Genomic DNA, 144,179 nt, shown 5'->3' on the forward strand with positions numbered 1-144,179 from the left:
AAAATATGCCCAAATTTCTTACTTTGTTGGAGCTATCATATGGTTGGATACAGTAATAAAAAACACAAGAACAATTGGTAATCCCTTTTCTTTCTCTATCTATCTCTCAAAATTATTGGCTTATTTTTTAGGAAAAGTATTATTGTTATTTTCATGACCCACAGCATTAATGTGACATATTTTCTTTTAAATTTATTTTTGCATAGTAATAGCATTCATAGAATCCAAAATGCCAATGTTACTTCATATTATAAAATCTAAGTTAATCCTGAGGAGCACCTTTATTTTAACAATCTATAGACATCGATGTACATTTAAGCTTCATGTCCCTATATTTTAGGTCAGCTTGATATGTTAGTTTTAATAGATTATTAATGATAATTTCATATGTGCATATAAAATGTACTAATGTGTCCAATGGCCCATGTGATACTATGCCTGAAGTTTCCACAAATAGTTATTTTGTGTTTTCAGAACTATTCCACAATATAATTTATTGGAAGTTTATTTTTTGCCAATATTGAATATGGTAAAATCTGAGAAGCATAATCCTTACTGTTTTTACACACACACACACACACAAACACACACGTGTGTGTATAATTAAAATACAAAATTATTTCTAGAAAATGACACCAGCCTGTGAGGCTGAGACTACATTTTAGTGCCATGAAATAGCTTCATAAAATGAAACGTCTGACATGGGGGGTTATTTATTTATTATTAATAAAAATTAAGAAAATGTAGTACTGACATTACAAAGAAACTTGCAGTTTTAAGAAGGTTAAAGCAGATGGCTTATCTTTTTAAAGAAAGTTGAAAAGCAAGAAGGGCAAAGAATATACTTAGTTCCTGATTTCCCATTGAGGGTCTTAATGATAGCATCTGTTAGTGCTGCTGTAAAAGTGGTTGGGCAGAGGAGGACAGGAAGTTACATTTGTCCAGTAATTGAGCAATGCAGACAGCATGCTGACTGGGACAAGGAGAGAGAAAGAAAATGGGAAAAAGATAGACAGAGAAGCCTTGAAGCCAGTTTTAATAATATCCAGAAGCAAAGAGTAAGAGACATCTGGCATTTTGACAGAATGGATCAACTGCTCTGCAGTAACCTTTTATTTTCTTCAATATTTTTTTCTTATAATCTTTAAAGTTAACTGTTGGTTTGCCATATAGATGGTACACTTATGTATTTAGAAAACTGACATGCTTGAGTGGTCAAAAACAATGTGTGTGTGTATGTGTGTGGGTGTGTGTGTGTGTGGGGGGGGGGTGTGTTCGTGATATGTATTGGAGAGCTTCATTTAGAATTTATTTTGTCAGGAGACTTTCATTTAACATTCAACCAATGCCACCTATATGCCAGGAACTAATTTTGAAGAGAAAAATAAATGCTCTGCTTCTTGGTTGGGAAAATAATAATCCTATACAGTCATAATATACTTAGAAATTTACAAAGCATTTTCATTTATGTTGTCAATTTACTTCTTAGAAAACCTTTGTGAATTAAGTATTATTTTATTATTGTCTAGGTCAAGAAGATGAAGCTCAATGGGGTGCAAAATGTCATTAATAAGCAATGGAGATAATCCCCTTGAATACAGATTTCCAAATTCTAATGCTGTTTTTGCTCAGACTTATTTTGGGGATATGTAGGGATCTTACAACATAAAATTTACTCATTCAGATATAATAATCAGTGCAATGTTAGGTTTGTGAAAGTATAGTATATTATATGAACTGTAATCGTATGAATTTTCTTACATGGTAGTAGAATATGTTGAGCACATATTTAAATATAAAGTCTTTTTTTAATTAAAAACACACATGACAGTTAAGTTTAAAATAGTAACCATGACAATAAATCACTAAGAAGCATTTATTTAGATTTCACTAACTGAGAAGTAAGTGATAATTTAAACAGCATCTGGCTGAAGTTTCGTTAGTTAGTTAAACAGGCCTCTTGTGGTTTCACTAAATAAAGTAAGTAAGTTTGCCAGACAAGATTCTGATATTTAAGATAAATACATTTTGAAGATTCTAATTGTTGTGATTGTGCTTATAAAATCATTATATGCTAATTTATTGTTAACAGTTTTTACAGTTTATATCATCAAGAGGTTCTCTCAAGTATCATACTTTGAGAAAGTTGCAAAAGAACATTGATATAATTCATATTTTATTTTTGTTATGTCAATTTGTGTTTTCCTAGGCCAAATGCATTTTCTTTAATAAATAAATGATGTAATATTTTATAGTCCCCAAAGAAATTAAATTATTAATTCATTTCTTAATTCATTAGATAGTATGGCAGTTAAAAAAATACCATTTTTTTTCTTTACAGATGGAAACAAAATAATACTTTTTTCCTTCTGTCAATAGAAATCTAGCAACGAAAAAATAAGTAGAACTCACATTTCTCCTTTTTCTATCCAGTGTGCTAACATTTAAATTGAGTTTATTTAAACAGTTCAAATCTTACTCACCTCTATGTAAATGTTAAGTGGGATTTTTATTTTTCTGTGTGTACTACTATCTAAATTCATGGTGATTATTTTCCAGTTCAGAGTTTCAAAAGACTTGTTCTGATGCTTGTGTTGATAAAATACAATGAGTTAAACATTTAACTGCAGAGTAAAATGAGACTATTAAATTAGCTTTGAAAAAGCAAGGTTGGCCGGGCGCGGTGGCTCAAGCCTGTAATCCCAGCACTTTGGGAGGCCGAGACGGGCGGATCACGAGGTCAGGAGATCGAGACCATCCTGGCTAATACGGTGAAACCCTGTCTCTACTGAAAAATACAAAAAAAAACTAGCCGGGCGACGAGGCAGGCGCCTGTAGTCCCAGCTACTCGGGAGGCTGAGGCAGGAGAATGGCGTAAACCCGGGAGGTGGAGCTTGCAGTGAGCTGAGATCCGGCCACTGCACTCCAGCCTGGGTGGCAGAGCGAGACTCCGTCTCAAAAAAAAAAAAAAAAAAAAAAAAAAAAAGAAAAAGCAAGGTTAAGAAAACTCTTTTTGAATAAGCATTGACAATTTCAAGGCAATGAGGGATCAAGACTAAATGTTCATGTAGTAGATCCTATGTAGTGCTACTACTTACCTTCCCTCTTCTAACCACCTGTGTGCCTTATTGCCTTTGCCCTAGTTTTGGTCAATGCACTTACTATATTCCTTACTCAAAGAACTTTGGTCCTAAGGCTCAAAGCAGTACTTAGCTCTTAGGAGCTCAGTTTCTGTTTTTAAATAAAATGTTAAATGAATCCATTAATATTCTACAAAACAATACATGTTCTGCTTTCCTTCTCTAGGTTTATAGATAGAGAAGGTCAGAATGCTACCTTTCTTCTCAGGAGGCCTCATGCTGGAGAGATAGGTCAAGGAGAAAGTTTGAGGCTTCCAAACTGGGAGATCCACATTTATGTAGTCATTGAATAAACACATATTCACATACAGTATGCCAGATGAAATTATAAGCACTGAGCATACAGATTTTAGAAAGCACAGTTCTTGTTTTGAGGAACTAAAAATGTAATGTGCTATTTAGTTAAGAACATGGCATTTGGAATCAAATTAGACTGCGAAACTTCAGTCTTGCTTCTAGTAGCTACGAACTTTGGCAAGTTAATAAAACTGAGTTTCAGTCTTCCCCATTCATTACATAGGGGTAATAAACTGATCTGATTGAGTTTCTGTTTTAAATTGGATGAGATGAAGTCTATAATACACTGGACATAGCAGAAATGCTCAAAAAATATCAGCGAATTATAATAGTAACTGTCCTTGTAGTAAAATTTGTTGATTAGAGATTCAGTGGTTCCAACAGATTACTTCTTATTTAATTTTATTTTTTTCTTATACAATATCAGACCTACTTGGTCTATCAGTATCTTCTGTAGGATATAGGTTTGTGATCCTCAAATATTGTCTCTTGCATTTGAAGCTCTTACTTGTTTATTATTTTCCCCTGGGAACCATTTCCTCAAATGACTATGAACCGCACAAAGTTAACATTTGCCCAGGATTTGTTCTTTTAGAGAATTGTACCTTTTCTATTTGTAGACCTGGTGGAGCATCATTCAGACTACTCTGTTCTCAAATACATTCAGTGAGTGAGCACTTAACTCTACTACCTAATCATGGTTTCATATGTATTGGATCATAGTGATTTGTTCCGATAAAGACACATAACTATTGCCAGGCTAATGAAAATTCCTTCCAATTGGTTCTGCTGGATCCAATTAATAAAACATCTATTGCATTTGAGGACCTATTATTAGAAACATGTATTGACTTCACCTAGAGGAGCTTCAAGTAACTATCTCCATTACAATGTAGATGAAGACACTTACAACACAAAAACATGAAACTAATATGCAGAAAAAGGCAGGACCAAAAGATGACAAAAAAGCAATGGCAAGAAAGTCCTGATGGTATCATTTGTTCCCTATGGTTGAACAATGCCTGAAGCCTTCCTTAGGCATCCTATTTAATAGTTGTATGAGGCAATCTTGATGTGGATTTCTGTTACAGAGATTTCTATGACAACACTGAAATTGTCTTGAAATTTTCTAAGAAATCACTTCTCTCCAGGGTCTTGCTCTTCAGTTGAAAACTCTATCAATGTTCATTCTACCTCTCTTCTACTTTAATATCAAAACAACATAGTCCTACTGAAAATACCCGCAGCTCAGGATGTCTTTTCCTCAGAAGATTGCATTATAAAGACATTCACCCATTAGTCAGTCTCTCTTGAAAGTGCTCAAAAGTAGTCATTTAATGTATTTTCCCTCAATCGCTGAGGTATTATTAAACAATCAGTTTTTATGGATGATTCTACCATTTCCCTGGGATAATTACAAAATGTAGAAACTCCTTGTAGACCATCACAAATAAAATGGAAAGTTATTTTCCAAATTCATAATTTGTTTTCTGCAGATAAGTTTTAAGAAAATTTTTCCCTGCTTCCCTTTTTTGCTTTGGATGCTTTTCTACTTAATATTCCTTAGTAAGATATGTACTTTAATACTTATGTCAAACTCAGGAGACATTAACAAGAAAACCTATCTTCATTATATAAACTACACACATACATAAACACAGAGACAGAGCTGTATATTTCTCTCATTTTGCTCAGGAAAAAAATGCTTAAGTTTTTCTTGAATATTCTCACAATGAGAAACAATTATGCAAGTCTCTGGAAATTCCCGCAATTATACCCATGAGATCTACTGAGTGATTCAGGACCATTTAATCTCATGTAAGATTATCTGATTGTTGCTTTTTTGTGTTTTTGTGCTCTCCTATTTTTGTTGCCAGTGCTCACATTCATGGTATGGTTTATTTTGTACTAGCATTTCTTGCTTTTTTTAAAAAAAGTGTTCCTAGCATGCTTATGTGATTGGAAATCGGATTATTAAACTTATTAGAATTCTCTTCATATTAAAAAGAAAAACTTTCAAGTGAATGATGGAGGAATAATGTTACAAGAAGATTGTTTATGTTGTAGTAAAGGGATATTAAAACACTTATTTTCACTATCTAGAATTATTTTTAAGCTGAGTTTATGTGAGTCATGTGTTGCTATATTTAATTTCTCATGTAATTATATACATTCAAATATATCCATAGACATTACTATAGACATGACTCCCTGCTTATCATCCCAGGAAATATTTCTGTCAATGCTAGTGCAAATTATTGTTTGACCTCTAGCATTAAAAAAAAAATAGATTTTTAGGAATGCTGACATTTACTCATCTTTTCATTACTGAGATCAAGGATCCATTATGAGTGCTGTCAGTATTTGGATTTATTTTTGGGTGCACAGCAAAAGCTGCAGGTGTATTAAAACTCAATTCTGTTGGGAAACACAGGAAAAAGCCACAGGTCCAAACCTTTTAAAGGTGTTCCCCCCTTTAGTTTCATCATCCCCTTAAAATGCATACAAATTATGAAGCGATGATTTGTCCACCATGAATCTGAAAGATAAGTTGTATGCTTAATGAGGGGTAGGGGAAATGAAGACTCATGGGTCTCATCACGTTTGGGTAATACCATTTACATGACAGTCTGAATTCTGACACTCATGTGTAATATTAAAAATAAAAAACAAGCACCAGCAAGAATCAAAAGTTAATGCTGCTACGGGCATACTGCCAGTTTGAGCCAGATACTGCTGAGCCATTCGTCTCTGAAGTTTTGAATGACTATAGTGTAAGGTATTGCTTGAAGGAAAGTACATCTAGGATAGATCTTTACTCTCCACTGATTTACTTAGAACTGGAGATATTGAAATTCAACACAGGATTATTGTCATTCGCTGATATATAAGGAATTATCTAGCTGTGATGGCTCTGAGAAATGTAACAGAAACATTAGAGCACTACCAGTCTGAAAAAATACTTCCATTACAAATCAGGTTCTACAGAAAAATAAGGATTAATTTAGATATGTAACTACTAATAATTATATTTCTGACACTGATTTAAGAGATGTACTTGTATCTATAATGTCTGTATTACTTAAGAATGAATTAAATATTTCAAATCAAACTGCAGTTTAGAATGCAAAATGACAAATTAGATAAGTTTAACATAGAAAGTGACACTTGAACAATTGTTTGTAAATGATTTATTTACATTGTTAACTAACCAAAATTTATATTTTAATAAGCCCATTTAAATTTTCTACATTTTTAGTATTTTCTTCAAAATCCGAAAATATATTTTTTAAAATTTTCAAAAAGCTGAGAGATGCTTATTTTAAAACAATATTTTTATGATTGCTTAATAATTGTTAATTTATATAATTGTATCTTTAAAGAACGTATTGCATATATGATCATTTGATTTGTATCAAACGTCATTATTTGTATACATATATTTTAAAATAACTATGTGAGAAAGATCTTTGTTCATGGGCAATTTTCAAGCTCATTCTTTTGCCACTTGATGAAAGTGCTTTATATGAAGAAGTTCTTCTCTTTTGTCACTACCTTTCTTAACCTCTTGGGATGGAAAGCAAATGCCACCTACCACCAAAAGTATGTTCTTTTGGTACCCTAAATTTCTCACTTTAAAAAGCATAACAATAATAACTAGCAAGTCGCCATCACTTTTTTTTTTTTCTTTTTTGTGAGATGGAGTCTCACTCTGTCACCCAGGCTAGAGTACAATGACATGATCTCACCTCAGAACAATTTCTGCCTCCCAGGTTCAAGAAATCCTCCTGGCTCAGCCTCCCATCTCTACTAAAAAAAAAATATATATATATCTATTGTTGTTTTATCCAACCTTAGATGTCACTTTAAAAATGTATAATATCTTTTTTGACGATATTTTGGTTATGATCAGTCTTTAAATATTCTTGGTATTTCCCAATACAGATTATTGCATTAAAAAATCCCATTTATAACAAACATTACTGAAGATGAGATGTTACACTAGTGTACTCACTCACCTCTGCATTTGATCTACTGCTTTTCTCAATGTCTAAGCATTAGAGTAAGTCCTTTATATTCTCAAGAGATAAAAAAAAAAAAATCTTCTATACAACCACATTTGAAGTTATTGTCATACAACAGTCTCTAGAACTTTCTTATGAGTCACTTTTCCTTCTTTTCTTTTAGAGCACAGAGTGGGTATAATCATAATATGCCATACCTCTACCAAATGAGAGATTCCATTCTCTAATTTTTCTGCCATGTGCTCATCATGTTCATGATCAACATTAATAATGGACTTTCTTTGGGAGAATATGTCTTAACTAAAAAAAAACTCAATTGTGTTCACTCTAAAAAGATCAATGTCAATGTAAAAATAAATACACTTCATTGCATTATATGAGCTATATAATTAGCTGGTTACACAAAACCCACATTCATCTCTCAGTAATATTCCAAATGACTATAAGCCATAAACATTTTGGGGCATTAAAACTGAGTGTCCAATCCCAAACTGCCAAGATATCACTATATCTTTTTTTAAAAATATACTACCATAATCATAAAAGGAAAATTACATTAGTATTAGCTTGCAAGAATCTGAATTAGATCTTATTATTCTCCATTGACTACTTACAAATTATATTTTCTGCCGAAAGTATAACGGCTCTCGGAGACAGCTGACAGCAAAAGAAGCCCAAGAGTCAGTGCTCATTTCAGCCTACTGTGAGCCATGGAACAGTGAGTTTTGGGACTTGTGCTTTATACTAACTCTACTCTGCTTTGAGGATTATATTCTTGCCATGTTCTCAGTGGTTGCAGAAGATTAAAAGAGCTCCTATGAAATTTGGCTCCAGTACAATAGCTGAGCTACATGAGCTGGAAAATTTGTAAAACAGCATCAATTGTAAATTTGGAACTGCCTTCATTGGTTTTAAGGTCTTATTTTTTATAACTCAGAATAAGAAAAAAATAAGAATTCCAGATTTTATTTCTTCCCTGGTTCATGCAGCATTATAGATAGACATGTTTATAACATATTATATAAAATAGTTAATATTATATGTAATATTTTTTAATTTAAGATTTTAAGCATTTACTAGTAATCATTGATTTTAAATCACAGTAATACATTTTTTAAAAATAGGTTAATAAAGGATGCAGCAGACCAATCTTTACTCTCTGAATTGAAACAACCCAAAATGGATTTTTAAAATTATGTCAACCTTTTCATCAAATTGCAAAGATTAAATCTTATTACTGTTAGACAATTCGTATTGCCTAAATGTACAGAAAATGTTCTCTAGGATTTGAATGTAAGAAATTTTCCTAATTGGAATATCTCCAGAAAATATATTAATAAAATTGATGAAATAAAATCTAGTCCTAATATTGTAGACATTTCCTCTCTAGAACAATTCCATTTGGAAGTAAACCTGGTTTAAGCAATAGAAGATTTTCTTGATAGGATTAAGCAACAAACTCAATTAGTTTTAATCAGTAATGCAAGTGAAACAGGTTTTAACTTAATTAAAACTAGCAGAAGTAAAATGCCTTGTAAGATAATGGGAGATAATGGAATTTGAATTCCCCTTCTTGGCAATATTATTACTAGGACTATCTATTTGGAAGAAGACCAATACAAAGGCTTTAGTAGTTACTTGGATAGCTTTACTGATTAAAAGCAAATAGGTACAATGAACATGTTAAAGAAAGAGATAGCTAACTTCTAGTTAGTACTTAAAAATCACCAAATTAATCTGATTGCTCTTGTCACATTTTTACAAAAAAAAAAAACTCTTTTGTAACTAAAATATTATAATATTAAATGTAATATACTATTAAACTTATCTTTACTTATAGATATGGTTAGGTAAAACTATAGCAGTTTTGGATATGTTATCATTTTCCATAAAAAAGTTATAAAGACTTAATTATCCTATTCTTATTTATGAAAATAAAGTCATATATAAATAACTTACAGTCAGCAGTAATATTTGATCATTAACAAGATAACTAGTATAAATGTATTACAGTTATTTGACAGATTATAGCTTTCAAACTTCAAGGACACAGAATTGATGTATATATCTTCATTTTACATATAACGAATTGAGAGTCTTTGAGAATTTGATTCAAATTTTATATAAAAATAGAACAAATAAGCATGGAAAATGGAATTCATAGCTTATTTTTTACTTGCATTTTATTTATTATTTTATCTCCTCTACTCCTGCTTTGACTTCCCTGACCCCCCAAAAATGTAGGACTGGTAAATTGAAGCAAAGCAAAGATATTAGGCATTGATTTCATTATTTTGGTGTGTGGGTGAGATGTTGTACCTAGCAATCACTTTCAAATCAAGCTAAGTACTTGAAGATTATTTTGAGAGGCCAGCAGTGATTGTTTTAATTGGACTAAGAGTATAGAGAACTATATTTTGTGAGTATGTAAGACCCAATAATTCATATGTAATGAAGTAGTTTCCTCACCTCAGATAGAGATTTATAGCACTTAGAGGAGAATGGAATAAACTATTTCTATAGTTCAATATAATATACTAAAACATGAATAAAAGAATAAGTGCATTTGCCCCAGTATAAATGAAACTTTTTCATTGTTTCAAACAATTCTCTGTTCCATTATACTCAGTGACTTTGTGAATATCTGTAGCATAGACTGAATCAGTCAGGGCCATTCTCTGGGACAGTTTTATTCTATCTGCATAGTGAAGTATAACAAATTTGCTCAAAGAGAAAAATAGGAAATAAACCTATCCCTTGTTGCCTCAGACAGATGGAAAGCATAATTACAAATGAAAGGTTATGTTGAAGCCAGACTACAGATTGTTTATGAAAAAATCTAATAGGAAAGCAAGTAGTCTTTTACACAACTCTTTCTTTTCCTATCTTGGTTCTTGACTTTCTTCCCATTTCTTGCTTCACAATCGTGTGTAACTGACTGTTCTTTTTGTCACTGATTTGGCTTCTGTGAAACATCCAGGTACGTTTCCAATATAATCTTTTGTCTTTTGTACGATGCCTTTCACCTGTATTAGTCTGGTTTAAACATGTTTCTATTTCTTGTTTCAGACTGATTACATGTCTATGTAATAAAATGGACAATAATATAAATAAAGTCAACTCTTTGTGTATAATTTAATCTTTTTTCTTTTTTCTTTTTTTTTTTTTTTTTTTCTGAGAGGGAGTCTTGCTCTGTCGCCCAGGCTGGAGTGCAGTGGAGCGATCTCAGTTCACTGCAACCTCTGCCTCCCCAACTCAAGCAATTCTCGTGCCTCAGCCTCCAGAGCAGCTGGGATTACAAGCACCACCACACACAGATAATTTTTGTATTTCTAGTGGAGACAGGGTTTCACCATGTTGGCTGGGCTGATCTCAAACCCATGACCTCAGGTGGTCCACCTGCCTCAGCCTCCCAAAATGCTGGGACTACAGGTGTGAGCCACTGAACCCTATAATTACATCTTTTTTTTTTTTAATCCCATGTCCCCATATACTATACAATACCTTTATATACTTTACTAAAATTCTATTTATTATATATGTATATTTAATGTGTTTATGTACATATTATGGATATAATGTATACATACATGTAATGTATTTATAATGTATGCATGTGTATTGTCATATGTGTATAATGTATATATGTGTATGTGTATGTTTATATATATTTAATTTTATGTATGTTTTTTACAACATTATTTATCATTAACACAATTACACAGCAGTTATTTGTCATTGAATTTTTCCCACAACATTGAAGTATGAATTTCTCTCCCTCCCTTCCTTCCTTCCTTCTTTCCTTCCTTCCTTCCCTCCCTCCCTCCCTCCCTTCCTTCCCTCCTTCCTTCCTTCCTTCCATCCTTCCTCAAATATTTGTTGAATTCCCTCTACTTACTAGCCACACTTAAAGTCTTTGGAGGAACAGGAAGACCAATAAACATAAGAACCAAATTATCTGCTCTCATTGACCTTTCCCTTTTAGGTTGAGGAAGGACTGATAAAATAAATAAATTCATAAATGATTATCTAATATTTGAAATAGAAAAAAGTGTTATGAAGAAAAATAAATGGATTAAAAATAATGGAGTTTGATACATGGTGTGTATTAATACTTTTAAGCAAACTTGATTGATATAATTAGAAGAGCCATGTGGGAATCACCAGAAGGGAATTCCAGAGATGCCTGAAATTGAAATGCCCTAATCATAAATAGATAACTGGTAACAAACTTTATGTGATAATTAACAAAATTGACAATTCTAATGAATAGATTAATATTTATTATCTGAAGATTTGGTGTTTAAGTGTATTAGTGTGTAAAAACAACAGATACTTATTACACCATGACTAAGCACAACCAAACCTAGTTTTACAGATTGAGTGCACCTTACAGATCATGTTAGGAACAGCTTTAACAATAACAGTTTTAATGAACATAATTCATGTTCTTAAGTGCTATGTTTATTATTTGTCTAAATAAATATTAAAACTGAGATTCTTAAACAAGGAAAAGACATCTCAAGGTCATAATGGTTGCAGATGAACAGAAATTAATTTGCTACATATGGAGAAATAGGAACACAGATTACAGTTTAAGGGAAAAATCTTTCCACAATTCCTTTGTGAGTTAAACTAAAATTTGATTCTGAATTAAGTATTTAATTGAGCTTCTTATATAAATGTACACTTAAGTAAATGTCTACTATGTATGTAAAATTTACAACTCATTATATGTTTTGAATTCACTATGAATTAACTTTATTTTTGTGTTTTGTATTTCTCTTCAAATACCAAGTGAAACGACAGCCCTAGACACTCTTTCATTTATAAAAAGTGTCTTTCCACTGATTCTTTTAAACCAGAAATGATTATTTTCTAGTTGTTTAGAGCTGTGGTGTTCTATTTCCTCTAAGCAATTTGTGGTCTACATTTGGTTCATGGGGTAATATATTATCCTTTTTGATTAGAAAATTACTTAGAAGACTGAGTAAAAGTTCCATTGAACAGAAAGTGCATGAATTGTCCTTCTATAGCCAGTAGCAAACACTATCGGCTATAACAAGTTAAGATTTTTATAGTCTAGCTGTTGCATGCTCATCATGTAAGATATTTTTTCAAGGATTTTCTACATAAAAGAAAAAAGAAAAAAAAAGTCACACACCTGTTGAGTGATTCTGATCAAAAGAATTATGCATTTGGGGAAGAGCTTTTCCTACACAAAAAGGGAAGAAAAATGTTGTGTCTTCAGAATCTCAAAATTTTTACTACTTATATCAATAAAAATAGCATATTTTAATACACTTAGTTAAAATATGAGAAAATCTAGGAATATGTCCCATGATCAACATTAAACGAATTACCATATAAACAAATCTGTTGTTATTATAGGCATTTATTTTAATGTTAGAATCTCTTTTCAAACTTTCCCTTAACTGTAATCTTTATGGCTGCACCAAATGCTCTAGTGTTCATACACATTTCAAAAAACTTTTAACATATTTATCATTCACTTTTGTTATAAACATTGCTATTATATACTAATATTTGTTCTTATTAGTTTTATCATTTTTCAAATTATACTAGTGTGATAAAAAAATACTGCTGCTTCCCAAACAATAAATGTAGCAGATTTTATTTTCCAAAGTGCCTACTGCAATATTTCTGGTCCCTTGTGCTCTTCCAGAACTTGGCCATCTGGTTTTTAAGAGGTGAATATGATTGCTCTTCTCTTGCCCCAGTGAAACAACTCATTTTTCCATTGCAGGGGAAGCGATACAGTGTGACTTCCAAGGCTAGGTTATAAAAGGCAATGTGGATTTTATGTAGTTCTCTCCCTCTTGACATGCTTACTTTTGAAACACAGCTACCATGTTGTAAGGAAGCTCAGGCCAAGTGGAGAGACTGCATATAGGTCGCTAGCCAAGAGTCCCAGCTGACAGCCAGCATCAAGCATTAAACACATGGGTAAACAAATCTTCAAATAATTCCAAACCCTAATCTTCAGATCTTGCAGCTGAGGCCTCAGATATCATAGATATCTGATATCTATGTAGATATAGATATCATCGTTTCACTTGGTATTTGAAGAGAAATACAAAACACACAAAGTTAATTCATAGTGAATTCAAAACATATAATGAGTTGCAAATTTTACATACATAGTAGACCTTTACTTAAGTGTACATTTATATAAGAAGCTCAATTAAATAATCAATTCAGAATCAAATTTTAGTTTAACTCACATAGCTCAAACACAATCTATCCCCAGAACAGCCTGTCAGAACTCCAGACCCAAAGAATCTATGAGCGTAAAAACTGATTGTTTTTACACCTATAAGTTTTAGGGTGATTTCATCGATAGCCCTAATAAAAAGAACCATAAATTTGTGTTAATTTGTAGACATGAAGAACTTTTCACCTGCTCATATTTTTATTTCTTCTTTTGACATTAGACAACTGACAAAAATGTGTAATATCCTTTGTGTTAATGGTGCACTTCGGTTTCTTCCGTGTGTTAATCCTTCCTGTCAATGTGTCTGCCTACTTTATATTCCCTCTATTTATGTCTCTGAAATACGTGCTGTGGGAGGCAACATTTTAAAATTCACCTGCTCCTGGATTCTATGCTCATACCTTCAAAACCGGTCAATTTCATGATATATAACTTTCATAATTGTTATGTTAAACAATAGAGTTGACCTTAAAATAGAGAAATTATCTTGGTGGATATAATCCAGTCACATAAATCCTATGAAGCAGAAAACTTTTTATAGCTGGTGAAATGAGGAAAGCAGAAGAAGGCAGAGAGATTCAAAGCATGAGACGGCTTTCCAGCTCTGCTGGTTTCAAGATGGCCGCAGAAGAAGAGATGCAGGTGGTCACTAAGAGCAGCTCCTGGCTAACAGCGAGCAAGAAATTGGGAAACTCACTCCTGCATCAGTAAGGAACTGGATTCTCGCAACCTGAGTAAACCAGGAAGTGGATTCTTACCCCGAGTGTCAACATAAGAGCTTATCCCGCCAAAAGCTTTATTTTGGTCTTAGGAGATAGTGAATAAAGAAACCTGCTGAGCTGTGCCAAACTTCTTACTCACAAACTTATTCCTCGTGAAATAATACAAGGATATAGTTTTAAACCACTAATTCTCTGGAAAAGTATTATACTGCTGTAGAAAAAGAATACATGCATTTTATTTTTTCAATTGTTAAAATTTCTGTAAATTTGCTAGAGAATTGCATTACTGGTTTTCCTGATTTACTCTAGCCCTTGAAACAGAGCATGTAAAGTACAACCACGAGCAAACTACTGGCTTCTCCCTATTTTTGTATGGTTAATTAACTAAGGGTGATTTTTGCTTTTATATGGTTGAAAAAAATACCAAAAAAGGAATAAATTATGGTAAATGTGAAACTTATATAAATATAAAATTTCAGGGTCTACAAACAAAATGTTATTGGAACATCGCCATGCTTATTGGTTTATGAGTCATCTATTAATTTTGTGCATGATGGCAGTGTTTTGTGTTAGAATATCCCTTATAGTTTCCTGCCAATGCAAATTCTCACATTTTAAAAATTCAGTGCTTCTATCCTTCATTTGACTCAACTTAGATTCTAATACCTTCATATATCTTTCCTAAGCATCTTATCCTTTTGAAATTTCAAGTTCAACCATCAGTCTGTAACTATCACTTGATACTTTATTTTTAATATTATAAATACTGTTTTCTTGTCTTACCCCCTGTGATGGTTAATAGTTGGTGTCAACTTGATTGGATTGAAGGATACAAACTATTGATCCTGGGTGTGACTGTGAGAGTGTTGCCAAAAGAGATTAACATTTGGGTCACTGGGCTGGGAAAGGCAGACCCACCCTTAATCTGAGTGGGCACAATCTAATCAGCTGCTGGCACAGCTAGAATATAAGCAGGCAGAAAAATGTGAAAAGAGAGACTGGCCTAGCCTCCCAGCCTACAGCTTTCCTCCATACCGGATGCTTCCTGACCTCGAACATCAGACTTCAGTTTCACAGCCTATTGTGGAATCTTGTGATCATGTGAGTTAATACTTAATAAACTCATATATATATATATATGTATATATACACACACACACACACATATATATATACACACATATATATATATATACACACACACATATATATATATATATTCCATTAGTTCTGTCCCTCTAGAGAACCCTGACTAATACATTCTCTCAACCAAAATACAAATTTTGGGAAATCAAGGACTATGCCCCAAGTATTTAGAATAACTATAGTGTCTAGCAATGTGTTATGTACATAATGTAGGCAATGATAAAATGTTTGATTTAGTTGTTAAAACTTCTTAAATTAGCACCAAATCATTTTAATTTCTGTCTCTTTATGAAAGAGATAGTAATTTTATATCTGAGCTTTTACAAATTTTGTTTATTGAAGAAGTAAAAGATAAAAAATATTTTCCTCCAAATGAAGAAACTTTCTATTTTACATAAGTATGCCTGGTCTTCCTCAACAATTCTGCAAAAATAATTTGATTATGCTCAAACAGGTACCTAGGTAAACAAATGAAATTTATTTGTCATGTAACAGTTTAGATATTACTGTTCCTATATTTTAGGTGCAGTTAGCTTGTGCTATATATAAGAATATATAGTAAGGCATTAGGGTAAAATCAAGTTAAGGTTATAATTTTAAAAATGCATCATTTCTCAGTATAAAAACTATTTTTGACCTAATTAAAGAAAAAATGCTAATTTAAAACAGCAATATTTGGAACTGGAATATGTTGATAGTAATAATTTGGTCACTGAAGGGTACAACACACCCTGATTCTTCGAGAATGCCAAATGTTTTCCCTCCACCATCCTCGATTTTCCCCCTATATTTCAGCTTTTGATCCACTCTGGAATACTAATATAATAAAATGGTAAATGCAATTTTCCTGTCTTCTTCAGAGTTCTGAAAAAGGCTCCAAAAATGAAAATATGAGTACCACATGCCAACTTTTTCAAAAAAAAAGGAGGAGGGCTGCACCCATCTCCGTCTCTGAAGGATTTGCTCAGAGACAACCTAACTGAGCTTTTGCCCATTCACCTGTGGCCTCTTCTCTTGTCCTGTCTCTACATATAAGGGGAAGCAAGTGATTCATTTAGAAAGAAGAAACTTTTTTTTTTTTTTTTTTTTTTTTTTTTTTTAGGAAACTTATAGAAAGAGAGAGCTCCCTATTAGGGACAATGTGTTTTCTCTTTATTTAAGCCAGAGGACGCTGTTAGGAAAATCCTTTAAAGAAAACAATGGGAATGATCTGCAAGAGGGGCTGGCCCCTTTTTCCAGAAAGCAGTCCCATTGGGGCTGAGCAGAAAGATGCCGCAGAGCCAAGAAGAGACCAACTGGGAAAATGAGAAGCTGTTTTCTGATTTTGCCCTGTATAGTTCAATCTATTCAGCAGACTAGCTATTGAAAGCAGCAATGTTAATAGGCAATAGTAATATTTAGTAATTAACTTACAGATTCCAGATGCTTTATTTCATCTGTTGAATAATACTTCTGTGTTTCAAGAGTGACTATGTGGGTTTTATATTTTGACATTAAACCTCAAATAAGATGCAGTCATATTTTTACTAAAAGTTTATTTCTGATTACATATTTCAAGAGTGAGACTTGATTAGGTTCCTTTTCCACCCTTGCCCAAGAATGTTGATTTTAAAAAAATATATTTTCCCTCACCCTCTGAGTTGGTATCTTGGTAAATGGAGAATGGGTTTCTTATTTATAGCTGGTGATATAATAAGCAGTTTATATCTTTCCATGTGTGTATTGGCCAGTGCAATATGTCTGCAGGAATAGTTACAGAAAAGCACACATATACATTCTGTGTTATTTTATTTGCTTTATTCACAGTCAGTGCTATGTTGGTCATTTATGAAAAAATTAAAACCAAGTTTAAGATCCCTGGTGTAATACAGGATAAATGCTATCACTATTATTGATAACACAGAATCTATCTTATTTTTAAGTAAGCCTACATCAGACAACACATTTACAGAATAGTTGAATCAACTCAAATCCAGGTTTATGGACAGTTAGGATTTTAAATAGAGGTTTTTTGTTTTTTTTTTTTTTTAAGTAACTAAAACATTGCAGAGAAGAGAGACTTAAGTAAATAATATTTTTAAGTTTTTCATGAGACAGATCTTGTTCAAATTCCTTTTAAATTTCAATATGACAATACATCGTGTAGAAAAGGTACATAAATGATAAAAGATGGCATTATTGTGTTTAGTGTGAAAGTACAAAAATCTTGGAACTGTAAATGGCCTTTTCTTCTCCACAGTCTTCAGAGGTCTGCAGAATAGTTCTACTTATTTCTTCATCCAAAGAAAAAATGTTATAATGGGTAATTAATTTGAGTGAATTTCTGGTGGTAAATAATAACAATAATAATTCACACTTCTACATACTGTTCCTAGAATACAATAACCACTATTTTCTCAAAAAAAAAATGTAATAGTTTGTTTAGAGACAAGTAAATAAGTGTAGCAGATACTCTCAGTTTTACTTTTGGAAGTCTGAGAATAAGATTGGGTATAGATTTCTTGAAATTATAATAGACTTAATAGCTATATTTGTATTTTTGAAAATTATGTCTGTTGGTAAAGGAAAGAGTCTTGAGAGAATAAAAAAGTATCAATTATTTAAAATAATAAATTCTAAAAGGAAAACAAATACAAACTTAACTGTATATTATATCACTGTGTTAACTCAGATAGTGCACATATTAAATATTCTGTAGATCAGTATTCCAGTTTATAGTTACTCTCCTCTATTAGAAGTTTGGTACTTGTCACTGGTTCTATACTTGGCACAAATAGAATGCAACTTAAAACAATTGGGTAAACTGTTATTACAGAGAATTTAAAAATAATTAGTAGTTTGTCAGATTTATTAATCCTTGGCCACGACGTTGGTCTCCTTTGTATAAATTATATGGTGTGTAACATTAAACAATTTAAAGATTTAATATGATGATTCAAATATATTTGTTTCTGGGTCCATTATTTTGCATTCTTTTAAAATATGTTTACAATAAATTTTAAAATGTAGAAGTTTATATGAAAACTATTAAATGTTTCTTTTAGTAAGAAACCACATATAAAAATCTCTGAAGAGCACATCGTATTGTCAAGATGATAAAGTTTATTGATAAACTAACTCTCAAATAAAGCTAAACACAAGAGAGGTATGTCAATGTTTGTTCATACAATTTTTTAAAATTACAATGCCTTTGAAAATAAATTTTACTTTTGCCCTAATATTAATTCAAATGCATATAAATAAAATCTTTACATTTCTAATTTTTGTTAAATCATTTGTCATTTCATGAACATTACCTTTGTTACCATTGCTTTTTATTTCTGCAATATCATGTGTTGTTCTGGTAACAGCAATAGAAGGGAATTTTTATTAGTAAGACACAATTGCTTTGAAGTGAAATGATTACAAAAATATAAAATACCTAGCTATGTAAAAATTGTATGAAAATAAGGCTGAAATTGCTTGAAAATGTTTTTCTTTCTTTCTTTCTTTTTCTTTTTTGAGACAAGGTCTCACTCTGTAATTCAGGCTAGAGCACAGGGGAACAATCATAGCTCACTGCACCCTCAAAATCCTAAGCTCAAGCAATCCTCCCATCTTATCCTCCCAGGTAGTTAGGACAATAGGGGTGCACCACCATGTCTGGCTAATTTTTAAACTTCTTATAAAGATGGGGTCTCGCTATGTTGCCCAGGCTGGTGTAGAATCTCTGGCCTCAGGTGATTCTCCTGCCTCAGCTTCCCAAAGCATAGGCATTCCGGATGTGAGCACCCACTGGTGCTTGAAAGTTTCAATAGCAATTGCCTCAGATACCTATTACAGAGTAATGAATCCTCCCATCATTTTTTTTTGTTGTTGCTACATTTCAATTTCCTTAGGGTATATTGTGCTCTGCTAGTGAGTTTCCCCTTAGTGTTTAGAAATTTAAAGTTTAGAGTCAGTGAGAGCATTATGTGTTACATGTATACATACATACATGTGTGTATACATATATACACATATATATACATATATATACACACACATATATGTGTAGATAAAATGTGGCTTCTGCTTTTACTGACTCTAACTTTTAATACTGGTAAGAAGACATTTTGTACATTTTGTAAAATCCATCTACCAGATATATTTTACATCTAAAAACAGAGAGAAAACAGTAGTTTGGCCAAATGGGCCATTAAAAAAGCAGATGAGATTTCATGAAAGACAGAACTTGAAATTAATCTGAATCTTAAAGGAATTTTATAATTTAGCAAATATCAAAAGAGAGTAACCCAAAATTAAAAGGAAAGGGGCCAGGATGAACTCAATGTATCCAGAGAAAATTTGGCTACAGAATATCTTGTATGGAGTGACAGAATGTAGATTTATTTCACTGTTTGAGAGCTGTCTTTTGAAAAATGTTCAAATCAGGATGAGACTGTTGGAAAAAGTCTTGACAGCAGTGTATGCCAGAAAATAAGTACTGAGAAGCAGGCGAGAGATCGGGAAGATGAAGCAGCATCTCATTAATTAAAGACAGCTCCCCCCACATCCCAGCTTTGCTGACACAGTATCAGAGCCGTGCAAAATGAGAGCTCTCTGTATATTTTTAAAAGATGTTCACAGTTGTTTTTACTGTTACAACTTTCTAGAGTGGTAGTTCTTTCTTTAGTTGGGTGTGGTACATCTATTTCATGATGCAGATTTTCCTGAAATATTTTGTTAATCTGGACTATGTGTACAGCCAAATACTTCACATTCATTTTTTTATTTAATTTTTTCTGATGTTTATATTTACTTCTACCAATAATCTGGGAATAAGAATGAGTAAGCAGCCGGGTCTGTTATTCCAGCAGCTCACCTACCCTTTCAGAGTAAGGGGTAGGTAAGTTTAAATCTGTTTGAAAATGATATAGTCTCTTATTCATGTCTTAGAGATATAAGGGTCAGGCAATGTTTTGTGTGTTGTCTTCATCTTTAAAAAATTTAAACATTTCAGTTTATCCTTCTTTATATTAGATTTAAATAAAATAATTTGGTTTTCAACAGACATTTTATTACTGAAATTCTTTTTAAAATAACATAATCGAAAATTGATTTAATTACCTTCTTGAGATTAGCAATGTTTTGCTTTTATGTTAGAAGCCTTGAAAAACATAGCATCAATAATAATATGTTTTTCTTCAAGATACTATACTTTTCAAGATGCAGTTCAAAAGTTCATTACCATTTGTTAACAAAACTGACTTTTTCATATTTAATCATTTAACCAAGCATAAATTAACCAATAAAATGAAGGAGGGTATTTTTTCTGACAGTTTTGTTTTATACTTTTAATCATTCAGTAGAAAAAAAAATCATCATCATTTAGCTCTCATAAAAATTAGCTCTTTTTTTCAGATAAAATAAGAGGATGGTGATATGATTGCCTTAGATCTAATGTTTATTAACTTTTTGATTAAGCCCTTGTTTTTTCTCTATTATCAGATTACTCTTATTATTGTCATTATTAAGGAAATTCAAATGATTAAAAATATTAAAATCTGTCATTAATATACAAGGATAAATGAAAGTGAATAAATTCTGCAGTGCCTTTGCATTCTTCTTTATCATCATTATCACCATCAGTACTTCTTGCTCCTTTTCGGCATGCTCAGAAAGTATGTAGAGGTTTTAAAACACATGGAGTAAACTTCCTAGCTATCATTCATTTTGCCTTATTAATTATATAATGATATAACTTTCTTTATGATGCCATGAATAATAATAATATTTCTGAAATACGCGTCGTGAATTCAACCAGTTTCTATGTTCAATGCATATAATTAATTCCTTCACGGACCTTGTTTTTTCTGTTCTTTTATTTTATTTTATTTTATTTATTTATTTATTTATTTATTTATTTATTTATTTGAGACGGAGTCTTGCTCTGTCGCCCGGGCTGGAGTGCAGTGGCCGGATCTCAGCTCACTGCAAGCTCCGCCTCCCGGGTTTACGCCATTCTCCCGCCTCAGCCTCCCAAGTAGCTGGGACTACAGGCGCCCGCCACCTCGCCCGGCTAGTTTTTTTGTATTTTTAGTAGAGACGGGGTTTCACCGTGTTAGCCAGGATGGTCTCGATCTCCTGACCTCGTGATCCGCCCATCTCGGCCTCCCAAAGTGCTGGGATTACAGGCTTGAGCCACCGCGCCCGGCTTTTCTGTTCTTTTAAACCATCTTTCCTTCCAATAGGTTTGAATAACTAGATGACTTTTGCTTGTAAAAATGAAATAGAGTGTGACTGACTATACTGACATGAAATGATACAATCATTATAAAAAAATTCAAATCTAGGTTTGTATGACTTTTGATAAATAGTCATCTATTTTATTTATGCAATAATACAAAAATGTTATGCCCTTTTAAATAACTTTGTAGAGTTAGAATTTTTCAAATGTATTTATAATCATATAAGTTTTATGGCTGAATTTCTAAAGAATTAATGTATTTAAGATTACAAATAAAAATTAAATAATTTAATAAAAACATAATTAGTCTCCTCTAATTAATGCTACATATTAAGACCTCAGGAAATGTTTTCTGGGTATTATCTGTGCTATTTTAAATTAATCATCAATTTCTACTTTATCCTCAACAATGTCAGAAATTTTTCATAAATTCATTATTAGAATGATGGAGTTTATAATGACATTGAAGATTACCAACGTCAATATATTTATACTACAGAGTGGGGAAAAACTCTAAAATGTAATGACTATTAAGGTAATAGCAGTAAGTCTCAAATGGAGTCAAGTTCTTGTACCACTCTTAGTTTTTCTCTCTCCCTTTGTTTGCCCGATACTTTACTGAAATAAAAACTCAGTTACTTTGTTTTGTACAGAGGAGCTGAATAAATAAAATATCTGACAACAAGGTATGCAGTCATTACTTTAGAATGACACCATTTGATATAAAAAAATCTGTCTATCACAAATTTAAGACAAATATTCAGCTAAAGTTAGTAATTTTATTAACTAAATTTTGTCTAAAAATGGAGAAAAATGTCAGAACAAAATGTAATGGCATTTTTATAAATAAAGAAAAATGGAAACACAAATGTCTTACAAACGGCAGATTAAATGAAGTTTTATATGTAATTATTGAGGATTCATAGCTACAATGCATTAGGGATACCATTACATTTTTAGAATTTGAATATCTAGAAAAACTTTTATATAATATCATTGAGATAACTCATTTTTAATCTCAAAACAGGGAAAACATTTTTATAAGACATAGTACCAATGTAAATTTAACAAGGTTCCTGGTTTTCTGCTTATTGTTTAGTCCTGTTATTTAAAGAACTTTGTCTTCAGTTTTATCATAAAGGATTTTAATTACTACTCAACAGAAAGTATCTGAGCAAATAAAATTATCTTAGCAAGGAAATGTTTCCTGGATGACTGTTAATTAGAGTTGCACAGGCTTTAACTCCAGTTCACATTTATTAGTAAACTCTAAAACAAAAGGTTATTTGTATGACAAATAACAAGTGTTGATAAATAAAGGGATTCAGGATTACTCTTTTGATACTAAGAAAATGTGGGTAACTTTTTTCTGCTTCCACATTTGTTATTTTAGGAAAAAAAATATATGGATAATATTTTTTTCCCAAATGATTTTGACTTTTTTCCCTGATATTTACATTTATTTTACTGACATAAAGTAAAACCAAGCAAACAAACAAAACTCAGCAAGAAAAACTCTAGTTTATGTAGAAAGGAAAAGGGAAAAAAGACAAACATCCAACATTTTGATGTATATTGGAATGTTTCTCTGTGTCTATTTACATAACAAAATGGAACACAACCTACCATATTATGTATGTGTGAAATTACAAAATTGTATGCTAGATCTATTTATATTTATTTACCCCAAAATATAATAGGAACCTATTCTCATATGTTGAATTTTAGAGAAAAATATTTCATATTTTTACATGTTGCAGGATTTCTGAACAAAAATTGCTGGAACCAGGAGTAACTTAAGAAAGCAACACACCAAATTAATTGAGGATTTGGATTTATCCATATTCTGAAGGCAATTGCAGAATTATTATTTATAACAATTGTGTGTATATTTATTGAGAGGTGTTGGGGATAATCTCTTGTATGCAGTAGCATTATCATTACGAAAGTTTTAATCAGTGGTAGATTGGTTTGAGATACAGATGAAAGGTGAAGTAGTCAGGTAAGTACTGGATATGACACTTATTTGGTAAAGGTACGATCATAATGATAAAAATTGCAATGTGAGCTTGTTGCACTGAGCATCTTTGTAATAATACGATTAGAGGTAATTCAGGGAATTTAACCGTCAACATGAAGCATGCTATGGTAGGCAGAGATCCTATGTAGCATCTTGATAGAGATTCTTATTTCTTGAAGCCACATTGTAAACTTTGCTCAAAATTAGGACTATGACATAAGTTTGAAAGTAAGAAAATGACAAAGGAGAGGATATGTTTAACTGAAACAGGTCCTCTTTGCTAATGTCAGGTTTCAAAGGACAAAATAGAAAACAGCAATGTGAAATAAGGAATTGTCCATTGATGAACTTAAGAATGAGAAACACTAAATTTCCTCAGTCCCTCAGTGTATCTCTTTCTCAGATCTCCTTGTCACCTCAATTTTGTCTTTCTAGAAAACCCATTTGTTATCATTTATGAATTAGTAAAGATTCATACCACTATGTGAATAAAACCACTCACAGAATGTGGCAACCAAGAGTATTTCCCAAAGTTATGCCCACTAAGACAGTTCCCCTTTATCTGTCCTTTATTTATTATTTATTACCTTCACGGCCATTGGTAAGTGGAGCTGTAAGGTAGCCTACATCATTTTAATACCTGAGTCAAGGTCAAGGATTTTATTTAAAAATACGGAGTTAATTAGTGGAAGGTCGAAGGCCATATCTAAAGGTAGACAAGTTAGAAGTCAATTTTATATTTCCATGCATATTTCAATTCCTCAGTTTATGGGTCTTCTCTCTCCTAAGAGATGTAGTAAGGAAAAGGTGAGATAAAGTTTGTATTTAAGAAATCTATTTTATCAATCTTATTATTGTAAATCTTTTAATTTAAATGTCTACATTTTGCCAGAAAAGTTATAGCATGTATACTTCATTAATAAGTCACTATTTTCAGGCTTTGTTCATCTGATCAAGGAATGTATGTGATCAATTTTAAGACATGTGAGGTAGCTTATATTAATTCCTGAATCAAGGATAGTGAATTTTATTGACAAATGTGGAGCTAATTAGTGGAAGGTTGAAGACCATATATGATGGTAGACAGGATAAAAGCCAATTTTCTGTGTTTATGTATTTTTGTCTTGTTGTCCAATTAATGGGACTCAATAGGTCAAAGAGTAAGGCCATCACTTCCCAGGTCTTCCTCCAGTTGTAAGTTAGCCATAGTCCTATGTAAGTTCACCTTTTTTCATTTCTAAACTAGATATCATTTTTGTTATCTACTCAAACACATTATTCAAGCAATTTTCCTTTTTATCTTTCTTTTTTTCTCTCTAACTTTTCCATTTTTCTCTCATTAAAAAAAATAAAAATGTTTTTGTGGTCCCACAAATTATCTTAAAATCTCTTTGCTCTTTACTGCCAAAACTCTTCCAAAAGGTCATTGCTTTCTCTGTCTGTAATTTTTCTTATTTATTCCTTAAGCTCACTTCAGTCTGGATCTCACTCCTTCCCACTCAATGCTTTTAAGAACAGCAGTCTCGTTTTTGTATATGGAACATGATATTATGGCTCTTACTAAACCAGGTTCCTTTGAATTTATTTGTGACTTGCACCTCATCTCTTTCATGTCCTCACTCAATGTTATCTTCTTATTGAAGGCTTCCCTGACCACCCTTTTAAAATATTAATTCGTTGTTCTTTCTCCAAAAATGCTACATACTTTCCTTAATTTTTATAGTGTACATTTTTGCTTAATAAAACATGTTCTATTAAACAAAGTTTTTTATCAGTTTTGTTCATTGCTGTATCTCTAACACTTAGAATAGTTTCTGGCACATGAGAAATTATCATCAAATATTTGTTGAATCAACTTCAAAATGGTATATTTCTAATAATAAAATTGTGTTAATATATCATAAGAAAGTTCTAATATTATTTTTAAAATTGTAACTATTTCAATGGCTTCACAATATTCTCTTATACATGTTTACTATTAGATATTTGACTACATAATAATTGTTTGATATTAATATTACTGTTTTATCTTATTATAAATAATATATGTAATTATTTTGCCTATGGTCTGTGCTTTGACATTTAAGATTTGTAGAAATCTACATAACCATGTACAATTATTTTAAAAATTAATAAATATTGAAAACATTGGATTATTAACAGAATACTCAGGAAAAGCTGATCAATTAAAAATAAAATAAAAAGTTGATACAGATTTTTATATCTTAAGATTTTTTTCTTACTAGTATGATCTAAAACGTTTTTAATGTTAAAATAAATGTGATGTTTTGGTACAATATCTATATTAATAATTGGCAAGCGTTTCAGTTTCCTTTTTTGTTGTTGTTCAATGTTTGTGTGTCATAATCACACCAAGAGCTTGGAGTTCAGTAAAGATAGAAGGTGGTGGAAAAACCCATTATATTCCACACATTTTACCATTTGTAAGGCCTTTGAAAATCAGTTTATCTAATTTGTATAATGGCACTTAAAATTAGGATTCTACACTCTTTCTTGTAGTTGATCAAATAAAACTCTAAGATGATAAGTAGAATTTGTACAAAACATAGTGGTACTCCATTACAGAGTACAAATACTCTGATGTAATTTAAGTATTACTTGAGTTCATTTTTGAGAGCAGTATTTCATGTCTAAGGACCAATATTTCATATACATGATATAACATTCTATGTTAGAAGAAAGACTACAATTCTTTCTGTTCACAAATATAGAAGTTGGTCACTCAATTTTTCACTTTCAGTCATTTAAGTTTATGAACATTGCTTATTTTGTGATAAGCTGTTCTCCATCAAAATATTTCGTGCTATGTGAGGTGATGCATTTGTAATTAGCTAGATTTAACCATTCTACAATGTATATACACTTTAAAACATCATGTTGTGCATTATAAAAACATGCAATGTTACCTGTCAATTTTTAAAAATTAATTTTGTATTCCAAATTTATGTTTTTATTTAAGGCTTATGGTATGATCAGTCTTTATAACAATTAGTGTTGAGTCTACTTTTGCAGTTTAAAGAGCTAGTCTGTTTTGATATTCATAATATATTTTATTTGTATTATTTTGTCTAAGAAACAATTTATCATGATTTTAAAACTTATTATATAACGGAAATCACATAGTCAAAGTGTTAAAGGGGTCATTTTTGATACAAATTAGCAAAATATATAGAAAATAAAAATAGTAAGTTGTGGTGCTTCATCTAAATGGACAACTGCTACTCTCCTCAAATGGATTCTTACTTGCTGAGATCGTGAGCCTATTTTTGCCAAGTATTCTGAATTTTGGAGAGAAACAAAAAAGCATGCTTTTATATGAAATATCATACTTTTATGTGTGTTAATTAAGTTTCTTTTTAAAAATACTGAATGTCAGATAGATTACTTACTGAAGTGCCAGTCTGGTTCTGTTCACTGGCAACCAACTTGCAAAACTGTCATACAAGAAATTAAGATGTTTGTTCTGGGCTATGTCATTTCTACAAGTGTGGTAACAACATTTAAAACATCTGCCAAATGATAAGAGCATATCTAGTAATTTTAAATCGAATGATATAGTAATTGCAATGTTTTCTCAAAGAGATAGGATACTCTGTTAAGGATCTCACTAAACATGATGGAGATTTAATTATGGCCAAGTGCTGTAAATACAAAGTCACAAGGCTTGATCCTGGATTTCTTCAGAAATTCAAGTAATCTTTTACTCTTCTACAGTAATCTTATTTGAGGAGGGTTAAAATAAGTAATGTTTAATATTTCTAAAAGACAAATTAAACCGAGTAGTATTTTTGTAGGTCATAATTTTAAAACAATTATTTTCCTTTTTATATGTAAACATGATAGTGTAAAATGTTTTTTTTAATTTTCAAAACAGTCTCACAAAACTGTTGTTCAGTTAATTCTCAATTCTCAGTGTTTTCTTTCTCTTTCTTTTGCTTTCTTGCTTTCTTTTTTCCTTTTCTTTCTTTCTTTCTTACTCTTTCTTTCTTTTTTTCTTTCTTTCTTTCTTTCCATCTCTCTCTCTCTCTCTGTGTTTAATTACATTCATTCTATGAGGGTAGTAGAAATTACACTGAAAGAATACCATTGATATTGATAATCAAAAAAATCAAATTTTTGAGGATTAAATAATTATTCTCAAAATATAATCTCTAATTTGGAAAAATATAATTTAATATTACAGACTTTCTTTGATTCTCAATCAGTTATTTTGATATAGCCAAAGCTTATGCTTTAGTCAAATAAGAATTATGTTTAGACTGACATCATGATGGCGTCATATCCTATTGAGAGACAGGACTAGCTGGATTTCCTAGACCCACTAAGAATTCTTAAGCCTAGCAGGGGAAGGTGACCACACCCACCTTTAAACACGGTTTGTAACTCAGTTCACTCCCCACCAATCAGGTAGTAAAGAGGGCTCACTAAAATACAAATTAGGCTAAAAGCAGGAGGAAAAGAAATTGTCAGATCATATGTCATCTGAGAGCATGGGGGAGGGGCAATGATCAAGATGAAAACCCAGGCATTCGAGCCGGGAGCGGCAAACCCCTTTGGGTCCCCTCCTATTGTATGGGAGCTCTGTTTTCACTCTATTAAATCTTGCAACTGCACACTCTTCTGGTCCGTGTTTGTTACGGCTTGAGCTGAGCTTTCGCTTGCTGTCCACCACTGCTGTTTGCAGTCTTCACAGACCCTCTGCTGACTTCCACCCCTCTGGATCTGGGCAGGGTGTCCGCTGTGCTTCTGATCCAGCAAGGCGCCCATTGCCACTCCAGATCAGGCTAGAAGGTTGCCATTGTTTCTGTATGACTAAGTGCCCAGGTTTGTCCTAATCTAGCTCAACACTAGTTGCTGGGTTCCACGGTTCTCTTCCGTGACCCATGGCTTCTAATAGAGCTATAAGACTCACCGCATGGCCCAAGGTTCCATTCCTTCGAATCCGTGAGGCCAAGAACCTCAGGTCAGAGAACAAAAGTCTTGCTGCCATCTTGGGAATGGCCTACCACCATCCTGGGAACTCTAAGAACAAAGACACGCCTGTAACACTATTTATTTATTTATTTATTTATTTATTTATTTATTCCAAAACAGGATCTCACTCTGTCTCCCAGACTGGAGTGCAGTGATGTTGTCTCAGCTCAATTGATCTACCTCCTGGACTCAAGTCATCCTCCCACCCCAACCTCCCAAAGTGCTGGGATTACAGGCATGAGCCACTGCACCCAGACCCTATATATATATATATTATATTTTTATAATTCAAACAGTTCTTTTAGATCACACAAATGAAATATTTTGAATGTTTTCTATTGACTCAGTAGCTTGATTCTAAACCTACTGTTCACTACAAGCCTTGTCTTTACTTCTAGGATTATAATAAGAAATTAATACATAAACAGGCATTTTGTTCTATAGAGTAGCTATAAATCCTAATTTTTTAATAATTCTTTTCAATGTTTTCAAGTTATAGCTACTTAAATACCAGGCATGTCAAGTGTCACTTAACAGTCTACACAACAGACATATAAGAGCAATGTGATCTAGGGTAATGATACCACACAAGAGCTTTAACATGTTTCTAAATTTCTGAAATGTTATCATATATTGGTTTGACAGTGGTTTATATAGTTAAGATGTACCAGAACGTTTTTAATTTTGTACATAGAATATATTATTCATTATGTGAAAGCGTAGACTAGAATATAACCATTAGAAAAAATAATCCAAAATTATGGTTGCAATTTTATTAACTAGCTAATTCAAAAGATGTCTAGTATTAATGAAATATACTATATATTTCATGTAAATGATCCCCTTTTTAAAGGTTGCAAATCATTTGTACAAAATGGCGTTTGCATGACCATTGACTTTAAACTCAAAATTCCAAGTGAAAATAGCTTGTGCATAAAAGGGAATTCACTGACCCATAGTCAGAAATTACCCCAATGTTGTGTGTTTAACCCAATACACATACAGGATTGACATCAAGAATCTCCCTCTCCTTTTTCTTTTAATGCTTCTTTTCTGAATGTTGGTTTCCCCTCCAGTTAGATTTTATCTTTTGACCAATGACAGCCTTTGAGGTATGAATCTGACATATAGCAAATATAGATAAATTTTTTTCTCCCAATTCCAGTTTAATGAAAAAAAAAATTCCTAAAACTGGAAACTGCTATAAGTCAGCTCAAGCAGGATAAAATTTATGAGTTACCAGGTCACTGGTTCTATCCATCTTATACTTTATGATGCTTCAAGACATGAGATTTAGTATTTCCGGGAAGTCCCACTTGTTGTCATGCATATACTTGCCCATTTCACTGAGAGATACAACAGTATTTTCCCTCTTAGGAATAAGTGACCTAATATGCTAACCACACTCACTTCTTCTACAAATAAACCTACTGTTCCTGAAATCACTATAAAAAGCATATCTGAAAGACAAAATAGGAGAAAATTCCTCCAGGTATTTTTCCACTGAATGACTAGAGCTGCTTTGTTAAAATGAATACAGGTTCGTTTGCAATATCTGATATTTCAATCAGATGCAAATGGATAAAAAAATTTAATATATTTTGAATGTATAAGAAACATGTAGATATCATAATAACCTATCTGCTAATTCACACTGAAGTGTGAATCAAGGAGCAATCTTCATGTAGCCTCTCTTCATGACTACCAACATCCCTCAACAGTTCCATTGTTTTGCTTCCTAAATCTCTTCCTAATGTAGCTAATGTTATTCGATTTTCATGAAAACAATCACTTTTATTTTTCATGAATACAGTAAATATTTAATTTGTCTTTCTATGTCCCTTTCAACTTAGTCTCCATGTTGCTACTAAGGTGATCTTTGCAGAAAGGAAATTTGATAAGGACAGCTTATTGATATATTTTCTTTAAATTAGACCACATTCTAATCATGACTAAATTTTTAATCCCAGCCTAGTTGTTTTCGGAGCCTCAGATTAAATATACTCTACTTCTAATATTTCTCTCCCCTTAAATATCATTTTGGCATTTCTGAGTTAACACAAACTTTCTAATACAATTTTGTAGAAGATTTCCCTTTGGAATAATTTGGGACATGCCTAATTTTCAGAATACTTCAAAACATATAATGGTAGGTGTTTATTCCAATTACATAGGACCTTGCTAATCACAACTTGTCAATAATAAATTGGAACATACAGAACCATTGTTGTATTGATGTAGAATAAAAAGTTATTAGTAACAATAAAAATGATTATGGGAGGTTCTACCTTCAAAAGATGAATACATAATTTTGTTTGTGGGAAAATAATTTTTTTTTTTTTTTGCTCACTTTCATCTACAAGAATCTAAAAGGGGAGGAAATATTTATATTGCCAAATTTTTCCAGTTCTTTTAGACATGACTCTAAATATAGATAACTCTAATTAACTGATTCTGTTCAGTAGATCCCAATATAGCCCCTGTAAACAGAAACCCACAGTTGAAGAGTATGGGGGTATTTTATTTTTTTTAACTTTTGGGTCCAGAGATACATGTGCAAGTTTGTTACATAGATAAATGTGTGTCATGGGGGTTTGTTGGAAAGATTTTTCATCACCAGGTATTAAGCCTGGTATCCATTAGTTATTTTTCTGGATCCTCTCCCTCCTCCCATCCTCTACCCTCCAACAGAGCCCAATGTATTTTGTTTCCCCTCGTGAGTTCAAGTGTTCTCTTCATTCACTCCCACTTATAAGTGAGAACATGCAGTATTTGCTTTTCTGTTCCTGCATTAGTTTGCTAAAGACAATGTCCCCAAGCTCTATCTATATCACTGCAAAGGACATGATTGCATTCTTTTTATGGCTGTATAGTATACCATGGTGTTTATATATCACATTTTCTTTATCCAGTCTATGATTGATGGATATTTAGGTTGATTCCATGTCTTTGCTATTGTGAATAGTGCTACAGTAAACATATGTGTGCATATATCTTTAAAATAGAGTAATTTATATTCCTTTGGGTATATAACCAGTAATGGAATTGCTGGATCAAAAGGTGTTTAAGAAACCTTCAGTTTCTGTCTTTTGGTATTTATGAAACTGCCACAATGTCTTCTACAATGGTTGAACTAATTTACACTCCCACCAACAATGTATAAGCATTCATTTTTCTCCACAGCCTCAACAGCATTTGTTATTTTTTGACCTTTTAATAATACTCATTCTGACTGGTGTGAGATGGTATCTCATTGTGACTTTAATTCGCATTTATCTAATGGTCAGTGATTTTAAGCTTTTTTTTTTTTTTTTCATATGTTTGTTGACTGCATGTATGTCTTCTTTTGAGAAGTGTCTATTCATATCCTTTACACATTTTAATGGGGTTGTTTATATATATATACACACACACACACACACACACACACATTTGTTTAGATTTCTTGTATTAGATTTGTTTAATATCTTGTTGGATATTAGACCTTTTGCAGATGCATAGTTCACAAAATTTTTCTCCCATTCTGTGGGTTGTCTGTTTACTCCATTGATAGTTTCTTTTGCTGTACAGAAGTTCTTTAGTTTAACTAGATCACATTTGTCGACCTTTGCTTGTGTTGCAATTGCTTTTGGCATTTTCATTGTGAAATCTTTGCTCATACCTGTGTCTTCAATGGTATTACCTAGGTTGTCTTCAAGATTTTTAAATTCTAGAGGAATGGAGAATGTAGAAGCAGATTAATCTCTTGTTCAATTGCAGAGCCACTTCAGGAGAGAAAATGGTAGGAAAATAGATAATGAGAACTTCATCATGGTAACATGGCTGAATGACTTGACGATAGTTTCACTTTTAAGAATTTTGATATTGGAAACCATTATGATCCTGTATATTTCCCCCAAACCTTGAGTAATATCTAATACATACAAATACATATTTTGTGTAAGTGTTGTGTGAGAAAACACAATTGCAGGAGTTATGTTCTTTGCCTAGTTCTGAGTGGTTAGTTCAATTAGGACAACTAATTGTTGTCATAAAATTACTGATTAGAAACAACTACAGAATCTCAGTGGCATACATAATTTAGTATTTGCTTCTTGTGCATAAGCAGTGCTTAGTTGATGCAGACTTACTTGTTTGTATTTGAAGTATATTTCATCCTTCTGGATCAGTGAGCTAGCTTAGACACATGTTTTTAAAGATGATAGTGAAAACGTGAAAAAGCAAAGAAAAGCATATCATAATTCTTAAGGTGTAGGATTGAAACTGGCATACCGTCACTATTATCTATACAATATTTCAGCGGCCAAAGCGAGTAAAAAACATGATCCCAGATTTAATAGGCAGATATCTTCACCATTTTAGAAAAAACTACAATGTCCTGTGGAAAAAGCCATGAAGAAAAGGACATTAGAAAAAAAGATGATATAATCTGTTCCACATTCAACTCTCTTGTCTCCACATGGAAATGAAAGTAAATATACTTTGTTCCAAGTTCTTCTCCCTTGTCTCCCATAGAATGTGCAGTGGCCCTGGAAAAGGACGAGGCTTCACAGCAAGCGATAATAAGGAGTCTAGATGGTTTTAAAATAAATCTCAAAGAAGAAAGTGACCAGGAATTTCATTTTAAATTACATCTGAAAAATAGATTTCAAGTGCTTATGAGTTTATGTGCAGCCCAATCTGTTTCTTAAACCAATGATTATCTAAATAATTGAAGCAGCCATGCATGCATCTTCAAAATACCTATTTGTAAAAGAATGGTACAGGCTATTGAAACATGGCTTTTGATTTAACATTATGTAATATTCATAGATAGCTATCTGAAATCATTTTGAGTCTGAGATTGCATTTTCGACCCTTATCTTTTAGATAAGAAGGGAATACCAAAATTATAGTATAAACTTTTAACAGTACATATATTCTTTTTTTAATATTACAGGCAAAGAAATGGTCTACACGTTTTTATGTAAATAAACATCAAAAAGATATGCTCAAATATATGAGTGGTTACAAGCTTGTTTTAGCTAAGAGTGATTCTGAAAGGGAGCTGTCTCATATGTTGGGACATTTCAGTATAGTAGAGACTACATTTAAAAGAATTACTAGAAGTAGCTTCAACAAATGACAGAGAATGAATGGGAACTGTAGATTTGTAATAGTAGTCAGTTTACCATAGCAAGATGTAGAAATTGTTAAAAAGAACATGAAAGGTGTCAGACGCATAGAAATCAAGTATATTATTTGAAATTTCTGAGGCTGTCCTCTAAAAGTCATTAATAGTTTACAATTTCAAGTGTTTCAGATTATGTTACCATTTGTATAACAGCTCTTAAATATGTATGAGCTTGTAGGTTGAGTAAAGGAGAGTCAGATTTCGGATTTCTAAATGTTTAAGCAGTAAGAAGAAGGCACAGATGCTGCTTCATGGATATTAATATAATGTGTTCTGAAAAAAAAAAAAAAAGAATGGAGATGCATACCATTAAATGAACAAATGATAAACAGGAAAGATCTGAGTAAGGTACCACAGAAGCTCTGAAGAGTGTCATTTTGGGAACAGCATATATAATAAAGCACTTTCTTTCAGGAAGTTAACTGAGGAAGAAGGGAGACAGTAAGCCATTATTGCTCTCTTTAAGAAACAGCACAGGAATGAAGTATGCTGGAAATTCCTGCTCAGAATAGGAGAGCTCATGACAGATGACTCAACTATACAAGGTAGTGTCCCCAAATCTCAAGGGGAAGACGTTTACTTACCCCTAAATTAAGTTATCTCCAAGTCAGGTGGCTAGTTGATGAATATGTTCACTTATTTGCTACTACTTTCCAGGGACTGTCACAAGTAAGAGATTTGTAAGCAATACCCGCACCTCTACCATTTAGATAAATTTAGCATATACTAGGTGAATCTAAGGCTCAATACCTTTGAGTCACATACTGCCAGAAATTCAAATCTCTGGTTCAGAGATGGCAAAGAATTTTCGACGCCATGAAAACAATAATGTAGAATTCCAGATAAATTAATCCACATGACAGGAAGCTGGAGCCTTCAGAAAGCTTCCCAGCGAGAAGCTCTGGATGGCAGAGTGCAAGACATTTTTAAGAGGGGAGATGGCTAATAAGACACTTTTGCTTTATTTGACAGTTATTTTGAAAAGCTTAAAGAAAATTAATTTGGCTTTTGTCTGATTCAAAGCCTGAGTAAGGAGATTAAAAAGTCATGGGATATTAGATATTAGTAGGTGGATTGGGAGCAGGAAATTGGATGGAGAGGTGACCATGATTTTGTAAATTTGTGGTAATTAACAAATATTTTGCAGAAGACATCCATTTCATTCTGATTGTAAGATAATGGGAATTGAGCCAACTGTGTTCATATCTTGAAAGTCAGGGCAAACTCAGCTAATATTTGCTTTACAGAGCTTAACGTAATATATGTTAACTCCTTAAATATTAATGCAAAGAAGTATATTATGTGTTAAATTACATCTTAATTACATAGTGCTCAAAATATATTTTTAAAATTGCAGTGTTTTTTTAATATATAACTTGTTTAATATTGTTTTTCAGTACTCAAACAGCATTCAGTAACCAGTTTTACAGCTAAAGAGACTCTCAGTATTCTAAATGCCTGTGATTCATTTCATAAATAAGAAAATGCTTACAGACATTTACAGCCTTTTCGACCGTCATGTTGAAGGTTTTATGTTTTTGAATTAAAAATAACTAAAAATGAATAGAAAAAAATTATTGAATTGGCGAATTCAGGTGGAAAGATCAAAAATTATATATGTCGTATTTGCACTTGACTGCCTGTTTGATATTCTTACTTGAAAAAGATAATTGTTTAGATGTAAGCTAGTAGTCATCTCTATTATACCAGATTCAGATAGTATTTAGTGTAGGAAGCCCAAATGGGCAGTCAAGGATTTTTTTTTTTTTTTTTTTTTTTTTGAAACAGAGTCTGGCTCTGTCGCCCAGGCTGTAGTGCAGTGGTGCGATCTAGACTCACTGCAAGTTCCGCTTCCCTGTTCACGCCATTCTCCTGCCTGGGCCTCCGGAGCAGCTGGGACTACAGGCGCCTGCCACTACGCCCAGCTAATTTTTTTGTATTTTCAGTGGAGACGGGGTTTCATCATGTTAGCCAGGATGGTCTCGATCTCCTGACCTCGTGATCCGCCCACCTCAGCCTCCCAAAGTGCTGGCATTACAGGGGTGAGCCACCGCGCCTGGCCAAGGTGATATTTTTAAATGATGTATTACGAAGTTCTCTGCATTTTTATATTTGTTTAAGAGTAATAATGTGCTCATAATCCATAATTTCTGGTCATCCATGTTGTTTTGTCAGTATAGTAATATTCTAATTGAGGAGCATAATGGTTGAATTAGACCCTCATTTTAAAAAGAACAATTATTAACATACACTAAACTACACACATGTAAAGTGTACAATCTGATAAGTTTTGACAAATGTATGCATGCCTGAAACCAGCTAGCTACAAAGTTAGATAATAAGCACATCCATTACTCGCTAAAATTTTCATATTCCTTTCCAATCCCTCCCTCCATTTACTACCGCTTCCACCCAAAATGCCCTCAGTAAAGTACTAATTTTCTTTCTGTTATTACATATTAATTTAAATTTCCTGGAACTTAAAAAAATATATAATTATACAGTGCATGCTCTTTTTTTGTCTTGTTACTTTCACATGTAAATATACTAATTTTGAGAATTCATCAGTGTTCCCATGTATTTTAATAGTTTATTCCATCCATTGCTGAGTAGCATTCTATTGTGTAAATATAACAAGCCTGTTGATAAACCTGTTCTGGACTACATTGGCTATTGATGGGCATTTAGGTAGTTTTTTCTTTTTTTTTTTTTACTATGATAAATTAAGCTGTTATGAACGTTGGTACACAACTCATTGTATGGATGGACATGTTTCATTTCTTTTGGATAAATGTCGGGAGTAGAATGGTTAGGCCATATAGTACATTTGTTTAACTTTTTCAGAAACTGAAAAGTTGGCTTTCAAAGTTGATGTTCTAATTGGCACTCCCTGCAGCACTGTATAAAAGTTTAAGTCCCCCTTCAGTCTCACCGGGTTTATCTAACTTTAGACTTTAATGGATAGGTAATGATATTTCACTGTGGTCTTAATTTGCATTTCCCTAGTGACAAATGATATTGAACAATCATATCATGTGCTTATTTGCTATATCTGTATCTTCTTTGGCTATGTGCCTGTTAAAATGTTGTGCCAGATATTTACTGGTTTATTTTCTTTTTGTTGAGTTTCTTTTAATATAACAGCTGTGTTGACATATAATTCACATATCGTACAACTCCCCCTTTTAAGCTGTACAACTGATTTTTTTTTTTTTTTTTTTTTGGTATATTCACTGAGTTGGGCAACCATCATCATAGCTGACTTTAGAATATTTTCATCACCCCCAACACAAACCTCATATTCATTGGTAGTCACTTCCAAAAACTAGTTAAATCATTTTAAATAATACATTTTTGAGACACAGTCTTGCTTTATCATCCAGAGTAGACTACAGTGAAATGATCATAGCTCACTGTACCCTTAAAATCCTAAGCTAAAGCAATCCCCCCATCGCAGCCTCCCAGGTAAATCATGATGAAAATAATGGTCACTATGTATCGTCACTTCTTTTATTTTTATAATTGAAAATATTCCATTGTACTGATACACCACATTTTATTAATCCATTATTAATCCACCATTTATTAGTTAATCCATTTATTAATCCATTAACCAACTGATCGACATTTATATTGTTTCTACATGGGTGCTATTAAGACTAGAGCTACTATGAACATCCATATACAAGTTTTTATGTCAACATATGTTTTCACTTCTCTTGTGCCTAAATTGCTAGAACATATGATAGCTCTATAAGTTTTTGAGGAGCTGTCAGACTGTTTTCCAAATTAGCTCCATCAATATATATTTCCAGTAGCAGTTTATGAGGCATTCAAGTGTTCCTCATATTCACCAATACTTGTTTTAACTGTCTTTTTTATTTTAGCCATTCTAGTGGGACTAAAGTGATAGCTCACTGTTGGCTTGAGTTGCATTTCACTAAAGGCAAATTGTGTAGAAAATATTTTATTTGTTGCATAATAGTCCAATTTTATATCTGCTTTGGAGAAATATCTAATATCCTTTTTATTCATTTTACTAGATTATTTGTGTTTTTATTATTGAGTTATGAGAATTTTACATATTCTAGATAAAATCCCTTTCTATAGACAGAAAGTCTCTCAAAAGTCATGTGTGAATATTCTTAGCACCAATGGTATTGAATGATATTAGGAAGTAGAGTCTTTGAGAGGTAATTAGGTCATAGAGCTCATATTTGGGATTTTGAATCATATAAATAGACATGAGAGAGCTCTCTCACTATGCCATGTAAAGGTTCAAGGAGAAAAGAACCATCTACAAATTAGTAAACAGATGTGCAGGCACTTAAACCTTCAACTTCCAGCTTCCAGAATTGTGAAAAATAACATTTTGTTGTTGAAGTCACCCAGTCTATGGCGTTTTCATTATAGTAGGTCCAATTGACTAAAGCATACCATTTGCTTACATAATGTGCAAATACTTTCTCCCATTCTATGTGTTGTCTCTTCCTTTTCTTGATAGTGTGTATTGAAGCAAAATATTTTTTAATTCAGATGAAGTCCAATTTATTTTTCCTTTTACTGCTGTGCTTTTGGTGTCATATCTAGGAAACCATTGTGTAACCCAAGTTAAGAAAGTTACACAAATGTGCTTTTCAAAGATTTTTATAATTTTACTTCTTACATTTATGTCTATGATTTACTTTGAATTTATTTTCTGTATAATGTGAGGAAAAAGCCTAACTTTACTCTTTGGCTTATGAGTATTATTGTCTCTGCCCAGTTTTGGGGAAGACATTTATTTGCATCTATATGCGTAAGATATATTAGTTTATAGTTTTCTTTTCTTGTGATGTCTATTTCTCTATTCTTATTTTCTTTGTTGTTGTTGTTTTTTAGAAATAGGAATTGTGTTCATCTGCCAATATTTTTGAAAGGTAATTTTGGTTGATTTGTTGATTTTTTTTTTTTTTTCCAACAATTTGGGTATGTCAAGTTACTGCCTTCTTGCCTCTTTTTTTTTTTTTTTAAATGAGAACTATGTCATTAATCTTATTAGGTTTTTTTCATATATAAAGGATTTTTCTCTAATGAATTCAAGATTTTCTCTTTCATCCATGTCTTCAACATTTTTACTGCAGTGTGGCTGGGTGTGAATCTACTGGTGTTTATCCTATAACAAGTTTATTGAAGTTTTTGGATTCTTAATGTCTTTTATTAAATTTGGGAAGTTTTCACCCATTATTTCTTCAAGTATGTTGTCCGATTCCCTTTTTCTATTTTCTCCTCATATACTCCTTTTTTACTTTGTTGGAGTGCTCAGTGATGCCTTATATATTACTGAGAATTTCCTCATTATTCTTTTTTTCTGTCTTCTGTCTGTTCTTTTGCTACCATAATTTCTATTTTCATGTTTGCTGATTCTTTCTTCTGCCAATGTAATTTACTGTTGATTCTCCTTATTGCAATTTAAAATTTTAGCTAATATAGTTTTAATCCAAGATTTCCATGTGTTTCCTTTTTTAATAATTTTTTCGTTAATATTCTACATTTAATGAGACATTTTCATCACACTCTCCTTTAATTCTTTGTGGTTTGCATTAGTTCTTTGAAAATATTTAAACTGGCTGTTTAAAGACCTTTGATAAGTCTAATAATTAGGCTCCCTCACAAAAAAAAAAAAAAAAAAAAAAAAAAAAAAAAAAATTTCTGTTACCTGCTTTAATTCCTGGCTATTATAGATTCTACTTCTCTGTTTCTTTGCATGTCTACTAGTTTGTTAAAAATTGACATTTAATTAAATATTTTAGCACCTCTGAATACTGATTCCACTCCTTCTACCATGGGTTGTTGTTGTGTTACTTTCATGCCTATTTTAGTGACTTTGTTGGTATTTTAGTAACATCTAAATCCCAAACAGTGTGAAGTCTCTGATAGTTATTACTCAGAAGGCTCAGTTTCTGAGATTTTGAGAATGATCTTAGGCTTGAATTTCCTCACATGCTGTTCTAAATAAATTCAGTTCCTGGCTGGGCTTGGTGGCTCACACCTGTAATCCCAGTACTTTTGGAGGCTAAGGTGAGTGGATTACTGGAGGTTAGGAGTTCAAGACAAGCCTGGCCAACATGGTGAAACCCCATCTCTACTAAAAATATGAAATTAGTCAGGTGTGATGTTGTGTGCCTTGCAATTCCAGCTACCAGGGAGGCTGAAGCAGGAGAATCACTTGAACCCTGGAGGTGGAAGTTGTGATGAGCTGAGATCAAGTCATTTCACTCCAGCCTGGGCAAAAAGAGTGAAACTCCATCTCAAACCAAAAGAAAACCTCAGTTATTGTGGGGATAGTTTTGGAGGTGTGTGGTCTTAAAATTTGCCTTTTCTCTAGTACAGATTTTTTTAGTAGATGCTCTATAACTGAGTTCACAGACAGTGGATCACTTCTCTTTGACTGACACCCATATTTTACAAGCTGGGTCTTGGGAGCACACAGTAACCAATGGCCTTCTTGACTGGCCTTTCCTGGCATTGAGCCTCCACCCCAGCAGTGAGCTGGGGTGAGCACAATCAGGACCCAAGTATACTCTGCCTGTCACAACCAACAAAAGGGAACTGAATGGATCCCTTGATGTTTTGACTACACTAATCTGGACATTGGCCTTTGCAGCATGGAGCTGGGGGAAGGAGGGTGAGAACAGTTTGTGGTCTACAACCCTTCAGGAGACATCATGGCATTGGACAGAAATCTGAGCAGAAAGGGAATCCTGTCTTCCCAACCACATCCACCTATAATAGAGTCTACTCCACACTGAGCTTGGTGGTGGGGGCAGAAGGAGTATGTCATGGCTTGAATGCCACATTCTAGATATTCTTACCGAGTTTTAAAATTTGTTGAATAAATGTTTCCTCATTTGGTGTTTGCCCTTATGACAATTTCCAGTGATTATTAAATGATTGGGTTTTTTAATACAATATATCTCAGTCATGGTTGTTTTATTGGGGAATAGATCCTCAGAGTTCCTCTCAGCACACCTCCAGTAGTTACCCATTGTTGAGAGTTCTTCTTCCTTCTCTGCTAAAGTGAATAATCAGATCATGATTTCACCTTTTTTTCTAAGATTGTGGCTTATCTTTCCATCTCCTAATAGTATTTTTAAAGACTACATTTTAAAAATGTTAATAAAACCCCATTGATCACATATCGGTTTTGTAAATTGTACTTTTGATGTCATACGGAAGAATCATTATCTAATTTTAGTTGAGAAAAAAAGATTTTCTGTGTTTTCCTCTAACATTTTTACAGTTTGAAATTTTATAATCAGGTCTATGATCTATGATGAGTTAACTGTTTTTGGTTTTTTTGTTTGTTTCTTTTTAGTACAATTTGATAAAATATACTGTTCTAAAACTATTTGGTAAAAGCTTTCTTTATTAAATTTTCTTTGCATATTGTTTGCAAAACATGTGTCCGTATATGGGTAGGTCTATTTTTGGCACTATTCCTTTTCATTCGTCTATATTCTCAAGTTGACTCTGATATCTTGTTCTCTTAATTACTGGAGCTTTATGATAAAAGCCAAAATCAGGAATTTTGATGTTGATTTTATTGAATCTATCAAACACACACACATACACACACACACACACAAAAGCAACATTTAATCTTTGACCCTTTAACATGACTTTTTTCTACTTAATTGTATCTTAATTGCTGTTAACATTGTTGTATATTTGGCAATGTCCTAGTCTTTCATCTTTTTTTGTTAAATTTATTTCTAAGTAATTTATATTTTATGTCGTTAAAAATGGCATTATAGTCTAGGGACAGTGGCTCATGCCTGTAATCTTAGCACTTTGGGAGGCTGAGGCGGGAGAATCACCTGAGTCGCCAAGGCGTTCACGATCAGCCAGGCCAACATGGTGACACCCCATCTCTACTCAAAATACAAAAATTAGCCTGTTGTGGTGGCACATGCCTGTAGTCCCACCTACACAGGAGGCTGGGGCAGGAGAATCACTTGAACCCATGTGTCAGAGGTTGTAGTGAGCCGAGATCGCCCCACTGTACTCCACCCTGGGTGACAGAGTGAGACCCCATTTAAAAAAAAAAAAAAGAAAAAGCATTGTAACTTTCATTTGAATTAATTACCTTTGTTACTAGCATATCAATGTTACTAAACACTAGTTCTTGAAACTTTGTACGTATTTATTTTTCTACATTGCTAAATATTTCCTTAAAAAAAAGAAAGCATTAGATCTTTCTTTCCCATTTGGATTCATGGCTGTAGATAGGTGTTATACTTTCTTTCCAGTGTGCTGGATAGAATCTCTAGTGCAACATTAAACAGTGAGAGCTAACATCCTCAAGTTATTCCTGACCTTAGGAAGAAAGCCTGTAGATTTGCATCTTTAAGTATAATGTTAGACACATTATACTTAATAATATATATACTTAAAAATTATATATACTTAAAAATATACTCAAAACTATACTTAATATATATTATACTTCTATATATACTTAATAAATATATTATATATGTCTATATATGTCTATATATGTTATATAGATATATAGACCTATTATATATAGACATATAATATACAGACATACATATTATATATAATATTATATATAATATATATATAGACATAATATATAACATATAATACATCATGTATAGATATATAGCTATATATTATATTATACATAGACATATATTATATTACACGTAGGCATATATTATACACATGCATTATATTATATTATATATAGACATACATTATATATATATATATATATATATATTTTTTTTTTGAGACGGAGTCTCGCTCTGTCGCCCAGGCTGGAGTGCAATGGCCGGATCTCAGCTCACTGCAAGCTCCGCCTCCCGGGTTCACGCCATTCTCCTGCCTCAGCCTCCTGGGTAGCTGGGACTACAGGCGCCCGCCACCTCCCCGGCTAGTTTTTTTGTATTTTTTAGTAGAGACGGGGTTTCACTGTGTTAGCCAGGATGGTCTCGATCTCCTGACCTTGTGATCCACCCGTCTCGGCCTCCCAAAGTGCTGAGATTACAGGCTTGAGCCACCGCGCCCGGCCGACATACATTATATTATGTTATATGTAGACATGCATTGTATTATATAGAGACATATACTATATTATATTATATATAGACATATTATACTATATATAATATATAGATATATAATGTATACCATACAGATGTATAGATATACTATATTATGTATAGATATATAATATATAGATATAATGTTATATATTATATTATAGATAGATATTATATATAATATATGATATATAGTATTATATAATATATAGATATATAATATATAGACAGATTCTTAGAATTTTGTTTAGATTATTTGCATCTATGCTCATGTGAGATAATAAGTTGTACTTTTCTTATAATGTCTTTGTCTAGTATCACATCATGGTAATTCTGGCCTCAGATAATAATTTGTATTATATTCTCTTTATCTTGTTTATGTTCTCTTTAGTTTTCTGGAAGAGTTTGTGTACGTTTATATTATTTCTCCCTAAATGTTAGGTAGTATTCACGAGTAAAACCTTCTTGACCTACAATTTTCCTTGTGGGAAGGCTTTTAATGAAATGTTTTAGTCTTTTTTTGTGCTGCTGTAACAGAATACCACAGACTGGATACTTTATAATTAGCATAAATTTGTTTCTCACAGTTCTGGAGTGCAGGAAGTCTAAAATCAAGAGGCTAGAATCTGCAAGCCTCATTTTGCTACATCAAAATAAGACAGAAGGCATCACATAATAAAAAAATATAGAGAGGGCAAGAGAGACAGAGAAAGAGTGTGCAAACCCACTTTTGCAATAACTGCATTAGCCTACTCGTGAAGGTGAAACCCTCATCACCTACACTCCTCTTAGAGGTCCCACCTCTTAATACCATTACAATGGCAATTAAATTTCAACGTTAAGTTTTGGAGGAGACAAACCATGGCACCATGAATTTGATGTCTGAATAGTACATTTTTATTCAGGTTATCCACTTATTGATTAGTTTAGTAGTTTGTGTCTTTAAGAATTTATCAATTTAATGTAAGTTCTGTTTTTTTGAGATAAAATTAATTATAATCATTACATACTATCCTCTTAATATCCATAGAATGTGTAGTAATGTAAATTCTTTCATTCCCAATATTGTTAAATTGTGTATACTCTATTTTATTAGCCTGGTTAGATTATTATTTTTTTAAAAAAATCTCAAAAACCAGGTTTTGGTCTTATTGATTTTTCGCAGTAGTTCTCTTTGGTTTCTCCAATTGACTGGTAAAGTCTACTATTCTATTTTCCTTTATTCTGTTTACTTGGGAACTAATTTATCCTTCCTTTTAATTTACACTTACTTTATAGTTTCTTAAAGTAGAATTTGAGTTTGAGACCTTTCTTTTATTTCAAGATACATGTTTACATCTGCAAAATTTCCCTACTATTATTGCATTAGCAGCATCTCACAAATTTTCCTACACTTCATTTTGATTTTCATTAATTTCACTTCCAATTTTTGGATAGATTTCTTTTTTGATGTTTCAGTCATTTGGAAGTCTGTAAATTTACTTTCACATATTTCAGGATGTTTCAGAGGTATTTCTATTATCGATTTCTAATTTAATGCCATTGTATTTGATAATAGAGTTTGTATGATGAGGATACATTTAAATCTAATGAACTTATATTGTTGTCCTAAATATGTATGTCCACAATTTATAAATTTTGAGGTGACTTGAATGAGTTATCATTTTGAATTGCATTATTTTTAAATTATCTGATCAAAATTTATATGAAAGTTAAAACATTTTATTATATGTCACAATTTTTATAAAGGTACTGAATTTTAGTTATTTCTTATGAAAATTGTCTATGGAAATAACATTGCATGTTTTCATTATTCCTGTAATACAGATTTGTTATTCCCATTTACTTAAAGAAACACAAGAATACATTTCCTAAATAAAGTCTTCTTTCTAGATGGAAATCCTAACTATATCTCTTTTCTTTTAATTAAGGTACTTGCTGCAAGCGAAGTTCTCTCTCCATCTTTCAGAGAATTTCTTGAATGCTATTCATAAGGGAGTGAAAAATTTTTGTTGTCAACTAATATTCTTCTGGTAGTTGAGTACCGTTTTATTTCTCAGTGGCTACCAAGTTGATCCTGGTTTACTGCAAAAACCTTCTATACACTCTCCCTATTTATGTTCTTGGCCTTACAATGTATCCTGTATACAGCAGACAGACTAATAATTTAATACCACAACTCATATTATGTTATTCCTCTGCTTTAAACTCTTTATTGGCTTCCCTTGCCCTCAAAGTAAAACATAAATTTTTAACTTGAATGTACAACCAAAAAAGCCAATTTATATTACTCTACATTCAAATATATTATTTTACTTACTTCATATCATTTGTCATGATCAGAACTTATTTATATACATAGGTATGTTATTTACTCATTTGAACATGTTTCTATTGCTATACACAAGAACATATCTCCTTGTCTAGCTTGTTTACTTCTGTATCATGTGCACCCACCACTGTCACATCGTATAATTTGATTTATATATGCTGGATGAATGAATGAATGAAGAATGGTAGATGTACACAAGACAAAAGCGAAAATACACTGGGGAGATAGTAAGAAATTGACCCAAGACATGAAATAACAAGAGTTTTGTTTCTACTGCCTTGAGATTATTACAGGAATTAAAGTTGTAATTTTTCTACTTAAACATAAAATTTGTATTTAGTAGAGATTAGGCCATTAGATTATATATTGGATTAGATGATTAGTTAGATTTTATAATTAGATTTGATGGTCTATATTTATCTGATATATAAATAGATTATATTACATTATTAGATTATTAGATTATTGGATTTATATAAAATTATTCCATCAACTAAAAGCCATTTTATAATTGTTCCTAACATACAAAAATGAATTTCTTGCTGGGCATGATGGCTCATACCTGTAATTCCTGCTACTTGGGAGGATGAGGGAGGAGGATTATTTGAGGTCAGGAATTTGAGATTAGCCTTGGTAACAGTGCAAGACTCTGTTTCTAAGAAAAAAATACATTTCATCCAAGTTTTGGAAAATCATATTAAATGTAATTTAAGTATACTCCTTTGGAACATAAATTGAAACTTGTTGGATGACTCTATAGTGTTCACTTTATGTTTCCTATTATTTCCTACCAAATTTCCTAATGCTTAATAAAACATGAACTCTGACTAATGAAGAAAAAAAAAAGAGAGAAATATTTGTGTATTATGTCTGACAATTTTAAACATTCCACTAAAAAAACAATAAACATGATGGTAGGTGACTGTTTCTTTTTCAGGTGGTTAACATGTATTATGAAAGTGAATGTATCCAATCTTAACTCCTTAGGAGTCAATAATGTATAGAGAACATTCTCACATGTGGTCTTAAATGATTTCTGGGTGCAAAATGAAGTCACCAGTGTTCCGGCTAAGAAGTTCAAAAGCTACCTGTTACAAATAAAACAATGCAGTTGCTTTCTTTGTATTTAACTATTAAAAAAATACTTAGGAAAATTTCAACTAACAATACTCCATACACTCAGTCTTATCCACTTAAATTTTCTTTGGTTCTGTAAAAAAATTAGTTGCAAACATACACACATACACAAGCACATATGTATTTATTCCAGTAGTTTCAATAATAAAGACTTGCCTGTTCCTCTTCAGTGTTTCAAACAGTATATAACACATCACTTTTGAGGCTACCCTATAACTTAGGCGGAGCATTAAGTAATATTTTGTGGAATCCCTCTAACTTATTGTTTACAGTGCCTCATAGTTCCTTTCTTTTTAATGTAAAGTGGATGATACAGAACTGAGTGTCAACTTTCACTTAAAGAGTCACACATTTACAATATTTCTAAAACCTCTCAGTTTGTGAACATGAATTTTAATAATTTCAATCTAAATGCTAATTTTGTTTGTTTACAACATTGTAATTTACTCTAATGGGTATCCACTTCTTTTTTGTTCCTCGGCAAAGTAGTTTTTTGTTTGTTTGTTTGTTTGTTTGTTTTTAAGGCAAAGGCTTTTGTCCTGTAGAATCTCATATCTTTTTATAAAGAGATGACATTTTTAAACCTCAAACTGTGATGCTGTTAAATGGAACTTTAAAAATTGCCTTTTGAGCTTTCAATTTTTTTATATAGGCTTCATTTTACTTTGCATGGTGTGCGATATATAACATATTGTCTGAGATCAGAGCTAAAGAGAAGTCAAACTGAGATTATAATGCTTATTAAAAATGACAACCTGTGTAGATTTAGTACTATCATAAAGCAGTAAACTAATCAAATATTAATTCTATCCAACAAATATTTACATCTATATTTTAGTAATTTTGAAAAAGTATCTGATGATGTTTAGCCTTATTGTCTATTTATGGACACAAAAATGTAAATCGCGAATGAAAATATTAGTAATATTGTCATGAGTCCATAACATAAATAAAACCAAATAGATATAAATTCAAATAAGTTAGTTTAATTTTGATATGTGTTTTGAGAAAAAGGTATCACAGGTGAAGGAGCATTTAAGTTAGCACATAAAGGAGGGGCAGAATATTGATAAATCAAGGAGTGGAAGAAAATGACTTCAACCAAGCAGACTGCATGATCAAAGAGATGGTGTCCAGTTTTAAAATGATAATTAAAGTTTTGATAATTATATTTTCAAGGACTTTGAATGTGATACTAAGATACTAACACATTTTCACTTGCTTCTTTTATTGCTTCTCATAATTATTTTGTTAGAGGAAAGGTATTTGAGAGATTATATGATTAGAGTTGAGCTTTTTGCAGCATTTCCTTGTTGCAATGTGAAAGATGGAATAGAAAGAAAAGAGGTTGGTGCAGGGAGGACAATTCTAATATTATTATTATTATTTTAAATTTTTTTTTTTTTTTTTTTGAGACGGAGTCTCACTCTGTCACCCAGGCTGAAGTGCAGTGGCATGATCTAGGCTCACTGCAAGCTCCGCCTCCCGGGTTCATGCCATTCTCCTGCCTCAGCCTCCCAAGTAGCTGGGACTACAGGTGCCCACCACCATGCTTGGCTAATTTTTTTTTTTTTTGCTTGTTTGTGTTTTTAGTAGAGTTGGGGTTTCACCGTATTAACTAGGATGGTCTCAATTTCCTGACCTCGTGATCCACCTGCCTTGGCCTCCCAAAGTGCTGGGATTACAGGCATGAGCCACTGCACCTGGCCTAATGTTACTATTATTATTAATGATAGAAATCATGAAGCCGTATTTTGAACTAAGAATAACAGATTTATTAATGCTATTACATTTGTATCATTATTCAGAATAGAGAGCAAAAATAATGTATCTGTAAGTCATGTAAGGTACGTAAAATCTGATAAAGAATTACAATAGTATTTATTTTCAGTGATAGATACTATTTCTTCACTTACTATGTTAATACATGTTTTGGTTGCAAGTGATAGAAATGCAAATCTAACTAACCAACAGGCCAGTGAGAAATGTATTAGCTGCTATATACCAATTGCAGGAAGGACAAGAATGGGATTAAACTTGGATATGGTTGATCAGGGATTGAATATCATCAATACATTTTATTTGTAATTTTTTACTTTTGCTCATTTCTGTGCTTTGGATTCATCTTTTCAAACTGTGTTTTCTACAATGCTAAAACTTTAGCTATTAGCTAGTTTAGTTTAATGATGTCATTGTTTCATATTAGTGAGAAAAGAGCACATCACCATATGTTGCATTTTAAACTAGAAAGGCTGCCTCAGCATCGGTCACAGTCACTGTGACCAGGGACATGGAGTGATGTATAAGGACAGAAGCTCTCATATGATCTTATATATAAAGCAAGGGAGACAGTATTTTCATAAAGAAAGATATATTTCTTCTCTATTATTTCTGTAACAGACTTTCAAGGTTTTCTTTAAAAAATTTTTATCAGGTATATGGACATAAGAAAAATGTTGGAGTAGGACTCTCCAGACAGACACCACCACAGAAACATCAATTTGAATAACTATCCATGCATTAGAGTACCTTCATAAAATCTAAGGAAACCAAATAAGAGATCCCAGTACCATACCTGAGTGTAGCACAGAAATAAAAAAAGATGCATTGAAGAGGATAGAAAGGGCAGGTTTACATTACCCATGTCACACCTCTGCTAACCCAGGCAGTACAGAGTAATGAGAGATACCCCACACATATGGGAAGAAAAAGGAAGTAAACATAGAACCTCATTTCAAACTGCAAAACTGAGACACCCACAGTAAAACCCAGCACGAAGCAGGTCCTCATGACCCCAACTCCAGTTTAGTACTCATAGACTGAGACCCTGGTTAAATTTTGAAGCCCCATGCTGCAGGACTGCTTGACAGTCAGTTTCTGTGTTGATCCACTGTCAGACTGACCTCAGTAGTCCAAGGCTCAGGACCACTTTCAGCTTCAGGCTAGGCCTAGTGCCTTCTGTCTCCCTTTGCCTTCTGCCTTAGTCTCTGGAATGCCCCCACTGCCTGCACAACCTCAGTGACCCCAGGCTCAAGACTGCTTCTAGTACCCAATTGGATCCCATGGTCTCAGAATCCAGGCCAGCATCAGTGATTGCAGGTATCAGGCCAGTATCCGTGACTTTAAACTCCATACTAGATTCAGAGGCCAAGGTTCTATGTTAGCCCCAGCACTAGGCTGTCTCCAAGTACCAGAGAGGTCCCCATGGCCCCAGGCTGCAGAGGACCCAGGTTACAACTTACTCAAGTAGACCCAGGGTTTCGACCTTGGTACCAGGCCAGCCTCTGTGACCTGAGACTCCAAGACCACCATTGCAAACCCAGGTTCTAAGTTAGACTCTGCAAACTCAGGAGATATATACATAATGCAGATTCAGGCTCCAGGCCTGCTCCAGTGTCAGGTCAGTGTCCATGGACTCAGGCTCCAGGCACATTCCAGTAGATCTACAAACCAGGCTTGGCTTAATGCTTGATCAGTCCCTACAAACTCATGTTCAAGAGCGGCCCCAGCACCAATTCATCCCCTGTGGTTGCAGAATTCAGGCTAACCTCATGGGCTGATATTGTTTTCATATGTATCCCCACCCAAATTTCATGTTTAACTGTAATCCCTAATATTGGGATTACAATATTAAGTAATCCCTAATATTGGGATTACAATATTAAGTAATCCCTAATATTGGGATTACCTGGTAGGAGGTGATTGGATTATGAGGGTGGATTTCTCATGAATGGTTTAGTACCATCCCTGTGCTGCTGTTCTTGTGACAGTGAGTTCTCATGAGATCTGGCTATTTAAGAGTGTGTGATACCTCGCCACTCCCACTACGCTTGCTTCTGCTTTTGCCATGTGACATGTCTGCCTCCCTTTGTCTTCTGCCAAGATTGCAAACTTCCTGAAACCTCCGAGAACCCAAGCATATGTCAGCACCATGCTTCCTGTAAATCATGCAGAATGATGAGCCAATAAAACCTCTTTTCATTATAAAATACCCAATCTCAGGTATTTCTTTATAGGAATGCAAAAATGGTCTAATACATGGACACAGCCTCAAGCTCCAGCTCCAAGCTTGTGCACCTAGACTCAAGGCCCATCCTGTAGACTCAATCAACAGGTCTAACCCAGTGGATCAGGCTTCCGACCCAAAGCCATGGAATTAGCACCTGACCTACTGTTCTGCTGACTCAGGGACCAGGCCAACCTGCCCAAGGACCCTGGCAGCAAAGCTGTCCTTGTACCACAACAAACAGCCTTCCCAGAATCTCTGGATTGGCTGAGTGGTGAAGAGTTTTCGCAGAAAAAAACTAGTTTACAAACATTTGAATAAATCCCTTCTGCAAATATGCACACATCAAAATGAGGCAATAAAGAATCCAAAAAAAAAAAAAAAGGAAACTAATGAGACGTAGTACCACCAAAAGAACACAATAATCTCCCACTAGCTAGCACCAAATAAATAGATATGTTAGAACTGCCAAATAATTTAAAATAATTGGTTTATGGAACCTCAGCAAACGTGAAGAAAATACAGAGAAACAATTCAATGTAATCAGTAAAAAAATAAATTATAAAAACTAGAAATTAAAGAGATTAAAATTACATTTAAAAAAATCAAACAGAAATTCTAGAGCAGAAAAATATAGAAATGAAATATAAAATGCAATAAAGAACAGCAACAAAAATTGATCAAGCAAAAGAAAGACTGAATTAAGACAGATTATTAGAAAATATGCACTACAAGGAGAAAAAAGAAAAAATAATCAAAATGAATGAAGAGAATGTACTGGCTTGATGAAATGGCATCAAAAGAACAAATGTTCCAGTTATAGAACTTCCTGAAGAAAACCAGAAAGATACAGGAGTAGAACACATTTAAATAAATAATGGAAAACGTTCCAAATTTGTGGAAAGACACAAATATGAAGATACAAGAAGGTCAAAGTTCTCCAATCAGAATCAATCCGAACAAGACAACATTAAGTAGAATCAAACTGTCAAAAATCAAGGACAAAGAGAGGATCTTGAAAGCAACAAGATACAATAAACCAATCACATATAAGAGAGTTCCCATATGGCTAGCAGTAGATTTCTCAGTAGAAATCTTACAGAGCAGAAGAAAGCGATATGATATATTTAAAGCAAACTTGTCCAACCTGTGGCCCGTAGGCTGCCTGTGCCCCAGAATGTTTTTGAATGTGGTCCAACACAAATTCGTAAACTTTCTTAAAATATTATTTTTTTTTGGCTTTTTTTTTTTTTTTTTTTTTTAGCTCATCAGCTGTTGTTAGTGTTTGTTAGTGTATTTTATGTGTGGCCCAAGACAATTCTTCTTCTTCTAGTGTGGCCCAGGGAAGCCAAAAGGTTGGACACCCCTGACTTAAAGTGTTGAAGGATAAACAGTAACAACAACTGCCGAGCAAGTATACTGTCCTTGGCCACCCAGCAAAGCTGTCCTTCAGAAAAAAAGGAGTGTTGAAGGTTGAAGACTTTATCTGACAGACAAAGCTAAGGGAGTTCGTCACCATCATACCTCTCTAAAAATAAATGGTAGAGGGTTCTTCAATCTCAAATAAAAGAATGCCAATTAGTAACACAAAAACATATAAAGTATAAAACACACTGGTAAAGATAGTACACAGTCAAATCTTTCTCTCTGTCTCTTTTTTCCTTTTTGATATTTACAGTAGCTTGGCAGCAAGCACGTTGCCTTTTATTAGGTGAATAAATAAACTGTGATGTATACAGTAAATGGAATATTATTAAGTGCTAAAAAGAAATGAGCTGTCAATCTCTGAAAAGACAAAGCGAAACCATAAATAACATATTACTAAGTAAGAGAAGCACATATAAAAAGACTACATTTTGTATGAACTAAACTATATGGCATTCTGCATAAATGCGAAACTACAGGGACAATAAACAGATCAGTGGTTGCCAGGGTGAAGCTGAGAGAGGAGGAATAAATAGGCAGAGCACAGATAATTTGTAGGGTAGTAAAAATATTTCATATAATACTATAAGGATGAATACAGGTCAATGATGAATGTAGGTCTTGAATGTATATATTTATGTCTCTCAGCAAATTTGAAAAGTCTGCAGGCATTACTTATTCAAATATTCTCTTTGACACTTTCTATCTTTCCCCTCCTTCAGTTTGTCTTGCAAATCTGCTGTCAGACTTTTTGAAAGACATTTTATCCTGATTTATTTTTATGCTTTGACTGGACCATATGTTCCTGTTTCTTTATATTTCTTATTATTTTGTGGTGGTTGTTTTGCTGAACACTGGACAATGGAATCTAATAATGTGATAATCAGATTCTGAAAATTAGTTCTCCTTCTTCCTCTGAATTTTCTGTTTTTTGTTATTATTTCTGTTTTTAATTGTTTTAGACTGTCTCTGTACTAAGGATCAGACTGAGATATAAACTTAAGTTTTTTTCCTATCTTTTCTGAGACATTGTCTGGGCATGAATGCTCATTTTCAATTTTCCAGTATGTAATTGTTTTTGAATGTTTTATGACTTAATTTCTGGCAACCCAAAAGGAAAAAAAATGAAATGGAAGAGGACATCTAGCATTTAAGTCTCTTGGAAGTCACATTAGGTAGAGAAGAGTCTTGCAACAATGGGAGGAGGTGCATCAATGGTTGCCTGAGTTTGTGTCTATGCCTTTGTGATCAGAAGTAGCAATCAGCAATCAGACCACAGATCCCAATATTTGAAGGACAGAGTTCTTTTTTTTGCCTACTCTGGCTCCCACAAGCTGTGTTCAAGCTGTTTGAGAAATAGGGGTATAGCTGTCTATCCTGTGGTTGAAGACTGGGGGATGGGTGGCTCTTAACCACTGTGCTAACAGCTGAAACTGACTAAAAATAATGACAATTTATCATCCGAGTCTTCACCTGGAAATTGCAAGCCTTCATTAGCCTCTAGAGTTCAAACTAGTTTCATCAGACAAATTATGCCAGTGGAACTGTTGCCTAGGTGAGAAACAAATTCCTGGTGCTTCTCATTCTTTGCATCTTCCCAGAAACCTCAGTGATTTACATATTTTGAAGCTACATCATTTTCTAGATGTATGATTTTATTTTTGTGATTTTAAATGGTGTTATGTTAAATTTTTATGTTTCCATCATTTATTGCCAATGCACAGAAACATAATTGAAAAGGTCAAAATATATTGACCTTTTATCCTAAAACTTGTCAAAGTCATTCAGTTTGAGTAGCTTCTTTGCATATATCTTGAGATTGTTAAATGTATCTGAATATGTCAGCTCTGAAAAATGGGAATTTCACATTTTTTGTTTCTAACACGACACATAAAAATTTTATTTTCCTGACTTAAGAGACTGACCATTCTTGCCTTACTCTCAATTTAGGGAGAATAAATTAATACTTCAACCTACTGCTTGATATTAACTGTACATTTTTTTGTGGCTGCTTCTTTTTCTTGCTCAAGTTTCCTTTTATTTCTAATTTAATGAGAATTTTTATCATGAACGGGGTTAGTTTTGCAATTGTTTTCATGCGTTTTTGAGATAATTATATTGTTTTTGTCCTTTATTCTGTTGTTAATTATATTGGATCATTTAAGTATGAATCTACCTTTCATTCCTGATATAATACTCCCTTGGTCGTAGTATGTTTTCATTTTTATATACTGAATTAGGTTTGCTGATATTGTTAATGATTTCATCTGTGTTCATCAGGGATGTTGATATATTGCATTTGTATTTGAAAGATCTTTGATCTTGGCATAAAATAACTTTGACTTTACAAATGTGTTGGAAAGTATGTCCTCTTACTCTCATGTTGGGTGGTATTGGTTGTATTTATTTATAAAGCATTTCACAAAACTCCCCTGTGAAGCCATCTTTAGCTGAAGGTTAGTATGACAACCTTTTTAGGGAGTTATATGCACTTGTGGGTCCTGAGCTCTTGTCCGGTGTCCAGGAAAAATGAGGTGAATGAAGAAGATTTTATTGAACAATGAAAGTGGCTGTCAGTGGGAAGAAGAGCTGGAAAAGGGAATAGAAGAGGCAGGTAACCTTCCCCTCAAGTCCAGCCATCTCTGGCCAGACTCTTCTCCGAACTCAAGCCGTTGATCTGTCCCTCTGAAGTCACATTGCTTCTCTCTGATGTCCAGCCGCTTCTCTACTTCTCTCCGACTGAGTCTGAGGTCTTCAGAGGTACAGAACTAGGGGTGGGGTGGGCCATGGGTAGTTTAGAAAAAGGCAACATTCAAGAGGGAAAACAGGGATAGAGGTTGTCACATTGCGCCGTGGGTTTCAGTTTTTTTGGCTTGAAGGTTAGGTTTTGTCAGGGACTCACCGTTGTCTGCCTAGAATTTCTTTGTCTCCTGCCTCTAAGATTGTAACAAAATAGTCTGCTAGTTTTTTTTCTTTGTTGAAAATTTGATTAGTAGTATATAGTTATTTAAGTTTTTATGGGGAACCTTTTTTAGATGCATCTAATTATGTATTTTCTATGGGTCATATTTTAGTTTACTTTGATCAAGCTTCATTGTACTTCAGTATCTGAGAATTCTTGTCTTTCATCAGTGCAGAGAATTCAAAATAATTGCCATTTGCACATAGCCTCCTTCATCAATTCTTGTTTTATTAAAATTGTACTAGCTGTGATTGTATATATATTTATTCTCTCACTTATACTATTTCTTTGTTAATGGTCCCTAGAAATTCTTTTATTTGATATCTGTGTATGTAAGTATGTGTTTATTGTATTTTAGAAGTTACTTGCTTTGGGAAAGTTTTATGTCATGTAGACTGCCCTTTGGGCAAGAATGCTATTCAAAATTTTATGTTCATGTGTATTTTTGTTTAAAAGAATATAATATTTTCATAATAGACAAATGTTTGATTATATTCAAACATTTTATGTGTTCTTGTCATTTTCTAAAAAAAGTAAATATGATCAAAACATTCTAGAGATATAAAAAGTTTGAAACTTTCAAAGTGAGCAGTTGTTTCAGTCAATCCATATATGGGACCTTCAACCATACAGTTAAGAAATTCAAAGAAAATTAAAATGTATTAATCAGTTTGCAATTACTCAAAAACACTTATCCATCTACTATGTATAATACACTTTGGTTATTGATATAAATGTTTCAAGTGTTTTAATACTAAATCCTTGCCCTCTTTCTCAGTGAGATCATGATTAAAATGAACTAATAAAGTAAATACATACCTACTCCTCTCCCACACTTATGCACACAAACAGCAATCTGTGAATGTCAGTCACATAAAAAAAACTGATCATAAAATATATTCAGTAATGATTGATAAACATTTTCTTATTATTCACTCTATATATTAATATATATTTAGGAAATTAAAGATTTCTTGATTTGCATTTCTACAGTCATACTTCTTTATCATGAGAAAATAGTTTTTATTTCACTTAGCAAATATGTAGGGAATGACATCTTTGCACGAATTTTTAATATAAGATTGTGACAGTAAGGAGAAAAACAACAAGCATAATAACTGTGTATTCTATTTCTTTTTCCAAAACTAGTAAATTAGACCAGATTTTACCAAAAGTACAGAGACACAAATGATTTCATCATATGCAATTACATGATAGAAATTTAATGTCCCACTACATAATTTTACTTTTAATTGTAGATGGCATAAAGTTCTGCTAGATTTTAACTTAAATAGAATCTAAACCTTTATTCTGATAGAAGACCTTTATAAAAGGACAAAAAAATTCCTATATAGAGCTTTAGGCTTGTCAGGAAAAGATTTTAGCATTGTAACAAATCAGATAGCAGGTAGAGATTTATTGTCCTGGGGGACCTACAGCCTTTTTAGGTGACTTTTAAAGGTCTTTTTTGAGTGGAAGATGTAGAAGACTAAGAAATAAAGTAACGACTGACTGCTCATGATTCATAATAATAAAATAGTATAGTTGGAATACATACACACATTACAAATGCACAAAAAGCAGCTCAGCTAATTCCTCCAAGGTGAAATTTACACATTTCTTTGCTGCGAAGTACAGCTAAGGGAGTGATAAATTGCAATGCTCCTGGAAATGAGAATAGAGTCCTGGTTCCACAGTCTACTGCCAGATCTTTTAAGATGTGTAGGGATTAGTGAAGGCCCCTGAGCATTTTTCTGTGAGTGGATTTCCCCTTTATAATGATTAACTATAAATCTCAGAAACAGATAGTGCTGTAATTGGATGTCCTGTATAGATCCCTGTAACTGACAACAAAAACCTAAGCAGAATCTTGAGTTTTGGAGGATAGTTATGAATTGATGTTCAATCTCTCACCACATCCTCATACCTCACGTACACATCCTAACTGGCAAGAAGCCAATTGAGTAGCCCAAAGAATCAATTACACAAATGTCATTAGGTCTCTAATTTTTAGGGTATTGGTTGAGTTATTGACTAATATGAGTTGATACTGTCAAATATGGGGCTGAAATAATTTTTATATAAGCATTTTCAGTTTAATAATCTAATGTTTAACAAATTTACACTGAGAACAACAAAAATAGTATACAGAAAATTATTGCTATAACTTTGCTTCAAATGATAATTAAATACAAGGAAATTAAATAGATCAGTAATTCTCAAAATTTTGATTGCAAGGATTGGAAATGATAAATAGATGCTGTTTATTTGGGTTAAACCTATTGATACTTACCTTACAAGAAATTAAAATGTAGTATTTTTTTTTCTTTTTTATTTATTTATTTTATTTATTATTATTATTATTTTACTTTAAGTTCCAGGATACATGTGCAGAATGTGCAGGTTTGTTACATAGGTATACTTGTGCCATGGTGGTTTGCTGCACCTATCAACCCATCACCTAGGTTTTAAGCCCACATGCATTTTTAAAGTGTTTGTTTAGGAACTCATTAGCAAAATAATAATCTCCTATGTTGATAGAACTGACAGACCGAAAAAATATATTTTTCTTTCCCAAATTGTGGTAAGAGTGAAATTCTTTTATATTTTTCCAAACATTTTAAAAATATGTGCCTTCATAATGATAATTCTGCCTCTGGATTTAACTTGCTGAGATACATTGTTTTGGTTGAGGTATAGGGAAATTATTGCCTTTTGTAGACATATAGTTGGAAAAGACAACAGTATTTCAATAGGCTTTTAAGCAAATTTTGGGTATTCTTTGTTAATACATCCAAGTCAGGCACATTGGGTGGTATTCTTCCTTGTTAATACACGAAAACATGGACACGCAAGGGTTTTTTATGATTAATTGAATATACCAAATTATATCAATAAGCTATTTATCCTGCTTCACTAAAATCAAGCATTCAGTAAGAAACAAGTTTTCAAATATTTGAAAACAAGCAGCACAAGACATTGATCTCTAGGTTAACGGAAACAGTTAGACAACCTCATGATTGCACGAACTTTCTATCTGAGGAGACTTTGTAGGTTTCAACAAAGGGATAGAGGGACCAAACTAGAATCTAACTGTTATAAGCTATCTTAAGGAGACAAATTTCAGAAACAGTAGAGGCCACGGTGGCTAGAATTATTAAGGCTGAGTAAGAAAGAGGAGAGAACTACTCTGGGAGGAATTATAGAGATCTGCTTCGGATTCTATTGAGTCTTTCGCTGAATATTGATGATATAATTCAATGGGAGTATAAAATCTGAATCTGGGGAATAACCCACCAGACATTAGCAGAAAAAACAATCCAGGAATTGACACATAGCCTAGAATAGTTTGTGTTCCCACCAGCCAGAGCAGAAAAACCTCATAATATATGAGGTGCTGGTTGACGTGTTCAGTATGTTTTTGCCTCAGTGATGAGGAAAAGTAGTCCTGACTAAAAGCTCTTCTGATACAACCTTACAAAAAGTAATAGCAAATCTTTCAAAGATCAGTTTCTAAGTAGCTTAACTAAATCCCAGAACAAATGTCAAGAATATTTGAAGATATATAAAAGTAACCAGTACCCAACAATTACAAATGTTAATGTCTGACATCCAATAAAAATGTGAAGACATGCAGAGAAGCAGGAAAATACACCCTTTAAGAGAGAGAGAGAGAAAAAAACAGAGTACATAAAAATAGACCCAGAACACAAAGGAAAGGATACTTTTAAATAAGCTACAAGTCAAAGAAGTCAAAAAATAAAACTAGAAAATATTATGAAAATGATAATATTCATATTCATAATATGAATGTAGGATGTAACTAGTACAGCACATGGAAGAAAATTCATAGCATTAACTACCAATTGTTTTAGATTGGTTCACAAGTATTTACTGTTTTTGCCATTAAAAGTAATGTAGTCCCAGCTACTCAGGAGTTCAGGAGGCTGAGGTAGGTCAATAGCTTGAACTCAGGTGGTGGAGTTTGCAGTGATCCAAGATTCGGCCAGTGTACTCCAGCCTGGGTGACAGAGCAAGACTCTGCCTCAAAAAAAAAAAAAAAAAAAAAGAAGAAGAAGATCAATACCCTTCACAAAATCAGATGCAATTTTCTTTGCAATTAGCAAAGATTTCTATTAATTAAAAATAGGAAGGGGAAACATAAAGGATCGGAATGAGAACCAGGAAATACCATATGATGTTAGGGCAAGGAAAATAATTCCACTAAGCCAGGGGTGTCCAATCTTTTGGCTTCCCTGGGCCATATTGGAAGAAGAATACTTTTCTTGGGACACACATAAAATACGCCAACACTAATGATAGCTGATGAGCTAAAAAAAAAAAAAAAAAAAATCACAAAAAAAGCTCATAGTGTTTTAAGAATGCTTACAAATTTATGTTGGGCAGCATTGAAAGCTATCCTGGTCTGCATGCGACCTGCAAGCTGTGGGTTGAACAAGCTTGCATTAAGCAATTTTCAGTTCTTGAAAAGATGGTCAAAATTCCAGAAAAGTGCATTTATGGAATTAATAATTTTAAGTCCTCAAAAGATAATCTAGGGTTAAGTAAATTCAGAAAAAGGACATCGCAGTTTTGCATTTATCTGTCAGTTTAGGTCAGTCAGTGAAAAACGCATTCTCTTGTGTCTTTTACATGATGGTTGCAAAAAGGTCTTAGCTCCTTCCACTTACAAATTTTAGTTTTTGCCCATTATTTCCACAACTTTTTTTTTTTCTATACCAGTGTTTTTCTTCTTTCCTTGTAGTAATCAAATGACCAGAATAGTAGATCTTTTTGATATTGTTCCACTGTTTCCAAGGCTCTGTTTATTTTTTTAAAATATGTATTTTCTCTCTCTGTTTTTCAGGTAGGATAATTCCTACTCCTAAAGTTTAGTGACTTATTTCTCTGTCATCTTCATTATTCAATTGAACCCATCCAGTGAATTTTTATGTCAGATGTCACAGTTTTCACTTTCGAAATTCAATTTTTTTTAACAGCAGTTGGATTATCCTCTTCCCAGAGAGCATTTATTTACCTTCTCAAATCAAGGTTTGTTTATTTCTTTGCTTATTTTTCCCTCTCCATATCCCTGAATGGATGATGGACAGATGGGCAGCTGCCCTATGTAAACTTTGGGTCTGAATTTCAGTGTTCCTCCCTGTAATGCTAACCCTGCTGCACACACAGGCATGTCTGGCCTTCATTACATTGCCTCATGAGGAATCCGTGTACGGGAAGCTGGCACTGCTAAGATGTTCCATGAGTAAATACAAGTTCTGTTACCGTCTCTGGAGAGCTCTTGTTTCTTGTCCCAATAAATAAATATGGATGTAAAAACTTAGCAAGAGGTTCTCGCCTATGAATCTAGGTTACTATTGTAGGAATTGCCAAATGTTAGCTTCAAAAATGATATTATCTGCTAAAACTCTAAATTTGAAGTGAGAAGTGTGGATATTAGAGAATGCTTATGAAATTATTTTAAACCCAACCTGGTAGACATTAAAGTGCATTATTGTTCTACCCAGCTTCTGGCATCTCCTTGAGCAAATTTTGTTTGCTTGTTTTTTTTTTTTTTGTTGTTGTTGTTGTTTTTTAATCTGCCAGAGTGTTTCCATAAAATTACTTGTAATGCTCTTTTATCAGTAGCAGTGTAATTCATCTGTCTTATATCAGGGCAATGTCAACACTTTGACTCTCTCCTCATGTAGTTTGCAAAGATTTTCATAAATGGACTTCCTACAAGTCACTTACATTGATGATATTTTGATAAACAAGAGATGGAAATTTCTCTAAATCTTCACTTTTCAGAGTTTGGACACTGACCAGCAGCCTCAGCCTCTCTTGAAAGGTTGTTAGAAATACAGAATTTGAGGCCCCACCATAGAATTTCTGAATCAGAATCTATATTTCAATAAAATCATCACGTTACTAATATGCCTATAAGATTTGAAAAAGCATTGACTTAGATGACCCAGATGTCAGAGTGTGAGGATAATATAGAGTTATAAATCATTATGTTTTAATAATAGGAATACACAAACCAGATGTATGATTACCCTATCTATGGCCAAGTGGCCAACTAAAGGAAAAAGAAAAGTATACGGCTGATGATCACACTAAAAACCTAGACTTCACAACCACACACTCTATCAATGTTACAAAACTGCACTTGTATCCCCTAAATCTATAGAAATAAAATAAAATAAAGATAAAACATGATTTACGTATAGTTCTGCGTGATATATTTCTTTCACCTGGAAGCGGATGGGTGTTGCATTACAGTCCAACTCAGGGTTAACTCAGAAAGAAATGGAAATATTGCTAAAATTTCAAGAAGTACATTTGATTATCTCCCTTGTGTAAAGAAAAAAAGTCACCTGAGATAAAGATCTACATTTCCTAGATTACAGATTAGGAAAGAACAAGATTAAAATATCTGTCACATGGAGCTCGGGGGAAGAGTTACGTGTATGGAATCGTTAAGTGTAGGCACGGGGTGTGAGGATATCTGTTTTTCATGTAACTTCTCATCTACTACCAAGGAGGCTTTCAATAATCAAGTGGACAAAATGACACATCCTATGGATATTATTCCTCCTTTGTGCTCGGCTTCCTCCATCCTTTGTTCATTTGGCCCATGTACAAAATTACTCAGTGACAGGGTTTGAATGTTGAGGTCTTTAATGTCTTTAAAATAAGATTAATTTATTATTTAATTTTCTAGTTATTCTTGAGGTTGTTCTGCCATGCCATCCTACTGAGTAGCCAAAGTCTTACCCATCTCTACTATTTATTATATAAATATTAGAGGCACATTTTCTTATCTGATGAAAAGTCTGATTACCATCTGGAGACCCTGAACTTTGAAATGGTTGATAATTGATTAAGAACATGTATCTTCTCTTTCTGAAGAAGATGTGAATGTCTTTATATGTTGAATAGTTGCTTCATGTTAGATGGAGGGATGAAAGATAATTTTATTTGCGTGTAAATATAGGGAAATTGTTATATTAATGCTAAATAACAATATAGGAGGATTGAGCTAGTAATGTCCCAGTATCTATTCCTTGCCTCCCTAAGGCACTGTACCAGAATATGCTAACAATGCAAATTACATTTCCCAGGATTTCTTGTGAATATGCTTCGAGCTAGATTCAGCCACAGGGAAATTTTACCAGGAAATTAGAGTATATTAAAAGAAAAAAATATGGCATATTTCTTTGCTTATTCTGCTTTGGATGGTGTTTCTAAGTGAGGCTGTACCTCTTCCAAAGTATCGAATAATGACTTTCATGGGCACTATGCACTTTTGCTTCTGTGAATCCCTTTGTCCGTAAGAAAAATAAATAAATAAATCACAATTATATTTTCTGGCCAGGTTTGTTGCCTCACACCTGTGATCCCAGCACTTTGGGAGGCCAAGGCAGGAAGATTGCTTCATGCCAGGAGTTCAAGGACAGCCTGGGCAATATAGCAAGACTCTGTCTCTACAAAATATAAAATAAAATAAAGAATTCGCTGGGCATGGTGTCATACACCTGTGGACCCATCCACTCCAGATGCTGAGGCAGAAAGATTGTTGGAGCACAGAAGGTTGTCTCTCTCTATAAAGATATCTCTCTCTGAAAGAGAGAGAGAGAGAAAGAGAGATCTATATATCTCTATCTATCTATCTATCTATCTATCTACAATGAACATATTGGTATAAAAATAATTATAATTCAAATTGCATTTATCATTATATATTTGCAAATAGTGTATTCATTTTTTCTTTCAATTTTAAGGAAATTAAAATTAAAACATTTTTGTGTACCCCTAAATGATCTTAAGACCAAGATGTGGTACCTAATGAACATAATGAATAAGGTGACCCTATTTCTTTATAATTCCACTTTCCACCAAACCATACCTTCTAAAGGACAGCCCTGGCATAATTCCAGCATCTATACTATGGTCATAGCTTCCAGGATCTAGTAGTACAATTTTCTCTCCAGCCTTATGTTAATTAGTGCTATTTTAAAAATGACAAACACAAGAAATGAACAAACATAAGAGAAAATTTAAAACAATAGTAAAAATATGTTTAGAAGGATTTTTTTTTTTTTTTTTTGGAACTTGAGTCAAATCTTGTCAGATATACTAACTGAAGAAAAACCTATAAAACTTTAAATACAGCATAGTCCTTGTTTTAGTTTATCTACCAAACACATCTACCAGTGTGGGATTGAGGTTAAGTATTTTTTTCTGAAAAGTATTTACCAATTTTTAAACATTTATTTTAAATATTCCACCATTCAGTTAAATATATTAAATGAACCAAGATTTGTGGAACTGCGGGTCACTGAGTTAAAGGTATGACACCCTGCAATTTTATTCAAATTATTGACTTACTCTCTGGATGATCTTAAGGCTGTCACTATCCTCCCTAAAATCATTTTCATCTGTGAAATCTGTGCAAATGATATTTTCACTTCTGATTGTGATCATTTGTTAGTGTTTGCCAAAGCACTTTATAATGTAAAATTTCATTTATTATTATAAGAAGACAGACCTATAAGTAAATTTTAAATATTAATTATTCACCTCAATGTTAGATTTAAAAGACTCAGAAATCAAATTATCTGATGTCACACAAATAATGATACTCGCTTTTAATTTGGATTCATGTCACCAATATTTGTTGTATTTAAAGGATAAATTTTATTTAACTGTAATATTATATTTCATTGTTTGGATACAAAAGCAAATTGTGGGAAAGCACTATGTTCCAGTGCCTAGATGAATGAGCCCTGAAGAAAAATTATTCTATGGTAGGCACTCAGTAATAACTTTGAATAAGCAATTGAGTATATATGTCCACTGATAATCCATGAATAACCAGAAATTATCTTGAGTGATGCCATCTATTACGTTAACTTCCTGCGTGTTTTAGCCTTATCCAAACCTAGATTCCTGTTGCCCACAAAAATTTATTTTTTATAAATTTTAGTTGGTATTCTGGCCACTAGCAGCACTGCAACTGGATCCAAGAATTCTTAAAAAATATAAAGAATTCCAGTGCTCAATTGAGCTGCGCAAGTGTTATGGATTCTCTATGTATTTGGTAGATTAGTTGTTATGAACTCTCTATATTTGGTTGGTTTGCTGTCAAAGTATTGGCTCTCCTTTTCTTTTTCCTTGACATTTCATGTCCAATAAAATTGTTTTAATGGCTTTTGGTATAACTCAGATGATGTTGGACTGTCTAGAGGTGGTGTTATAAATGACCACCTCTCACTTCTACTGTTTATTGCTAACTGAAGTCTTTCATTCATCACTTGTATTAATTAAGATCATAACTGCCAGGTTTTAAAGCTTTTTCATCTGATAAAGGGATAACAATTTTTTCTTCATGTTTTTAGAGAGAATACATTGGTTGTACTTTAACTTTAGTATACATTTTCAGTTTATTTTAATTTTTTATAAAAAGCTGAAATACAAAACTTAGATTAACTTATTGAAAATGTGTGTGTTTGTTGTTGGCATTGTTGTTTGTTTCGTATAAATAGATAATAGATATCCTGATGAATTTTTAAAGGTTATACTAAAATGTGGATTTCTGTCTGGGGAATTTATATTGGCACCACCCTCCAAACAGTCTCTTTCTTTCTCTCTATCTTTAACTCAATCTTTCTCCCTTTTTTCCTATAAATTTTCGTGTTTTGAAAATGTCCAAAATAAGGACATTTATGAAATAAAGAATCTTTTTTTATATATCTCAGTACTGGAATTTCTGCTCAAACTTGTCTGCCAGCTAAGGACTTTTATTCTTTGTTATCTAGAATTATTATTATATATACTGTATTTTAATAGATTTATCCTATCAAATATTCAAATTATTCTGTCTCTATGTATATAGAGTATGAAATGTCTATCATATTTTTCATATTGGGTGAATTAAAAAAATTATAAAATTATTGAACATGATCAAATTAATTACTTATTAAAAGTGAACAACCAAAATATGAAAATTTGCTCATGAAAATAATATGTAAAATATTTCATTAGAATGAATAAGAGAACATAAAATGCATATTTAATATCAGTTAATTACCCCCAGCCAGCAAACCCATCATAAAATTAATAGCATTGTGTTTGGGGCTTTTCTGTTTTAGGTAATTTACGAGAGAAATTGACATTTTATAGAATAATGTTTAATCTTCTATCAGATCTTTGCTCCTTAGAATAGCCCTTGCCCTTGAAATAAATGTTGTAAGACCCCCACGGGATGCATGAAACCCCAGATGGTAACGAACCTGATTGCCGTCAATCAGAACACTTTTCTGTTCATATCTTCCATTCCCAAATGTACTGCCTTTTCCTTCTTAACTAAACACTTGTCACACATTGTGGCTGTAACTTTTGCAGTTTGAGGTGTGACAGCAAAACTAACATAATTTTTTCCTCCTTCTCAATTTCACAAATAGAATATTTATTTTTACCCTACATCTTAGCAAAAAGTACAACCTTTTTACTTCTTTTTTTAATTGAGTTGAGAACTTTCACTTTCAACTTTATGTACTTTATGCACCTTATGGCCTCTCTTTGGCATAGCCAAATTGCTGGCGTCGTTTTTCTTGCATTTTGAGGCTATGATGAAGTACAATAGGACCTACTTGAATGCAAGCACTGTGATACTGCCACAGTTGATCTGATAATCGAGATGGCTAAGTGACTTATGGGCAGGTAGCATATATACCATGGATGTATTGGACAAAGGAAGGATTCACATGTCAGGGTATGAGATTTCATCATGCTACTCAGAATGGTGCCCAATTTAAAACTTATACAGTTTACTTCTGGAATTTTCCATTTAATATTTTCTCACCGTATTTGACTGTGGGTGACTGAAACTGAGGAAAGCAAAAATGCAGTGAAGGGGTCTTCTGTACTTAACGTTTCATAGCATTATACCTGTTAACTGGATAAGGACATTTATGAAATAAAGAATCTTCTTAAGTTTGGATGATTGAAGATGAGAAAATTTCATCTATTCTCATGCATTTTAACGTTTAATTATATCTGTAATGATAGAGACTTTTGGACCTATGTCATTTAGAGGCTTTTCACTTATTTGCAGCTAGAATACTAGAAACTTAAAAAGGAGATGTGATTGCTGTAGTTTTAGTAAAGTACCTACTGTTTAAGGTGGTATCATTAGTAGTGGCCTTTGCATGCATTTGTTCATTGCTTTATAAGATCAAAAATAGTGTGTCCATGATTATCCTTGCTCCACAACATGGATTAAACAGATTAGCGAGTGCTCCAGAAATATGTTTATTACAGAATTATTACAAAAATGACCAGGCATCACATTTTCAAATTAAATTGTTCTCTATTACTTGAAAATTAATTTGCTTTCTATTTATACTAAGGAAACACTTGCTTTTGCTTTTGTATTTGTGTGTGTGTGTTAATCATTAGGAAGGGTGCAGGGCTGAAAGCAATCATATTTGCTTTCAGTGGTTAATCAAGCTCTGAAAATTTTTAAAGATTTGATGTTTTATTCTCCTCACTCATTACACATCTGATTATGCACATTTTCTCTGGCTTTCCATTCAGTCCAGGCTCATCTTGTATAAATCCTGCCCTGAGTCCAGAATCAGCAATTTTGCCAAGCAGCACTGGTTCCTTTTAATGAAGAATAGTAGTAAAAATCAAGAACTAAGAGTCATTTCTGCTTATTTCTTTTATTCATTCTCAGCTATCAGAGCAAGAAAACAGAAGTGTATAAGCTAACACATGTATATACTCATGTCTATAAACATTTCTACATGTAGACATATGTCTCTATATTAACATGATTTTTTTATGTCTTCAACTTTAATTTATTGCCACATGGATCTTTTTAAATTTCTCATCGTACTAAGCTGTAAATTCCTATATCATTGGTAAGAAACAAGCTTCCCATCATCTGTCACATCCATTTACTGTTTTCAATTCCATACATATTTTAAGTATTTCATACTGATATATATATATATATATATATATATATATATATATCTCCGAATTGTTTACCCACACTCTCATAGGACACACTATTATCAACTATAGTACAGTGTTTATGTGAAGTTCCTTTTGTATTTGGTCTTATAGGCCTCACTCATTTTCAAGTTACTTAGGTCAGCAGCTTGTTCTCCCAAGCCCGTCACTAAGGTTTTTTTCATACATTTGCAATACAGTTAGATTCTATTATTACAGTCTGCATTCCTTCTTGGGATCTCTGGGTCTCCTAAATGACTTTTTAAAATTTGCACACATTATTGTTTATTTTCTGTTTTGTAAAATTTTAGGTGTATTATCAAATGCACAGTGCCAGGTATCCACAATTATAGGACCAGATACACTATTTTTACTGCCTTAAAAATCCTTATACCTCTTAATCAATCCTACTCTCATTCTCATAATTCCTCATGACTACCAATCTTTTAACTGTATATAGATTTGCTTTTCCCATAATATCATGCAATTGAAATAAAAAAGTATGCAAGATTTTCAGACTAGCTTCTGTCCCTTAGTGATATGGTTTGACTGTGTCCCCATCCAAATCTCATCTTGAATTATAGCTCCCATAATTCCCACATGTTGTGGGAGAGACCTGGTGGGAGACAATTAAATCATGGGGAGGGTTTCCCCCATACTCTTCTAGTGGTAGTAAATAAGTCTCATGAGATCTGATGTTTTATGAGATTTCCCCTTTTGCTTGGCTCTCTCATTCTCTCTTGTCTGCTGCCAGGTAAGATGTGACTTTCACCTTCCACCATGATTTTGAGGCATCCCCAGCCACCTAGAACTGTATGTCCATTAAACCTCTTTTATAAATTACCCAGTTTCAGGTATATCTTTATCATCAGTGTGAAAACGGACTAATACAGTAAATTGGTGTCAGGAGTGGGGTGCTACTATAAAGATACCCAAAAATGTGAAAGTGACTTTGGAACTGGGTAACAGGCAGAGGTTGGAACAGTTTGGAGGGATCTGAAAAAGACAGGATAATGTGGGAAAGTTTGGAACTTCCTAGAGACTTGTGAAATTGCTTTGACCGAAATGCCGATAATGATACGGACAATGAAATCTAGGCTGAGGCAATCTCAGATGGAGATGAGGAACTCGTTGCAGATTGAAGTAAAGTTGACTCTTGCTATGTTTTAGCAAAGAGAATGGCAGCATTTTGCCCCTGCCTTAGAGATTTGTGAAACTTTGAACTTGAAGGAGATAATTTAGGGCATATGGTGGAAGAAATTTCTAACCAGCAAAGCGTTGAACAGGTGAGTTGGGTGTTGCTAAAAACATTCAGCTTTAAAAGGGTACACAGTGCCAGGTACCCTTTGGAAGGTAAAATTTCAGAATTTTCAGCCTGACAATATAATAGAAGAAAAATCCATTTTCTAAGGAGAAATTCAAGCTGGCTGCAGAAATTTGCATAAGCAACAAGGAGCCAAATGTTAATCACTAATACAATGGGAAAAATGTTTGCAGGGTATGTCAGAGACTTTTCTGGCAGCTTCTCCCATGGCAGACCCAGAGGCCTAGGAGAGAAAAAAAAAAAAAAGGAAAAAAAAAAAAAAGCTTCATGGGCTGGGCCCAGAGTCCCCCTGCTCTGTGCAGTGGCCGCTTGGTGCCCTGCATTCCCGCTGCTACAGCCATGGCTAAAAGAGAGTAAGGTACAGCTTGGACCATGGCTTCAGAGGGTGCAATCCTCAAGCCTTAGCAGTTTCTATGTGGTGTGGAGCCTGTGGGTGCACAGCAGTCAAGAATTGAATTTTGGAAACTTCCACCTAGATTTCAGAAGATGTATGAAAAATCCTGGATGTCCGGGCAAAATTTTGCTGCAAGGGCAGGACCATCATGGAGAACTTCTGCTAGGTCAGTGCTGAAGGGAAATGTAAGGTTGAAGCCCCCACACAGAGTCCCCGCTGGGGCACTGCCTAGTGGAGCAGTGAGAAGAGGGCCACCATCCTCCAGACCCAAGAATGGTAAATCCACCTATAACTTGCACTGTGTGCCTGGAAAAGCCACAGACAATGCAAGCCTGAAAGGAGCCAGGAGGGGAGCCTACAAAGCCACAGAGGCTCAGCTGCCCAAGACCATGGGAACCCACATCTTGCCTGGATGTGAGACATGAAGTCAAAGGAGATCATTTTGGAGCATTAACATTTTACTGCTCCACTGGATTTCAGACTTGCATGGAGCTTTTAGCCCCTTCGTTTTGGCCAATTTCTCCTATTTGGAATGGGTGTATTTATCCAATCAATGCCTGTACCTCATTGTATCTTGGAAGCTTTTGATTTCACAGGGTCATAGGTGGAAGGGAATTGCCTTGTCTCAGATGAGACTTTGGAGTGTGGAGTTTTGAGTTTATGGTGAAATGAATTAAGATTTTGGGGGACTGTTAGGGAGGCATGATTGATTTCAAAATGTGAAGACATGAGATTTGGGAGGGGTGGGGCAGAATGATATGGTTTGGCTACCCAAATTTTTTTTTAGAGGTTTGTCCCTACCCAAATCTCATCTTAAATGGTAGTTCCCATAACTCCCACGTGTTGTGGGAGGGACTGAGTGGGAGATAATCGCATCATTGGGGTGTTTTCCTGCATACTGTTCTCATGGTAGTGTTAAGTCTCATGAGATCTGATGTTTTCTAAGGTGTTTCCCCTTTTGCTTGGCTTTCTCATTCTCTCTTATCTTGCTGCCACCTAAGATGTGCCTTTTGCCTTCTGCCATGATTGTGTGCCTTCCTCAGCCACGTGGAACTGTGGAGTCCATTAAACCTTTTTTTCTTTATAAATTACCCAGTCTTGGTTATGTCTTTATCAGCAGGGTGAAAACAGACTAACACACTTAGCAATGTACATTTTCATTTCCTTTATATTTATCAAGTAATAAAAAATGTAAAGGAAATGTAGATTACTTATTTTGACCACTGAATGATATTTCATTGAATGGCTATATTGGAGTCTGATTATTTATTCATCTATTGTAGCTTTTAGTTACTTGAAGTTTTTTGGGATTATGAATAAAGTTTCTATAAGCATTTACGTGCAGGTTTTTGTTTGAACATAAGTTTTGAAGTTAATTTGGCTAATATCTATGTGCACAATTATAGGATCTTATGATAAGACTATATGTAGCTTTGTAAGAAATTGTCAAACTGTCTTCCAAGATGACTGTACCATTTGCATTCTTATCAGTAATGAAAGAGATTTCCTATTGCTTTGATTTATTCCCAGAATTTGGTATTATCATATTTTTGGGTTACACTCATCATAATAGATATGTAGTGCTATCTTATTGTTGCAGTTTTAATATGCAATTCTATCATGGCATGTGATGTGGAACAGTTTCCTATACCTGTTTGCCATCTGTATATATTAACTTGTGAAGTGTCTGATTAGACATTTTGTCTATTTTTCAATTGCATTATTTATTTTTATTCTTGAGTTACAAAAGTATTTTGTATGTTTTTATACAAATTCTTTATATGTTTTACAATTTTTTTTTTTCTGCCAGGGTGTGACTAGCCTCTTAATTGTCATTACAGTGACTATCACATAGCAAAATATTTCAACTTCAATAACCTTCACATCATCTCTTTTTCTTTCATAGACTGTGACTTCAGTTTTATATTTAACATCACATCAGCTAAACAAAAATCACACGTTTTTGCCTACGTTTTCTTCTGGGAGTTTTATAGCGTTGTGTTTCACAGTTAGTTCTATGATGTACTTTGGACTATTGCTAATATGCACAGGATAACTCACTTGGATTTCTACTGGAATTATATTAAATCTGTAAATCAATTGAAAAATAATTGTCAAAGTGTGGTGTCAGATATCGCGGTTGAGGTGGATGGAAGGGACCTGCTGCAGGGAGATGAGGCGACTGCAGGACAGTGACTGCAGCTCCAGAGCTTGGAGAGTGGTTCCTTGCAGGTACTTCTGCCCCAGAGAGGACAAATATGAATGCCCAGACAAGAGTCTCATCTGTCTATGTGCTATATGAGGATCGAGGCAACAGGAAAACACTGTGGGGCATTGAGCTGTGGTGGGTGCAAGGGCTTCTTCAGATGCAGCATATGCAAGAGTCACGTTTATTCTTTTTTTTTTTTTTTTTTTTTTGAGACGGAGTCTCACTCTAGCCCGGGCTGGAGTGCAGTGGCTGGATTTCAGCTCACTGCAAGCTCCGCCTCCCGGGTTTACGTCATTCTTCTGCCTCAGCCTCCCGAGTAGCTGGGACTACAGGCGCCCGCCACCTCGCCCAGCTAGTTTTTTGTATTTTTTAGTAGAGACAGGGTTTCACCGTGTTAGCCAGGATGGTCTCGATCTCCTGACCTCGTGATCCGCCCGTCTCGGCCTCCCAAAGTGCTGGGATTACAGGCTTGAGCCACCGCGCCCGGCCGTCACGTTTATTCTTGCAGGTTCCGTCGGCAATGTTTTGTTGACAAGGCCAAAAGGAATCAATGTATATACTGTCAATTAAAAAAGTGTTTTAGAGCAGGAATGAAAAAAGAAGTTGTGTATAATGAATGCAATAGAATAAGCACCAGAAGAAGCACATGTGATGGCAGCAATATCCCCTCCATTAACACACTGGCACAAGCTGAAGTTCTGTCTTGCCAGATCTCAGTCTCAAGCCTTGGGGCAAATACTGACATACATGTTAAAAAAAAATAAAATGAAATAAAAAATTGAAAGTGTTGGTGATGTCTGTGAATTTCTGAAACAGCAGCCCTTAGTCTTGGTGGAATGGGCTAAATATATTACTGCCTTCTGTCAGTTACCATTGGATGATAAGGTGGCACTGTTGAGATCTCATGCAGGGGAACACTTAACTGCCTGGAGCTATAAAGAGATCCATGATGTATAAAGATATTTTGCTTTTGGGAAACAACTATATTATTCACTGCAACAGCTGTGAAGTTGAGATTAGCAGTGTAATCAATCGAGTTCTAGATGAGCTGGTTCAACCATTTCAAGAAATCCAAAAGGCAATTGTATTTTTTGGCTCAGATGCAAAAGGGTTACACTGAAATGGGCTACACAGATCCAATAAACATTAAAAACATGCAATTCCAAGAGTGGATGGGTTTGGAGAACTACATCAATGATCCGCACGCAGTATGGCTCCCTGGGGGAGGTTTGGAGAGTTGTTTCTGCTGCTGCCTGCAATGCTGTGCATCATTTGGCAAATGATTGAGCAAATACAGTTTATTTAAAAAACTTTTGGGGATGACTTCAATTGTCCACCTACTTCAGGAAATGTTAGATGGGGCTTCCAATGGTAGTAGTCACCTCCATCATCCAATACATCCACATTTATCTCAAGATCCATTGATTGGACAAACTGTACTTTTAGGTCCCATGCACACAATGGTTCATACAGACCACATTTGAACTCCTGAAACCCCACTCCCTTCCCCACCACAAGGCTCTGGACAAGAAGATTACAGAACAACTACAAATCAAGCTTCAGTCATTTCACCAGCCTCTCTTCAAACAAAAACAATAGCGAAAATGTGTTTATTTCTGAACAGTGCTGCATAAATGTGAAAAGCTGTTTGTCGTAAAACATCTCAAGATAGTACATTTGGCAAACTGATCCAAGGCTTCTTCACGGTACTGTTATAAGACGGTATCCTATTTTCTTGTTTACATGTTCATTCTGTTTCTTGTTGCCACTGTGTGAAACTTTCACATGAAACCAATGTATATTTGAGTTTGAAGATGTTTATACAGTGTATTTGTTCTGCCCTTGCATTCCGCCTGCATCTGTTAAGTCTAATATGTGCCTTCAATTTGTTTTCTTAATATTGATTGAAATGCATAAGTAATTGCTTTATTGTGATGTGATGCAGAACAAAATGTAGTTTTTAAACTTAGAATAGTGGATCAGAAATCTCAGTTTAATATAAAATGAAGTTTTTTTTTTTTTTTTTAATAAATTACAAACTTGCAGATTAGAAAAATAAAGCAATTGCTGTAGAATAAGGTATACCTTTTTGAAGAATCTCCTCTGTGTGTTCTGTGGCAAAGAAGCATCTCTTTTGTCTACAGTTAAATATACCAATCCTAAGTTTAGGAAATTATAAAAAGTCATTCCAAGAAAGACTGGATATTTTTTGGAATGTGACTGTCTTTGAAGATTTATATTAAGCTAAGACATGTTCATTTTATCAGTTAAGATACAGGCTAAACGGGAACAAAGAAACTCCTAAAAGATTCACTCAAATTAGACAGACATTTATTTCTTTCTCCTGAAACAATCTAGAAATAGTTCTCCATTGACTAGAAATGAGCACATGCCTGCAGCTGGGTCCCAGGGCGGCCAGGAGAATCATCTATAGGTTCAATTTCTGTGTCAGCCAAAAGCATGCCCCTCCAAGAAAGCTGATCATGGGGACAAATTAGCTATCTACCACCAATGTGCCTTATTTAGTCCTTACAACAACACTTCAGGAGAGAGAGTATTATCTCTCTTTTATCAATAAAATAACCTTAAATTGAGGGTTTAAGAACATAACCAAAGTTCATAAATGTAAATCTAGGTCCGGTTGACATTAATGAGTATAAATTTTTGTGGTGGAATAAAAAATGCAAGCTTCTTACTCAAAGAGTGTTTTTAAATATATGCAGTTGAGTGGTTATTGGATATTATCTATCATGTTGCCTATCATATATGTAGATGTAAGCAATGAGTGTAAAATTGTTGCGGTTTTAATAAGAAACAACTTTTATAGTTTTAATAAGACTTTCTTCTAAAAAAATTAAAGAAAATAAAACATTCACCAAGTAGATTTGATGAAAACAAAAACAAATTTAAATAATTGACTTAGAAGACTTTTTGAAATGTAGCAGCTAAGGGAGGTACCAACTGTCTAATTCCAGACTTCAACTAATTGTTGAAGCCTTAAACTACTTGATATCATCTCCAAGCTAGAGCTTATTTTAAAGCAATTTAATCATGGGCTACCTCATGAGTCAGTGGTTCCTCTCTGGTTGATAAGAGGGAAAACTATCAGAGTAATTATTAGTATCAATGATATATTTTAGAAAAAACTATTCCAAGTTGTAAAATATTGAATTAAATAAACTTTTTCAGGATCTTGAGGCAATACTAAGACTATGATGCCATAAATCTCACTTACCCTACAAGTGAAAAGATTATATTAATGTTAGCTTATTGGCTGCTGAGGTAAAATTCAACTCAATGTAGAAAAATGGTTACTTAAAAGCTATAATTGGTTTAATAAAACCAATACAATTTCTTCAAGACCAGGTACCCTTGTGAAACCATAAAAGATATCATTGTTTGATGGAGGTTAACTCTTCTTTTTTGAAAATTGACTCCAGTGTCTGCTTCATGAATAATAATTTTTTTTTAATTTTTATACATACAAATATCCTTTTGCAGTTTTTTGTTGAGTTTGCAAGCTTTCTCTTAGAAGATATAAAAAATGCCATCTTGTTCCATGCAGACTGCTACAACAGAATACCATACCTTGGGAAGATCATAAACAACCGGAATTTATTTCTTATTGTTGCCAAGGTTGGGAAGTCCAAGATCAAGGAACTGGAGGAACTGGCAAATTTGGTCTCCGATTCATACCTGCCATTTTCTAACTTTGTCCTGACATATGAAGGAAACAAGGCAGCTCTGTTGGGGTCTCTATTATGAAGACACTAATCCTCACGACTTAATCACTTCCCAAAGGTCCCTAATCACCTTCCAAAGACCTCCTAATAGCATCACCCCAAGTAATAGTTTTCAACATATGAAATTTAAAAACCACAAGCATTCAGAACATAGCAAATAACTTTACAATACAAAATATAAAGTTCATTTTTAATGAAACTTCTTATTTATCCATATATGTTTAGGAAATGGCTATGTTTTAGAAACAGTAATGATTTGGCTTCAATAACTATAATTAGGAAATTTGTAATATAATATTTTGTATACTGAACTGTCAAAAATGCTGAACAAAAAGGAACTACTGTTTTTGACATATTTTCAAAATATTGATAAGGAAATGTATTCCTTTTGTATACCATACAACTGTTTTCAGGTAATATGACTAAATAATGTGTTGTGAAATAATGATTCATTTTATAAATGTAAAATTATTTTTATAATTTTTTGTTGAATATCGAAAATTAGTAGATTTTTAAATGTCAAATCATAGTGAGATTACAGTATTTCTAAACTGTGATGCCATATTGCTTCACTGAACTTTGTAAATGAAAACGGAAAAAAATTAAAAATAATACTTGTCTTCTTTTTTTTTTTTTTTTTTGAGGCGGTGTCTCGCTCTGTCGCCCAGACTGGAGTGCAGTGGCCGGATCTCAGCTCACTGCAAGCTCCGCCTCCCGGGTTCACGCCATTCTCCTGCCTCAGCCTCCCGAGCAGCTGGGACTACAGGCGCCCGCCACCTCGCCCAGCTAGTTTTTTGTATTTTTTTTTTAGTAGAGACGGGGTTTCACCGTGTTAGCCAGGATGGTCTCGATCTCCTGACCTCGTGATCCGCCCGTCTCGGCCTCCCAAAGTGCTGGGATTACAGGCTTGAGCCACCGCGCCCGGCCTTGTCTTCTTATAAATAGTATTTTTATCTATAAACATAGAATTAATGTCTATTTAGATGCTCTTTGGTTTATTTTATGGTTCTAAAATTTTCTACATATATATTCTTTACCTATTTCATTAAAGACATACCTACTTTTTTTGTGCTGTTGTATTGCTGTACCATGATATACCATGATAATGATAATAGAAGTCTAACATTGCTATATTAATTTCAGATAGAGTAAACCTCAGAACAACAACAACAAAAAACAATTATGAGGGATGCAGAGGGGAATTACTAAATGACAAAGGAGTCAAGTCAAAGATCTGCAGTATGGCATAATGTTTTAAGGACATAATATTTTAACCTGTATTTTCTTGGAGGCCACCTTTTCCAGTTTAAACTATTACTGATTGTACTCTGGAACACTAACATGGTATATGAAGATTACCAAAGGATGAGTATATTGATAATTTAATCTAGGCCGGGTGCGGTGGCTCAAGCCTGTAATCCCAGCACTTTGGGAGGCCGAGACGGGCGGATCACTAGGTCAAGAGATCGAGACCATCCTGGCTAACACAGTGAAACCCCGTCTCTACTAAAAAAATACAAAAAACAAAAACAAACAAAAAAAAACTAGCCGGGCGAGGTGGCGGGCGCCTGTAGTCCCAGCTACTCGGGAGGCTGAGGCAGGAGAATGGCGTAAACCCAGGAGGCGGAGCTTGCAGTGAGCTGAGATCCGGCCACTGCACTCCAGCCTGGGCGACAGAGCGAGACTCCGTCTCAAAAAAAAAAAAAAAAAGATAATTTAATCTAATTTATTGTCTATATCATATTATTAATCAAATAATTAACATATAGTCTTAAATAATAGTGTGGGGAGCTAAGCTTATTGAACAGAATATTATTGTAATATTAATAAATAGGAGACATTAGATAGAATCCTTGAAACTTATTAAATTCCCCATTGAATAAGTAAAAAATTCATAAAATCACTTCATTTTAACTGTTATAGGTAGAGCCACAAATACAGTAATTTTGAAAACGTGTGTTGTATACCATCTAATTCAACTGTAGTTAAAAATGGGTCAAGATATATCTATATTCATGGGAAAATTATTTTTGTGAAAATTTGTTGTGATAATAATAACAATTACTTAGCAGGGTGCCTGATGCTTCAGAATCAAAAAATATTTTAAAACAACAGAAATAATGTGATTTTTTTTCTTAAGATGCCAGTTGATATACAGTTATAACTGTAACTGTATTCACAGTATTATTTAAGTATCAGTATTAACTCTATTTGGACCACTCTCTAAATTATGCATGGGTACAACCAGGCTTATTGAGAAACACATTTAGTTGTTTCTACACTTGCCTTTCTCTGGTTTTAGATGTTTTTTCAGATTGTTGATTCAATAAAAAATAAGTGGAAACTAAAATGATAGTGACAGGAGTTATTAGTACAGGTTGCCTTCAAACAAAGAAAGGTATATAAAGCTTAATATTCAAGTTGAAAATCACAGTACAAATCCAGTTATATCACAGGAGTAAAGAACACATTTTACTTAAAAAATCTTGGAACATAACATAGTTATGAAAATATAGTAGCTGTTGTACCCAAAGTTGCCTCCTACAATTGCAATTAAATTGAGCTGTAGTGACATTTGTGATCCCAAACGAACATATAAATATTTTATAATTTCCTACTATGTCTGTTGTGTATTTCACAATGTAAATTTTAGAAATGTCAGGGAAACCTTCTAAGTTTGAAAACTAGGAAGTACGCATTGACCAACTCCATCTAAAAGAAAGTAAACATATTGTTCTCAAATTGAGTTACTATCTTGCATGTAACATTTCCACAGAGTGAGTCTTCGATGAAAGGCTTGAATTTTTTCCTGCACAGCTACTACAGAATAGTGCATTAAAATCACAAAAGGATGCACACAACGAAGAGTCCATTGCTCTGCACACAACAGGTACAGACAGTCCTGTGTAAGAGATTCAGATTATAATGAGATAATGAAAAACCCTATAAAATGTAGCTCTAATTGAACTCTTTACTTTTGTATAAATGAATTTGGAAAACTTCCCAGACTATTATTGCTTTTATAAGGAAACCTGTGTTTGAAGGGAGTGGCTGAATAAAATAGCTTAGTCTCTTCATCAACACAAAGGCTGAGGACATTGATTTTTTTCTAGGGTTGCCGAAGCATTTTCAATTTTTTTGCACATTTTTTTTTAGTCCACTTGAAAAACTCTTTGCCTGGTATCTTACTCAAAATGGACGCCTAAAGGATTCATGATTTCAAAATAGTTTATTAAAAAAAAATCTCTCATTCAAATCTAAAAAGAATGAAATACATTTTGTGACATAGAGTTAAATAATTCTTCAAAACTTTGCAATTACATAAATTAAAGGGAAAATTGTCACTGGACTTTGACCCTAAATTAGATTTTTTTTTTTTTTTTAACCTTGATTCTTGAGCATTAGCAGAAAATGATCAAATCACCTGATAATGTGTTCTTGTGGTTTGTATCATCCACATAAAATTTAATTTATACATAAAAATAAGCTTAAAAATTTAGAAACAAACACATTTGTTTGGCATATTTACATTTAGCCTAAGTGTTATAAAACAAAACCTTAAGACCATGATATACTTTCTGGTCTGTTTTGCATTTTTGGCTAGGTTACATTACAAATATTGGATGATCCTCATTGTAAATATTGGTGAGCAGTTTTTTTTTTTTTAATTATCAAATTCAGCCCCATATAATTCCTAGATAAGAAAAAAATATTTACTGTGCAAAAAATATGGAATGCTTCTTTTTGTTGTTGTTGTTTAAAAATAGTGGTCATAGTTGCCAAAGTTTTCTTCAGTTTTAAGTATTAAAGGAAGTTTTTTCCTTCCTAAAGTGGTTCAGAGACCTGAAAATGAAATGTCGGTTATTTTACTCTAGTGAGTGAGACTCTAGAATTATGCTGGCTCCAGGCAAGTCAGGGAATAGGAGGTTTGCCTTGAGCATACGTAATAATTTAGGCTTAGCTCCTATGGCCAGCGGTTTACTCCTTCTTGACAGAAAATCTATGAGAACCTTCCAGGAAGACAAACTCTTTGGATTAAGGTCAGAATCCAGACTTTTCACTGAAGACCAGATATACAATTAAATTAAAATGAAATATACATCAGACCCATAGTTATAAAAAATATTAAAAGATATGTATATTAAAGATATATGGAGAGAGAAAGCTTTAGAATCATGGCACAGAGTGATTTATTTAAATAAATTGCTCAGTATATACCTCTAATAAAGTAATTTTATGAAATATTATTTTAATTTATAAAGTTCAAATTTATTTCTAAATTATTTAAAACTTAAAGTGTTATTTTTATGGTACCCAGAAATAGATGTTACTGAAACTGTTATTTCAAATTTTGAAAGAAAACATAAATTTTCCAAAGTGAAACTTTTAGGAAAATATGTTACATGAGAAATGTATTATGTTACAGTCATGCAAAGAAATGTTGCCAACAATATATAATTTTGCATTAGCCACCTATAGAAAAATGCAATGAAGTTTGTAATAAAAATAAATGTTATTGCATATATTTAATATATACAACATGATGTTATAAGACACACACACACACATATATATATAGTAAAATGGTTACTATATTGTTACAAATTAAATTAGCCATCATCTCACATAGTTACTAATTTCCCACCCTTTGGCAAAAGCAGCTATATTCTACTAATTTAGCAAAAATTCTGAATATAACTCTTCATTATTAATTATAGTCCTCATTTTGTACATTAGATCTTTTGACTTGGTCACACTAGGTATTTACTACTTTTTGTCCTTTGACCCCATTCTTGACACCACAGCTTAAATGACAGTCTTTCCTGATCAATCTAAAACACACTCAAAAACACATAGAAAATATTGAGTAGTGCTTTTCTTCTATATGTACTCTCATGATATTCCCTACTACCCCATCCCTAGCTCTAATTGCTTCATTATTATTTTCTGCTTACTCATCTGGAACCTTCTCTAGGATCTGAATGTAATGAGGCAAGGAGAGTTTTGACCCTGTTCATCATTATACACAATGTATGCAGCATCGGTGGTTAGCGCATAGTAGAACAGAATGTATTTTTTAAACTTTTAAGTTCAGAGGTACTTGTGCAGGTCTGTCACATAGGTAAATGTGAATCATGAGGGTTTGTTGTGCAGAAAACAATAGTTTGATTGAAAAATAATAGCATTTCAAATTTGAAAGTAAATACTAAATATCTATTTCTACTAAGTATTTTTAAAGAACCCTCGTGTTTAATCTTGCTAATTTTTGGTATCACATTTTGGTAATCATGATAAATATTTGAATGTTTAACTTTACTCATTTATTCTCTTTTAAAATTACCCTATTTGGAAGAATGATGTTCTAAGTAATGATGTCATTGTATCAGCTAACAGTGATTAACTAACATTTTGACATTATTCCCAGAATTTCTATTTTTAGTGTTAATTCTTCCAGGAAATATGAAGACAATGTTCACATACTTATTGGAATAAAACATTTTGTAAATATTTCAAGGTCACAGCCAACAAAAGCAGGAAATCAAAAACAGAGTATCCTACTTATAACATCCAAACAATTATATCTTATTATTTTCCAGTAAGCAAAATAAAACTATAAGAAAGAAAATAAGCTCACTAAAAACATCAAATACCTGTATTATATAATAAAATTTTGAGCATTCTGTTTTTGGGATAACATAATTTAAGTTGCATTATGGAATTCCATTTTCCAATGCATGCAATATCATCTTTACCTTAAATATGTCTAAATAATACAGGTAGTTTGAAAGGACAGAGAAATAAATAAATGAAGGAAAGGAAATATATTAAAAATTATAATCACATTTTGGAGAAATCCGCAAAACAGGCTCATATGCTACCAGTTGGGAAACTAATTATCTCTTCTGTGTTTGTGAATAAGAACATTTTAGCCTTAAATCTATGCAGGCTGGAGAAAAAGACCAAATCTATTGAACAACAACAAAAAAATCCATCACATTGTTACTCAATTATATTTTCATTTGATAGGATTCCATTACTTATTGCCAATGGCTTGAGTATTAGGCTTTAACAATATGCCCTCAATTTTCTATTGCATTTTTTCATCTATTATAATCTAAAAATTACCCTTTCATTATTTAACTTCTAATTTTCTCATAAAGATTTTTGTTTTAAACGTTCTGAAATTAAACCTAAACCTCCCTTCTTCAATTTGTTCTCCGTTAGCATATGCTAAGCTTAGAGTTTTACGACAGATTTGTATATATTTGGTTTTCTACTCTATAACAACCTTTCATTACTGAAGACACATTTCTTATTAATGATTTTGTATTGTGCATCTTGTATCTATTATACATAATTGTATGAGTTAACCCTTAAATTAAAAAAGACTATTTTTAGCTGGGTGTGGTGGCGTGCACCTATAATTCCAGCTACTTGGGAGGCTGAGACACGCTTGATCCCAGGCGGCAGAGGTTGCAGTGAGCCAAGATCATGCCACTGCACTCCAGCCTGAGTAACAGAGTGAGACTCCATTAAAAAAAAAAAAAAAAAAAAGACCATTTTTAACATACTAATAAAGCCAAGAGCATATTTCATTGACTCCATTAGTGATTATTCATACGGCATAACATAGTAATAGATCTGTATGGATAACAAGGAAACAAAAATACAATTTAGGATATAATATTAAGTAAATAAAAAATGAGAAGGAAAAAGTAATGTGGGAAATCTAGAGATATTAGCAGAAAATTTGAGTCTTTTTGTGAGATGGAGCCTCACTCTGTTGCCCAAGCTGGAGTGCAGTGGCACAATCTCAGCTCACCACAACACCCAGGTTTAAGTGATTCTCCTGTCTCAGCCCCTTGAGTAGCTAAGATTACAGTTGCACGCCACCATGCCCGGCTACTTTTTTATATTTTTAGTAGAAACGGGGTTTCATCATGTTAGCCAGGCTGGTCTGAACTCCTGACCTCAGGTGATCTGCCTGTGTCAGCCTCCCAAAGTGCTGGGATTACAGGCGTGAGCCACTGCACCCAGCCAAGTTGAGTCTATTTTTATTCAAATGGTATATTTTCTTAGCTCAGTGAAATTATTGTTGAAGCTATTTGTTTTAATTTACTCATATTTAATGCTCTGTACACATTTAAAATCTATCATCTTTTTAGTATAGTCTACCTATCAATATATAGCTATGATTTTGAAAGATAATTATGTATATTTCCAGGTAAATTTGAACATATTTGGATTTGCATTGACTCAACTATGAACTAAGTCAGTAACTATTAAATAAATATAAATATACAGTTTAGATTCTAGAAATATGACAAATTTGAAAAATTTATAGAAAATTCTGATGATAAATGTAGAAATGCTAGAAAAAAATAGAACACTTTAAATGAATAATTTATACTGAAAAAATAAAGAAACAAATGTGAGTTGAAATAAAGAAGGAACTCAAAGTCATAAGAGTTTGTAGCCCCATTTATCTACATGATCCATTTTTAAACTAGTCAAGACAATCCTAAGCAAAAAGAACAAAGCTGGAGGTATCACTCTATCTGACTTCAAACTACAAGGCTACAATAACCAAAACAGCATGGTACTGGTACCAAAACAGATATATAGACCAATGGAACAGAACAGAGGCCTCAGAAATAATGCCATACATCTACAACCATCTCATCTTCAACAAACCAGACAAAAACAAGCAATGGGGAAAGGATTCCCTATTTAATAAATGGTGCTGGGAAAACTGGCTAGCCATATGCAGAAAACTGAAACTGAACACCTTCCTTACACCTTATACAAAAATTAACTCAAGATGGATTAAAGACTTAAACATAAAACCTAAAACTATAAAACCCCTATAAGAAAACCTATGCAATACCATTCAGGACATAGGCAAGGGCAAAGACTTTATGACGAAAACACCAAAAACAGTTGCAACAAAAGCCAAAATAGACAATGGGATCTAATTAAACCAAAGAGCTTCTGCACAGCAAAAGAAACTATCATCAGAGTGAACAGGCAACCTACAAAATGGGAGAAAAATTTTGCAAGCTACCCATCTGACAAAAGTCTAATATCCAGAATCTACAAGGAACTTGAACAAATTTCCAAGAAAAAAACAACCTCACCAAAAAGTGGATGAAGGATATGAACAGACACTTCTCCAAAGAAGACATTTATGTGGCCAACAAACATAAGAAAAAAATTCTCATCTTCACTAGTCATTAGAGAAATGTAAATCAAAACCACAATGAGATACCATCTCACACCAGTTAGAATGACGATCATTAAAAGTCTGGCAATAACAGATGCTGGCAAGGTGGAGAAATAGGAATGCTTTTACACTGTTGGTGGGCGTGTAAATTAGTTCAACTCTTGTGGAAGACAGTGTGGCAATTCCTCAAGTATCTAGAACCAGAAATACCATTTTACCCAGCAATCCTATTACTGGGTATATACCCAAAGGATTATAAATATTTCTGCTATAAAGACACATGCACATGTATGTTTACTGCAGCACTATTTACAATAGCAAATACTTGGAACTAACCCAAATACTCATCAGTGATAGACTTGATAAAGAAAATGTGGTAAATATACACCATGGAATACTATGCAGCCATAAAAATGAATGAGTTAATGTCCTTTGCAGGGACATGGATGAAGCTGGAAACCATCATCCTCAGCAAACTAACACAGGAACAGAAAACCAAACACCACATATGCTCCCCCATAAGTGAGAGTTGAATGATGAGAACACATGGACACAGGGAGGAGAACATCACACACCACACCTGTCTAGGGGTGGGGCCAAGGGGAAGGAGAACATTAGGACAAATACCTAATGCATGTGGGGTTTTAAACCTAGATGACTGGTTGATGGGTGCAACAAACCACCATGGCACGTGCATACCTATGTAACAAACCTGCACATTCAGCACATTTCCCAGAATTTAAAGTTAAAAAAAAAAAAAAAGAAAGAAAGAAAAGAAAATGGAGACGTTGTATGCATAATTAGTGGCAAAACTGCTGTGTAAAGGCACTTCACATGTACTGTGTAGATATAGAATTGTAGAATAGATGAATGAGATACTGAAAGGGAAATTAGTAAATCATGAGAAAGATACGGAGATAGTACATATAATTCCGGATAGAAGGAATAAAAAGCAATGTGAAAGAAAATGTAGATTGCCCATTTAAAGGAATTATTATGAAGAAAGGCTTGAGATAATGAGGAAAATGTTATATTTAAAGAGAACTTGGCAAAGACTTCTCTAGAAAAATCAGAAGTTCTGGTGTCTCAGATGATTCAAATTCAATAAGTTAAGGATAGGATCAATAAAAATAAAACTGTAAATAGCTACTTGGTAAAAATAGTGCATTAAAGAGCAAAATAAATAATAAAAATAAAAACTACGGAGAAAAGACAGAATAAGTATAAAGTATTTACACTAGTATTTACACTGATATTTACAGCAAACTAGAACACAGAAAAGTAGAAGTTAGGAGGTAATGGAATGAGGATATATAAGCATCAAACAAGAAAATAAGCAAAATAGTTTTTAAAAATTAATGATATATTCTTGCTGAAAGAACTGCTATAGGGCAGTCTCCAGTAATAAAATTAATTCCCAACACAAAGAATTGATAAATGCTTGAGGTGACAGATACCCCACTTACTCTGATTTGAACACTATACATTATACCTTATATTCCTGTATGAAAACATCATACGTATCTTACAAATAGTGCTACACCAACTTACATTATCACCAACAGTGAATAAGACTTCTCTTTTTACTACATCTTCACCAATACCTCTACATCTTGAGCATTTTGATAATTGCCTTTCTAACAGATGTGAGGAAATATCTCATATCTCATTGTGGGTTTGATTTGCATTTCCCTGATGATTGGTGGTACTGTACATATACCTGATGGCCATTTGTATATCTTCTTTGAGTAATATATTCAGGTTCTTTGCCTATTTTTAAAAACTAGATTGCTTGGGCTGGGCGTGGTGGCTCACGCCTATAATCCCAGCACTTTGGGAGGTCGAAGTGGATGGATCACGAGGTCAGGAGATTGAGACCATCCTGACTAACACAGTGAAACCCCGTCTCTGCTAAAAAAAAAAAAAAAAAAAAAAAAAAAAAAAGCCAGGCATGGTGGCGGGCACCTGTAATCCCCAGCTGCTTGGGAGACTGAGGCAGGAGAATGGCGTGAACCTGGGAGGTAGAGTTTGCAGTGAGCCGAGACTGTGCCACTGTACTCCAGCCTGGGTGATAGAGTAAGACTCCATAATAATAATATAATATAATAATATAATATAATTATAATAATAATAACACAACTAGATTGTTTGATTTTTTTCAGCTTCTGAGTTGTCTGATTTCCTTATGTATGTCTGATGTTTATACCTTAAATTATTTGACAAAATTAAGTGTCCATTTGTGACTAAAGTTCTCAGCAAATTAGGTATACAAAGAATGTATCTCAACACAATAAATGGCACTTATGACAAGTCCACAGTTAAAATCACATTTAATTTAGGAAAGACAAAGGCATTTTCTCAAGCATCAGAAATAAAATATGAATGTCCCCTTTCACTACTTCCATGCAATGTAGTATGTAAAGTCTTAGCCAGAAAAAATTAGACAAGAGAAAAAAATTAAAGGCATCCAAATCAGAAAGAAAAAACAAATATTGTCTCTGTCTCCATAAACTTATATGTAGAAAAATTCTAAAGACTCCACCAAAAAAACTAATAAAGAAACTCAATAAAGTTGCTCTATACAAGACCAATGCAAAAAAAAAAAAAAAATCAGTTACATTTCCATATACTAATAACAATCTGAAAATAGTTTTTAAAACATTATTTTTAAAAATATATTTAGAAATGAATTTAAGCAAGGCAGAGAATAATTTTCACACTGGAGATGATAAAACATTGATGAAAGAAATTGCAGAAGACACAAATAAATGGAAAAATATCTTATGTTCATAAACTGGAAAAATTAATATGTCAAAATGTCCCTACTACCAAAAGCAATCTACAGATTCAATACAATCCTCATTAAAATTTCAATATGTTTTCTTAAAAAAGTACAAAAGACCCCAAATAACTCAATTTTGAACAAGAAGAATAAAGATGATGACATCACACTTTGATTTCAAATTATAATACAAAACTATTGTAACTAAAACAGGATGGCAAGAGCATAAAAGCAGACACATAGGCTACTGGAACAGAACAGCAAACTCAGAAACAAACAACACATATAGGATCTTCTATTTATTGACAGATTTTCCAAGAATACACAATGAGAAAATAGTAGTCTCGTTGACACATGGTGCGGAAAAAAACTGGATATCTACATATGAACAAATACTAATTTTTCCATTATTTTCTGATACACATTTAGCATTTATAGAGTATGTTCACTTTTTATTTGTATTTATGTAAAAATAAAAATGGCATGATATCAGATATATCTATTCTGAATAAAATACAATAATAATGAAATTTTTGAAACAGAATACTATTAATTTAGAGGTTAAGTCTCCAATAAAAATTAGAGAATTTTTAGATCAGAGTGACAAAAATGTCACTAAATATCAAAACTTCCGATTGTCACTAATAATTACTTTGAATGTTTAGGGATCAAATCATAAAAGAAAAAATAAAAAAATTGAAAGTTAATAATTCACACATAAAACTCAAGAATAATAAGAAAAATATATTCATCCCAAATAAAGACAAAGTATGAGAAAAAAAGTTGAAGAAAACAAAACAAACAAAAATAAAGCCAAAAGCATATTCTTTAAACAGATTAGTACAATAGGAAACTCATCAATTAAGAAAAGAAACAATGCCAAGACAAATATTTTTTAAAAGTTTATACTGGGAAATGATAATAATACACGACAGAAAAATATGAATATCTTTCTGTATATTCATTCAGGAATATTCTATATACATACATATATATGTATTTACAAAATATATATAACTAAATACATTTACAAAATGTGAAAATGTGAATGCTTTGAAGAAATAGAAAATTTTCTAGTAAGGTAAAACTATAGTCACATTTAGTTCATTGAAATTTGAACACATAATCTTTCATTGCCAGTAACTGGAATTCACCTACCCTCCAAAATACAAAAATAAACAAATATACTACCTTTTGATATGTTTAAAGTAGCCTTTTATTTCTAGAAAAGGTGATCACAATTTTTACAACATTCTAAGGAATTCTAAAAATTTTTAAAAACACTAAAAATCACATCAGTGTCACAATGTCTATACAGCAAATCAAAATCTAAGTATTTGCACAGTACTTAGTGTAAAAACACAGTGCAAACAATTTGCTATTGTTTCAGAAATACAAATGTTACTAAACTTTACAACAACTTTTAATATTGCTATCAGTTTAATACCTTAAGAAAATAAAAGTTTTAAAACGTCTCAATGCACAAAGATTATTTTTCAAAACTCCACTTCAATTTATGATTATACCTCTGGGAAAACAAAGAATATTATAGTAAATCTACCCAAACTTTCATAATGCGGTATCATGAATGGCAAATTCTTAAAATTTTCTTTATATTTAAAGCAAATCCAAAAATGTGCTCCATGATGATTCCAATTGAAATGTAGTTTCTTACTAGCACTATATAAAAGATAATAGTAATCAACTTTTAAATGTTTTTTTACTATGTTGAGAATAAAAATTAATATTCATAAATTTATTAGATTGTACATTGACTATCAAACAAAGATAGATTTAAGTATTAGAATGTCTAAGAGAATCCATCAGGGTTTCTAGGTACAATATAAATAAACAACATTTAATGAGTGCTCTGCATGAATAAATAAATATTTTATGTGATCAAATTTATAATAGCACATAACAAGACACACTGCATGGTAGGAGTAAGTACAGAACATTCTATATTTGTAAAACAAAATTCAATATATTAAATATGGCAGCTTCATTCATATGTTTTTAGAATAACAATATAATCTTTCCTAAGGATTCTACAGGGTTCTTCACAAACTTTTTTAATCCACATGCATACATTTTCCAAAAAGGCTAAGATAATTTTGAAAATTAAAAGCAATAAATGTGTCATGTGCACACAGATAATAACATGCTACAATGATGTAGCAATTTGTATGTGTTCTATTGGTTTAGAGATACAGCCTATACCAAAGACATGGAAGACAGAGACAGGGGACTGACACTTATTAATCTGGTACATAAGATATCACTGGAGACAGGTTGATTCTTAATAAATAGTTTCAGGTCAAATAGCAATCTTTTTTTTTTTTTTTTTTTTGAGACGGAGTCTCGCTCTGTCGCCCAGGCTAGAGTCCAGTGGCCGGATCTCAGCTCACTGCAAGCTCCGCCTCCCGAGTTTACGCCATTCTCCTGCCTCAGCCTCCCGAGTAGCTGGGACTACAGGCGCCCGCCACCTCGCCCGGCTAGTTTTTTGTATTTTTTAGTAGAGACGGGGTTTCACCGTGTTAGCCAGGATGGTCTCGATCTCCTGACCTCGTGATCCGCCCGTCTCGGCCTCCCAAAGTTCTGGGATTACAGGCTTGAGCCACCGCGCCCGGCCCAAATAGCAATCATAATAAGAATATATATAGAGAGAGAGATCACATGTCAGATGGGTAAAAACGCTAATATATTAAAATGCAAATATAAACAATAAAATCAACTCAACAGAAATAGAGAGTATGTACTATGTTAATGGAAAATATATATGCCCTAAAGCATACACAGATATTAGGCAGTTAGAGGAAAATGCACATCTTAATTCGTTGTATATAGCAATATTATTTATTTTTATTCATTTTTATATTTTATTTTATTTTATTTTTGAGACAATGTCTCTCTCTGTCACCCAAGCTGGAGTACAGTGGCACAAGCTCAGCTCACTTCAACCTCCACCTCCCAGGTTCAAGCAATTCTCCTGCCTCAGACTCCCAAGCAGCTGGAATTATAGATGCCCACAACCATGCCTGGGTAATTTTTGTATTTTTAGTAGAGATGGGGTTTCACCATGTTGGCCAGGCTGGTATCAAACTCCTGACCTCGGGCGATCCACCCTCCTTGGACTCCCAAAGTGCTGGGATTACAGGTGTAAGCCACCTTGTCTGGCCCTATATAGCAATACTATAAGGAATGTTCAAGACAAACCTTAGACTGAGTCAATGTGTTTGAAAAAATGTCAGTCACAAAAATACTAATTATGGTATAGACTATAGCATTTCGAATAATCAAGAAAACCTGCTGGACATAGTGGCATGTGCCTCTAATCCCAACTACTCGGGAGGCTGAGGCCCGAGAATCACTAGAACCTCAGAGGTGGAGGTTGCAGTGAGCCACGATTGCCCCACTGCCCTCCAGCCTGTGCAACAGAGCAAGACTATGTCTCAAAAAAGAAAAAAAAAAAAGAAAGAAAGAAAACCACAACCACTCACATTCCATTTGAAATATAGACACTAAATTGGAGGAAGTGATTTTAAAAGTTGAATTCCAAAGTACTAGTACAGTTATGAAATCATGCATAAAATAATAAAATCTCAATTAGGGAAATGGAAGTTCTAAAAGAATAAAATTTAAGTTTTACATCCAAGAGACTGGAAAAAGAATGAAATGTGACATTAATTGTAGGTGATTACTGTTGAGAATGTCAACTGTTATATCTACTTAGCCATTTGGCAATTCTTAGAAAATTTGAAGGTAGTTATCTTACATGATCTATTAATTTTATATCTGATAACCGCACAATGGAGAAACTCTCTCACGCATATATAAAGATACATACAAAAGTGCTTTCTGCATTGTTAAAAGAAAAAGTGCTAGGAAAAAAATTGTCCTTAGTATATGATGCAAGGCAGCAGTTATTAATATATTCATTGTATGATACATAATTTTAAATCAGTGAAGTATATATACATGTATAAATATGTTTTATTTCATAATAATTTTGAACAATAAATGAAAGTTTAAAAAGGCTATAAAATATAATACAGTATAATAGAAATGTTATAAATTTTACAACACAGTAAACAGTAGTACATACTGGAGGCAGAATTTTTGTATTTATAAGGAACTAATGTTAATTAGAAGGAAAAACTTACACTTCAGAATAACAGTAACTTGTATTGGAAAAATAAAGGGGGAGTGATAGATCTGTTTATAGCTGTATCCGTTACAACTTATTCTTTGAAAATTACAGTCCTGTAGCAAATGTGGCAAAATGTTAACATCAACTATATATCTATACATATGTATATAAAGATAATATGTTTATCTGTTACATATCTTTTGAGCTTTCTACATATTCAGTAGATTTCACAACTTGAATAAAGTGGAATATGATGGCACATATCTTCAGGTTGTTGTATTCTTTGAATATAATCTTGTGTACTGTTCAACTAAAATAAAAGAAAGAAATATACTATAAAATCCAACCCATCAATGAACTTATTCCACAATATTAAATTTGATACTGAGAGCATAAATTCCTAGACCCTGGAAAAATTAATGTGAAAAGTCTAAACATATTAATTTTAAAAATTAATTTGAAACTCAACCCCCCATTCTCCAGTTCAAAGACATTCTCAGAGCATTGAAATCACCTTAATGGCAATTTTCAAATGATAACTAAATGAATTACAGTATATCAAAATGATATAATACTATGTACTCTCCTTGCTCTGAATAGAGAAAAAACTTCTCACATACTACATTGTAATAATTTTCACAATATACTGATTTTTTTTTTTTAAAGGCAAGGTGCAAAATAATGTTTTGGATACGTTATTACTTTAAGTAATTTCATATTGACTGAGAAATAAACTATAAAAAATAGGTATACAAGTTGGTTTATTTTATTAACATTTTGTTGAAGCTTGACTACTTGAGTATGAAAAAATTATGAGATATGTTGAAGCATGAAACCATCTGCTATTGAAAAATCTATCTTTGCTTGGTAATTTCCTGGTGTCAATGTCTGTGGTGATGTACTAAATTATAGGAGATCTGAACTATGGAGATTTAACAACTCTCTAATTAAAACTGCAGCATTTGTGCAACAGATGAAGACTATTTCAGAATAAATTAATATCAATAAAAACCAAGAAACTAGCCGGGGTGTTTTGTGGGAAGCTGCCAGAGCAGTCATGAGGGGTAGAATAATTTGTTTCATGGCAATAGCAGCACAGAAAGTATACACTGACTACCAGTATCAATTAGAAGAAGTTAATGAGATGTAAAAAGCAACATAAAAAAACAGGTATCCTAGGACCCTCCAACTTTTGATTAAACAGAGAAACTAAATTGCAGGGGCCATTGAAAACAATATGCTAAGAATAGATAAGGCTCAAGGACAGTATCTCTAGCAAGTTGCACTTTTAATGAACTCCAGTAGTCAAGGACAGTATCTCTAGTTGAACTTTTAATGAACTCTAGTAGGCACCAAGAAGGCAGACAAATAAGAAAGAGCTTAGAGACAAGGAACTAAGCAGAAGGTTACATCTGGGTGCAGAAAGTTTGTTGCATTGTGTTATTTTTGCTGACGTGGGGTTTATGGAGTATAAATAAAGTGAGGCGGAGGCTCTAGGCGCGGCCGCCATGTTCTCTGTTTGTCTTTGTCTCTTGTGTCTGTTAATTCTTCACCACCCCCAGCGCGGTCCTCAATAAGTGGCGCAGCGAGCAGGGTCCGCACGGGTGAGTAGTGGGGAACAAGAAGGGGAACCCCCTAGGAGCGGGTAAAACCCAGGGATTGTTAAGGGGAACCTTCTTAAGCTTTCATTATGGGGAATTCCAGTTTCTTGGCCTCAGAATATTTCAGATTATTACAAGGGCTTTTACTTTTGATTGGGGTTGATGCAAAAGAGAGAACTTTGCGGAAATTGTTTGCTCATGTGGAACAACATTATTCTTGGTTTCAATATCAAACTGAAGGACCATTAAATAAACGAGAGTGGCAACAGGTTGTTAAGACCCTTCGTTAAGCACACCAGAGCGGTGATGTAATGTCGGCACCTTTATGGGCCCTTTGTGCTTCTATTACCCAAGCTTTGGAGCTCTTAGAGACAGACTCTGAAAAAGGGGAAAATGGGGATGAGGAGTCTTCGAAGTCTCTGATAGCCATTTCCCCTCTTTTAGATAATCCTGTAGCTGGTGGAAATGGTCCTTTGTCTGATGATATGTCTCATGAAAAGGAATCAGAAATTCAAAAGGAGCTTCAGCCAGTTGTCCAATTGCTACAACAAATTTTACAATTACAGTTATCTCCCCCTCAGCCTTCTCCTCCACCCACTCCTGTTTTTACTTTTCCTGTGGTCCATCCACCCCCATCGGCACCCAAGGTGGAAGAGGAAAACAATTTTCCCCCACCGCCGCCACCACCGCCACAGCCGGTGGAAATGCTGCCTCGTTCAGGCACAGTTTTTGCTGTCCCCGCTTCTACTGCTAAGGCTGTAATTGAGGTATTGGATTCTCAAGAGGATGAGGATCCTCTACAATTGTTCCCCATTACTAGGCAACCTTTTGGCCCTAATGATCAATTTCCTCAAGGAGGTATAAATGTGCAGTATACTGCCCTTCAATTTAAATTCCTTAAAGAAATGAAGGCAGCAGTTGCCAATTATGGCCCTCAATCTCCTTTTGTCATGGGGCTTCTAGATTCTTTCTCTTCTGAGAATTTGTTTTTGCCTCTTGATTGGGAGACTTTGGGGAAGGCTGTTTTGGACCGCTCTCAGTGGCTTCAGCTACGCAGTTGGTGGCTGGAAGATGCCAAAGAACAGGCTCGCCGTAATGCCGCTAGAAATCCTCCAGGGCCAACAGAGGAGCAATTAACAGGTACTGGTCAGTTTGCTACAGTAGCGGCTCAATCTGGACTCGATGACGTGGCATTATCACAAGTTAAAGGACTGTTTTTAAAGGCTTGGTGTAAAGTAGAACCATCGGGGAAAACTGCCTTGTCTTTTGTTAAGGTTTTGCAGGGTGCCAATGAACCTTATCCTGATTTTGTTGCTCGGCTCCAAGATGCTGTAATAAAGACTGTGGGTTGTGGGCCTACAGGCAAAATCCTGATAACCACACTAGCCTTTGAGAATGCTAATCAGGAATGTCAGAGGTTGTTGCGTCCTCTCAAGGCTGCTGAAAACTTACAAATAGAAGATTTTATTAGAGCCTGTGCAGGAGTGGGAGGGGCTGCCTATAATGCACAATTGTTTGCTAGAGCTTTATCTAAGGCACTCATGGGAAAAAGGGGAGTTTGCTTCCAATGTGGAAAGACTGGTCATTTTAAAAAGGAGTGCCATAAACTATCTAATAAGAGCGACTCCTCAAGAGTAGGATCTAAAAAGCTTCCCACTGAACCCTCTCGTCGCTGCGGCAAAGGGTGACACTGGACTAATGAATGTCACTCTAAGGTAGACAAAGATGGTAATCTTTTAACCTCCGGATCGGGAAACTTGCAAAGGGGGCCTTCAGCTTGGGGCCCCAACAACAATACAAGCCCTCTTCATTTGCAATTTCCAGTCAGCTCGGGGGTCCAGCATCAGCAGGCCAGTCAATCAATGTTAACCCCCAATTTTCAGTAGCTCAGCTTTTCTCTGCTACTTCTGGTAGCGCCGCTGCTGATGTGGCAATTTTGCAGGATGTCAAACTCACCCCGGAAATGGGAGTTGTTAAATTGGCTACAAGTGTTTTTGGGCCATTACCTCCACATACTGGTGGATTGCTTATAGGACGCAGTAGTAGTATTCTACAGGGTTTACAAGTTCATTTGGAAGTTATAGATTCTGATTATAAAGGGGAAATTCAAATTATGGCACAGGCTCATAAACCCATATATCCCTTAAAGGGGGGCAGCGGATTGAACAACTTCTTTTATTACCCTATTTTCAGTTTCCTTCACGAGGACAAAAAATAACCGGAGGTTTTGGAGACACGGGTAAACATATTTTTTGGGAAACTTTAGTAACTCAACAAAAACCTTTGTTTCCCCTCAAAGTAGAGGGACAAATTTTTCAGGGCTTGGTTGACACTGGAGCTGACGTTTCTATTATTGCCTTCAACCAATGGCCTTTACAGTGGCCTAAACAGCCTGTTGCTGTTTCTCTTACCGAATTAGGTTCTGCCTCTGAGGTGTATCAAAGTTCTCAATCCTTGAGTTGTCGAGGGCCAAATGGTCAAACGGCCCAAGTCTAGTTTTATATTGTTCCTATTGCCCTAAACTTATGGGGGCAAAATTTATTGCAACAATTTGGAGCTTTTGTTTCTATTCCTCATGTCTCTAATTCTGCCAAGAATATGATGTTCCACATGGGCTACAATCCCCTTAAAAAATCTTTAAACATGTAGCCACTGTTCAGCAGCCTCAAGCCCTTCCTTTGACATGGAAAACTAATGTTCCTATATGGATTAAACAGTGGCCTTTAACATATAAAAAGCTTGAGGCCTTGAAAAACTTAGTTCAGAAACAATTATCCTTAGGTCACATAGAGCCTAGTACTTCTCCATGGAATTCCCCTGTCTTTGTAATAAAGAAAAAAAAAAAACGGTAAATGGAGACTATTAACAGATCTTCGTACTATTAATGCATATATTCAACCCACGGGATCTTTACAACCTGGCCTTCCTAATCCTTCTATGATTCCTCAAGATTGGTTACTCATGATTATTGATTTAAAGGATTGTTTTTTCTCTATTCCTTTGCATCAAAAGGATTGTGAGCGTTTTGCCTTCTCTGTCCCTGTTTTTAATAATTCTCAGCTACTTTCACGATATCAGTGGAAAGTTTTACCTCAAGGTATGTTAAACAGCCCTACCTTGTGTCACGAATTTATTCATCGGGCCCTGGATCCTGTTCAAAAGTGTCATCCTTCTGTTCTTTTATATCATTATATGGATGACATTCTTCTTACTGCACCTACTAAAGAAAAGCAGCAAGATGCTTTCGCATCGTTACAAACTCAGCTTTCTTTATACTCACTTAATATAGCAAAACAACAACAAAAAAAATTCAAGTGGATTTTCCTATTCAATATTTAGGTTATACCTTGGGAGCACAAAATATTCGACCCCCAAAAATTCAAATTCGATGTAATCATTTAAAAACATTAAATGACTTTCAAAAACTTTTAGGAGACATTAATTGGATGTGTCCTGTGTTAAAAATACCAACGTATCAATTACAACATCTTTTTTCTATTCTAAAAGGAGACAGTCACTTGAACAGCCCACGTCATTTAACTCCTTTGGCTTTACAGGAACTCCAACTGGTAGAAGAGCAGCTTTAAAAAGCCCATTTACATTATATCCTTCCTGACGTTCCCCTTTCCTTGTGTTTATTTCACACTTTACATTCTCCCACAGGAATGATTCATCAAACAAATCGGCCGTTACAATGGATCTTTTTGTCCAACAAAACATCTAAACGCTTGACTACTTATGTTGATTGTTTAGCTAAATTAATCATCAAAGGACAACATCGCTGTCGACAACTCTGGGGAGGAGATCCTTCCTTTATTATTTCTCAATTTACTCATAGTCAGATTACTTATCTTCTTTCCACTTCTAATTCTTGACAAGTTGCTTGCGCTTCATTTGTCGGACAATTTTCTACCCAATATCCTAAGTCTCCAATTTTTTCATTCTTTAGGCAGCATTCTGTATTGTGCTTCTCACCAATATCTATATTTCCTGTTCAAGGTCCTACTTTTTTTTACTGATGCTAGTAGTAATGGTAAAGCTGGATATTGGAGTGTTCATCAATCTCGAGTTATAGTTTATCCTTATCCCTTGGTGCAACAGGGAAAACTGTTTGCTATTCTCATGGTCTTACTTGATTTCCCTTCCACCAGTTGTAACATTGTTGGTGATTCTCAATACGCCGTTTATGTTACTGCTTATATTTCTCAGGCCACTCTACCTCTTTGTGCTACTTCTTCTCTTCAAAAACACTTTTCTTTGTTGTCTTCTGCTTTGAGTCAACGTCGAGCTCCTTTATCCATCACTCATCTTTGTTCTCATTCTCAACTTCCTGGACCGTCAGTTCATGGTAATGCTCTGATTGATTCACTTTTAATCGGCCACCTGCAGGCTGCAGAACAAGAACATACTCTACATCACACTAATAGTTCTGGCCTTCAACGACGGTTTCATTTAACTCGTAAACAAGCTCGTTCTCTTATCCGAGCTTGTCCTTCTTGTGCTCCTTTAAGCATTCCATCTTTCCATCCTGGGGTTAATCCACAAGGTACTCAAGTTAATCAGATCTGACAAATGGATGTCACACATGTCCCTTCTTTCGGACGATTAAAGTATGTTCATCATACCATTGATACTTTCTCTCATTTTCAATGGGCAACTCCTTTGCCATCTGAAAAAGCTAACTCTGTTATTACTCATCTCTTAGCTTGTTTTACCATCATGGGCATTCCTCTTATAGTTAAAACTGATAATGCCCCTGCCTATGTCTCTTGTAAATTACAAATTTTCTTACAGCAATACAATATTCGACATCTCACCGGTATCCCGGGCAACAGTCAAGGTCAAGCCATTATTGAGTGCGCAAATTTAATCTTAAAAATGCAACTGCAAAAACAAAAAGGGGAAAATGAGTCCCCCAGAAGCCAGATACTGAAGGTTCTTTTTACCTTAAATTTTTTGAATCAACGGAGACAATTGCAGGACTCCACTGCTGTAACTCATCTTTCCTCACCTCCCTTGGCGGTAGTCCCCACTGACAATTTAGGGGTTTGGTATCCTAATGAAGAGGGTAAGTATGCTCAAGGGCAAGTTCTAACACAGGGATGGGGCTATGCTCTTATCCTTACAGGGAGTGGACCTGAGTGGTTTCCTACAAGGCGATTGAAACCCTGTTGAAAAGAAAACTGGACTCAGCATGCACCTCTTCTTTTGTTGGATGTGCCTCGGTGGGGGACTTATTTCCCTTAGTGAGGCTTTGTATGAATATTGGACTTATATTCCCTTTCCACCCTTGTATCAGGGAGTCGCCTGGGGGGAGGCAGAAATTAAGGTTTTCACCAATGACACTACTTGGATGCCGTCCCCCTATATGGACAAGGACAATATAGAACGGGAAACGGGAATAATAAACAGCACATACCAATTTGGAGTGGAAGGACTTCTGATTTGCATGGGAATTAGTCCTCATTGTCTCCGGAAATCACATGAAGCTTGGGCTGTTCGCTATAATCACAGCCATGTGGCTGCTAACACTGTTATTATTGTAACTAGAAGCTTTCAGTATAACCATACTGTATATAGTAATGAGGCTATTCCTAATTCCTTACCTTTTTGTCCTATCCCAGAGGTTTCCCCTAATATTGAGGTGCTGGAGTGGCAGCACTGTCGGGGAACTAAGCCCCGGATTTTAATAGAGTACAATGGGCTGCAAGTAACTGATTGGAGTGTGCATGGTGATTTTCAAACAAAATTTAGTCACATACCTTTGAAATGGCACCGGGTAAATAAAAGTATTGCCGCTGATGGTAATGAGACCTTGGTATGGCATGAAAGGACGCTTGTCACCACCTATGCCTCATCTTAAACACTCTTTACAAGTACAGAGTCATCTTTGGAAGTTATTAGCTGCAGGTGATGCTATTAGTACTTTTGTGGGAAATATGTCCCTTCATCTTTCTAACCCGAAGAGCTCCTTTCATATTCACTTACATCGGAATACCTCCTGATATATTATTGCTTGTGTCTGAAAGCCTTACCTATTATTAGTGGGGAACTTGACGTGGGATAATGATACAGGGATTGTTAATTGTAAAGATACATGTACATTTTTGTCCTGCCTCAATCATTCCTGGTGGCGCAGTTTTACGGGGGATATTTGTATCCTCAGGGCTCGTAAGGAAATTTGGCTACCTGTCAACCTTATGCAACCGTGGGGGGCATCACCTCTTGAGACTTATATTTGGACTTCCCTTCAGTGGACCCATCGTGCCCTTGGACTTATAATTGCCTTGGTGATGAGCCTTGTTGCCATTGCCTCCACTGCGGCTGTGGCAGGGCTCGCACTACATCAAAGCATACAAAATGCTGAATTTGTACAGCAATGGCATGAACAATTTCACCAGTTGTGGCTGCAACAACGGAACATTGACTCCCAACTCGCTGAAAGATTGGACAACGTGGAACAAGCCTTAACGTGGCTTGGAGATCAGCTTACTGTCCTCAGTACTCGGATAACACTGCAATGTGATTGGACCTCTACTCAATTTTGCGTAACACCTGTGCCTTTTAATATCTCTCAAAATTGGACCGAAATCCGAAAACTATTAATAGGCCATAAAAATATTAGTGTGGACATCCAAAAACTCACTCAAAACATTTCCGAAGCATTTCAACAACAATTACATGTATTGTCCGGAGCAGCTACTATGCAGGAGCTGGGTCAACGCCTTGCTGCTCTTAATCCATGGACCCAGATGAAAACATGGATTTCTACAATCTCTGGAAGTATATTGCTTTGGGCGCTTGGATTGAGTCTACTTCTCCTGGTAATCCGATGCTCCCTCCATCGCATCCAAAAACAAAGGAAAAAACAGAAACAAGTATGGGCTACCTTTCTAAGATTGAGGCAAAACAAAAAGGGGGAAATGCTAGGGCCATTGAAAACAATATGCTAAGAATAGATAAGGCTCAAGGACAGTATCTCTAGCTAGTTGCACTTTTAATGAACTCCAGTAGTCAAGGACAGTATCTCTAGTTGAACTTTTAATGAACTCTAGTAGGCGCCAAGAAGGCAGACAAATAAGAAAGAGCTGGCCGGGCGCGGTGGCTCAAGCCTGTAATCCCAGCACTTTGGGAGGCCGAGACGGGCGGATCACGAGGTCAGGAGATCGAGACCATCCTGGCTAACACGGTGAAACCCCGTCTCTACTAAAAAAAATACAAAAAATTAGCCGGGCGAGATGGCGGGCGCCTGTAGTCCCAGCTACTTGGGAGGCTGAGGCGAGAGAATGGCGTAAACCCGGGAGGCGGAGCTTGCAGTGAGCTGAGATCCGGCCACTGCACTCCAGCCTGGGTGACAGAGCGAGACTCCGTCTCAACAAAAAAAAAAAAAAAAAAAAAAAAAGAAAGAGCTTAGAGACAAGGAACTAAGCAGAAGGTTACATCTGGGTGCAGAAATTTTGTTGCATCATGTTATTTTTGCTGACGTGGGGTTTATGGAGTATAAATAAAGTGAGGCGGAGGCTCTGCGCGTGGCCGCCATGTTCTCTGTCTGTCTTTGTCTCTTGTGTCTGTTCATTCTCCACCACCCCCAGTGTGGTCCTCAATACTAAATCCTTTATGGTGAATAACACAGACAATGTGTTAAAGCTTAATGAACAAGTGCACTATCAAAGGGAAATAAATGTAACAACTTATTTACATATGATTAGAATGCAAACAGCAGGGAAAATGTATCTAATAAGGAGAGTCTTTACTTCTTAAATGCTGAATATCAATAAATATTTTGGAAATTTGGCATGTAGTAAATCCATGCATGGTGAAAATTATTCACAAAGAAAGTTCATGTATGAATGTACATAGATTAAAAGATAATTTGTTTCATCTCAGACTTTGTGAAATATAACAAAATACTGAATTACATACTTTGTTTCAAAAACATTACTATGAATTGAATATGTAGATTTAAATAAATTGCTTGTAGTAAAGTGATACCTTGGAAACTAAACATGAATCTTGCACTCTACTTTAAAAACTTTAAAATTGATGGACTGATAAATTTAATTTTCTCAGTTCTTTGTTTCCTGAGTGACACTTCATAAATAAATATATTTAAGTGAATACATGCTCTTAAAATAAGCAATTAATACATTAGTTAATAGCAGAATTTAATGATTGCCTATGACAACTGTCATAGAAAGCATTACAACAAGGAACTTAACAGAGCTTCTTTTCATAATGTAACTGAAAACCTCTTAGTGTTTATAAAAAGTGGCGAAACTATGTGGATGGAACTGAAGGATATGGTGTTAAATGAAATAAGTCAGGCACAGAAAGACAAACTTTGCATGTTCTCATTCATTTGTGAAATCTAAAAATAAAAACAAGTGAATTAATAGAGATGGAGAATAGAATGATGACTGTAAGAGGCTGAGAAGGGTAGTGGGGGATGGAGGTTGGGGGAGTGGGGATTGTTAATGGATACAAAAATACATTAGACAGAATGAGTAGGATCTCAACAGGGTGACTACAGTCAACAAAAATTTATTGTACATTGGGGCCGAGCGCGGTAACTCTAACCTGTAATCCCAGCACTTTGGGAGGCTGAGGCGGGCAGATCGCTTGAGATTGGGAGTTCAAGACTAGCCGGGCCAACATGGTAAAACCCCGTCTCTACTAAAATACAAAAATTAGCTGGGTGTGGTGCTGCACACCTGTAATCCCAGCTAGTCAGGAGGCTGAGGCAGGAGAATCACTTGAACTGGGAGGCAGAGGTTGCAGTGAGCCGAGATTGTGCCACTGCACTCTAGCCTGGGTGACAGAGCAAGAGTCTGTCTCAAAAAAAAAAAAAAAAGAAAGAAAGAAAAAAAGAAAAAAGACATTATTGTACATTTAAAAATAACTAAGTGGGCCAGGCACAGTGGCTCACGCCTGCAATCTCTCAGCTATTTGGGAGGCCAAGGCAGGCAGATTGCTTGAGACCGGGAGTTGAAAACCAGCCTGGCCAACATGCTGAAACCCTGTTTCTACTAGAAATACCAAAAAAATTACTCTGGGTGTGGTGGTGCAGGCCTGTAATCCCAGTTACTCCAGAGGCTGAGGCAGGAGAATCACTTGAACCTGGAGGCAAAGGTTGTGGTGAGCTGAGATCGCACCACTGCAGTCCAGCTTGGGTGACAGAGTGAGACTCTGTCTCAAAATAATAATAATAATAAAATAAGAGTATAATTGGAATGAGTGTAACACAAAGAAAGGCTAAATGCTTGATGCTCCATTTATCCAGATATGATTATTACATATTATATATCTATATCAAAATATCTTATATACCTCATAAATATATACACCTACTATGTACCCACAAAAATTAAAAATTAAAAATTAAGTTTAAAAATATTAGATATAATATGGAGGATCTAGTGCTCTCTCACATTCTTTAACTAAAAGGTAAATTCCTTTAAAATAGCACTCAGGAGACTTTGTCTTTTGGCAACAATAGGCAAAACACAGAGAGTTATCATGGCGGTGAATAATTATGAGGCCAATCAACTGAGTAAAAATGGACAACTAATTGGTTGAAATATTCTAATATGTGAGACAGTGGCATTTATATTTAAACATTGCTTGCAAGTTATTGAGTTTTGCAAAAATATATATCCTGCACATTAGCAGATATGAAATAGTTGAAAAAAATACATAAAACACATGTGAAATAAAATAATCTATAATGCGTGGGAATTAAGCACAGCTAAAAGACCAGAAAAGTTTTATTAGAAATTAGAATGAACAAAAATAATAAGACATTAGAAACTTCATGAAGCAAAAGAGTCCCATTTTTGTTTTCTTTTTCTTATTTGTATTTTTACAAGGGATGGCAGACATCATATGCATTCAGTACTTGATTTTGGACTAATAAATTAATGAAAAACAACTTGGTATGGTAACCAAAAAAGCAAATATAAAAGACACTTCACAAAGTAATTGCATGACCTTGGAAAGATTACTTAATTTCTCTGTGACTCCATGAATTGTGCTCACCGACAAAAGAATAAAGCAAATACGGACAAATGTTTTTAGTTTTTTCTGCTAATTAAAGGAATAACTCATTTCAGGAAGTTGAGGTTATTGGATAAAATAAATTATTTAATATTAATTCTTTTTTTGACTCATTCTCTGTTTTCCATTATTACTTTCAGGATATTAAAATTATATCTTTGGGACAGACATTTTCTGAATGTTGCTTCTGTCAAAATGCATTGTTTTAAATTACAGTCATAATTTAAAACAATGCATTGTTTCTTTTTTTTTTCTTTCTTTTTTTTTTTTTTTTTTTTTTTTTTTTGAGACAGAATCTCGCTCTGTCGCCCAGGCTGGAGTGCGGTGGCCGGATCTCAGCTCACTGCAAGCTCCGCCTCCCGGGTTTACGCCATTCTCCCGCCTCAGCCTCCCAAGTAGCTGGGACTACAGGCGCCCGCCACCTCGCCCGGCTAGTATTTTGTATTTTTTAGTAGAGACGGGGTTTCACCGTGTTAGCCAGGATGGTCTCAATCTTCCGACCTCGTGATCCGCCCGTCTCGGCCTCCCAAAGTGCTGGGATTACAGGCTTGAGCCACGGCGCCCGGCCGAGGCTCCATTTTTTTTCTTCTTACCTCTAACAGCACCTATTGCCATACAGAGTCTGGAACTGAGATTTGGTTCTGAGAATTAAGAGAGATATGACTTTAGTGGTGATAAAAGTTTCAAGTAAATTATTGAATTTTAAATAAGTAGTTTAACACAAATTGTTTTTAGCAGTAATTCTCATCAATTTTATAAACAAAGAAACAAAAACCAACACTCTATTGTCTTATTACAAATTATCCAATAATTTCGTTCTTCTCTTTTTTTATGAAAAGAGTAAATTTTATAGCTGTTTTTCTAAACCACTTACAGGTTTTTAACAAGTCTTGTAATTTCGTGCTTAATCTTCAGGACACTTAATTAGTAAAAAGAAAATCTGCCTATTTGAGTTTAAGACTAACATCTTTTGGCTTCAAATTAAAAAATAATTCCCTTAATTTCCAATTTCTTTGTTCTTTAAAAAGTCAACTTGCTTTTCATTATAAAATGCTTATTTGTTATGCATCTTACAACTGTGTTTTAAAATTATTACCTTGTTGAAAACCAAATTAAGTATATTTTTAAATAAACCTTTAAAAATTTTGGAAGAGTTATATATACAGAGAATTTATGAAGCTAGTATGGAGAGTTTCCATAACTCCCACACCCATTTTCCCTTATTATATACATCTTCCATTAGTTTGGTACATTTATCACAATTGCCAAATTATTAGCTAAAATCTATAATCAGTTTTCCATAGTTTCTACATACCTTGTTTTTGTTGTTTATTTTAAAATTCCATCTGGTATATCACACTACATTTTAGATGTCATGTGTGCTTAGGATTCTCTTGGCTGAGACAGTTTCTCAACTTTCATTGGTTTTGTTAAACTTAACACTTTTGATGAGTACTGGTTACTATTTTACAGGATATTTCTTAACTGAAATTTTTTGGGATGTGTTTTTGACACAGGATACTTTTGGTGCCTCTTTGCCAGCCAGAAATCTGTGCGGTCCCCAGGACCTCTTCCGGGGCTTTGCTCAGACCCACTGGGCTTGCTCTGCCCACTCGGCTGGGCAGGCTGTGCTCAGCTCGTGCTACCTGCCCGGATCCCATGCCCATCAGGCCCCTGTTCTCAGACCCAGTCCAGGTGTGCTGCCTTGAATGTCTTCTATCTACCTTGGGTGCTGGCGTCTGGACTAGGGGGACGCAGTGGTGCCCAAAAACTCGGAGATGCCAGTAACTGTGGGGCCCCAAGGGGTGTTACAGCTTTTGTTCAGAGACTCCCAAGGTCTGAGCCCCAGAGAATTGTTACAGCTTATGTTCATTCCTTCTGCCAGTGGCTTCAGAGGACAGTGACTGTCATAGCTCCTTCAGTCCCACTGCCCAAAGCTTGGTGAATGGGAGCATGTGGCACCATTGCTTTTTCTCCTCAGTTGCTCAGTGAGTGGGAGGGAGGATTACAGTGTTACAGTTCTTTTTGCACAGGCTGTTCAGAGGATTCCAGGTTCTTATCGCACGTCCAAGAGGAATGAGGTATTTGGACACCAGAGAGGGAGTAAGGTGAAGGGTTTTATTGAGCGACAGACATAAGAGCTCTCCACATGAGAAGGCACCCAAAGTGGATAGCCCTCTGTGAGAGAGGGAGATCAGAAAGCCAGTAACCCAATATGTGGCTGAGTCAAGGTTTTTATGGGCTCAGAATGGGAGAGTTTATGCTGATTGGTCCATGGGCAGGCTTGGAAAAAGCACTGTTTGGTTAAAAGGCATCGAGGAAGTTCTCATTCCAGTGGTGGACTCTACGGAGAAGGGGTAGTTCAGTTATCAGGCTTCAGGCTTTAAATTGTCTTTGGTTTGAAGGTCAGGTTTCACCAGGGACCAACCTTTGTCTGCCTAGGAATTTGCCTCCTGTTGCTATCATTTTCACATGATTGAAATGGAATTACAGATATTTGGAAGGAAGACTACAGACAACGTGTGTCATTCTCATCACATCATATTATCTCAAGGGTATATACAATCAACATAATTTATTTATTAGGATTTTCCACTAGAAAGCTATATTTCCCCTCTTTCTATATGGCACTGTTTACGGAGAAGGTACCAAGTGCAGGCCACACTTAAAGGTGGTAGTTATGTACCACCTTCTTGAGAGCAGAATGCCTGCGTAAGTTATTCCGAATTCTTCTGCAAGAGAGATTTGTGTCATGTCTTCTATTTATTCATTTAATCAGCTATTGATATCAGTATGTATATGGAAGCATGGGTATTTTATATATTAGGCTATTACTTTGTCCTGCAAAATATTTCAACTTTGTAAATTCTCTCAATTGGCTTCTGTGTTTCTTTGCTCTAACCCCCATCTCTGAGAAGTTGTTCAGTTTATTTGTTTGATTGTTTTTAACACTTCTTTCTGGTAGCATGTGATGCCTCAGACTTTTGCTGTATGTATCTTGCTGCAGAACTATAACCATTTATTTTTCTAAGGAGGTTTGGTTGTTTATATTGAGGAAAGGTATTAGAAACCAAGATTTATGCACAAAATGTAATTTCGTTATCTTACCCGAGTTAATTTCTTTTGCCTCTAGTGACCTTTTTCATTCTCTATTCTCTGTGACTTCAATTATTTAATATTCAACTGTTATTATCTATTGAGATTATAAACATTTGAATCATAAAACAGTAATTTTATGTTTGCTAAATACTGCTGCAAACAATTGAAGAAACTGTGCTTTATTTAAATGAACTTCAAGTACAATTAAGAGCTTAAGACAAATTCCTCCTCTTCATTTTAATAGATTAGATATTTTAGAGTGAGCCTCTATTTTCTTACTTACACATGTATATCAAAAGACTTTAAGAGCTAGTATTTCTGTTCCCAAATTTTCTCCCCTGAATTCAAGCAAAACTCTGCTGTTGAGTCTAGATTCCTAAAGTATTATGATTAATGTGTAACCTTAATCAAAGTTTAAAAGTGACTTCTAGTTTAAGTAGTATATTATTAACGCCTGTTGCTTTAACTTCTACCAATTTCCTACTAAAATTAAAAAATATATTGCTGAAATATAAGCAATGTAAAAACTCACAGATAAATCTGAATAACTAAAATGTATATATAATGTTAAAATACAAAATGAATCTTCACTAAGTGTTAAGGCATAGAAGAGAAGTTAAAAATAAAACAATTTTTTTTGTATTCAAATAAAAGATATATAATAACTTTGCAATTCTCTCCCTCCTTAGTAAGACAAAAATTATGATGTGTCCATGGAAGATCTATTGTTTTTTCATCAATTGCTCTCGTATTTCTTCCTAAAGCTTTTTTATTCATTTTATCTACTTTCATTCATTTATTGTTTTGATTTTAATTAACAGCTCAAATTGTATTTCCTTGAGGAGACTTGCCAGAGTATTTTCCCTAAAAGAATAAGCTAAATATTCTGTAATATATTATTCTAAATATTTCCTTAAATGTATATAATATAATCCAAAATTATCATGCTTACTTAGTACCTTTATTCTTCTACTAGATTGCAAATTCACTGAAGAAATAGCATCTATCTTATTCACTATTATATTCCTTGTATATCAATGTATCCCTGGTATAACTAATAAGTGAATAAACAAAGTAAAATATAAGACTCTAAATATTAAACAGCATTCAAAAATAATTAAAATTATTTATGCATTAATATCAGAGACCAGTTGTAAGGTACTCACTGTGATCAGTTTAATGTGTGCAAATTTACCCTTAGTAGGATCTCTTTGACTAAAAATTTCAATCACTTTCTACACTTCCAGCAATGGTTAAGCTTTGAAACAAAAACACTGATCCCAGAAAATGCTTCATTATGGAAGGTAGATTTCATACTTTAAATGATTTTTAACTTTTACTTAACGTCATTCCCCTACATAGACTTACAGTTGATATTATCAAAAGTAAATTTGAGACTTCATTTAATAAGTACATTTTTAAATTTTTTTGTGTCCTAGGAGTTCTCAAATATATTCAATCATAGACTGTTTTTCTTGCTTTAAGTATTGACTGTAATTCTCACCAAAAAAATGTATTCCAGAATATGAAGTAAAGAGACTCCTTAAGATGAAGACTTTGTACTTATGTGTTGATTTTTTAATTCAATGTATTTTTTGCATCTATTTCTTTTAAAATTTATCTTATAGTTTCAAGTAGTCTTGTTTATTAACATTTTTAATTTTGTAATCCATTGTACACTGCTATCCTTCTCAACTCTATATATCTAGCAAAATTGAACAGTATATTGCATTTAGCTTATTGATAATATTATTGAGTGGGAAGCTACAAACGACAACAACAAAACAACGGGTCAAATAGCATACCAATAGAGAGTTTCCTCCATGCCTAATTAATTTATTAATCATGAAGAAACTACTTTCTCAGATCCAGAAACAGCTTTTTTTTGTTGTTCTTTTTTTTTTTTTTTTTTTTTCTTTTCTGTAATAAGGCCTTGGTTTTCAATCAATGGACCCTGTAATAAAAATGGAAGTAGCTTTTTTTTTGATGTATTTTTCATGAACCATAGTAATTTTTGTTTGTTTGTTTTTTTGTTTTGTTTTGTTTTTTGACGCAGAGTCTCTCTCTGTCGCCCAGGCTGAAGTCCAGTGGCGTGATCTCGGCTCACTGCAAGCTCCGCCTCCCGGGTTCACGCTGTTCTCCTGCCTCAGCCTTCGGAGTAGCTGGGACTACAGGCGCCCGCCACCACGCCCGGCTAATTTTTTTCTTTTTTTTTTTTCTTTTTTTTTTTTTTGGTATTTTCAGTAGAGACGTCGTTTCACCGTGTTAGCCAGGATGGTCTCAATCTCCTGACCCCGTGATCTGTCTGCCTTGGCCTCCCAAAGCGCAGGGATTACAGGCGTGAGCCACCGCGCCTGGCCGAACCATAGTGATTTTTAACCCTAGTGATATTTTCTTTTTCTAGATACTCACTTACCATCGTTTTAGAAACAATGTAGTTAAAACTTTTCTAGTCACAAATATCAGTTTCAAGGCCACACTCACCAGATGTCTACTTGAGTGCAGCATTTGAGAATTTCATTTCTGTAAATAGCACCGTCATTCACTTAGAAACTCTGCTTCATTATACATTTTTCACTTTATATAATGTTCTATATGATTTTGCTTATTCGTTTTTTCAAGTCATGATTTTTCTTCAAGTTTCTGCTTAAGTATCACTTCCTTACTGATTTTCCAACATTATCTGGATAAGTAAGTAAACACTACTCTGTATCTCATTGTATCTTTGCCTATCTTTATCTGAACTGATAATATTATATTTTAAAGATTTATGTATCTTCTTTCTTATTAAACCATGAATTTCTTTTGGGCCAAGCTTGGAATCACATTTTTATGAAAACTGACTTTATGCAAACTATTTTACTCAGCATTTTATCTAGTTTACATTATTTGACACAACGATGAATGACATTTTACCTCCATACAGGTGAGGTATGGGATTATTGTGATAATAAATTTGTTCAAAGACTTGGTGGTCTTTGAACCACAAAGTCTATTTGACCCACAGCATGTGGCTCTAGCGATCACATTGTTTATCATTCAGGTGTATTATTTTACAAACAAGGCAAAAAGTATTTACAGAGGAAATTAGAACGTAAAGTATCAAATCAAATGATATGAGGCCAAGAATGGTTATTCTACTTTGTCCAAAAGTTACGAATAATTCTACTTCATCCAAGAGATAATATGTTCTAGGTTTTTTGTAGGCTCTGTTATTTTTAGACTGAAGGAGTAAAGAAAATGTTAGAAAATAGTGTAGAAATATATACAGGTAGTAGGCAATACTTTTAAGATTTAACAATATATGCATTTGATCCAAAGAAACATAATTTTACACTTAATTTATTCAGTTCATCAGGTATGAAGCCTATACTTTGTCAATCCCACCTGTTCCAAAAACATTAGATTTATCACTAGTTCTGTCTACTGACCCTACATGCTATTAAATACACTATGAATTATCTTATTTGCATATCAGTTAACAGTAACCAATATTGAATTCACAAGGTCCTAAACAAATAATTCTTTAGTCATTTTTACAAATTAAGCCAGATTATTTAACAGTACTTAATTATTGCTTACCCTGTATTAGATCTTTATAGGTAGTGATGAAATAGTGGTGAACAAAGAATTAGGGTGGTATCTGGTTGCCTGAAGCCTGTATTTTAATAAAACCTAAAGATATTAAATATATAAAAATGAATATTCTAAGGCTAAAGAGATATCATAAGGTGTTATTTTTCTTTTTACAAATAATTTTAACTTTTATTTTAGATTCAGGGGTACATGTGCGGGATTTTTTTACATAGTATGTTAGGTCATTCTTATATTGCTATAAAGAATTACTTGAGACTGAGTAATTTATAAAGAAAAGAGGTTTAATTGGCTCCTGGTTCTGCAGGCAGCACAAGCATAATACTGGCATCTGCTTGGCTTCTGGGAAGGTCTCAGGGAGCTTTTATTCAAGTTGGAAGTCAAAGCAGGAGGATGCAAGTCACATGTCAGGAGCAAGAAGAGTGTGTGGGAGAAGTGACACACACTTTTCAATAACCAGATCTTGCAAGAACTCACTCACCTTCAGGAGGACAGCAAGCAATGAGGGATGTGCCCCCATCACTCAAACCCTCTCACCAGACCCAATTTCAACACTGGGACTGTGATTCAACAGGAGATTTGGTGGGGACACAGATCCAAATCATATCACTTGAGTATATTTTGTGATGCTGAGGTTTGGAGTATGATTAATTGGATCACGTGAGTACTGAGCATAGTACCCAAAAGGTAGTTTTTTTTTTTTTTTTTTTTTTTTAACCTTTGCCCCACTCCTATCCTCTTCCCAAGTATTTTTCACTGATGGGATGTGTAGATTGATGATTCATATATGACGCATAAGGATATGTCATGGTAATATCAATAATAAAAACAAACTCATTAACTTAAAAAATAAAGGTTCAGTTTTTATATAAACATCTATCAGTTTCAAGCTGGCTGTGCGTTCTGCTTTGTGTCACCTTTACTATTGGACCCAGGCAGATGGAGCAGCCACTATTGAGAACTTGTCTGTTCTCTTTGGCTAATTAAAGAGAGAGAGAGAGAGAGACTGGTGGAGGATGATAAATTGAGTGGCCATTATCACTCATATTCCATTGTCCCAAGTAAGTTTCATGACAACACCTAATGTAAACTCAGTTGAAAAGAAAATTTTAAGATGTGCATCAAAGAGAATCAGACCATTCTTGAAGAGTATTAATGCCTACCACAAAGATTTTTAATCTGAGCACATGTAAACGATGGGATAGATGAAATTACAGAGACATTCTAAATGAGAACAAGCTTTGGAACTCAGATCAAAGTTCTGATTCATTTTCCTGGTGAAATTTTGAAAATTTTCAATTTCCCATAATCACTTACAGATAGTAGTTAAATAGAGAAAAGAACTTAAGTTTTCTTTGAAGTATTTTTTTTTCTCCTATCTTTTATTTTAGTCCAGGAGTCCCAGATATATCAGTTATGATATTGAACGCTAAATATGTTCTGAGTCACCAAATGACCTTGGCAACATGTGAGAAACTTATAGCCAATTAATTGTAGATGGGTTTATAGAAGATACAGGAAGTGATTCCAAGAGATCATCTGTGAAAAACTAATGTATTTTACTATTTAATTTTTCAAACATTTATGACTTTGATTCATCATCTATTCTGTGCCTATGAAATTTTTGGTAAATAAAAATTATGTTACTGGGATACAAATAAGACACACTTAAAAATATTTTGCAAGAAAAGAAATAATGAATACACCCATTCCTAGTGGATGGATTTGTCTTCTAAATAGGGGTAAACCATTATCTCAGAACCCCAATATGAATTAAAATTAACAAACAAAACTAAAAATAACCTTACAAACAAAAAATACGATCTTCTGAGGAAAATAGTAGACTTAATGTAATTAAGAATCATTAATCTGATTCAGAAATAGGTTAGAAGAGCAGTTTTATATGCAAACATACACAGAAAAATAACTACATGGCATTCTCCCCTTTATTGTGATTTATTTCACAAGTTAGTTTCATCTCTATTATTAAGGACTTACCACGATCTGTATGGAAAAGTACTCTTCTCCCATTTTATTACTGAGATTGTAACAAATATTTGCATATTGTAAGGACAGAGTTATAGAGATTTGCAATTTTAGTTTAGTTCAGTTTCATTTTAATTCAGTTTTGTTAAAAAACAAAATAAATATTTTCCTACTTTTATGTGGAATGGCATGTGTGGGCTTTCTGATTGTGGTGATATTTCCCTTGGGTTTATTTTTTTCTTTTTCGTTTGTTTTTGATACTCCCCCATTTGGACTAAATCTCCTTGGAATTCTTTTGGTATAGATCAGTGAAAAGGTCCTGAGGCTGCTTTTGATTTGAGACAGGTTTCGTTGACTGATATATTTATATGACTGGATACATAAGCTTTTCAAAATTTGTATAAATGTAAGGATCTCAAGTGCAATTTTGTTGCATGGATATATTGTGTAGTGGTGATGTCTAGGCATTTAGTATATCCATCACCCAAATAATGTGCATTCTACCCAATAAATAATTTCCATCACTCATCTCTCTCTCACCTCCCCTAACCCTTTGAGTCTTCAATGTCTATCATTCCACAGTCTATGTTCATGTATACACATTATTTAGCTCCCACTTATAAGTGAAAGTGTGCAGTATTTGTCTTCCTGTGTTTGAGTCTCACTTAAGATAATGGCCTCCAGTTCCAAATGTATTGCTGCAAAATACATGATTCTATTGTTTTTTATGGCTTAATATCATTCCATTGTGTATATATACTATATTTTATCTAATTATCTGTTGATGGACACTTAGCTTGCTTTTGCATCTTTGCTTGTGTGAGTAGTGCTATGATAAACATATGAGTGCAGTTATCTTTTAGTTGGAATGACTTATTTTCTTATAGGTAGATACCCATTAGAGGAACTGCTGGATTGAATGGTAGGTCTATTACGGAGGAGGAAAATTAATTTCTGTTTTTGCCATTACTTTTGATGGCAAAAACTGGAATTACTTTTGCAGCAACCTAATATTTTGAGTTCTTTGAGAAATCTCCATTCTGTTTTCCATAGAGGTTATCTTAATTTACATTCTTGCCAATAGTGGCTTAGAGTTCCTTTTTCTCCACATTCTGGCAATATCTGTTATTTTTTCACGTTTTACTAATAGCCATTCTGACGGGTAGGATACTATCTCATTGTATTTTTAATTTGCATTTCTCTAACTATAGTGATGTTGAACATTATTTCATATGCTTGGCCATTTGTCTTCTTTTGAACATTTAAGTAAAAATTGTGCATATTATGTACAATATGTCACTTTGAAATATCTATATATTGTGAAATGGCTAAACTGAGCTAAATAACATAAACATAACCTCACATACTATTATTTGTGGGAAGAATACTTATCTATTCTGTTAGAGATTTTCAAGTATACAAGACATTGTTATTAAATATAGTCACTATATTTATGCTGTATCTTAACCAGTCTGTACATTACTGATTCTTACTTGCGTTGTACAATGTGATATTAATCCTGAGTCATGGTTCTACCCATACACACACAAGCACTCACACTCCAACACACACACTCACATTATAACACACACACAGAGTTAAAAACTTTGCAGCAAATATAATTTGTATATTAAAGGATTTATAAGTAGACTGACCATATAATTTATTCCTTAAATTGAGACATTTTAAAGAATAAAAGAGCACCAGAGAAGCAATAATTCCAAGACCACAGGCCTAAACCAGGATTACTGCTAAGGGAGGAGTCAAAAACAAAATAAATGTCTTTGGTATAGTGTTCTCTTGGTTTCTATTTTAATCTTAGTATATTCACTCTAAATCTTTCAGGTCAATACAGAATTGAAATTGCAACTTAAAATGTAGTGTCTTTCACTCAAATATATTCTTTCCCTTTTTTTGGTTTAGCACATAAATGAAAAAAGCAACAACAAATCAACAATATCACATAAACTCATTTAAATAGAAAATACAAAGAATATAGAAAATGGTAAAGAGTTCTACCAGCTTATAAAAAAAGAAAATAAGTCTATATCTTAAAAATGCTAGGTGAAACCCCATCTCTACTAAAAATACAAAAAAGTTAGCTGGACTTGGTGGAGGGCGCCTATAGTCCCAGCTACTCAGGAGACTAAGGCAGGAGAATGGTGTGAACCCGGCAGGCGGAGCTTGCAGTGAGCTGAGATCCGGCCACTGCACTCCAGCCTGGGCGACAGAGCGAGACTCTGTCTCAAAAAAAAAAAAAAAAAAGCCGGGCGCGGTGGCTCAAGCCTGTAATCCCAGCACTTTGGGAGGCCGAGACGGGCGGATCACGAGGTCAGGAGATTGAGACCATCCTGGCCAACACGGTGAAACCCCGTCTCTACTAAAAAATACAAAAATCTAGCCCGGCGAGGTGGCGGGCGCCTGTAGTCCCAGCTACTCGGGAGGCTGAGGCAGGAGAAGGGCGGGAACCCGGGAGGCGGAGCTTGCAGTGAGCTGAGATCCGGCCACTGCACTCCAGCCTGGGCGACAAAGCGAGACTCTGTCTCAAAAAAAAAAAAGAAAAAGAAAAAGAAAAATTATATGTCTGTTTTCTCCTCATTTCTTCTCTACATTCATAGAATAATTTCCTATTCGTGGGGAATTTATTTAAATTTAGGTGTTCCATTTGGTTTTATTTTATTCAGCATCTTGCCATCTTTCTTTTAAGATAAATTTTTGTCAATTGTTCCTATTCTAAAATAAATACATTTTATTTTAGTCTAGTTTTATTTGGTAAAGATTGTATATCATATTACTATTAGCAATATTGATACCATCTTTTAAATTAGTATCACCTCCAAACTCGACGAAATTACTGTTCATAGCAATTCTAGGGAATAATACGGCAGCTGAAATCACAATGCCAAACTTTGTAAGAATGCTGTTTAATTAAATACGCTTTCTGTTTAAATAAATTTAACCTATATTTTCAGAATATTTTATTTTTCAGTACACATTTAAGTGCATTTATGACTGATTTTTATGTGTTCAATGAAATCTGGTAAGCTAAAATTGTTGGCATATATAGTGAAATATATTCCATGATTCATGAAAATCACTCACCAACATTTTATAATTTTGAATACAATTCACAATTTCAGTCTATATAATTATGAACAATCTGAAGGGAACTGTTCTGTTCTATCTTGTGGTATTGAGACTCTCGATATATTCAATAACAACTCCCCTTTAAAAATTATCCCAGCCCTTTTCTAAGAGTTTAATGATTTTAGATACCGTATGGAAGTATAACAGGCAGTATTTATCTTTTTTGTTACTAGCTTATTTCATGCAGCATAATATCCTCAAGTTTCATCCATGTTTTAGCATATAACAGGAATGAGCTCTCTTGGAAGGCTAAATAATACTGCATAGTATGTGTATATCACATTTCACATTTTCTTTATCCATTCATCTGTTGATGGGCATTTTGGTTGCCTGTATCTTGGCTATCATGAATAATGCTACAATGAATATGGGTTTGCAAACACTTCTTTGAGATTCTGCTTTCAATTCTTTTAGATATATACTTAAAAGTGGGATTGCAAAATTATGTAGTAATTGTAATTTTAAATTTTTGCTGAATATTTGTACAGTTTTCCATAGTGGTTGCATTGTTTTATATTCTCACCAAACGTGCCCAATGCCCATATTCCAAATGCTCCACATCCTTGCCAACACTTGTAAGTTTTTGTTTTTTAGATAGTGCCCATCATAAGGAGCATGAAGTAATATTGTGTGGTTTGGTTTGTATTGCTATAGTGATTACTTATGTTGGGCATATTTTCGTATAATGTATGCCATTTGTATGTCTTTTTTTTTTTTTTTCTTTGAGACTAAGTGTTGCTTTTGTCCCCCAGGCTGGAGTGCAATGGCATGGTCTCAGCTCACTGCAACCTCCGCCTCCTGGGTTCAAGTGATTCTCCTGATTCATCCTCTCGAGTAGCTGGGATTACTGGTGCCTGCCACCACGCCTGGCTAATTTTTGTATTTTTAGTAGAGACGGGGTTTCATCATGTTGGCCAGGCTGGTCTAGAACTCCTGACCTCAGGTGATCCACCTGCCTCGACCTCCCAAAGTGCTGGGATTACAGAGGTGAGCTACCGTGCTCGGCCTTGTATACCTTTTTTAAAGGAAATGTCTTTTCAAGTTCCCCCTTTTTTATTTGAATTTTTGTTGTTCTTGAGTTGTAGAATATATGTAGTTATTAACTAGGTATCAACTCTTTATCAGATATACAGTTTTCAAGCAATTTTTCCCATTCTGTGAGTCACTTTTTCACTGTGTTGTTTTATTCTCTATAAAAAATTGTTTTTAGCTTGTTGTAATTCCATTTGTCTATGTTTGGTTTTGCTGTCTGTGCTTTTGGTATCACATGCAGGAAACCATTGCCAAATCCAATGTCAGGAGGCTTTTACCTTATGTTTTTTTTAAGAATTTTATAGGACTAGGTCACATGTTTACTTCTTTAATCTATTTTGTGTTAATTGTTATGTATAATCTAAGGCGAAGGTCCAACTTCATTATTTTATATGTAGATATACAGTTCTTCCAACATCATTTGTTGAAGAGAGATGATCTTTTTCCCATTATAGAATGCTGGCATTTTAGTTGAAGATCATTTGACCATACACACAAAGGTTTATTTTGGGGCTCTCTGTTCTGTATGGCATTGGTCTATATGCCTGTTTTTATCTAATTACCAAACTATTTGGTAAATATATCTTTGTGATATCTTTTGAAGTCACAAAGCATAAGGCCTTCAACTTTGTTTTTTCTCAAGTTTTGTTTGTTTTGTTTTCTTTTGTGTGTGTGTGTGTGTGTGTGTGTGTGTGTGTGTGTGTGTGTGTGTGTGTGTGTGTGTGTTTGGCTCTTTCTAGCTGTTTGGGGTCCTTTGTAGTTTTATATGAATTTTAGGATTTATTTTAAAATTTTAAAATAAATGCATTAGGAATTTGCTAGAAATTGTATTGCATCTCTGGTTTACTTTGGGTGTGGATGTTTGACAATATTAGATCTTCCAATCTGTGAATACAAAATTTCTATCCATTTATTAGTGTCTTTAATTTCTTTCAGCAATGCTTTGTAGTTTTAACTATAGAAGTCTTTCACCTCCTTTGATACATTTGTTTTTAATTTTTGTGATTCTATGGTAAACATCAAATTTTCTTCTTGGCTTATTAATTCTAAGTGTATGTACATGCAACTAATTTACACATATTGACTTTGTATACTGAAACTGCTAAATTTATTAGCTCTTATAGTATTCCACTGGAAGGGGGTTTTCTACACACAGAATTATGTAATTAGCAAACAGAGATAATTCTACTTCTTTCTTATTTAGATGACTTTTATTTCTTTTTCTTGCCTGATTGCTGTGGTTGAGACTTCTAGTATATTGAATAGAAATGGTGAGATTAGACATACATTTATTGTTTCTGATCTTATAGGTAAATAGTTTTTACCATTGAGAATAATGTTAGATATGAACATATTTTGACCTTTATTATATTGAAGTAATTTCCCTCTATTTCTACATCATTGAGTGTTTTTATTATGCAACATTTTTTAATTTTGCCAAATGCTTTTTCTGAATCAATTGAAAATATAATGTGGTTATATTCTTCTTTTTTTTTTTTTTTTTTTTTTTTTTTGAGATGGAGTCTCGCTCTGTCACCCAGGCTGGAGTGCAGTGGCCGGATCTCAGCTCACTGCAAGCTCCGCCTCCCGGGTTTACGCCATTCTCCCGCCTCAGCCTCCCGAGTAGCTGGGACTACAAGCGCCCGCCACCTCGCCCGGCTAGTTTTTTATATTTTTTAGTAGAGACGGGGTTTCACCGGGTTAGCCAGGATGGTCTCGATCTCCTGACCTTGTGATCCGCCCGTCTTGGCCTCCCAAAGTGCTGGGATTACAGGCTTGAGCCACCACGCCCGGCCTATTCTTCATTATTTTAATGTGTATTTTATTGGCTGATTTTAGTATACTGAAACATCTTTACATTTTATAAATTTTATTTATTTATAAACATTGTATAAATAAATTTTATTTACTTATAAACATTGTATAAATAAATTTTATTTACTTATAAACATTGTATAAATAAATTTTATTTACTTATAAACATTTTATAAATTTTATTTACTTATAAACATTTTATAAATTTTATTTACTTATAAACATTTTATAAACAAATTTTATTTATTCATAAACATTTTATAAATAAATCCCACTTGATTATAATGAACAATCCTTTTAATGTGTTGTTAAATTTGGTTTGCTAGTATTTGGTGACGGTTTTTGCATTAATATTTATCTAGGGACATCAATCTTTAGTATTCTTTTCTTGTGAAATAATCTAATTTAAAAAATATTTTAATTTGATTTTAGGTTCAGGGGTACATGTGCAGGTTTCTTATATAGGTAAACTTGTGACTCAGGAGTTTAGTGTGCAGGTAATATCATCACCCAGTTACTAAGCATAACACCCAGAAGTTTTTTTTGTTTGTTTGTTTCTGAACCTCTTTCTCCTCTCACCTATCATCCTCAAGCAGGCCCCAGTGTCGACTGTTCCCCTTTCTGTCCATGTATTCTCTTTATTTAGCTCCACTTATAAGTGAGAACATGTGGTATTAGATTTCCTGTTTCTGTGTTAGTTTGCTAAGGATGGTGGCCTCTAGTTCCATCCATTTTCCTGCAAAGGACGTTCCAGCTCTGAGATGCTCTCTTCAGCTTTGTCTGTTCTGCTGTTAATACTTGAAAGTGCGTTATGAAATACTTGTACTGTGTTTGTCAGCTTTATCAGGTTAATAATGAAAAACAACCTGGGAGTCAGGTTGGGTGCGACTGCCATGTCTGTCCTCTGGATTTTTCCAGGAAAAGAGTAGGTTGCATCCCTTGGAAAATTCAGGCACACATAGGACCACTGGGCTGGGAGCTCTAGCAGGTTTTGCCTGCATGGCTATTAGGTCATACACCCTGCAATCCTGGTGTTTCCTTGGATAACAGGACTTTTTACGCTCCAGCTGGATTTGTGAAGAAGAAAAGCTGCTGGGCTAGAAGCTCCAGCAGGCATTGCCTGCCTGGATACCAGTGGTGGAGGTGGGTGTGGTCTCTTGCTCTGCTGTCTGGGTGTTTCATGTGTCAACAGGAAGCTACACCCTCCTGCTGAGTTCACACAGAAGTTGGGCCATTGGGTCAGAGGCTCTAGCGGGCACCTACCACCTGACTACCAGTGGCAGGGGTGGGTAGGGTCTCTTGCTCGGACATCAGGATGTTTCCCATTACTACAGGAGACTGTGCTCTCCAGATGAGTTTACGCGAAAGTGGGACTGCTGGGCCAATGGCTCCAGATAGAGTTGCCTGTTGGTTACCAGTGGCAGGAGTGCAAGGGGTGGCAGGCCAAGTTTGGACCAAAGCAAGACTGCTGGTCTGGAAACTGGTACAGAGCCCCGGTTAACAAGTGGTAGTGGAGCAATGTTAGTTTTCCTGAGCACTACAACTGCAGCCTCTATTGGGGCTGTGGCATCAGTGTTGGTCTCCTCTGGGACCCAAACTTTGTGGAGGTCCGCTTGGACTCAGGATTTGCCCTGTAAATTGTCCAGGTGGCTCTCTGCCTCAGTCTAAAAGTGTGGTGGGGGGCCGGGTTGATTCTCCCATTCTCTGTAGAAAGCATGAATCCCTGGGGGCTCTCACTCACTCACCTTTTCCCATGTTGGAGAGGTTTTTCTGGCTCTATGCTGAGCACAGACAGGCTGGTGTCTAACTTTGCTCTTCTCTCTTCTCTGTGTTCCCCTGCTGCCTTGATGGATCCTAACATGGTTTCTCAGATCTTTCCTCTCTACAAGTGGTGCACATTAGCTGCCTCTAGTCCATCATCTCTGGCCCCCTTCCAGTGTCTGATTTTGGTATCAAAGTAAGACTGGCTTCATGGAATAAATGTAAAGCATTCTCTCTTGTTTGTTTGTTTATTTGTTTGTTTATTTATGTATTTATTTTGGTGGATGTAATAATTAATATTAAGTATCAACTTTATTGGATGGAAGAATGCAAAGTGTTGTTTCTGGGTGTATCTGCCAGAAGAGATTAACATTTGAGTCAGTGTACTGGAAAAAGAAGACCACCCTCAGGAAGACCCACTCACAATGTGGTTGGGCACCATCCAATTTGCCAGAGCAGCTAGGAAAAGCAGACAAAAGAAGGTGGAAGAAGCTGACTTGCTGAGTCTTCCCACCTTCATCTTTCTCCTGGACTGATGCTTCCTGCCCTCGAACATCAAACTTCAAGCTCTTTAGCTTTTGGACTGTTGGACTTACACTGGTGGTTTGCCAGGGGCTCTCAAGCCTTCCACCAGTAGAGACTGAAGACTCTACTGTAGGCTTCCTTACTTTTGAGGTTTTGGGTCTCAGACTCAGCCACTACTGGCTTCCTTGTTCCTCAACTTGCAGTCGGCCTATCATGGGACTTCGCCTTGTGACCGTGTGAGTCAATTCTCTTTAATAAACTCGCTTTTATATGTACATAGATCCTGTTAGTTTTGTCCTTCTAGAGAACCCTGACTAATACAGAGGACTTTAAATATTGGTGTTAATTCTTCTTCAAATGTTTGGTAGAATTCTCCCTTGTCTAGGGCTCTTCTTTGATGAGAGGTTTTTGTTTTTGTTTTTACCGATTTTGTCTCAGTTGCATTATTAATTAGGTTTATCCATTTAAAAAATTTTTTTTGTGATAAATGATTGATATGTTGTATGTTTCTATAAATTTATCCATTTCCTCTAGGTTATCAAATTTAGTATATAATTGTCCCTAGCAATCTCTTATAATCCTTTTTCTTTCTGTGAGATCTGGTGTAATGTTTCCTCTTTCATATCTGGTTTTTGTTGTTTAAATTTTTTTCTCCGTTTTTCCCTAGTCAATTTAGATAAAGGTATATTAATTTTATTGATCTTTCCAAAAGCAAATTTATATTTCTAGTATTTTTTTATACTTAGTTTTCTTTGCTTCATTATTTCCTAATTTGTATCACCCTCTTACTTCTGCTTACTTTGGTTTAGTCTATTCTTGTTTTTCTAGCTCCTTGAATTATAAACATAGGGTTTTGAGTTGAGTTCTTTCCACTTATTATTTTTTGCTTTCCAATTTTTAAGTTCAGGGGATACATGTGCAGATTTGTTACATGGGTAAATTGCATGTTGCTGAGATTCAGTGAACAATTGGTCACATCACCTAGGTGATGAGCATAGCACCTGATAGGTAGCTTTTTAACCTTCACCTCACCCTCTTTCTCTCTCTCTCAAGCAGTTCCCAATGTCTATTGTCCCTATCTTTATGTTCAGGTGTACTCAATGTTTAGTTCCCACTTATAATGGATAACATATGGTATTTGGTTTCCTGTTACCGCATTAATTTACTTAGGATAGTAGCCTCAACCTTCACCTATGTTGCTGCACAGAACATAATTTCATGCTTTTTATGGCTGTGTAGTATTCTGTGGTGGATATGAGCTATATTATCTTTATCTAGTCCACCATTGATGGACACCTAGGTTGATTTCATCTCTTTGCTATTGTAAATAGTGCTGCAATAAACATTTGAGTTCATTTGTCTTATTGGTAGAGCAATTTATTTTTCTTTGGGTATATACCCAGTAATGGGATTGCTGGGTCAAATAGTAGTTCTGTTTTAAGTTCTTTGAGAAATCTCAAAACTACTTTCCACAGTGGCTGAACTAATTTATATTCCTACCAACAGTGTATACACATTTCATTTTCTTTGCAAACTCGCCAACATCTGTTGTGTTCTGACATTTTATATTAATCATTCTGACTGGTATGAGATAGTATCTCAAACTATTCTAAAATTCATATGGAAACCTACACAAAAAGTGAAATAGCCAAAGCAATCTTAAGAAAAAAGAACGATGCCTGAGGCAATACCCTACCTGAATTTAAATTATAGTGCAAGGTTACAGTAACAAGAACAGCATAGTACTGAGTACAAAAATGAATACATAAACTAATGGAACAGGATAGAGGACGTAGAAATGAAGCCATACACCTACAATCATCTGATCTTTGCCAAAGCTGCTAATTATTAATGGGGCAATGATTCCATATTTAATAAATGATGCTGGAATAACTAGCTAGCTTTTTATGCAGAAGAATGAAACTGTACCCCTATTTGTCACCATATACAAAAATTAATGCATGATGGGTTAAAGACTTAAATGTAAGACCTAAAACTCTAAAAATTGTAGAAGAAAACCTAGGAAATACCACTTCAGACACGGGTCCTGGTAAATAACTTATGACTAAGTCCCCAAAAGCAATTGCAACAAAACCGGAATTGACCAGTGGGACCTAATTAAACTAAAGAGCTACTGCATAGAAAAATAAACTATCAACAGAGTAAATGGACAACTGAGAAGAAATATTCACAAACTGTGCATATGAGGGAGGTCTAATATATAGAATCTATGAGGAACTTAAAAAAATTCAACAAGCATAAAACAACCTCATTAAAAAATGCACAAAGGACATAAGTAGACAGTTCTGGAAATAAGACATACTTGTGTCCAACAAGCATATTAAAAATGCTCATCAAAACTACAATGGTATACCATTTCATACCAGCCTTACTTTTAAATATAGGCATTTATCACTACCAACTCCTCCATTAGTACTACTTTTGATGCATGCCATAAGTGGGTTATATTTTTATTTTCAGTTCTCACCTGTTATTTTCCTTGTTATTTCTCCTATGACCATTGTTTTTTCAATAATGTTTTGCTTAATTTTGACATATTTGTACAATTTTAAAGTTTTCTTTTTGCTATTGTTCTTCTAATTTGAGTTACTTATGGTCACAAAGTATACTTAAGATGATTTCAGACTTAAATGTGTTAAACTTTGTTATGTGGTTAACATGTAATTTTTCTTCAAGATGTTTTATGAGTGCTTTAGAATAAAATGTATTCTGCTGTAGTGGGATAGAGTGTTCTGTATATGTCTGTTAGGTCTGGTTGGTCTATAGTGTTGTTCAAGTCTTCTACTTAACTGATTTTTTTTTTTTTTTTTTTTTGGTCCAGTGAATCTATCCATTATAGAAAGTATTGAAATTATCTACTATGTCTGTGTTACCACCTATTTCTCCTTTCAGTGGTGTAAATGTTTGTTTTATATATTTGTTCGCTGTTAGGCACATATATATTTATAATCATTATATCTTTTTATTGCTTTGACCTTCTATAGTATATGACTTCTTTGTCTAATGTGACAGTTTTTGACTTAGAGTCTGTCTTTTCCAGCATAAGTATCACCACTTCTGCTCTGTTTTGGTTAGTATTTCTATGCAACATCTTTTTTCCATCTTTCTATCCTCAGCCTCTGTATGTTCTTATATCTAAAGTTAGTGTCTCATAAACAGCATATATTTAGATTTTATTTTTTAATTCGTTCAGCCATCATATCTTTTGAATGGAGAGTTTAGTTTTTTTTTTTAAAGTAATTACTAATAAGAGAAAATGTACTATTGCAATTTCTTAATTGTTTTCTCTAGATCTTGTGGTTAGTTGGTCTGTCTTTTCCTCTTTTGCTGCTTTATTTTGTGTTTCATTAATTTTTTTTAGTGGCATCCTTTGATTCCTTTCCAATTTTCTCTCAGGTATTTCTATAGATATTTTCCTTTTGATTACCCTGAAAATTAAATACATCATCTTATAACTATAAATATTTATTTTAGACTGATAATAAATTGAATTACATATAAAAACTCAACTACTTTACATTTCTCCTCTATTTTGTTTTTGATGCTACAAATTACATCTTTTTAATATTTCTATTATTAATATATTTTTATAGTTACAGTTATTCTTATGTTTTTCTCCTTTATACTTCAATTACAAGTGTTTTATGCATCATTATTGTAGAAGTATAGAAAATTCTATTTGTATGTATATTTACTTTTGCCAGAGATCTGTACATTATTGTATGCTTTCATGTTACTGTCTATCATTCTTCGATGCTTCAACTTGAAGCACTGTTTTCAGCTATTCTTATACGGCAATTCTAGTGGGGATGAACTCCCTCAGCTTTTGGAATGTATTTATTTCTCCTTTATTTTTGAAAGTTTTACAGGATAAAGTGTTCTCGGTTTGAAATATTTTTTTTTTCTTTTAGTATTTTAAAGATATTAACACACATTCCACTTATGGAAACTCCTTTGTACCTGACAAGTCACTTTTCTTTTGCTACTGACAAAATTCTTAGTTTGGTAATAAGTCTGTTTGACAGTTTGATTATAAATAGGTCTTGTTGTAAGCCTCTTTGATTTCACTTTAGTCTCAGTCTTTTGAGGTTCTTGAATTCAGGTTCACATTTCCTTCCTCAGATTTGGAAAGTTTTTGGCCATTATTTCTTCAAATAAGCTCTTTGCCTCATTTTCTCCCCCCTTCCCTTTTATTTTCTTTTTTTTCCCTGAGGTTCTTGCTGGTGTCCCATAAAATCTTTAGCCTTCCTTCACTTTCCTTTGTCCTTTTTTCATTTTATTCCTCTGAGTTGATCATTTCAAATGATCTGACTTTGAATTTTCTAATTATTTCTTTTGCTTGGAAGTCTGCTGTTGATCCCTTCTAGTGAATTTATCAATTTAGTTATCGTATCCTTGGGTGCCAGAATTTCTGTTTGACTGTATTTTTAATATAGTTTCTATGTCCTAGTTGCTGTTCTCATTGTGCTCTTTCATCGTTTTCCTGCTTTGCTTTAGTTATCTGTCTGTATTCTTTTGTAGTACATTGAGCTTCTTTGAGTTGATTATTTTGAATTCTTTGTCAAATAATTCATAGATCTATGCTTCTTTGATATGGACTTTTAGAGATTCATTTTTTTTTTTCCTTTGGGCCATGTTTTCTGGTTTCTTCACATGCTTTGTCATTTTTTGGATATGATTTGTGTATTTGAAAAAACAAACAAACAAAAAGCAACCTCTTTTAATCTCTGTAGACTGATTTTGTACAGGGGGAAGACTTTCTTCAATCAGACTGCCTAGAGAGTCTGTTGGCCTCACAAACCTTGTACAGAGATACATCTTCTCTGGGCATCTATTTGTAATTTACCACTTAGAGAGGTTTTGTAGTTTCTTTTCAGGAACTTGTATTCTCTTATATTATTTACTATCTATTGAACTACAGGTTTTCTAGTACTGCAATAAGTCACTGAGCTTTTTTTTGCTTTCTGTGACCCCAAGACATCCAAAGTAATTCATTTCTGAGTTAAAGTATTTATACACAAAAATGATGAGCTCCACTTTAGGTCATGTTGAGTTTGATATGATTATGGTTATTCACGTGTAGGTATACATTTTTCATTTTAGAGATATAACAAGGAGATGAATCTGTCTGAAGATAAAAATAGCTTCAAATCAGAAAAATTTCTTCATTTTGTTATTTGATAATTTTTCAGTCTCTAATTGTTTCCATTATTTTGTTGGAAGTGGATAATGGAATCCTTTTATTTTATCCATAAATGATAGATCTCTTGGATTTATCTTTTATTGCAGCTGTTTTGAAAATAACATATTCAATATTTTCATCCATTTTCTACATGTTCAATTTCTTCAACTTGTCTTATAAATAGCAAATTTTATCTTTAAGTCTGTATTTTACATAATCAGAACAAGTATTTTATTTTTTATTAAATAATGTTTCATATTCTGATTTTTTTATTTTTAATAGAAAAGTGCTCTGGTTTTATGGACACAAAATCATATATATATACACATATATATTTAGGCCATTTGCTCTCCTGATTCTCAGACATTGGGACATGGACTGCAACTACACTATTGGCTTTTCTGGGTCTACAGTTTTCCAGTTGAATATTGTGGAACTTCTCAGTTTATATGATCACATGAGTCAATTCCCTCTTATATAACATGCTGAAGAGGATCCAATTTGATGCACTAAGAAGGATACAACATCAGTTTGAGAAGAATCTCTATCAGAGAAACACAAATTCTGCTACCATTGGAACAAGAAGCAAACATCAAATTTATGGTGAAGCTTGAGTGGAAAAAATAGTACAATTGTTGACAAACGTTCACAAAAAGTGTATTAATGAAATGCCACAATAAACTAGTTTACAAGTGGTTAACTCACTTTAAGAAGTTAAAAAGATGATTTTTGACATGAAACCCACAGTGGCAGACAGTCCACATAAATTTGTGAGAAAAAATTAAAATAGTTCTTACCTGTTAGTCTGTTCTGGCCTTGCTCTGAAGAAATACCTGAGGCCGGGTAATTTATTTTAAAAAGAGGTTTATAGATCTGTAGAGTGAACAAGAAGCATGGAACTGGCATCTGCTTCTGGTGAGAGCCTCAGGAAACTTGCACTTATGGTAAAAGGTGAAGGGAGAAGTGGCATGTCCCATGGTAACAGAAAGAGCAACAGAGAGGGAGATGCTAGTGTCCTTTTTAAGGAACAACCAGATCTCACATAAATTTGTTACCATGGGGAGGGTACTTCATGAAGGACATGTCCCCAGGATCCAAATACCTCCCACCAGGCCCCACCTCCAAAACTGGAGATTGTATTTCAACATGAGATTTGTAGAGGACAAACATCCAAATCATATTGCTGCCTTAATGGTAGAGGACTAATTATTAACAGCACAAGCAGTAGCTAACATCATAGACATCTCAATTGATTCCACTTACACAATTGACTAAAAACTTAAAGTTAAGCAAAATTTCCATTTGATGAGTGTCAAAACCATTAAACCCAGATCTGCTGCCAAAAAGGGAAAAATTTTCAATGGCCATTTTAGACAAGTGGGATCAAGATCCTACAACATTCCTCTGAAGAAATGTAGCAGAAGGTGAAACAAAGCTCAATGGTGCAATCCTGAGAGTGAAACATAATCAAAGCAATGGCTACCACGAGGCGGAAGTGGCCCAGTCTAAGCGAAAGTAGACTAGTCAAGAGCAAAGGCCTTGGCAATAGATTGTGGGTTACTCAAGACATTTTTCTTGTTGATTTTCTGCAGAGCCAAAGACCGATAGTATCTGCTTAATATGAGTGTTTTGAAAATGTTAACCAAAGCTTTAGTTTTCTTCACCATGGCAATGATCCTTCTCATTCCTTTTGGCAAATAAGGGAATTTTGCCAGAGTTTTGATCGGAACTCATTAGGCATCCAGCTTAGATTTCGGATTTGGCTACTTCTGACTTATTTTTGTTTTCTAACCTTAAAAAATCATTAAAGAGCACACATTTTTCTTCAATTCATAATGTAAAAAAGACTACATTGATGTTGCTAAATTATCTGAACCTTCAATTTTTTAGGAATAAACTAAATGGCTGGTATCATTACTTATAAAAGTGTCTTGAACTTTATTAAACTTGTGTTGTGAAATAAAGTTTATATTTTATTTTTTATTTTTTTTTTTTTTGAGACAGAGTCTTGCTCTGTCGCCCAGGCTGGAGTGCAGTGGCCAGATCTCGGCTCACTGCAAGCTCCACCTCCCGGGCTCATGCCATTCTCCTGCCTCAGCCTCCCGAGTAGCTGGGACTACAGGCGCCCGCCACCTTGCCAGGCTAGTTTTTTGTATTTTTTTTTTTTAGTAGAGACGGGGTTTCACCGTGTTAGCCAGGATGGTCTCGATCTCCTGACCTCGTGATCCACCCGTCTTGGCCTCCCAAAGTGCTGGGATTACAGGCTTGAGCCACCGTGCCCGGCCTATATTTTAATTTTTATGTCTTAATTATATGTTTATGGACTTTTTGAAATTTCCTCATGTGAGTGTGTGTATATAGTATTCGTGTGTGTGTGTGTGTGTGTGTGTGTGTGTGTGTGTGTGTGTATGGCATTAAATCTGTTTCTCTGGAAAACCCTGAGTAACACATCTGGCTTAGCAATTATTCCTTTCATAGATTATGCCTTAGGTAATTCATGTAAAAAGTATTTGCTATACCCAAATCTTGTCTGGATTTTTTTTCTATGTTATATTCCAGGATTTTTATAGTTTTAGAGTTTACATGTTGGTTTATAATTCATTTTGAGAGAGTGTTTGCAAAGTGTGTAAAATTAGCATATATATGTATTTGCATGTTTTATATATATATATATTTGCATATAAATCTCTAGTTGTTCCAGAACCATTTGCTAAAATGGCTACCTTTGCTTCTTTGTATTACCTTTGCTTCTTTATAAAAGATCAGTTGGCTAAATTAATGTGGGTCTATTTCTTAAATCTTCATTCTGTAGCAATGACAGATTTGGCTATTCTTTTGCCAAACCACACTGTCTTGATTTCTGTAGCTTTATAGTAATTCTTTAAGTTGGATAGTATCAGCCCTCCACCTTTTTTCTTCTAATTTTTTAATGCTGTGATTGTTCTGGGTCTTTTGACTCTACATGTAAACTTGAAAATGAGTTTGTCAATATTCATAAAATAACTTGCTGGGATTGTGGTTGGTATTGTGTAGAATCTGTGAATTAACTCGGGAAGAAAAGACATCTAGCCAATATTGAGCTTTCTTACTCAAAAACATGGAATATGTCTTAACTTATTTAATTCTCTAATTTTTATCAAATTTTATAATTGTTTAATATGTATCTTGTGCATATACTTTAAGATTTGTATGTAAGTATTTTATTTGGAGAGATGCAGTTTCAATTGTTATTTGCTGGTATATATGGAAGTGATTGATTTTTATATATTAGCTTAGTATCCTGCAAACTTGCTAAAATCATTTATTGGTTAAGGAGGATTTTTGTTGATTCTTTTGAATTTTCTGCATAGACAACCATGCTATCTATAAAATAGACAGCTCTATTTCTTACTTTTTGATTCACATAAATTTTATTTCCTTTTCTTTTTTCATTGTATTAAATAAAACTTCCTGTATAATATTGAAAAAAATGGTGAATGATTACAGTACTTTTGATGACTCTTTTGCTCTATTTTATTATTATAATCCAGATTCATCTTTTAAATATTGTGTTTCAGTTTATGTATCAGGCACCTCTGCTAAAACTCCTGATCTCTTTTAGTTGGAAGTGGTATTTAGACACCACAATTTCAATATTGCCAACGATTACTATGTAAATAGTTAATCATTTTTTTTAAACGTGCTGCAATTTTTTCCTAATATTATTATTCAAACTTAGAGTTATGTGGGTTCAATTAATACATCCTAAATTGACACTTTTATTTTAAAATAAAGCACTAATACAGTAAAGTATGCAGAGAAAATGCATAGGTAAATTGGAAAACAACTCTGCAAATAAGGAAATGTAGCTTTTTTATGAAGTAAAATAAAATATGTGAGAGAGTAGATTTTGAAGAGTAGATAGTTTCATTGAGTTAGAGTTGTCAATGAGATATACACTTTGAGACCTCTTTTAACAGCAGAATTATGTAGTCATCAGAACAAAGATGCTACAAACAGAGATATATGTATAGCGCTAAAAATATCCCTGAAGCTTTGTAGAGTAAGAGAAAAGAGGGTCAAAGGTGAGTTTCTGTGAGTTGGGACTATTTTATGATTTGAAATTTATAAATAAATAAAAGAGAACCAGCCATAAAAATTAAAGCTGGCAAAAAGGAGGTATAAATCAGGAACTTGTAGTGTCATGGAAAGGTAAAAATATGTAAAATGTAACAAGTCACACATTTTCTATACATACTTATTAATCAAAATACTAATTTCTCCTAAAATTAAAGCTACTTTTACTTTTCTCACTTATAAGAAGAAAATTTTCTTTCTGTCTTCTAAATGCTAAAATATAATAATGTTGAAAATTTCTCAGTTGCATGCATAGTATTTGCTAAATTTAGTTACTTTCAGTCAGTGAAAACAGATGGTATAATTCTCTATCATTACCTCTCACCTTTCATGTGTTCTTTATTCTTTCAACTAAAAGCAAGAAAACATGTGAATTTACATTACAAAATAAGGCAAAATAAATTGATAAAAATGTCAACTAAGTAAAAATAAAAACTAGTTAATAAAAATTATTACCATAAAATATTAATTTTAGTGATATGTTTAGATAAGAATATTATACTATAGAATCCTCAAATGTATACAATTTTTGAAACAAAAAGCTTTCTGTAAATGTGACATTGATAAGTTGACTTAATTTTCTACCAATATAAAATTTTTCCCTAATCACTATTTAAAAATCCAGTCATTGCTTTGCAAACTATTCTGATGACAGTTACTTTTGTTTCTTTGTGTTAAATGTAGCAGTTACCTGAACACTTTTTCCTCTGTTTAGTTTTTTTAAAAAGTGTTTGTTAAACAAATATAATACCAAAGTGTCCACTCCCTTCCCTCAACAGATGGTCATCAGCAGATGGCACAGATGATTGTTCATATTTTTTCCAGAACAAAATCAAGAGAAAACATCCAGGTGTGTGCATTTGTTGGCAATAAACCCAAATTTAACCCCTTAGCAACATTTAAGAGTCTCTTTGAATTTAACTCCTCTTCTGTTACCCTAAGAAACATACTTATTTGCAGTCTCCTCTTAATCAGTTCAGCAAGTTTCTTGTTATTTTCCTTCTTAGCAATCTATGACTTCTCTTTGATAATTTTAAATATTTCCATTTTAAAAAATTGACAAGGTTTTAACTGAAAAAAAAGAAAAGAAAAAAAACTACAAAAAAGACCCCGGTACTTTGGAATATACAATTAAACTTTCAATTTTCTCTCTCTTTTTCTTTTTTCTTTCTCTCTTTCTTTCTTTCTTTCTTTCTTTCTTTCTTTCTTTCTTTCTTTCTTTTAAGTTTATTTCAAGTTCTGGGATACAAGTGCAGAACGTGCAGGTTTGTTACATAGGTATGTATGTGCCATGGTGATTTGCTGCACCCATCAACCCATCATCTACGTCTTAAGCCCTGCATGCATTAGGTATTTGTCCTAATGCTCTCTCTCCCCTTATCCCCCACACCCTGAGAGGCCCCAGTATGTGATGTTCCCCTCCCTGTGTCCATATGTTCTCATTGTTCAACTCCCACTTATGAATGAGAACACGTAGTGTTTGGTTTTCTGTTCCTGTATTAGTTTGTTGAGAATGATGGCTTCCAGCTTCATCCATGTCCCTGCAAAGGACATTAACTCATTCTTTGTAATGGCTGTGTAGTATTCCATGATATATATGTGCCACATTTTCTTTATCCAGTCTATCATTGATGGGCATTCGGGTTGGTTCCGAGTCTTTGCTGTCGTAACTAGTGCTGCAATAAACATATGTGTGCACGTATCTTTATAGTAGAATGACTTATAACCCTTTGGGTATATACTCAGTAATGAGATTGCTGGGTCAAATGGTATTTCTGTTTCTAGATCCTTGAGGAATCACCACATGGTCTTCTACAATGGTCCAACTAATTTGCACTCCCACCAATAGTGTAAAAGCATTCCTATTTCTCCACATCCTCACCAGCATCTGTTGTTTTCTGACTTTTTAATAATCACCATTCTAACTGCTGTGACATGGTCTCTTATTGTGGTTTTGATGTGCATTTCTTTAATGAGCAGCTTTTTTTCATGTTTGTTGGCTGCATAATGTCTTCTTTTGAGAAGTATCTGTTCATATCCTTTGCCTATCTGTTAATGTTTTTTTTTTTTCTTTTCTTGTAAATTTGTTGTGTTCCTTGTAGATTCTGGATATTAGACCTTTGTCAGATGGGTGACTTGCAAAAATTTTCTCCCATTCTGTAGGTTGTCTGTTAACTCTGATGACAGTTTCTTTCAATGTGCAGAAGCCCTTTAGTTTAATTAGACCCCATTTGTCAATTTTGACTTTTGTTGCAACTGCTTTTGGTGTTTTCATCATAAAGTCTTTGCCTATGCCTATGTCCTGAATTTTATTGCCTAGGTTTTCCTCTAGGGTTTTTTATGGGTTTAAGTTTTACATTTAGGTCTTTAATCCATCTTGAGTTAATTTTTGTATAAGGTTTAAGGAAGGGGTACAGTTTTTGTTTTCTACATATGGATAGCCAGTTTTCCCAATACTGTTTATTAAATAGGGAATCCTTTCCCCATTGTTTGATTTTGTCAGGTTTACAAAGATCAGATGGTTGTAGATGTGTGGTGTTATTTCTGAGGCCACTATTCTGTTCCATTGGTCTATATATCTGTTTTGGTACCAGTACCATGCTGTTTTGGTTACTGTAGCCTTGTAATATAGTTTGAAGTCAGGTAGCGTGATGCCTACAGCTTTGTTCTTTTAGCTTAGGATTGTCTTGGCTATATGGGCTCTTTTTTTGTTTCATGTGAAATTTAAAGTAGTTTCTTCTAATTCAGCAAAGAAAGCCACTGGTAGCTTGATGGGAATAGTATTGAGTCTTTGAGTTATTTTGGGCAGTATGGCCATTTTCATGATATTGATTCTTCCTATCCATGAGCATGGAATGTTTTTCAATCTGTTTATGTCCTCTCTTATTTCCTTGAGTAGTGGTTTGTAGTTCTCCTTGAAAAGGTCCTTCACATCCCATGTAAGTTGTATTCCTAGGTATTTTATTCTCTTTGTAGCAATTGTGAATGAGAGTTCACTCATGATTTCGCTCTCTGCTTGTCTATTTTTGGTGTACAGGAATGCTTGTGATGTTTTCACATTGATTTTGTCTCCTGAGACAGCTGAATTTACTTATCAGCTTAAGGAGTTTTTGTGATGAGACAATGGGGTTTTGTAAATATGTAATCATGTCGTTTGCAAACAGAAACAATGTGACTTTGTCTCTTCCTGTTTGACACCCTTTATTTCTTTCTTGGCCTGATTGCCCTGGCCAGAACTTCCATTGCTATGGTGAATAGGATTGATGAGAGAGGGCATCCTTGTCTTGTGCAGGTTTTCAAAGGAAGTGCTTCCAGTTTTTGCCCATTCAGTATGTTATTGGCTATGGGTTTGTTATAAATAGCTCTTATTATTTTGGGATATGTTTCATCAACACCTAGTTTATTGACAGTTTTTAGCATGAAAAGATGTTGAATTTTATCAAAAATCTTTTCTTCATCTATTGAGATAATCATGTGGTTTTGGTCATTGGTTTTGTTTATGTGATGGATTATGTTTATTGATTTGCTTATGTTGAACTAGACTTACATGCCAGGGATGAAGCCAACTTGATTGTTAGTGGATAAGTTTTTTGATATGCTGCTGGATTTGGTAGGCCTGTATTTTATTGAGGATATTCACATCAATGTTTATTGAGGATACGGGCCTGAAATTTTATTTTTTTTGTTGTGTCTCTGCCAGGTTTTCGTATCAGGATGATGCTGGCCTTATATATGAGTTAAGGAGGAGTCTTTCTCTTTCTATTGTTTCTAATAAATTCAGAGGGAATGGTGCCAGCTCCTTTTTGTACCTCTGGTAGAATTTCACTGTGATTCCGTTTGGTCCTGGGCTTTTGTTGGTTGGTAGGCTATTAAGTAGTTCCTCAATTTCAGAACTTGTTATTAGTCTATTCAAGGAACCGACTTCTTCCTGTTTTAGTCTTGGGAGGTTGTATGTGTCCAGGAATTTATCCATTTTTTGCTAGATATTCTAGTTTATTTCTGTAGAGGTGTTTATAGTATTCTCTGATGGCAGTTTGTATTTCTGTGAGATCAGTGGTGATATTCCCATTATCATTTTTTACTGTGTCTATTTGATTCTTCTCTCTTTTCTTCTTTATTAGTCGAGCTAGTGGTCCATCTATTTTGTAAATCTTTTCAAAAAAACAGCTCCTGGATTTATTTTATTTTTTCAGGTGTTTTTCATGTCTTTGTCTCTTTCAGTTCTGCTTTAATCTTAGTTATTTCTGTCTTCTGCTAGGTTTTGAACTTGTCTGCTCTTGCTTCTCTAGTTCTTTTGATTGTGATATTAGGGTGTGGATTTTAGATCTTTCCAGCTTTCTATTGTGGGTATTTAGTTCAATAAATTTCCCTCTTAACACGGCTAACACGGTGAAACCCCGTCTCTACTAAAAATACCAAAAAAACTAGCTGGGCGAGGTGGCGGGCGCCTGTAGTCCCAGCTACTATGGAGGCTGAGGCAGGAGAATGGGGTAAACCTGGGAGGCGGAGCTTGCAGTGAGCTGAGATCCGGCCACTGCACTCCACCCCGGGTGACAGAGCGAGACTCCGTCTCAAAAAAACAAAAACAAAAACAAAAACAAAAAACAAAAAACACTGCACTAACTGTGTCCCAGCGATTCTGTTACATTGTTTCTTTGTTCTCATTGGTTTCAAAGAAATTCTTTCTGCCTTAATTTCGGTATTTACCAAGGAGTCACTGAGGAGCAGGTTGTTCAATTTCCATGTAGTTATGTGGTTTTGAGTAAGATTTTTTTGTTTTGTTTTGTTTTGTTTTGTTTTTTTGAGACGGAGTCTCTCTCTGTCGCCCAGGCTGGAGTGCAGTGGCCGGATCTCAGCTCACTGCAAGCTCCGCCTCCCGGGCTTACACCATTCTCCTGCCTCAGCCTCCCGAGTAGCTGGGACTACAGGCGCCGGCCAACTCGCCTGGCTAGTATTTTGTATTTTTTAGTAGAGACAGGGTTTCGCCGTGTTAGCCAGGATGGTCTCAATCTCCTGACCTCGCGATCCACCCGTCTCGGCCTCCCAAAGTGCTGGGATTACAGGCTTGAGCCACCGCGCCCGGCCTTGAGTAAGTTTCTTGAGTTCTAATTTGATTGTACTGTGGTCTAAGAGACTGTTATGATTTCTCATATTTTCCATTTGCTGAGGAGTTTTTCACTTCCAATTATGTGGTCAATTTTAGAGTAAGTGCTGTGTGGCATGGAGAAGAATGTATATTCTGTTAATTTGGGGTGGAGAGTTCTGTAGATGTCTATGAGGTCCACTTGGTCCAGAGCTAAGTTCAAGTCCTGAATATTCTTGTTAATTTTCTGTCTCATTGGTCTTTCTAATATTGAAGTTGGGTGTTAATGTCTCCCACTATTATTGTTTGGGAATCTAAGTCTCTTCGGAGGTCTCTGAGAACTTGTTTTATGAATCTGAGTGCTCCTGTATTGGGTGCTTGGGTGCATATGTATTTAAGTTAGTTAGCTCTTCTTGTTGCATTGATCCCTTTACCATTATGTAATGCCCTTCTTTGTCTTTTTTGATCTTCGTTGGTTTAAAGTCTGTTTTATCAGAGACTAGAATTGCAACCCCTGCTTTTATTCTATTTTATTTTATTTTTTTGCTTTCCATTTGCTTGATAAATATTCCCCAGTCCCTTTATTTTGAGCCTATTGTGTGTCTTTGCAAGTGAGATGGGTCTCCTGAATACAGTACATGAAAGGGTCTTGACTCTTTGCATAATTTGCTGGTCTATGTCTTTTAATTAGCACACGTAGCCCATTTACCTTTAAGGTTAATATTTGTGAATTTTATCCTGTCATCATGATCCTAGCTGGTTATTTGGACATTAGTTGATGCAATTTCTTCATAGAGTCATTGGTCTTTATATTTTGGTGTTTTTTCAGTGGCTGGTACCAGTTTTTTCCTTTCCATATTTAGTACTTCCTTCAGAAAATCTTGTAAGGCAGGCCTGGTGGTTACAAAATCCTTCAGCATTTGCTTGTCTGTAAAGGATTTTATTACTCCTTCATTTATGAAGCTTTGTTTGGCTGGATATGAAATTCTGGGTTGAAATTTATTTTCCATAAGAATGTTGAATATCGGCCCCCACTCCTCTTCTTCTTCTTCTTCTTCTTCTTCTTCTTCTTCTTCTTCTTCTTCTTCTTCCTTCTTCTTCTTCTTTCTTCTTCTTCTTCTTCTTCTTCTTCTTCTTCTTCTTCTTCTTCTTCTTCTTCTTCCTTCTTCTTCTTCTTTCTTCTTCTTCTTCTTCTTCTTCTTCTTCTTCTTCTTCTTCTTCTTCTTCTTCTTCTTCTTCTTTTTTTTTTGAGGCAGAGTCTTGCTTGTTGCCCAGGCTGGAGTGCAGTGGCATGATCTTGGCTCACTGCAAGCTCTGCTTCCTGGGTTCATGTCATTCTCCTGCCTCAGCCTCCCGAGTAACTTGGACTGTAAGCACCCACCGCTATGCCCAGCCAATTTTTTTTTTTTTTTTTGTATTTTTAGCAGAGATAGGGTTTTATCATATTAGCCAGGATGGTCTCGATCTCCTGACCTTGTGATCCACCTACCTTGGCCTCCGAAAGTGCTGGGATTACAGGCGTGAGCCATGGTGCCCCGCCAGCCTCCACTCTCTTCTCGCTTGTACGGTTTCTGCAGAGATATCCGCTGTTAGTCTGATGGGCTTCCCTTTGTAGGTAACCTCTTTCTTGCTGCCCTTAACATTTTTTCCTTTGTTACATTCTTGGAGAATCTGACAATTATATGTCTTTGGGTTGCTCTTCTGGAGCAGTATCTTAGTGGTGTTCTCTGTATTTCCTGAATTTGAATGTTGGCCTGTCTTGCAAGGTTGGGGAAGTTCTCCTGGATAGTATCCAGAATTGTGTTTTCCAGCTGGTTTCTGTTCTCCCTGTCGCTTTCAGGTATACAGTCAATTGCAGGTTTGGTCTTTACACATAGTCCCATATTTCTTGGAGGCTTTGTTCATTCCTTTTCATTATTTTTTCTCTAATCTTGTCTTCACACCTTATTTCAGTAAGTTGATCTTCAACCTCTGATATCCTTTCTTCCACTTGTCAAAGATTTGGCTATTGATACTTGTGTATGCTTCACGAAGTCCTCATGCTGTGTTTTTCAGCTTCATAAGGTCATTCATGTTCTTCTCTAAACGATTTATTCTAGTTAGCATTTCCTGTAACCTTTTATCAAGGTTTTAGCTTCCTTGCATTGGGTTAGAACATGCTCCTTTAACTCAGAGGAATTTGTTATTACCCACCTTCTGAAGCCTCTTTCTGTCAGTTCATCAGTCTCATTGTCTGTCCAGTTTTGTGCCCTTGCTGGAGAAGAGTTGCAGTCATTTGGAGGAGAAGAGGCATTCTGGGTTTTGGAATTTTCAGCCTTTTTATGCTGGTTTTTCCTCATTTCTGTGGATTTATCTACCTTTGATCTTTCAGATTGAGGACCTTTGGATGGAGTTTTTGCGTGGGGTCCACCCCAGACCCTGTTCTCCTGGGTATCACCAGTGGAGGCTGCAGAACAGCAAAGATAGCTACTTGTTCCTTCCCCTGGAAACTTCGTCCCAGAGGGGCACTGGCCTGATGCCAGCCAGAGCCCTCCTGTATGAGGTGTCTGTCAACCCCTACTGGGAGGTTTCTCACAGTCCAGGAGGCTTGGGGATTATGGACCCACTTGAGGAAGTAGTCTGTCTCTTAGTAGAGCTGGTGTACTGTGCTGGGAGAATCCTTCTTTTCAGGATCAGTTGCTCTCTTTAGAGGCAGCAGACAGAAATGAGTAAATCCAATAAAGCTGGGTGCCCAGCCACCCCTTCCCTCAGGTGCTTTGTCCCTGATAGATGGGGGTTTTGTCTGTAAGTCCCTGACTTGGGCTTGTGTCCTCCCTTCAGAGATGCCCTGCCCAGTGAGGAGGAGTCTAGAGAAGTCCTTTTGATGAAGGACTTTTGCTCCTTAGCTCAGCCAAAACCCTAGTTCTTGTCCCATGACCAGGAAAAAATTAGGCATGTAGACACGTTGAAAGGTGAGGAGAACAGAATTTATTAAAAGAAAGCTCTCGGCAACAAAAAAGAAGCCCTGCCAACGGTCTCCCATCTCACAGACTGAATACCAGGCCACCACACATGAGCTGAAGAGTCCAAACTCCTCCCCACTGCACAACGTACAAATTCCCAGTGGCTCCACCCCACTCTCCCAGAGCACAGGCAGGCCCCCCAGTTCGATGTGGGCATACCCAGTTAAGGCCCTGGGCAGATTCCTTTATCTACACAAAAGCATCTGATATAAACTCTTGTGGGGTGAGTCAGAGATTCTCTGGATACCTTCCCTCATCTGCCTCCTGCATCTATCACTTTGAGGTAGGTGTTCTGTATTATTTTATGAGGATACATGCGTTTGAATTAACCAACATATTCATATATACTACTCTGATGAAACTGATGTTGAATTATACCTTTTTAATTTTTGGAAAACAACATGTTATAAACGTTTCATACACATAGCCCTTTTCCAGAAGAAAAAAAAATCCTAATTTTTGTCTATTTTTATAAATTATATTGACATGTCTCCATAAGTTACATGCAGTAAGACAATACATATTGCTATTAATAGAACTGCTTCCTTTATTTTAACTATTAGATTAATTCCTTTTATTCTATCTCTTATATGATATCACAAAAAATCTATAATCTTGTACTTTATTTCATAGTTTATTAATATATTAATTTTTGATTTCATTTTTATTGATTACTTCTTTATTTTGGTCTCCACTTTGTTGTATTTTTACTAAGTTGCTCTTTATAATGCTTTATATACTGATTTAATATAGCCCTACCTAGAAAAGTAATTTATCAAAGCATTGCTTTATTCTATATTTTGACACATAACTTGTTTCATCATACTTATTTTGTAGATATTCTGAAATATTGCAGTTTTGGTTTTTATTTTTATGATATATTTGTATTTAACATTTAATTTAACTTTTTTTTGAATTTAGAAGAATTAGATTTTCCTTTCTGTTTTATGATTAATATTCATATTACACTGAGATTAGAAACTGATCTTCATGGTTCTTTTTTAGTCAACATTTCTTTAAATTGAGATACTTTATTTGAAAAATTGCTGCATATTTTTTCTAGAAATAAAATATGTCAGACATATCATTTTGTTACATATATATCACATACATATCATTTATTTATTCTAATTTATAATTATATAATTTATAATTTATTTTAATGTACAGACAGTTCCAGAATAATGATTTTACTTCTCATTTTTTAACTTCACTACAGTAGAGTCAAAGTGTTACATATTCAAGAAAACTAAACTTTGACTTTTAAATTTTACTTTTTTCAACATGTTATTACAAAACAGGATTCATGGTGGATGATTTTGCCCAAATGTATGCTAATATAAGTGTTCCAAGCATGTTTACGGTAAGCTAGGCTAAACTATGATGTTCAATAGGTTAGGTGTATTACATGAATTTTTGACTTGTGTTTTCACCTTATGATGGAGCTACCAAAATGTAACCCCATAATAAGTAAAGGAGCATCTCTATAATATTGAAAGAATGCAACTCTATAGGGTGAAAATAGAAAACATTTATGTTTTTACCTCAATGTTCATTCAAACTCATTCAATGCAGCTAGTTTATGGTTCCTTAGATAAAAATTTAGGTAGGTCTCATAATCTTTCAGTCTCTCTGAAATGACATAATAGCTCCTACACTGTTGTGTTAGATATCCACTTTATTCTAATAGTGAAGATTTCAAACTTTATTTGTAAAAACAATATATTATCTCCCAACTTGGCCATGCTTCAAGCTACACAGCTTTCAGTGAAAGAAGAGGGCATGATTGGCTTCTTTTTTACATTTTCCTCTTTATGTATTTACCTCTACTTACCCCCCATCTGGACTAACTCTAGTTCCTGTAGGGATCTAGGTAGGAGAGGGAAGATCAGGAAATAAATACTTGACTAATATTGTTTTGATTTGTAATTAGTAGTTTAAGGGCTTGAGGCATGTTCTAATTGATTCTCTCAGGGTGAATCTTTCTTACAATTTCCTTAGAGATTTCTTCCTGCAGACATCTGATTGAAGTAGCTTTGATAAAGACAAAGCTATCCTAATTGTGTGTGCCTCCACTTCAGCATCACTACCTACCAACATTTCTGTAGTATGTCCAGACTGGCATCACTCCTGGGAAGAAACACTTTGGTTCAGGTACTTTAAAATAATTTCAAGCCAAGGGGATCCTGAGTAGACTAAATCTAGTCCAAAATAAGTGTCTAACTGTTGTTAAGAAAATGCAGACTGAAGTAGGGTCTTATGAACACATATATTTCCCACTTTCTTTTATTCTTTTTGTGTGTGTGTGATGGAGTTTCGCTTTTTTTGCCCAGGCTGGAGTGCAATGGCACAATTTTGGCTCACTGCAACCTCCACCTCCTGGGTTCAAGCAGTATTTCTGTCTAAGCCTCCCGAGTAGCTGGGATTACAGGCGCCCACCACTGGGTCTGGCTAATTATTTGTATTTTTAGAGAAGGCATTTCACCATGTTGGCTAGGCTGGTCTCAAACTCCTGACCTGAGGTGATCTTCCCACCTCCACCTCCCAAAGTGCTGGGATTACAGGTGTGAGCCACCACACCTGGCCCTCTCTTTCTATATCTATAAAGCTTCAAGTACATTCTTTCTCATTCCCTGAAAAATTTAATTATCTGGCCACATTTGGTTGTGAAAACTGCTTTAGTCTGATAATTGATAAATCTTTGGTCTGAAAAGGCAGTATCACATGGTAATTTTATACCAAGGATTCTCCAGTTTACTTGCAAGCACTCAAATCTCAGTGTCAATGTTTAGTAACTCTATGACCTTGAGAAAGTCCTTAACATACCTATACCTCAATTTTCTCATTTGTAAAATGAGAAGAATAATAGCACTCACATCACAAGATCTTGTTTAAGTGTTTGTAATTTTCATAGTACAAGGCTTGCATAGTACAAGGCTTGCATGTCATAGAGGTGACTGTTAATAATACTTGAAAAACCTAAAATATCTCTTATTCCCATTTGGGCTAATTCAAATCTGAATCCTTAATTGGAAACGTATGGGACTGCCTTGATAGCTTAATTTACATTCCCACGCATTCTATTTCTTTCTCTTATTCTACTATATGGCTGTGGTTTTTGCCATGTTCTTGAATCATGATGAAAGAGAAGCAAGCAAATTGAAATACCCTACCTGCCTGTCTCTGGCACTAGCATGTGCCTATTTTGCTCTTTTTAAAACTATATGAATAACTGCAATTCCCTTGATCTTACTTCACCGACTGCTTAAGAAAATAAGACTTTGTTGATTATTTGAGTGTTTATTGGTTACATCATTTTGGAAAGAATTTAATCATAGAAGAAAGTTAAAATTCATGCACTCTGTGACCTTTAAATTTCATTTCTAAATGTCTAACCTAGAGAAACTCTCATACATGTACAAAGAGCCTAATATGAGAATACTTTATTGAAGCACTTTCAGTAATAATAAAAAAGAAGGAACTACCTAACTAGATTTCATTTGATATTTAAGCTAGGTTATTCACAGATGTTACTCGAATTTTCAATATAGCTGGTCAAAATTTTTCCACTAATCATTACATACCTTCTTTCTATAGTTCTATGCTATTTTATTTGGAAACATTAACCCCTTCAAGTTATAAACACTTTTTCACACCTGCCTTACTTATGCAAAATGTAATTTTTTTTTTTTTTCTTTTGAGATGGAGTTTTGCTCTTGTCACCTAGGCTGGAGTACAATGGCACAATCTCAGCTCACTGCAACCTCCACCTTCTGGGTTCCAGTGATTCTCCTGCCTCAGTCTCCTGAGTAGTTGGGAGTACAGGCACCTGCCACCACGCCCAGCTAATTTTTGTAATTTTGGTAGAGACGGGCTTTTGCCATGTTGGCCAAGCTGATCTTGAACTCCCGACCTCAGGTGATCTGTCCACCTCAGCCTTGTGTCTGTAATTTTTAAGGGCACATGGAAATCCAACTAACTAGTTTTAAAGGTCACAATATTTAATAATGATCATTTCATGTGACTATTACAACAGAAATTTCTGGATTAGCATGTCCAATAGAAAATTTAAACCATACTATCCTTTTCCATATATACACAACATTAAAAGTATTTAATACCTTTTTAATCATTTCAACATGGCAATGAGGTAATGTCCTATATGTTTTGGCTCAAGACTATATTCTTTATTCTTATATAATATAATGCCTATGTTATTTTCCGTATGGTTTTCTGATTAGATCAATAGTTTTTCATGTCATAATCTAAAAATACTTTTATATGGCAAAGTCAGCATCTGCATATTCTTTCATCAAATTACCCCCTTACACACCTCATATACATACAAGCAAACTTAATATAGTCTATACCTACATAAATTTTATGTCAGTATTTAAATATTACTTATTTAGGGAAGTCTCCCTTGGTGACATACATCAACCACAAGCTCTTATTGCAAACTACAATCTGTTTCATAGCTATCATTACAACTACAATTGGATAATTATGTTTCAATTACTTTGTTTTATGTCTGTATCTCCCACTAGACCATGCACATACTGTTAAATAAAAGGATGAATGATTCCAAACATGAATGATTGAATGAATGAAAATCAGGCCAACCTAAATTAGAATTTCTAATTAGTGTCAATAACCACAGATTTTTTTTTGAAAAACTAGACTAATACAATGTATTTTACAGGGTAGCAAGGATTAAAGTAAATTATATATAGTAAAGTATATGAAGAATACATACTACATTTGATAAGTCCCCATTGTCTATCAGTATTAATATTCTTTTCCCTATTTAGAACTCTTTAAATATCAAAAAAGGAACTGTAAATTTCCAAGAAAGGGCAATATGTCAGATTAAGTAATCTGAAAGCTCTCGCACTACAAGCATTTAAAAATGCTTCAAAAAGTTACATTAAATGACTAGATAATTTACAAAGGCTTTAATTACAATTTTTGGAGGTCAAAATCAAAAGAAAAGGTTACACTGATTATTTCATGGTGCAATTTGTTAGTTTTAGAAATCTAGGACCTGACATTTTAATACCTCATTGGGGACAGGAGTTGAGACTTTGAATATAAGAAGTCGGTCATGAGAACTAAGACACCTACCAATATTCAGCATCTTTGAAAATCTTCACGGTAAGGTATGGCTAGAAAATAAAAGAATTAGCAGAGAGAGAAAAATTAAAAAATATCAAAAGAGAGTCAAACTTTGTAAGATATTTAAAAAGATTTATTCTTAGACAAATATGAGTGACCATTGCCTGTGACATAGCCCCAGGATATCCTGAGAACATGTCACCAAGATGGTTAGGCTACAGCTTGGTTTTACACACCTTAGGGAGACATAAAACATCAATTAATACATGTAAAGTATACATTAGTTTGATCCAGAAAGATGGGAAACTGGATGCTGGGGTGAGGTGAGGTGAGGTGTGGTGGATTTTTGGGGGTGGTATTCCAAGTCTTAGTTGAATTCAAATATTTTCCGGTTGGCAATTGGTTGAAAGAGTTTATCTATAGACCTGGAATCAATAGAAGGGAATTTCTCGGTCATAATTAAGGGTCCTAGGGACAAAGGTTTTTATTATGCAGGTGAAGCCTCAAGCTAGCGGGCTTCAGAGAGAATGGAATGTAAATGTTTCTTATCAGACTTAAAAAGGTGCCAGACTCTTTGTTATTTTTTTCCTAGTTCAGGAAAAAGAACTGGGACGGGGGTTCTCTGCAGAATGTAGTTTTTCTCCACAAGACACAGCTTTACAGGGCTGTTTCAAAATATATCAAATAAATATATTTTGGAATAAAATGTTTTGATTGCTTTCAGGGCCTGATATCTGTTGTGTTGCTTTTATTGTCACAAAGAGTCTGCTTTGTTAGTCTTAAGGTCTCTGTCTTAATGTCAATGTTGGTCAGTTATACCTGAACTCTAAAAGGAAGAGGATGTAATGAGGTGTGCCAGATTACCCATTTCCATCATGGCCTGAGCTAGACTTTCAGGTTTGCTTTGGAATACCCTTGGCTGAGAGGAGGGGTCCATTCAGTTGATTGGGGAGCTTACAATTTTATTTTTGGTTTACAAATTGACTACCAAAAAAAAAAAATTCCTATCATCTGAGAGGAAGGACAGGAAATATATATATATATATATATTTTTTTTTTTCCAGGATGAGGTCCTAAATACTAAGTTCATAATTTAAAATTATAAAACACAAGAGGAATAAAACAACACTGGGTTAGAGTTAGCACATGTTTCACATAAATTAATGGATAGTATACAAGCATTTATTTAACAACACTAATCATATAGGAAAGTTTTTAGCAGTATTCATAAATGGAATAGGGACAATACAAAGCAATGGTAAGAAGTTAAAAAAAAAAAAAAAAAAACTAGAAAATACATTCCCTTATGCCTGTAGCCAGTCAGTTTATTACATGACTAGGTAAAATTAAGTTTCCACATGGAAATAAGGTAATTAATATAGATTTTAGTGCTGGAAATGGGGTGCTGCCATAATGGACAACTAAAACTGTACATGTGCCCATGGAATTGGGCAATGGTCTGAGGCTGGAAGAATTTTAAGAAGCATATAGAAAAATATTATCTTGAACTTACTATGAATAGAAATATGGATGTTGAGTACTCTTCCAATGAGTTCTCAGAAGGAGGTGAGGAGAATGGTAGATAAAATACATTATCTTCTTTTAGAGAACACCTACACGATCATAGAGACTTTTGGTGGAAATATTGAGTAATATTAAAGTTGCTGCTGGCATGTGCTTACAAAGAACTTGGGAACTTGTTATCGAAAACTGGAGGATAGGGACTCATATGAAGTAGTAGCAGAACATTGGACTGAATTGCATACTACAGCTATATGGAAAGCAGAACTTGTATATAATGAACTTAGATATGTATCTTAGGCTATTGTCTAAGAAATATATTGAATATTCTTATGGTCTAATCTTGATGCTTATGAAAAATGCAAAAGGAAAGAGATTGATTGAGAGATCTCTTATACCAAAAGGATAGGGAAGTTAATGATTTGAATAATTCGTAGCCTATCCATTGCAAAAGAACTTAGAATTAGTACACTAATGATCACAAATGTTTGTTCTGGACAGAAAGCCTAGGGTGTGGCTGAAAAACCTTTTGCTCATGGCCTTAAAAGGATCGGGGTCAGTTATACTGAAGGTACTTGAAGAAGTTAGATGTCTGATTCGTGACCCCCTTTCGTCATTACAGAGGACAGGAATAGATACGGGATTAAGTAGAAAAGATCTGGAGAGGAGCATTCCATTTAGAGGAGAGATGGATGAAGTGAACCTGTCACAAAAAACAGGAGATCTATGATGTTCTTGAGATTTTTTTTGCTGGCAGAAACATGGCCAGCTTGAATTCAAAAGGGGGAAGAGAGAATACAAAATAGAAAAGAACATTGGTTCCCAAGACAAGCAGTAGACTGATGAAACTACTCAGTTGCGTACCTATGCTACTTTTCATGAAAAAGGAAGTCAAGGATGAAGCTAAGAGCCCAGAAAGTAGAGTCACAAGCTATACAGGATTACTCCTAGACCTTGAATGCCAATGGAGTTTACCTGGCTGGATTTTGAAATTGTTTGGGATAGATGACTTTTTTAATCCTCATGTTTTCTTCTTTTTGTGAAGTGTAGTGTCTATAACTATGCCTGTACCTGTTCCACCATTATATTTTTGGAGCAGATAACTTGTATTCTAATCTCTCAGATACGCAGGTGAAGAGGGATTTGGGCCAAAGATGGATTATTTCCAGAGCCTCATTCATATCTAATTTAGGTAATAATATTTGAAATATCTGAGCTAATGAAATATTTGTCTTTCATTTTAAAATGTAATGTGATGAGCTCTTTGGGGACCTTGGGGGTGGGGTGAATGTATTTTCATGTAGAATAAACAAATATTTGGAGGCACTAAAAGGTGAACTATGGCAGAAAGAGCAATAGGCCACTGATGATGTTCTTGCCCTAATCCTTGCAACCAGTAAATATGTTATGTTACATGAAAATGGGGGATGAAGTTTGCAGATGGAATTAAGGTTTGCAATCATTTTCCCTTAAAATATAGAGATTATCCTGATTTATTCTGTTGGGTCCCATTTTCTGATTGCAGAATTTTCATTATATAAATGATAGGTCTGTTCATGTCCTCTTGATGTGCAGCATCATCATTCTGACATTTGAATCAAATTATAAGAAGAAAAAACACAAGATTAGGCTTTGGGAGATGATCACGAAACAGTTGGTGTTGCAGGTAGAATGTCTATACTATGTCCACTACCACTGTAGTCTTTCTTTCCTTACTTTGTTTTACTAACTGATTTTGCT

The 144,179-nt window shown here is 34.3% G+C and overlaps 1 pseudogene; it reads left to right on the plus strand.

Moving 5' to 3' along the window:
• Positions 1-875: 875 nt before the first annotated feature.
• On the plus strand, positions 876-72,486 carry LOC117063363 (annotated as a pseudogene).
• Positions 72,487-144,179: the final 71,693 nt, after the last annotated feature.

Source organism: Trachypithecus francoisi, unplaced genomic scaffold (assembly GCF_009764315.1).
Source record: "Trachypithecus francoisi isolate TF-2019V2 unplaced genomic scaffold, Tfra_2.0 Lachesis_group18, whole genome shotgun sequence".
Taxonomy (NCBI): Eukaryota; Metazoa; Chordata; class Mammalia; order Primates; family Cercopithecidae; genus Trachypithecus; species Trachypithecus francoisi.